Consider the following 144,179-nt stretch of genomic DNA (forward strand, 5'->3'; position numbering starts at 1 on the left):
TACGTGGGCCTCACCCCCACAACACAAAGATGTGCAGGGTAGGCAGGTTGGCCACGCTAAATTGCCCCTTCATTGTAAAAAATAATCGGACACTAAATATTTTTTTAAATGTATGGGTAAATAGATTGATTGATTGGAAGCACGGTAGCAATAGTGGATAGCACTATGGCCTCACAGCACCAGGGTTCAAGGTTCGATTCCAGCTTGGGTCACTGTTTGTGCGGAGTCTGCACGTTCACCCCGTGTCTGCGTGGGTTTCCTCCGGGTGCTCCGGTTTCCTCCCACAGTCCAAAGATGTTCAGGTTAGGTGGATTGGCCATGCTAAATTGCCCCTAGTGTCCAAAAGGTTAGGAGGGGTTATTGGGTTACGGGAATAGGGTGGAAGTGAGGGCTTAAGTGGGTCGGTGCAGATTCAATGGGCCGAATGGCCTCCTTCTGCACTGTATGTTCTATGTTCTATGATATTTATTGTCACATGTACCGAAGTACAGTGAAAAGTATTTTTCTGCGGCCGAGGAACGTACACGGGACATACATAGTAGACAAAAGAATAATCAACGAAAAATATTGATAAATGGTACTACGATAAATATCAAATTCAACTTCAGGGTCACAGAGGCTGGTTTAGCTCACTGGGCTAAATCGCTGGCTTTTCAAACAGACCAAGAGCATGGTTCGATTCCCGTACCAGCCTCCCCGGACAGGCACCGGAATGTGGCGACTAGGGGCTTTTCACAGTAACTTCATTGAAGCCTACTCGTGACAATAAGCGATTTTCATTTCATTTTTCAGACCAGTGAGGGGCTTGGGGCCAGTGAGGGGCTTGGGGCCAGTGAGGGACCCCGGGACAGTGAGGGACTCCGGCCCAGTGAGGGACTCGGGGCCAGTGAGGGACTCGGGGCCAGTGAGGGACTCGGGGCCAGTGAGGGACTCCGGCCAGTGAGGGACTCCGGCCAGTGAGGGACTCGGGGCCAGTGAGGGACTCGGGGCCAGTGAGGGACTCGGGACAGTGAGGGGCTCCGGCCAGTGAGGGACTCGGGGCCAGTGAGGGACTCGGGGCCAGTGAGGGACTCGGGGCCAGTGAGGGACTCGGGGCCAGTGAGGGACTCGGGGCCAGTGAGGGACTCGGGGCCAGTGAGGGACTCGGGGCCAGTGAGGGACTCGGGGCCAGTGAGGGACTCGGGGCCAGTGAGGGACTCGGGGCCAGTGAGGGACTCGGGGCCAGTGAGGGACTCGGGGCCAGTGAGGGACTCGGGGCCAGTGAGGGACTCGGGGCCAGTGAGGGACTCGGGGCCAGTGAGGGACTCGGGGCCAGTGAGGGACTCCGGCCAGTGAGGGACTCCGGCCAGTGAGGGACTCCGGCCAGTGAGGGACTCGGGGCCAGTGAGGGACTCAGGGCCAGTGAGGGACTCGGGGCCAGTGAGGGACTCGGGGCCAGTGAGGGACTCGGGGCCAGTGAGGGACTCGGGGCCAGTGAGGGACTCGGGGCCAGTGAGGGACTCCGGCCAGTGAGGGACTCCGGCCAGTGAGTGACTCCGGCCAGTGAGTGACTCCGGCCAGTGAGTGACTCGGGGCCAGTGAGGGACTCCGGCCAGTGAGGGACTCCGGCCAGTGAGGGACTCCGGCCAGTGAGGGACTCTGGGCCAGTGAGGGACTCCGGCCAGTGAGGGACTCGGGGCCAGTGAGGGACTCCGGCCAGTGAGGGACTCCGGCCAGTGAGGGACTCCGGCCAGTGAGGGACTCGGGGCCAGTGAGGGACTCCGGCCAGTGAGGGACTCCGGCCAGTGAGGGACTCCGGCCAGTGAGGGACTCGGGGCCAGTGAAGGACTCCGGCCAGTGAGGGACTCCGGCCAGTGAGGGACTCCGGCCAGTGAGGGACTCCGGCCAGTGAGTGACTCCGGCCAGTGAGGGACTCGGGGCCAGTGAGGGACTCGGGGCCAGTGAGGGACTCCGGCCAGTGAGGGACCCGGGGCCAGTGAGGGACCCGGGGCCAGTGAGGGACTCGGGGCCAGTGAGGGACTCCGGCCAGTGAGGGACTCCGGCCAGTGAGGGACTCCGGCCAGTGAGGGACTCGGGGCCAGTGAGGGACTCGCGGCCAGTGAGGGACTCCGGCCAGTGAGGGACTCCGGCCAGTGAGGGACTCGGGGCCAGTGAGTGACTCCGGCCAGTGAGGGACTCGGGGCCAGTGAGGGACTCGGGGCCAGTGAGGGACTCGGGGCCAGTGAGGGACTCGGGGCCAGTGAGGGACTTGGGGCCAGTGAGGGACTCGGGGCCAGTGAGGGACCCGGGGCCAGTGAGGGACTCCGGCCAGTGAGGGACTCCGGCCAGTGAGGGACTCCAGCCAGTGAGGGACTCGGGGCCAATGAGGGACTCCGGCCAGTGAGGGACTCCGGCCAGTGAGGGACTCGGGGCCAGTGAGGGACTCCGGCCAGTGAGGGACTCGGGGACAGTGAGGGACTCCGGCCAGTGAGGGACTCCAGCTAGTGAGGGACTCCGGCCAGTGAGGGACTCCAGCCAGTGAGGGACTCGGGGCCAATGAGGGACTCCGGACAGTGAGGGACTCCGGACAGTGAGGGACTCGGGGCCAGTGAGGGACTCCGGCCAGTGAGGGACTCCGGCCAGTGAGGGACTCCGGCCAGTGAGTGACTCCGGACAGTGAGGGACTCCGGACAGAGAGTGACTCCGGCCAGTGAGGGACTCCGGACAGTGAGGGACTCCGGACAGTGAGGGACTCCGGACAGTGAGGGACTCCGGCCAGTGAGTGACTCCGGGTCAGTGTTGACCAGTGGGTGACTCCGGGCCAGTGAGTGACTCCGGCCAGTGAGGGACTCGGGGCCAGTGAGGGACGCGAGGCCAGTGAGGGACGCGAGGCCAGTGAGTGACTCTGGGTCAGTGTCGGTTAGGTTAATGAATGTGAGGGTTTGAAACCTCACCATGGGTTTCAAGGTACAGAATTGTAACAGTTAACCATTTTCCATGATTGACTCCGGGTCAGGAGGGCAATGTGAGAGGGCAATTGCTTTGCTCTGGGTTAATTGCCGGGGCTGAGATCAGGAAGCAGCACCCCGCCTGTGTCTGAGCAGAAAGCACCAGGCAATTTCTCCTGAACTCCGTCTCGCCGCTCACTAGATATCATTCATTAAGGTCAGTTTACGATTATATTGTACACAAGACTCAGCCAATCTCAGACAATGGAGACACCTGCTGGTGATTGGTGCTCGCGTTTTACTAACCTTTCACTCCATTTAAAAAAAATTTAGAGTACCCAATTAATTTTTTCCAATTAATGGGCAATTTAGCGTTGCCAATCCACCTACCCTGCACATCTTTGGGTTGTGGGATGGAGACCCACGCACACGAGGAGAATGTGCAAACTCCACACGGGCAGTGACCCGGGGCCGGGATCGAACCTGGAACCTCGGCGCCGTGAGGCAGCAGGACTACCACTGTGCCATCGTGCTGGCTGTAACCATTCACTCCTGACTAAACTTCATCTTTAGAAATTCATTTAAAATATGGGAATTCACAAAAAGATTGAAAAAGTCAGAAAGGAATGGATTAAATCCTTTGACTGTGACTCTTAGTTAAAGGCTTGTTGACGGAGTTCATAGAATTTGCAGTGCAGAAGGAGGCCATTCAGCCCATTGAGTCTGCACCGGCTCTTTGAAAGAGCACCCTACCCAAGCCCACACCTCCACCCTATCCCCATAACTCAGTAACCCCACCCAACACTGAGGGCAATTTTGGACACTAAGGGCAATTTAGCATGGCCAATCCACCTAACCCGCACATCTTTGGACTGTGGGAGTTATTTTTTTAATGGGGTAACTGGGCATCATTGAAGACATACATACCATTACATACGATGTACAACACCGAAACAGACTATTGACCCAACCAGTCCATGTCCATGTTTAAATTCCAGCTGAACTTCCTCCCATTCTTCCTTGAATAAATGAACCACTGTAGCCCTCTATTCCCATCTCTTTACCAACTTTCCATGAAACTATCTAAACTATTGACTTCACCACTCCCCGTAGTAACAAGTTCCAAATTCTCACCACTATTTGGGTAAAATTTCTTCTGAATTTCCTGTTGGATTTTTTGGGTAACTATCTTATATTGATGGCCAACAAGAGGAAACATTTTATCAAAACCTTTAAAGATCTCTGTTAGGTCACACCTCAGCTTTCTTCTTTCAAGACATAAAGAGACCCTTTTATCCAATTAAGGGGCAATTTAGCGTTGCCAATCCACCTACCCTGCACATCTTTGGGTTGTGGGATGGAGACCCACGCACACGAGGGGAATGTGCAAACTCCACACGGACAGTGACCCGGGGCCAGGATTGAACCCGGGACCTCAGACAGCAATGAGGCAGCAGTGCCAACCACTCTGCCACCTTTGTTCATCCTTTCCTGATATGCTTACTCACGCATTTCTGGCACCATCCTTGTAAATCTTCTCTTCACCCTCTCCAATGCTTTTTGTGGTGACCAAAAGTGCACACATTAGTTTGGTCTAACCAAGGTTCAATAAGTATTGAGCAAAACTTCTCCATTTTTCAATCCTATCCCTCTGGAAATAAGGTTTTGTGTTTGGTTTGCTTTTTTATGGCCTTTGCTAACCTGTGACATAACGTTTAGTGGTTGGTGTATTTGTACTTTGTTCCTCTATCTAACCGAACCTCAGTTTCCACTATTCTATCAAAATGTACTAGCTGCTGGTTTATCTGTGCTGAACTTTGTCAACTATTTACCCAGTCTGCATGTTCACTAATGTCCTCCTCAGTATTAATCATCCCTCCAACTTGGTGTCAATTACAAATTTAGAAATGTTCTCAATTCTAAAGTACAAATTGTTCCTGTAAATTAGGAACAGCGGTGGTCCCTTATGGAAGATCATTTCTACCTTCTAAATAGCTACCCTTTACTCCCACTCTCGATGCCAGCGAGCAATCCATTCAGCCCTGACCCCACATTCTCTTGCCTTTTCATTAGTCTATTGTGGGGAATCTTATCAGAGGACTTTTGAAAATCTTATCTCATGGAAGTATAGGAGTCAGTGAGAATTGAGAGGCACAGCTCTATTGGGAACCCACAGCATTACAGGTCCAGAGATATTAGATTCTGCAAGTCCATCATCAGGTTAAGGCTACCAATTGCTAAGAGTTTGGATTTAGTCAGCACCAGCCACAACCCCAGGATGTCCCATGCTGCTTTCCAGCTGATTAATAGCAGACACTGGAGCCAATTTCCACACTGCAATGAGATCAGTTAATCTGTATGTTGGGTGGTATTGGCTGAGAGGTGAATGTTGGTCCAGGACTCAAGGTGTGAACTCCCTGTACCCCCTCAAAGTCACACAATCTCAGGGATGGACCTGTGCTCCAGGCTGTTAACTCGGGCTCAACTGAGCAATTGGATTACAGACCATTCAATACAACTCCTGAGGGCTGGTGTCAATGCTCCACCCACGCCTGGTGTCAATGCTCCACCCACGCCTGGTGTCAATGCTCCACCCAAGCCTGGTGTCAATGCTCCACCCACGCCTGGTGTCAATGCTCCACCCAAGCCTGGTGTCAATGCTCCACCCACGCCTGGTGTCAATGCTCCACCCATGCCTGGTGTCAATGCTCCACCCACGCCTGGTGTCAATGCTCCACCCACGCCTGGTGTCCATGCTCCACCCAAGCCTGGTGTCAATGCTCCACCCACGCCTGGTGTCAATGCTCCACCCACGCCTGGTGTCAATGCTCCACCCAAGCCTGGTGTCAATGCTCCACCCACGCCTGGTGTCAATGCTCCACCCAAGCCTGGTGTCAATGCTCCACCCACGCCTGGTGTCAATGCTCCACCCAAGTCTGGTGTCAATGCTCCACCCACGACTGGTGTCAATGCTCCACCCACGCCTGGTGTCAATGCTCCACCCAAGCCTGGTGTCAATGCTCCACACCAGCCTGGTGTCAATGCTCCACCCACGCCTGGTGTCAATGCTCCACCCACGCCTGGTGTCAATGCTCCACCCAAGCCTGGTGTCAATGCTCCACCCACGACTGGTGTCAATGCTCCACCCAAGCCTGGTGTCAATGCTCCACCCAAGCCTGGTGTCAATGCTCCACCCACGCCTGGTGTCAATGCTCCACCCACGCCTGGTGTCAATGCTCCACCCAAGCCTGGTGTCAATGCTCCACCCACGCCTGGTGTCAATGCTCCACCCACGCCTGGTGTCAATGCTCCACCCACACCTGGTGTCCATGCTCCACACCAGCCTGGTGTCAATGCTCCTCACAAGCCTGCTCAACATCTCAACCTATCCGTTTATCCTTCTATTCTTTTCCTCTTAGGAATTTATTTAGCTTCCCCTTAAAATGAATATGTGAAAATCCCAGCTTGCCTGGCTTGAAAAGGTAAAAGGAAATAGAGGGAAGCAGAAAAGGCTCACTCTGCAGAGATTGCAAGGTTCCTGCAGTCTAAACACAGGACACACTCCTTACAGAATACAGTTCAAACAAAAGTCATTTATTTCCTTTTTTGTCACACATACAGTGGGATTAACTGGCTCGTTCCTGTCTCTGTCATTAACCCGACGGTGACCTTTGCCTGCAGCTGTTCGGAGACATTATGAGTCTGTGTTGTTCCGTACAGTCATTGCTTTTCAATCCCTCTCTGGTTCCATCTGCAGCTGCTGTCACCAACCAGACCACACCAACCAAACCACGTCAATAAAAGCACAACAACCAAACCACACCAACCAGACCACAGGGGCAGCACAGTAGCACAGTAGCTAGCACTGTGGCTTCACAGCGCCAGGCTCCCAGGTTCAATTCCCCGCTGGGTCACTCTCTGTGCGGAGTCTGCACGTTCTCACCGTGTCTGCGTGGGTTTCCTCCGGGTGCTCTGGTTTCTTCCCACAGTCCAAAGACGTGCAGGTTAGGTGGATTGGCCATGCTAAATTGCCCTTAGTGACCAAAAAGGTTAGGAGGGGTTATTGGGTTACGGGGATAGGGTGGAAGTGAGAGCTGAAGTGGTCGGTGCAGACTCGATGGGCCGAATGGTCTCCTTCTGCACTGTATGTTCTATGTTCACAACAACCAAACCACGCCAATCAAACCACAACAACCAAACCACAACAACCAACCCACGCCAACCAACCCACGCCAATCAAACCGCGCCAATCAAACCGCGCCATCACAGCTTTCAACAGCTGAAACAGGGTTCTACTTTTTGTTGTTGATGATGATTATACTGATGGACAATCCATAAAATCCCATCAGTGGTGTGAAGATGGACATGGCAATGGAGGGAGTGTTCACATCATACAGTTAATCAGCCGCCGGATTCTTCCGCTGTCTCTCAACATTCTCTGTGAAGTTATAAAAACAGCCAGATATTTTTAAACTTTGCACTGATGAAATTGAACTTTGCTCCAATAATGAGCGAGCAACCCTCAAACCTGGAGATTGTTCAGACTGCAATCAGACAGAATTACCCAGACACTGACTCTCCCAAGTTGAAATATTTAACAATACTGTAATGACCGAGACTGACCAAACACACCAAAGCTGCTTCAAAATATTTAATTGAACATGCCAATACTTATTGTTAAAGTAAAAAGGTTCATCCTTCACAGGAGCGATGTTCCCACAAAACCTCGCAAACTGCGAAATTACAAATGGCAAACAAACTTTACAATGGGGGTCAATTAGATAGGATTCAGCAATCACAAAACGTAGCATGTATAAAGGAAAAAAGGCTATGAAAACTATGCTTTCAGTAAATTTAAAGAGAGATTTACTGAAGACATTATTCTTGTTTTATTTTGTTAAACAGTGTAAAATTTGTCACACTCTGTTTTATTAGAGTGTGGATATGGATTGTGATCAGGAATTAAACTGCAGCCCATGTACAAACAATTGCAGACACTGCATGTGCAGTGAGCACTTTATACTGCAGCAAATCCATCCTGGGCACCTTTCATTTTTAATTTCATTTATTGGGATATCTTTTCTCTGGCATTTTCAAAAGTTGGTTTGTATTTTTTACTTTTAATAACGCGGCTAAGAAACATTTGCGCCCGCAATGGGAATTTGGTGCACAAAGACTTTTGTCTCGATGCGGGAGTCACAATTGGAGGGACACTACTGTATTCATATCCATCGGATTATAACATGATTAAGTGAATTTCAACAACCCCAAGACAATCCTGCAATTTCAACTCTTTTCTAATTGAGACAAATCCTGTGATTGGTTGCCCTCGCGAGGTTGCCTGAGGCAAAGCACTCTCTCAGTTAATCCTATAGTTTTAAGAACAAAGAAAAGTACAGCACAGGAACAGGCCCTTCGGCCCTCCAAGCCTGTGCCGACCATGCTGCCCGTCTAAACTAAAATCTTCTACACTTCCAGGGTCCGTATCCCTCTATTCCCATCCTATTCATGTATTTGTCAAGATGCCCCTTAAACGTCACACTGACCCACTCAATTCCCCAACACAAAAGACTTGAATAGAAACAATACATTGTCACATTTAAGAGCCACAACAGGTGACTTAAGTGTAGAAACTCCTCGCTATGGATGTACATCCAGTGTCATTCATAGAATTTACAGTGCAGGAGGCGGCCATTCGGCCCATCGAGTCTGCACCGGCTCTTGGAAACAGCACCCTACCCAAGCCCACACCTCCACCCTATCCCCATAACCCTGTAACCCTACCCAACACTAAGGGCAATTTTGGACACTAAGGGCAATTTATCATGGCCAATCCACCTAACCTGCACATCTTTGGACTGTGGGAGGAAACCGGAGCACCCGGAGGAAACCCACGCACACACGGGGAGGATGTGCAGACTCCGCACAGTGACCCAAGTCGGAATCGAACCTGGGACCCTGGAGCTGTGAAGCAATTGTACTATCCACAATGCTACCGTGCTGCCCATGTCGTTCTGCACTAATAATCTCCCACAATGTCAATGTGATCATCACACTGCTAATCTTTTGTTGGGAGAATTAATTGAGGGTGGAATATTGACAAGCAGATAACTCTTTGCTCTTTTTATACTGTCATGGGGTCTTTTGCATGAAGCTGAACTAACAAATCAGGTAAATGGAGCCCAGGGACAGAACAGCCAAACCCAATGTTCACCTTACAATAAATAATTTTTTATAATGAGACAACGAGGACAGAATTGAGGTATGTGTGAATGTATTTTCACACAGAATAACCATTAGCAATGCAAGAATTTAAATAGTCAGGAGCAGTTCCCAATCCACGTGGTTTCCAAATATAAAATATCAGCTGTTTCTAGACAGTTTTAAACCTGGATTTGACAGTTCGTGTGAGGTCTCTTCCAAGATTATTTGAGTGCAATGACTGATGAGACACATTGCTGACAGTAATCTTCTGTGCACGTCCAGTAACCACTAGGTTTTGATTTATTGCGACCAAGGTTGCTCTTCCTGCCCCAAGGCTCTGCTTCTTGCACTAGCTTGTAGTGGCCGCGGATTGGAGTATTTCTTGCACCTCTTCCAGGGTAAATGATGCCAGAATCTTCACCACCTTCTCACGGGATCTGCAACCCTTCAAACGAATAGGAGTTTGAGAATAGCATTGTGCAGGTGGAAAGGCAAGAATCATAGACAATGCGGAACATTCAACCAGAACATTCAGCCAGCTACTTAACCAAACAGTACACTGAAAATACAAGAATTGCAATGTGTCAACCTCGATAGCCAAAGAAAAATGAAACCAATGAAACAGAAGGTCAAATTTGGCCAATCTCACCCATCTCCGCGTAGCCAATGGAAATGCGTGGTCGCTGGGAATATAGAACCTGCTTACTGATGTTCTGGAAACACAGGTGAACATTCTGGCCAGTCACTGGGGTGCAAGATCACTGTGTGAGGGATTGTGCGTTAAATCTGTAACGGGCCACAGTATAATGATATCAGCTCATACCCACTGTGTCTTTTCACAAGTGGAGGATCTGGAAGGTGCTGTCTGAAAGGGCGGTGGAAAAAGATTCAATCACAACTTTCAACGGGTAGCACAGTGGTTAGCACTGTGGCTTCACAGCTTCAGGGTGCCAGGTTCGATTCCCGGCTTGGGTCACTGTCCGTGCAGAGTCTGCACGTTCTCCCCGTGTCTGCGTGGGTTTCCTCCGGTTTCCTCCCACAGACCAAAGATGTGCAGGTTAGGTGGATTGGCCATGCTAAATTACTCTTAGTGTCCAAAAAGGTTAGCTGGGGTTACTGGGTTATGGGGATAGGGTCGAGACATGGGCTTAAGTAGGGTGCTCGTTCCAAGAGCCAGTGCAGACTCGAGGGACTGAATGGCCTCCTTCTGCACTGTAAGTTCTATGATCCTATGAGGGGGGCTGGACAAATATTTGAAGAGAGACATTTGCAAGACAATTAGGCGCCTCCTTCAAAAAGCAGGTATGGGCAGGATGGGAGGAATGGCATCTTTCTCTGCTTTATCATTCTAGAATTCTAAGTGCCCAAAGTTGGCTTGTTGTGTTACAGGAATGTGGTGGTCAATTGAAGGTGAATTTTGATTCAAAAGGAACGTTCCTCTGTCTGGCTGACATCATTCAGTCTTCTCTCTCTTCAAATGTTGAAGAACCGGTCCGAATTTTTGACAGTTTTGTCTTTACTGACCATGGACGATCTGGAACTAAACCACCTGACCAGTTTCCTGTCCAGAGCAGGCTTGGGAAATGAGAAGTCAAGATGAGAAAATAATTGTGCATATGGTAGAAACTCAAACAGATATTTTTTTGAAAGTAAGAACTGTATAATAAATATATTAGTGTAAATAATTACATTACTGTGTGAGAGATAGTACAATGGACCACTGTCATTTCATTTTTCATTTCAGTGTGACATCATGATATTCTGTACATCACTCATCATACATAGAGCCCCACAATCTCACACTCCAAGAAAGAAATGACAGGTGGAGGGGCTAGAAGCTGGTTAAATCATCACAGGAAAACCTTAGTCAACCCTCCTCAGCAGAGCCTGAATACGAACTGTCTCTGGGCTGACAACATACCTTGTCCAGGATAACTTCACTTTTCTTTAATCCCAGTACCTTGGCCAGATAACGAACCAGTTCTGCATTCGCCTCCCCATCAGTTGGAGGAGCCGCAATGGCCACGCCAACTGCTCCTTCCGACACATCTACAGGACACAAGGATAAGAATAACCATCACTGGTATTCACCCAGTGATTTACAGGAGGCAAAGGGTCAGAGAAACACTGCAAGGTTCTGAAAAAGTTACAAAGTAACTCAAACAAGCTCCAAAGATCAAATAAGCCCAACATTGTGTTACGCTATATAAAATATAAAGTGCACAGGCTATCAGCTACTCCAGCAGGTTCTTGTTTCATGTGATCCAAACTGAGTGGGTTCGCTTTGCATTAGAAGTGATTAGTGTGCGGTAAAATCAGTTCTCAGTTACCCAGCTGTTTGACAATATAAAGTGGGAAAGCATTGAGGGGAATTCCTCTGACACACCGTGCCTACGACAGTAAAGGCCAGTGTTACTGGCTTTTTACCGTAGCTGTGATGCAGATGTATAATGGGAATATTGATTCATTCTACGTTGCTTACCCGTTACAGCATTCTGTTTAGCTCCAGGTTTGGCGTGAATGACAACCAAAACAGAACCATCCTTATCAAATTTCACTGGTCCCCGAGTTGCCTGTGGCAGTTTTACAGATTTCTTCACCTTCTTCTTACTCTGAAACAGAATTGAGACAACTGTCACAAAGTGTGATTCCATCTGGTGGTGGAGTCAGTTATGACACTGTCTTTTTAATGTGGGACGAGTGGGTTAAAAGCCTGCTCTGAATTACAGGTATACAGGTTCAAACTGAAATCAGATATCTTATATTTTGAAACAGTGACAGCTGTAAGTGGACAAACAATGCTACAGTAAAATATGGGCGGGTTTGCCACCTCATGCCAAAGTCTTGGATGGCGCATAGCACAAGAAAAAACAGGTCTAAAATTCCATTGTACAAATGATTTTAACTATTGTGCCTTCAATATCTAGTTGGTGTAGATGTGCTTGCCTTTCAATTCTCTCTCTCTCTGTGTTCGAGATTTCCTGACATCAGTCCATTGCCAATTTCTGGTTTAGATACTGCACAAGTAACTTGGGTTGCTCCCAGTGAAAGCTACATGTGTGACAGGTGATCTGAGTAGCATGATTCCATGTTTTCTGAAGCAACACTCCCAGAGTGCGAGCATCATCACTTTTCAACACAAACTTAAAGATACAATATTATTTTATATAAATTTAGTATCCCCAATTAATTTTTTTTTCCCAATTAAGGGGCAATTTAGCATGTTCAATCCACCTACCTTGCACATCTTTAGGTTGTGGGGGCAAAACCCATGCAAACACGGGAAGAATGTGCAAACTCCACACGGACGGTGACCCAGAGCCGGGATCGAACCTGGGACCTCGGCGCCGTGAGGCAGCAGGACTAACCCACTGCGCCACTGTGCTGCCCCAAGAGACAATATTAACATACAACATGAGGATGCTGATATAAAGCACCCCAGGAAGTAACTAAAGGTCAATTCATTTTCTGTATATGGGATACTCACTGCTGTTTCAGGAGTCATATTCTAGAATGTTATTTATAATTATGCTGATAGCCTTCTGGAGTAAGCCAAATTGCTTTACTATCAAAAATCAAACAGGGGCTGGTTTAGCACACGGCTAAATCGCTGGCTTTGAAAGCAGACCAGGGCAGGCCAACAGCACGGTTCAATTCCCATACCAGCCTTCCTGAACAGGCGCCGGAATGTGGCGACTAGGGACTTTTCACAGTAACTTCATTTGAAGCCTAATTGTGACAATAAGCGATTTTCATTTCATTTCAAATCAATCTCCCGCAGCAAACAACTGAAAATCAAAACTAAGTGAAGGTAAAGGAGAGTTAGAGTTAAGGATAATTGCACCAATGCACATATGAAATTGCATTGCTCCTTTAACAGGATAAAATATCCTCAGACATTTCACAGGAGCAATTATCAAACAAAGTTGACATTAAGCCACATCAGATATTAGGATGAGAAACCATAATCTTGTTAAAGAGGTAGATTTTAAGGAGTATCTTAGAGGCGGAGGTAGAAAGGCAGAGAGGTTTAGGGAGGGAATTCAGGGCTAATGGCATGGCTGCCAATGGTGCAGCGAAAGGAAACTGGGGCTGGCAGAATTGGAGGTTCCAGAGATGGAAAGGGAGGAGCTGAAGGGAATCTGAATACCAGGATGAGAATTTATAATTTGAGACATTTTTGGTGTGGGAGCCAATGCAGATCAGTGAACACAGGGGTGAAGGGTGGGGATTTGGTAAAACACTTTAATTTAGATTCGGATCTCAAAGCATTCTGTCACTAATGCTATTTTAGCACAGTGGGCTAAACAGCTGGCTTATAATGCAGGACAAGGCCAGCACCGCGGGTTCAATTCCCGTACCAGCCTCTCCAAACAGGCGCCGGAATATGGCGACGAGCTTTTCACAGTAACTTCACTGAAGCCTACTTGTGACAATAAGTGGTTATTAATTTGTCCATAACTCTCTATGTAAACAGTCACACCGCAGCGACACCTCTGGTGAAAGGGTGTAATGACAGTGTGACATGTTTACATAAGGATTCCCATTAGAAATGCGGGCAATGGGTGACCTGCAACATCAGATGGTTAATAGTCTAAAGATGGACAGCTTTACAAACCTCTGTCCATCTAAATGTGGAAAGGACCCGCCCGGATCCCCCCGCCAGTTACCATCTGTGTGTAGTTCCTCTCCCCGGGTCCCTCTGCCTGCGCTCCCGCGCGGATCGCCCTCAGCAGCGGCCAGGCGGCAGGAAAGAGCCGCTGAAGGCCTGGGTCTGCGCTGACGGCGGGAGCCGATAGTGAGAGCGGCAAGCCCAGCAGCCGAGTCCTTCTCATACAGAGCAGCCCTGGCGGGCAGAGAGCCGCACCCAGAGCCCCAAGCCAACAGGCGGCGCGGTCGCTCGGCAACAGGACTAGGCCGCGCCTCCCAGCCGGCACCGCGCCGCCGCGCATGCGCCCTCCCTAGCTGTCAATCTGCTGGAGTTTGGAAACAGTCAGAGGTCTGACACCAGGTTCAAGTGCAACAGGTTTGTTTGCAATCACTAACTTTCACTAGTTTGCAATCCCTGGCTTTCACTAGTTTGCAATCACCAACTTTCACTAGTTTGCAATCCCTGGCTTTCACTAGTTTGCAATCACTAACTTTCACTAGTTTGCAATCACTGGCTTTCACTAGTTTGCAATCATTAACTTTCACTAGTTTGCAATCACTGGCTTTCACTAATTTGCAATCACTAACTTTCACTAGTTTGTAATAACTAGCTTTCACTAGTTTGCAATCTCTAACGATTCCAAACAAACCTGTTGGACTGTAACCTGGTGTAAGACTTCTTACTGTGCTCACCCCAGTCCAACACCGGCATCTCCACATCCGAGTGTGGAAACAAACATTGAACTTCATACATTTGATATGTTTAATGTTCCCACTCATCCTAATTAACCCACCAGTATAAAGGTCTTAATTCCCCTTCTGCTCCCATTGTTCCTGCTTCTGTTAATGCTCCAACATTTACCTCTCCAACCTCTGATGCTGCCCCCCCCCGAATATTGTCAGCATTTTGTTTTCATATTAAAACCTAATGTCAGGGGCAGCACGATGGCGCAGTGGTTAACACTGCAGCCTCACGGCACCAAGGTCCCAGGTTCGATCCCGGCTCTGGGTCACTGACTCTGTGGAGTTTGCACATTCTCCCCGTCTTTGCGTGGGTTTCGCCCCCACATCTCAAAAGATGTGCAGGGTAGGTGGATTGGCCACACTAAATTGCCCCTTAATTGGAAAAAATGAATTGGGTACTCTAAATTTATAACCCTTTAGACCCTTGGAAAGAGCACCCCACTTAAGCCCACACCTCAACCCCTTACCCGTAGACCAGTAACCCCGCCCAACCCTTTTGGACACTAAGGGAAATTTAGCATGGCCAATCCACCTAACCTGCACGTCTTTGGACTGTGGGAGGAAACCGGAGCTCCCGGAGGAAACCCACGCACACACGAGGATTACGTGCAGACTCCACACAGTGACCAAAGCCAGGAATCGGACCTGGAACCCTGGAGCTGTGAGGCAACAGTGCTAAGCACAGAGCCAGGGAAGTGGGATGGGAGGTTTCAGAAATGGGAGGAGGGGAGTCAGGGTGTTCAAAGACCTTTTCCTGGGAGGTCCTTTTGTGAGACTTGAGGAGTTGGGGGAGAAATATGGACTGGGACAAGTATTTAGGTACCTACAGCTCCGAAGGTGGTTCAGAGCTTCCCGATGGCTCCGGCCTCCGCGTTGTTGGAAGAGATATTGACGGCAAGGGGAATGGAGAAGGGAGTGGTGTCGAAGATCTATGGGAAGATTCTGGGGAAGGACAAGGTATCCTTAGAGGGGATTAAAGCTAAGTGGGAGGAAGATTTGGGCGAGGCTATGGAGGACGGTCTGTGGTGTGAGATGCTCTGGAGGGTGAACGCCTCAACCTCGTGTGTGAGGTTGGGGCTGATACAGCTAATGGTGGTATATAGGCCGCACCTCACGAGGGCCAAGTGAGCAGACTCTTTGAGGGGGTGGAGGATGTATGTGAGCGCTGTGGGTGGAGCCCTGCAAACTATGTTCATATGTTCTGGTCCTGCCCGAAGCTGGAGGGGTATTGGAGGGAGGTTTTTAAGGTAATTTCAGGGGTGGTACATGTGACTTTGGAACCAGGGCCCCTAGAAGCCATTTTCGGGGTGCCGGACCGGCTCGGGCTGCAGGCGGGTGTGGGGGCCGATGTTTTAGCCTTCGCCTCGCTGATTGCGCGGAAGTATAGGCGCTGTTGTGCTTTCATGGTCGTAGCGTCAATGCGAGTTGTCCAGGACAGATTGTTAGTGATGTGCACACTGAGGAATTTGAAGCTGCCAACCATCTCCACTCTTGGCCCCATTGACGCAGACAGGGGTGTGTACGATACTTTGCTTCCTGAAGTCATTGACCAGCTCCTTAGTTTTGCCGGCATTGAGGGAGAGGTTGTTGGCGTTACACCACTCCAATCTCCCTCCTGTATTCTGACTCATCGTTGTTCGAAATCCATCCCACTACGGTTGTGTCGTCAGCAAACTTGTAGATGGAGCTGGAGCCAAATTTTGCCACGCAGTCGTGTGTGTACAGGTATTATAGTAGGGGATCCCAGGTTCAATTCCAGCTTGGGTCACTGTCTGTGTGGAGTCTGCACGTTCTCCCCGTGACTGCGTGGGTTTCCTCCGGGTGCTCCGGTTTCTTGCCACAAGTCCCAAAAGGCCTGCTTGTGAGGTGAATTGGACATTCTGAATTCTCCCTCAGTGTACCCAAACAGGCACCGGAGTGTGGCGACTAGGGGCTTTTCACAGTAACTTCATTGCAGTGTTAATGTAAGCCTTCTTGTGACAATAATAAAGATTTGATTTTATTTGAATGAGGGAGAATTCAGAATGTCCAGTTCACCTAACAGCACATCTTTCGTCTTTTTCCTGAATTAGGATGGTGTGGATTTTATGAGGTTGGTGTTAGGGAAGATTCCTGTCTTGGACTCGCATCGGCTGTGCATTGGGGGGGGGAGGGGGGGTTTAATACGGCCATGAATCCGAGCTTGGACTGGTCGAGTCCTAAGTTGGATTTGTTTATTGTCACTTGTACCGAGGTACAGTGAAAAGTATTTTTCTGCGAGCAGCTCAATAGATCATTAAGTACATGGGAAGAAAAGGGAATAAAATAAAATACATAATAGGGCAACACAAGGTACACAATGTAACTACATAAGCACCGGCATTAGATGAAGCATACAGGGTGTAGTATTAATGAGGTCAGTCCATAAGAGGGTCATTTAAGAGTCTGGTGACAGTGGGGAAGAAGCTGTTTTTGAGTCTGTTTGTGCGTGTTCTCAGACTTCTGTATCTCCTGCCCGATGGAAGAAGTTGGAAGAGTGAGTAAGCCGGGTGGGAGGGGTCTTTGATTATGCTGCCCGCTTTCCCCGGCAGTGTGAGGTGTAGATAGGGTCAATGGATGGGAGGCAGGTTTGTGTGATGGACTGGGCGGTGTTCACGACTCTCTGAAGTTCCTTGCGGTCCTGGGCTGAGCAGTTGCCATACCAGGCTGTGATGCAGCCCGATAGAAGGCGTCGAGGGTGTCAGCAAATGAGCTGAGGGGCTTGATGGAATACATGGCGGGGTGGGGGGGGGGGGGGGGGGCTGGCAGCATGGACCCATGGAGGTTTGGGAGGCCAAAGGAACTGGGTGTACTATCGGATTGATTTTTCTGAGCTAGACAAGATGCCGTTGGCGGAAATGGCCGACTTGCATTATTCGGCGATTGTAGTTTTCCTGGAGGGGGGGGGGGGGGGACCTGGCGCTGCCAGATATGATTAATTACTGCTGGGCCGTGAACATGGCTGTGGGCCACGGGAGAGCGGTCGGTGTGGGGGAGGATGGAGGCGGCATCGTGTAGGGGAACATGTTTAAGGGCTTTGTTGTTGGCACCTCTACCGTTCTCGCCGGCCAGGTACTCCGTGAGCCCAGTGGTGGTGTCGGCCCTAAGGGTGCGGGGGCAGTGGAGGCAGCATTTGGGGCTGGAGGGTGCCACGGTGTGGGCGATAACCACAGGTCTGCACCAGCGAAGCTGAACGGCAGCAGGCAGGGATTGAGCTTTGACAAAGGGTCTTCTGGACTTGAAACGTCAGCTCTTTCCTCTCCCTACAGATGCTGCCAGACCTGCTGAGAGTTTCCAGCATTTCCTCTTTGGTTACAGATTCCTGCATCCGCAGTAATTTGCTTTTATTAATAATAGTCTCAGATTATCAGAGGAATTCGGCCGGTTCTCGGGATACAAATTGAATATGAGTAAGAGTGAGGTTTTTGTGATCCAGGCGAGGGGCAGAAGAGGAGATTGGGTAAGATGCTGTTCAAGGTGGTGGGAGGGTGCTTGCGATATTTGGGTATCCAGGTGCTGCGGGAGTGGGAGCAGCTGCATAATTTGGGTCGGTTGGTAGAACAGATGAGGGGGGATTTTCGGAGGTGGGATGTGCTCCCGTTGGCGGGCCGGGTACAGACAGTGAAAATGACGGTCCTCCCAAAGTTTTTGTTGGTTTTTCAGAGCCTTCCAGTTTTTAATCCCAAAGGTGTTCTTCAAAAAGTTGAATGCAGAGATCTCGGGATTTGTTTGGACGGGAAAACCCAGCGGGGGGAGAAGGTGCTGCTGGAGCTGGGATGGGGGTGGGGGGGGGTCTGGCTCTCCCGAATTTCATTAATTACTACTGGGCGGCAACTATTGCGATGGTCAGGAAGTGGGTAGTGGACGAGGGGTCGGTATGGGAACGGGTGGAGGCGGCATCATGTAAGGACACGTGTTTTGGGGCACTGTTAACGGCACCTCTGCCGTTCTCTCCGGCTCGGTACTCGACAAGCTCGGTAGTGGTGGCAGCCCTGTGGGTGTGGGGGCAGTGGAGGCAGCACGTGGGGTTAGAGGGGGGGGTCGGTGTGGGCACCGACATGTGACAACCATTGGTTCGCTCCGGGGGAGCTGGAGGAGTTTGTGTTGCCGGGGGAATGGGTTCCGGTATCTGCAGGTGAGGGATTTTGTGCACCTGCTGCCCCAGGGAGCGCAGGATAAGGCGGTGTCGAGAACAGGAGTGGGAGGGGAAAGTCTTCGAGATCTACAAGGCGCTGATGGGGTGGCAGGGAGCCCCGATAGGGGAGGTGAAGAGAGAGTGGGAAGAAGAGTTGGGTGGGGAGTTGGAGGCCGGACTATGGGAGGAGTCCCTGAGGAGAGTTAATGCATCCTCGCCCTGCTCAGCCTGATACAGTTTAAGGTGTCCCACAGGGCACACATGGCGTTGATCTGGATGAGCAGGTTCTTTGAGGGGGTGGAGGATAGGTGTGGGGGGTCCTGCCAACCATGTTCATATGTTTTGGGTGTGTCCGAGGTGGAGGGGTTTCTGGCTGGGGTTTGCTGACATCATGTCAGAGGTTTTACAAGTGAGGATGGTGCCGATTCCAGAGGTGGCGATCTTTGGTGGGTCAGAAAACCCGGGGGGGGGGGGGGGGGGGGGGGGGGGGGGGGAAGAGGCCAATGTCCTGGCCTATGCCTCCCTGATGGCCCGGAGACGGATCTCACTAGGGCAGTGTTCTTCAAACAGAAAACAGAAGCATGTCTGAAGGGGCGGGGGTCGCAGCTCCCCGGGGCGGGGGGGGGGGGGTCGCAGCTCCCCCGGGGCGGGGGTCGCAGCCGGTCTTGGGGGGAGGGGGGGGGGGGCGGGGAGCAGTACCCCGATGGCTTGCTCCACCCGGTGCAATTTCACACCCCAGAGGCGTTAGTTTTCACGATGCCGGAGGCTGCGGCAGCTCCCTGACCCTGGGTGGTGGCGTGGAGGACCCCCCCCCTCCCTGACCCTGGGTGGTGGTGTGGAGGGCCCCCCCCCTCCCTGACCCTGGGTGGTGGCGTGGAGGACCCCCCCCCCTCCCTGATCCTGGGTGCTGGCGTGGAGGGCCCCCCCCCTCCCTGACCCTGGGTGGTGGCGTGGAGGACCCCCCTCCCTGACCCTGGGTGATGGCGTGGAGGACCCCCCCCTCCCTGACCCTGGGTGGTGGTGTGGAGGATCACCCCCCCTCCCTGACCCTGGGTGGTGGCGTGGAGGACCCCCCCCCTCCCTGACCCTGGGTGGTGGTGTGGAGGACCCCCCCCTCCCTGACCCTGGGTGGTGGTGTGGAGGACCCCCCCCCCCCCCTCCCTGACCCTGGGTGGTGGTGTGGAGGACCCCCCCCCCTCCCTGACCCTGGGTGGTGGTGTGGAGGACCCCCCCCCCCTCCCTGACCAGGCCTGGGTGGTGGTGTGGAGGACCCCCCCTCCCTCCCTGACCGGGCCTGGGTGGTGGTGTGGAGGACCCCCCCTCCCTGACCCTGGGTGGTGGTGTGGAGGACCCACCCCCCCCTCCCTGACCCTGGGTGGTGGTGTGGAGGACCCCCCCCCTCCCTGACCAGGCCTGGGTGGTGGTGTGGAGGACCCCCCCTCCCTCCCTGACCGGGCCTGGGTGGTGGTGTGGAGGACCCCCCCTCCCTGACCCTGGGTGGTGGTGTGGAGGAACCCCCCCCTCCCTGACCCTGGGTGGTGGTGTGGAGGACCCCCCCCCTCCCTGACCCTGGGTGGTGGTGTGGAGGACCCCCTGACCCTGGGTGGTGGTGTGGAGGACCCCCCCCCTGACCCTGGGTGGTGGTGTGGAGGACCCCCCCCCCCCTCCCTGACCCTGGGTGGTGGCGTGGAGGACCCCCCTCCCTGACCCTGGGTGGTGGTGTGGAGGACCCCCCCCCCTCCCTGACCCTGGGTGGTGGCGTGGAGGACCCCCCTCCCTGACCCTGGATGGTGGTGTGGAGGACCCCCCCCCTCCCTGACCAAGGGTGGTGGCGTGGAGGACCCCCCCAGCCCCCCTCTCTGCCCCAGCCTCCGATGCCAGGCACTTCCATCTCCATCCTTTTTTTAAAAATGTTTTTTATTGGGTTTTGTACAAGTTTATAAATACAGGTATATACATCGCAAACCAAAACACATCAGCTCTGGGAAATATAACCCGGCGGGGGGGGGGGCTCTTTCCTCCCTCTTTTGTTCTCTCCTTTTTGCAGATCTAACTGGGATGGAGGGGGCACCTGGAGTGGAGGGGGCACCTGTCCTCCTCCCCCCCCCACTTTTTGTTCTCTCATCTCTTACCCCTTTTGACTCCCCGTTTTTGTTCCCTCACCTCCCTCCTGCCCCCCACCTCCCTCCTCCCCCCCCACCTCCCTCCTCCCCCCCCACCTCCCTCCTCCCCCCCACCTCCCTCCCTCCTTCCTCCCTCCCCCCTCCCTCCTCCCCCCCCCACCTCCCTCCCTCCTGCCCCCCCACCTCCCTCCCTCCTGCCCCCCCCACCTCCCTCCCTCCTGCCCCCCCCCACCTCCCTCCCTCCTGCCCCCCCCACCTCCCTCCCTCCTGCCCCCCACCTCCCTCCCTGCTGCCCCCCCACCTCCCTCCCTGCTGCCCCCCCACCTCCCTCCCTCCTGCCCCCACCTCCTTTCTTGCTGGGTTTTTCTACCTCACCTTACTCCCCAGCCGGACTCTACGGCGGGCGATCAGGGAGGCAAAGGCAAGGACGTCCGCCCTCCTCCTCCTCATGAAGAGATCTGGCTGATCTGAAACCCCCGAAGACCGCCACTCTCGGGCACGGCTCCACCCTCATCCCCACCACTTTGGACATTGCCTCGAAGAAGGCTGTCCAGTACCCCGGAAGTATGGGGCAAGACCAGAACATGTGGGAGTGGTTGGCCGGGCCTCCTTGGCACCGTTCACACCTATCCCCCACCTCCTGGAAGAACCTACTCATTCGGGTTCTGGTCAAGTGGGCTTTGTGTACCACTTCCATCCTGAAGCTTTTCCCGGATCTTGCCAGTGACCTGCCGTCAAAGAGTGGGGGGGGGGGGGGGGGGGTGTGTGTGTGTGGAGGTGTGCCTGGGTCGTGCCGCCCGCCACACTCACTCAATGTGGCGGTGGACTCAGTCCCGGAGAAGGACGGCTGCTCAGTGGGGGCCATGGGGGATGATTGAGTCCATCTGCAGCGAGGTGGATTTTCTGTGTAAACCGAGGTCGCAGAGACTGAATGCAGCGAGCCCTCGACCGGTAGTCGGTCCTGGTGCTGCTCACTGGTCTTCCCGCCCCTATGTTAAAGAGGAGGAAGATGTGGATGCTGCTGAGCAATGCTGGCAGAAATCTTTTGCCGCCGGACTCCTGAAGGAGGAGAAGGCCACGCACGCCTCTGCACCTTCTGAGCACTGAAAAGGTGTCGGTGAAGGAGGCTTTACTATTGACATTGAGGTGACCATAGCCAATCTCAACATTAACGACAGCAGGGACGCGCTTCGCAGGTTCCAGAACATCTCGGTCCTCCGGGACGGAATGTATGGGGCGTGCTTCCTGCAAGAAACCCACACCGCTCCGGGAGACAAAGCCACATGGCTCCTGGAGTGGCGAGGGGGAGTTTACACGAGTCACCTGACCTCATGTATCGGCAGCATGGCTAAAATTTTCAAACTTGTTGGCCCCAAATTTTAAGCCGGAGATCTTGGGGTCAAGTAGCCAGTGCCAGGCCGGTTGCTGCACATGGCGGTCCGCAAGGGGATCGAAGTGCTTCACTTTGTGAATGTCTACGCTCCCCAGGCTGGCTGGCAGCAGACGACTTTCTTCGAGCAAGTGTCCACTCATCTTGACACGGAGGAGCGAGCTGTGGCTGCCGGGGTGACCAGGATCAGGGACGTGCTAGTTAGTGGAGGAGGGGGCTGGATGACACCCCACGAGTTAGCACAATGTGCGGCAAGGGATGTCTGGCTTGCAACCGATGCCATCCGACTTCTGAAAACAGTTGTGCTCGGACTTGATGGCACTCACGGTCAAGAGGACTCGCAGGTGTGCGGGTCATCTCCCGTCTGAGCGAACCCCTGCCTGGACAGAATTCCACATTGGGCCCAGGCCCTGAAACCTCCCTCAGGGGCTGGTGCCCCACAATCCTATTTCGCACTGCTTGGAGGAGTTTCCTGTATGGGCTGCTGACACCACCTTGCCCTCACCAGGACCCGCCCTGGCATGCCTTGTTGCCATCCGCCTGCAGAGATCCCCATTGAGGTGCCTCTTGGAGGAGTCCTCCCCCTCAATCTTGGGGAGGGTGTTGCATGCAAGTGCCGTACAACCACCGATTGCACCGGTCACAGACTCCCAGGAAGCCTGACATTTTTGCGGCCTCGTAGCGTTCGTGGACCACGTCTATGTTGCGTGTTATAGGCTGCATTCCCTTTTTAGTTTTCAGAAAACTGTTTTGTTGGAAGTTTTGTTTTCACTTCAGCCCCACGCTCCTGATCTACAGGTACGCGGTGCGGAGAGGGGCAGGGAGGGTGGAGGAACCCCTTGTGAACCTGCTCCTGGGGAAGACGCCGTTTATAGGCCTAGGCAGCGGGCGACCAAGAGGGGTCGTCCAACCAGACTGTCTGCCCCTCTTTTGTGGCTACATTCGCGTCTGGGTGTCCTAGAAAGGGAGCATGCGGTGTCCACAGGCACCATCGAGGCCTTCTGTGCCCGTTGGAGTGCTTTAATGACCCTTTTAATTGCACTTTGATTTGATGTTTTTAAGTTTCCGTTGATCTTTGTTGCTTTCGGACAGTGCCCCTAACAGGGGCAGCCCTTTTCACTTTGCCCCCAAGTTTGTTTCCTGGTTGACCTCACAAGAGTGGCCAATCCACCCTAACCTTCACATCTTTGAACTGTGGGAGGAAACCGGAGCACCCGGAGGAAACCCACAGAGACACGGGGAGAACGTGCAGTCTCCACACAGACAGTGACCCAAGGCAGGAATTGAACCTGGGTCCCTGGCGCCGTGTCAGCAGTGCTAACCACTGTGCTACCAAGCTGCCCATACATGGCCGGGCAGGAGGATTGTTCATAAAACAAGCAAACAGAATTTAAGATGACTTAGCGAGGAGGAAGAGATGGGGTGCGAGTCCTGATCTACTGTGTCTGTGGGTTGATAGGAAACAAAACGCAAGTTACAAGGAGATGATGGAATAACTGATCCCTGGAACTTATGGGCTTTGCCTTATCCTGAATAATAAGGATCACACGTTCTGCAGAAGCAAAATCACAAACAGGCAAGTTCAGTTCATCCCATAGCCAAGTCCTCACTTCCGGCCTGCCCAATATCTGGGTCATCTGTAGCCAGCCCAGGGATCGGGTTATCACACAATCAACTTGAACTTCTGAAGACAATGGAATAAACACTCCCCCTAGATTGGAGTTTGAACTACAACTTTCCAAACACATTTATTAAACAAGAAATGGATAAACAAGGAGGAACAATGACAAATTATAAATTTACAATAATTACAAGCTTAAATATACCCCTGTAATAAAGAATAACCATTGTGCTTGCTCAATGTGAACTACAGCTATCTCAATGTCCCTAACTATGTGCAGTTATCAGGCTGAGATATACTTCCACAATTTTACCGGGACAAAGATCATTTGGAAAGGTACTCTGATTCAAACACACAGAGGATGCTTCTAGTTGAATTGAATGGCTTGACCCTTTCCACCAATAGTCTGCACTGGGCGACTGTGCTTTAAAACAATGTAAGACAGTTCCTGTGCCTGAGGCCAGTTTTTAAACCTCATGCACTGTGACAAGAAGCCATAATGCATCACTGGTAAAAATGCTCACCGTTATTTACATCTCCTTTATATCCCTGCCTTGGTACTCATAAAACAACTGATCTCTCCTGAACAAAGCACAAGATTCACACCCGTCTGCATTCCAGAAATAGTACATGGAGAACTGTTTCCACCGGGGTGGCACGGTCACACAGTGGTTAGCGCTGTTGCTTCACAGCGTCCCAGGTTCGATTCCCACTTGGGTCATTGTGCAGACATTATCCTGTGTTGGCGTGGGTTTCCTCCGGGTGCTTCGGTTTCCTCCCACAGTCCAAAGATGTGCAGGTTAGGTGGATTGGCCAGGATAAACTGCCCTTAGTGTCCAAAAGGTTAGGTGGGTCTATTAGGTTATGGAGATAGAACAGTACAGCACAGAACAGGCCCTTCGGTCCTCGATGTTGTGCCGAGCCTTGTCCGAAACCAAACTATCCCACTCCCTGGCATTCTGGTGTGCTCCATGTGCCTATCAAATAACCGCTTGAAAGTTCCTAACGTGTCCGGTGAAGATGTGGGCTTAAGTGGGGTGCTCTTTCAAAAAGGGCCGGTGCAGACACGATGGGCCAAATGGCTACTGTAAATTCTATGATTCTACAATTAGGATTTCTTCCAATAAAACTCAGGTAGACAAATAAAGAATTAAATAAATCGTCCAACTAATATTTTCATAACAAAGAGTGAACAATAAATTTCAGACAGGTCAGTGCGAGTGGGAAAGAATCACAAGAAATGGGAGTGACTGCATGCTGCACCATCAGTTACTCCACAGGCTTTTCACACACAGTACTAAGGACATCTGCTGGCGTCAGTTGTGGATTTAAACACTGGGTGATGGAAGATCCACTCCACGTGACTGCAGCAAGGAAACATTTGGAGATAATTGGGTTAAAAATGCAAAAGCAGGGGCGTCACAGTGGTTAGCACTGCTGCCTCACGGCACCGAGGTCCCGGGTTCGATCCCAGCCCCGGGTCACTGCCCATGTGGAGTTTGCACATTTTCCCTGTGTCCTGCGTGAGTTTTGCCCCCACAGACCAAAGATATACAGGGTCGGTGGATTGGCCACACTAAATTGCCCCTTAATTGAAAAAAAAAAATTGGGTACTCTAAATTTAATTATGTTTAAATGCAAAAACAGACAACAAAGCACAAGACAGAAAACCCGCCTCCCTGGACAATGGCCACGTCCAGGATTGGGAAATGCGCCGGGTTCTGGAACATTAGGTCCTCCTTTATAAACTGGCCAAGAGTGAAGTCGGAGGGCAGCACGGTGGCGCAGTGGTTAGCCCTGCTGCCTCACGGCGCTGAGGCCCCAGGTTCGATCCTGGCCCTGGGTCACTGTCCATGTGGAGTTTGCACATTCACCCCGTGTCTGCGTGGGTTTTGCCCCCACAACCCAAAGATGTGCAGACTAGGTGGATTGGCCACGCTAAATTGCCCCTTAATTGGAAAAAAAGAATTGGGTACTCTAAATTAAAAAATAAAATACATTTTTTTAAAAAAAGAGTGAAGTTGGATGGTAGAGTTGGTTAAAATACTTCCTAATTTCAGAGTTGAATCTGACACAGGAGACGGCCATTCAGCCCCTCTATCCTGTTGCACCATCCAATCAGATCATGGCTGATCACTATCCCAACATTTACCACCCTTTATTCCCGAATCCCCTTACCCAATAAACAGAAAGCGATCAATCTCAGTTAGAGAGCTCCAAATAACCCGCAGCCTCACCCACTGTCTGCACAGCATTCCAGATTTCCACTGCGTTTGGTGTGAAGAATGTTTCCTGACATCACCCATTAAAGGCCCGATTCTACTTCTCAGAATCTGCTCCCTTCTTCTGAACTCTCCCACAAAGCGAATAGTTTCTCTGTCTTCCGTATCAACTCCGACATTTTGAACAGTGTCCTACTAATAAGTTATTTTTTTCCAAGAATGTTGTTTGAATGAATGGGGGTGGTGGGGCTGGTTTCGCACAGTGGGCTAAACAACTGGCTTGTAATGTAGAACAAGGTCAGCAGCGCGGGTTCAATTCCTGTACTGGCCTCCCTGAACAGGTGCCAGAACATGGCGACTAGGGGCTTTTCACAGTAACTTCATTGAAGCCCACTTGTGACAATAAGCGATTATTATTATTATAGGAGGAAATGGACTGAAACATAGAAACTAGGAGAAGAGTAGCCATCTGCCCCTTCGTACCTGCTCCACCATTTAATTATCAAGGCTGATCCTCAAACTGAACACCACACTCTCCCGTTGCCTCTTGACACCGTTAAGAAAAATCTATCTATTTCCTTCTTAAATATATTCAGTGATTGAGCAGATTCGTCCCGCACACAGAAGCTGCCTTCGAAGGTTGGCACAAATGAAATGTGCTGATCTCTCAGGTGACCCTTCAATTTCCCAGCTCTCCATTAACTATTAAAAGTAAGTTGTAAGCCATCTGCTCTGCCCTACACTGACAGTCCAGTCTTAATGAGGAACAGGACTTAGCTTGTCAATAACTCTGGATGCACATCAAGTCCTTGTTGAGAGTTCACAAAGGTGTTTAAGGCACTTCCATAGCAGGGGCAATAAAGTGGGGCAGGTCAGTTCACACGGACATCACCCTGGGAGGGACCTTGGTTGCTGGTTGCAGTGGTGTAAAGCAGATTCTCACGGTAATGTCTCCCAGTCTGGAGTTCAGTATTGAGCAAAGTACAGTCCTTGGTGAGTGAACATTCCCAACAACACCTCAAGGGGTGGTTTAAAAATGATAAGTGATCACCGGCTGATGGTAGATCCTGTGAAGGTGATGGGGATCAAAAATGTTTTAATCACTGCACTAAATATTCTGTGCTGATTCAACTATGAAAAACACAAGTTCTGTAACCCAACTCCAAACAACTCCTGCAATTGGCACCCATTCAAACATTCGCCTAAATAAGTTGTAACCGTACTTTTAATTGTTATGTCAGTTATTCGGTGTAGTTTGGAACTGGTGCTGCTTACCAATCCATTGTAGCCCTTCTCACTAAACATTCTTGGCTAAACCTGACGAATGCATGTTCTCATCTCCCCATATGTGGAAAATCTCGGGAGACTCAACTCATCAATTATCGCTGGCTTTAAATCCCACCGCTCTTCACCTGCGGCAGGCATCATCTCTAAAGGAAATAAAATAGCAGTGAAACAGAAGCCACCAAGCGTGGCATTAAACAGCCGTTTCTCAGTCAGTCGAGGCGAACTCTGGCGTTCCGAGTCAGGCTACGTGTAAAAGATGATCTCTGGAATCTGCCCATCTTCCACAGACGTCCCGTTGTTGTTTCCTGGCACGTTGAAGAAGACAAAGTAAGTGTTGATCCCAGTGGTGGGGGACTCGTGAGTGACCTTCCGCAGTCCCTTGGTGCCGTAATGAGAATCAGGACCCTGACAGAAGGCAGAAAAGGGAAGCATATTAGAAGCAGCAGAGCAGGAACAATGATGGAGGTCCCAGAGTGTGAACTGCCAAGACGGAAATCTCCAGTGCACATGGAATACTGGGAATTACCTCCATATTAAATAATTTCCTGTAAATCTGTCCCCAATAAAACAATCCTATCTCACATTCAGAATGGGATCAGCCTGTGTAAACCTTGTACAGCACAGCCACTCTGTTAAGGATTTAATTACAGTGTGGGGTTGACATACACAGCTGCCTTTATAAATGTCAAACATGGACCTTTATAACAGAAATACAAAATATGTTCATAATTGGTGACTTTAAAACGAGGACTTAATTAATTCTATAGAACTGGTCTAATTACCCCTCGCTCTCACCATTTGGACCCTGAACGATTTTGTGCACTACATCTGTAGCCATGGGTAAGGTTCCAGGTTTTACTGTCTGTCCTGGTCAGTCTGCCTGCTGATAGAGTTCATTGGAAGCACCAGGCCAGGTCAGGGTGATGATAGTAACTATGCCCAACTCAGATGGAGTACAATGCAGTCACTGCCATGCCGAGCTCTGACACGGGGAATGGATACCCAAACACAGTGAGGCGAGAGTGAGACAGTAACGGGAAAGGGAGGAAAGAGAAACTCCCTGCTCGTGGAATTCACTTGGGATAAGAAAAGCTTCCAATGCAATTGGCTGAGAGAGGGGCCATTTCGGAGTCAAAAGTTCTTGAGGATGAACAGATACCTTGAGAGTCGCACAGGCGGTGTAGCTAACTTTTGGTAATATCTCAATGGGCTCCTTGAACATGACCCTGAACGTATTGGCCGACCCGTCACAGCAAAACCCTGTGTCGTTCTGTCCGAGTGTTACGTTCTTCTCATTTTCAATGATCTGGAAAGAAAAGGTCAACTCAATTATTTCAAATGGTCACAAACACCAGCTCCCCCCCCCCCCCCTCCCCCCCCCCCCCCCGTCAGCCCAGTTACTGACCACCCCCCCCCCCCACCCCCGTCACTGACCACAAACACCAGCACCCCCCCAGCCGTTACTGACCACACAGCCCAGTTACTGACCACGCACACCCCCTCTCCCTCACCCAGTTACTGACCCCCCCCCCGTCAGCCCAGTTACTGACCAAGCACCCCCACACACCCCCCTCAGCCCAGTTACTAACCACAAACACCAGCCCCCCACCCCCCCCGCTCAACCCAGTTACAGACCACAAACACCACCCCCTCTCCCTCACCTAGTTACTGATCATACACCAGCCCCCCCTCAGCCCAGTTACTGACCACAAGCATCAGACCCCCCCATCCTCAGCCCAGTTACTGACACAAACCCCCCCCCCTCAGCCCAGTTACTGACCACAAACACCCCCCCCCTCAGCCCAGTTACTGACCACAAACACCCCCCCCTCAGCCCAGTTACTGACAACAAGCACCAGCCCCACCCGCTCAGCCCAGTTATTGACCACAACCAACCCCCCCCTCAGCCCAGTTACTGACCACAAGCATCAGCCCCCCCCCCCGCTCAGCCCAGTTACTGACCACAAACACCAGCCACCCCCAGCCCAGTTACTGACCACAAACACCCCCCCCCCAGCCCAGTTACTGACCACAAACACCCCCCCCCTCAGCCCAGTTACTGACCACAAGCACCAGCCCCCCCCCTCAGCTCAGTTACTGACCACAACCAGCCCCCCCCCCCAGCTCAGTTACTGACCACAACCAGCCCCCCCCAGCCCAGCTACTGACCCCCCCCGTCAGCCCAGTTACTGACCACAAACACCAGCCACCCCCAGCCCAGTTACTGACCCCCCACCCCCCCGTCAGCCCAGTTACTGACCACACACTCCAACACAGCCCAGTTACTGACCACAACCAGCCCCCCCTCCCGCCAGCCCAGTTACTGACCACGCACACCCCCTCTCCCTCACCCAGTTACTGACCCCCCACCCCCCCGTCAGCCCAGTTACTGACCACACACTCCAACACAGCCCAGTTACTGACCACACACTCCAACACAGCCCAGTTACTGACCACACACTCCAACACAGCCCAGTTACTGACCACAGCCAGCACCCCCTCCCGCCAGCCCAGTTACTGACCACGCACACCCCCTCTCCCTTACCCAGTTACTGACCCCCCACCCCCCCGTCAGCCCAGTTACTGACCACACACTCCAACACAGCCCAGTTACTGACCACAACCAGCCCCCCCTCCCGCCAGCCCAGTTACTGACCACGCACACCCCCTCTCCCTCACCCAGTTACTGACCCCCCACCCCCCCTCAGCCCAGTTACTGACCACAAACACCCCCACCCTCAGCCCAGTTACTGACCACAAGCACCAGCCACCCCCCCCCCCCCCACATCCTCAGCCCAGTTACTGACCACAAACACCCCCCCCCCTCTCGCCAGCCCAGTTACTGACCACAAGCACCAGCCCCCCCCCCCCTCAGTCCAGTTACTGACCACAAACACCAGCTGCCTCTAGGCTTGGGCCTGCAGCGTTGGCATCACTTTGCCAATGCACCTGTGCTGCTGTGACATCATGAGGGGGAGCACTGCTGATAAATTGCATCGCGCAATAATGTAGTTTTGAGAAATCAGGAAAGAGACTCAAAAGGAGGAACCTTTTGAGAGAAAGAGGCTTGAAAAAATATTTCATATTTCACCTGAGGAAAGGTCACCAAGAGCTGGTGAAGGGAGTCTATACATTTCTGTTCCTCTCCAATCACAGAACAGCTCACTTAGCAACATTTTATGTTACTCAAGTTTAACATTTTATCCAACTGGTTATTCAGGAAGATTCAGTGAGCTTGAGGAGTGAATTACTGACACAGACTATTTTCATTAGCCAATTATTCCAAACTCAATATGGCATTTGAATATATCGTAAGGGCCTTTCCGATTGATTTCCTAGTTTCCTATTTCTTTTTCTTTGTTATCATTTTTGATCCATGGATGTTTAATACCTTTGAGTCGAGCAAAGGAAGTGAGGAACTGAAAGTTGCAAGACAGTGCACTGTGCTATCGGAGATTTCACTTTTGAACAGCAGAACTCAGACTTTCTGGCACGCGAGAGGTCGGAGGGATTCAGTTTGATTGGCAGCCTGGTGGCCAATGGCCGTATTCTGCCCAGTGACAGACAGTGATTGGCACTAATACAGAGTGCACATGTTTTCAGAGGATGCAGGAAATGACAGTCGGATCCTGGACACTGAGGAACAGCTGTGAGTGTCTGTCTGTCTTCCTCTCTCTTTCTCCAGAAATACTGCCTATGTACCGCTTTCTGGACCTGCAGAAACGTTTTTGAGACCTGGATGAATCTACAGTGATTCATTCCAGACTGAAAACAAAAACGTCCACCTGAAGGTCTAGATTGAAGAAAGGTGAACTGAAAGACGTCCATCGGAAATAAACACTTATCTTTTTAATTTCATTATTATTTTAGACCCCTCTTTCCCCTCTGCGTTTGTCTGTCACATTACAATGTAATCTTTATTATTGTCACAAGTAGGCTTACATTAACACTGCAATGAAGTTACTGTGAAAAGCCCCTAGTCGCCACATTCCGGTGCCTGTTCGGGTACACCGAGGGAGAATTCAGAATGTCCAATTCACATAACAAGCACGTCTTTCATGACTTCGGAACCTCCGGAAGAAACCCACGTTGACACGGGGAGAACATGCAGACTCAGCATAGACTGTGACCCACGCCAGGAGTCGAACCCGGGTCCCTGGTGCTGTGAAGCAACAGTGCCAACCACTGTGCTACAGTGCTGCCCATAAAATATATAGAAATAAAGAGTGGAGTAGGGCAGTATGGGGCGCAGTGGTTAGCACAGCTGCCTCACGGCGCCGAAGACCCAGGTTCGATCCTGGCCCCGGGTCAGTGTGTGCAGTTTGCACATTCTCCCTGTGTCTGCGTGGGTCTCACCCCCACAACTTAAAGATGTGCAGGGTGGGCGGATTGGCCACGCTAAATTGCCTCGCAGCAAGACAACGAGTGGTTTGCTAGTCCATTTTAGTGGGCATTTAAGAGGTAACCACATTGCCGTGGATCTGGAGTCACGGAGACCAGGCTGGGTATGGACGGCAGATTTCCTTCCCCAAGGAACACTAGTGAACCAGAGTTTTACAACAAATTGACAATGGCTTCATGGTCATCATTAGACTTTAATTCCAGATATTATATTGAGTTTAAATTCCACCACCTGCCGTGGTGGGATTGGAACCCGGGTCCCCAGATCATTACCCCGGTCTCTGGATTACTAGTTATTTAGCATGAAAAGCACGTTCATAGAATGATACAGCGCAGTACAGGCCCTTCGGCCCTCGATGTTGCACCGACATGGAAAAAAAAAACTAAAGGCCATCTAACCTACACTATGCCCTTATCATCCATATGCTTATCCAATAAACTTTTAAATGCCCTCAATGTTGGCGAGTTCACTACTGTTGCAGGTAGGGCATTCCACGGCCTCACCACTCTTTGCGTAAAAAACCCACCTCTGACCTCTGTCCTATATCTATTACCCCTCAATTTAAGGCTATGTCCCCTCGTGCTAGCCACCTCCATCCGCGGGAGAAGGCTCTCGCTGTCCACCCTATCTAACCCTCTGATCATTTTGTATGCCTCTATTAGGTCACCTCTTAACCTTCTTCTCTCTAACGAAAACAACCTCAAGTCCATCAGCCTTTCCTCATAAGATTTTTCCTCCATACCAGGCAACATCCTGGTAAATCTCCTCTGCACCCGTTCCAAAGCTTCCACGTCCTTCCTATAATGAGGCGACCAGAACTGTACGCAATACTCCAAATGCGGCCGTACTAGAGTTTTGTACATCTGCAACATGACCTCATGGCTCCGGAACTCAATCCCTCTACCAATAAAGGCCATCACACCATAGGCCTTCTTCACAACCCTATCAACCTGGGTGGCAACTTTCAGGGATCTATGTACATGGACACCGAGATCTCTCTGCTCATCCACACTACCAAGAATTTTACCATTAGCCAAATATTCCTCATTCCTGTTATTCTTTCCAAAGTGAATCACCTCACACTTCTCCACATTAAACTCCATTTGCCACCTCTCAGCCCAGCTCTGCAGCTTATCTATGTCCCTCTGTAACCTGCAACATCCTTCCGCACTGTCCACAACTCCACCGACTTTAGTGTCATCTGCAAATTTACTCACCCATCCTTCTGCGCCCTCCTCTAGGTCATTTATAAAAATGACAAACAGCAACGGCCCCAGAACAGATCCTTGTGGTACGCCACTCGTAACTGAACTCCATTCTGAACATTTCCCATCAACCACCACTCTCTGTCTTCTTTCAACTAGCCAATTTCTGATCCACATCTCTAAATCACCCTCAATCCCCACCCTCCGTATTTTCTGCAATAGCCGACCGTGGGGAACCTTATCATACAAGGCGTTTGACATCAAGTGGCTTCGACTGCCGGAACACTGCACACAGCTTCCAAGGTGGCCACAGCCGCCATTCTCAATAAAAATGCCTGTAGCGGCAGTTGGGCCCTTCTCCCGTGGTTCGGATCACTGTAGAACACTGCCACCAATCGTTCCGGGCCCCACCCCCCACCAAACACACCAGTGGGTCTCAACCCACACTTACTTGATGAACCCCGCTCAATAGCGAATACAGAAGCAAAATATCCATCAACTTACATTCCTGGCTAGCTTCCTCTTGTACACCAATATCTTTCTCCTGATTAACCTTTTAGTCATTCTCTGCTGTTCTTTATATTCTGACCAATCATCTGACCTGCCACTCACCTTTGTGCAGTTTGTGCTTTCCTTAACTTCTTTAGTTAACCAGGGACTGGAGCTCCTCCTTTACAGCAGGAATATACTTAGCTCAGTTTTCTGAAATGTCTACCACTGCACAATTGATTTATCTCCTCGTCTCGTATCCCAATTCACTTCACCTAACTCAGGTGGTCTCGTCTCGTACCCCAATTCACTTCACCTAACTCAGGTGGTCTTTTTAAAGTTTAAAATACTAGTTTTAGACCCACTCTTCTCCCTTCAAACTGGATGCAAAATTCAAACCCACGGAAGAAGTTTCACCCACCTGAATGTTAACCTGGTAATCTGTTGGGCCATGTATAGATCCATAGAGTCCAAAGCCCACAACTGACAATCTCCGAGTCACTGAAAACCTTTGGACACAGGAAAAGGAACAGTTAGCCTCCAGACTCCTTCCAAATGCAGAGTCAGAATTCACTATTTCCCTATTTAAAAGCTATTAAACGCATAATTCACAGTACAAAACATTTTACCTCAGATATTCCTCAGCTTATAATATTTGTGAACCAGCCTCAGGGGCCAGAATATTCCGTGCTGGTCAAATAAACCAGACAGGTTTTTAAACTTAGCTGGGAATAGTGCAACCCACCCTCGTTTTCAGAAACTGAGAGACATTAAAGTATGGGATATGGAAAAGAGCCTCAAAACAAACTAAAATTATTCAGACTTTTTACTGGCTTATAAAACCGGATATTGAGAACATTAATACCTGATATTGGGAATAATAACAATGGGTTGCCACACTAATTGAATGTTCTTTGTTTACTATTATCCCAGCAATTTTACATGTATATACACACACACACACACGTATATATTCAGTGGCTGAGTCTGTTAGAATGACAACAAGCCCTTGTATGAAGGCCCTGACTCCTACTACTTAATGTGTTTATTATGAATTCTGTGCAGTCGAGGTTAAGACAATCTAATCACTCTGTCACACGCACAATTGCTCCTCAAGTTCACTGATGATGGTGTGCGATCTCTTTAAACACTGGTCACATTGCTCATGTGTTCAGGCCCCTCCAGCCAAATCTACCAGTCCAAAGATGTGATTAGGTGGATTGGCTGTGCTAGATTGCCCCTTAGTATCCAATAAGGTTCGGTGGGCTTACTGGGATAGGGCGGAGGTGTGGGTTTAAGCTTAAGTAGGGTGCTCTTTCCAAGGGAAAGTGCAGACTCGATGAGCCAACTGGCCTCCTTCTGCACTGTAAATTCTATGATTAGTATATTAAACTCAGTCTAGCACACGGTCCATCAGCAACCAGGAATGCTGCAGGAAGCACCCATGTAGTGGCACAAGATTCCCAAACACAAATCCTTGCGCACTAATGGACCACAGTATCCACATCCCTTCATCTCACTGTTGGGATCAATTCAGCAGAATTGATGGATATCTCGTGAAATATCTCCCACCAACTCCAGCTCAGTATCAGGACAGAACAATCGAACAGTGGATGGAGGGGAACATTGAGAGCAGAATGGGGCAGGGAAGGGCACATTGTCTTAAGAGTCGAGTAAATTTCATTATGAGCAAGTGACGATTGCCTTTCTGAACAAGACGACCGCCCTGACCCACAAAAGGTCAGCAAGGATGTAACGTTTATTTCAACCCGCCTCACCTGCTGATGGGTCACAAATGTCAAGAGGGAAGAAAAAAGCATGAGCTCCAGGAGATGTGGGGGTTACTGGGTTACGGGGATAGGGTAGATAGGTGGGCTTGAGTAGGGTGCTCTTTGTAAGGGTCGGTGCAGACTCGATGGGCCGAATGGCCTCCTTCTGCAAATTCTATGATTCTATGAGACGATGAAACACAGTCACACTGCCAAAGGAAGATGCAGGACCATGGTACGCTTTCTCTGTTACTACAACGAAGCAGCCAATGGCCTTGCCAAGAAGGACACAGGATAAATCACCCGAGGATAAGGGAGGGGATTCTTCAAACGGAGCTGCTCAGACCGGGAGTGTCCCTGATTCCATAGCCATCGTGCTCGGGGGAGCTGGTCAGATCCAGGGCGTTGAAGAGGCTATGATGAGTCTCAGCAAAATCATGTTAGCCAGGGTTCTGCTCCAGATCAAAGCCCAACAACATGGCTGGGAACCAGCGTGGGCAAATGGAGAGGACTGGGTCAGGACCTTGGGTGGTGATAATTCACTCCCCATGGTTAGCTGGAGAACAGTGAGCACGTACAGGAGGCGTGAGTGGAGAGTTGTGTACGAACCTGATCCTGTCACTGGTCCCACTGTATCCCCAACGACTCTCCACCTGTTGAAAGCGGCAGATGCTGCACTCCTTTCCCCTCAGACAGCAGCGTGGTCGGTCAACATAGTCCACTCGTGGCTTGGGATTCAAAGTGAAGTGTAAAAACAGATTAACAACCTCCCGATCAGAGAGGATCCCAGATTGAGCAGGCCCTGAGCAGGAGAAACAAAAACAGAACAAATATTTTGGTGCTTTAAGAATTTTATCTTCGGACAATAAGTCACTAGGGTACTAAAAAGAAAAATACATTTAGAGATTCCTACAGCACAGGGGGCCATTCGGCCCATCCTGCATTTGTCAACTCTGGAGCTGCCTGCCTTGCTCTGTCCTCTGGTTTTCTCATCCACACTACGGGATACCTGTGGATATTACCATCAGATATTATAACAATTCACATCAGCTGTTTTTAGACATCATCCAAGCTGCTCATTTAAACAAAATGTGCTGTCATTTCCTGATTTTAATGTAACAATGTTTTACAGTACAGAAACAGACTATTCGGCGCCATAGGTCAATGCTGGTATTTATGCTCCACCTGAGCCTCCTTCCATCCACTCTTCACCTCACCCTCTCACCATACTCTCTATTCCTTTCTCCCTCGTGTTTATCGAGCTTTCCTTTAAATACATTGATGCTGTTAATCTCAACCACTCGGTGTGGTTTTGTTTTTCTATGAACAGGAGACGTTCAGTTCAACCTCAATATTCCAGTCTAGAGTTAGCACTACTGCCTCACGGCGTGGAGGACCAGGGAGGCAGTGTTTAGCACTGCTCCCCGAGGGCGGCACGGTGGCGCAGTGGTTAGCACTGCTGTCTCATGCACCAAGGTCTCCGGTTCGATCCCAGGCTCTGGGTCACTGTCCGTGTGGAGTTTGCACATTTTCCCCGTGTCTGCGTGGGGCTCACCCCCACCCAAAGATGTTCAGGGTAGGTGGATTGGCCACGCTAAATTGCCCCTTAATTGGAAAAAATTAATTGGGTACTTAAAATAAAACAAAAAATTCCAGTTTAGGTAGTTAGCCAATAATCAAATCTTTCTTAGAGAATACATCCGAGGATCAATATTAGACAGCGTGTCGACAGTCCACATCACTCTCGGCTGCCCAGTATATCAACCCGGATTAGATCATGTCATCGGTGCCAACACTATCATTCTCCACATTTCTTCATTGTTTAACGGTTATCAAACGATTTGGGTTAAACTTTCCCTGAATGGACACGAGTATGGTTGAACTGACTGACCTGCAGCAAATTCCTCGATGCTCATAAGTGGGAAGCGGATCAGGGTTATGGCTTTTCCCAATACTTTCTGTTTGCTCCCTTGAGTAACTGGCAGCTGCTGCCTCTGGCATTCCGCCTCCGCCCAGCGCACCATTCCAGTAAAGAGCCGAATCTCCCGGATGCTCAGGGTATCCCGTTCCAGCACTGCACACAGTGTATCTGTACGCAGAGGGATACAGAGTTAATGGCCTGCAGGCTTTTCCCATTATTTGGTAAGCGATGCAACAAAGAAAGTCTCGCATTTATACAGCTCTTTTTGTGACCACATGATGGCGAAACGCAATTTAAAAGCAATTAAGAACGTTGTTTCAGAAATGTGGTCACTGTTGAAATACAGGGTGCTGGTCAGGCAATCGTCTGTCTTTAGCAACATTGACCAGGGAAAAATGACGAGGGCACGGAGGTGAACTCCTCTTCTCCTTGAATGGTGCCACGGAATTGGTTATATTTACCAGAGAGAGATTATAGCGTCTCCATCATCTAATTTGAAAGATGGCCCGACAGGGCGGCCCTCTCTGGGCACGGACCCTCCGACAGGACGGCCCTCTCTGGGCACGGACCCTCCGACAGGGCGGCCCTCTCTGGGCACGGACCCTCCGACAGGGCGGCCCTCTCTGGGCACGGACCCTCCGACAGGGCGGCCCTCTCTGGGCACGGACCCTCCGACAGGACGGCCCTCCCTCGGCACGGGGGCCCTCCGACAGGGCGGCCCTCTCTGGGCACGGACCCTCCGACAGGACGGCCCTCCCTCGGCACTGGCGCTCCGACAGGGCGGCCCTCCCTTCGCACTGGCCCTCCGACAGGGCGGCCCTCCCTTGGCACGGGCCCTCCGACAGGGCGGCCCTCCCTCGGCACGGGGGCCCTCCGACAGGGCGGCCCTCCCTCGGCACGGGGGCCCTCCGACAGGGCGGCCCTCCCTCGGCACGGGGAGGGAGAAAAGAGTAAACGTGTCAAGCTGAATTAGATTTAACTATTTTCAGCTGACAGCCTGTCCTATTCACTTGTGCCTTCTTGGTCTCTCCACACCTTTAACCATGAAGTAAGGATGGACGGATCTTGCTGTTGTTATAGCAGCTGCATCTACAGCTCATACCCAGTCAGTCCCATACTCTACACGGTCAGAATTGTTTGGACGCACAAGATTATTTGCCCCATTTACCCAATTTATCAATTAGGTTGCAACTCCATACCTGAATACATTATGTACGAGCGATCCAAACAATCTCGCTCCCAAACTATCACAACAACAGCTTAGATTCTCACCAAGATCAACATCAGTGAAGCCCTCAGCACTAATCGCATCGATGGTGTTCTTGTCGATGGTCTCCAAGCAGAGGCTGGCAAGCTGAGGCTCATCAAACAACCGGGCCTGAAATCATTTCAATGTGTAAAACGTGAAGAAAGGAAATGATTTATCAAAACTAACAGCATCTGCATTCATCCATCACAAAATAAACACTGGATGGAAACTCTAACGGCGAGAGATTCTGGCTCACTCAATACTAACGGGGTGAACAGGGAACTGGGGTGAGTGGGGTAGAGTTAAAAATAGGCAACTGAGGGGAGAGGAGGGTGGGGGGAAAAGAGCAGGGCCGTACAGTACCTCACTAGTAGGCAACAATTCAGCCTACAGCGTGAGCTGCTCTAGACTGTTGCTGCGGCAATATATGGCCAAGTTTGGATTAATCTCACACTTTGTTCAGATCTCCAGCATTGGATAGGGAGCACGAACCCTGGCTGTTTTCCCTCAACCTTGTTTGGTTCTTGGGCGTCTAAAAGGATGATTTTATCTGTCTTTTGTGTACAGGTCCACGTGTGGGATGCTCACAGCCGTTGTAGTAAAGAATCACCTGTGTAAGTAACATGAAAGCATTGTCAGCTCGCAGATGTTTGGTGAGAAACTCCACACAATGGGCCTCCAGGGCTGGCACTGCGTATTTCTTGGCCGTGTACAGAGTCGTCATCACAGTCTCAGGACCAATTTGCACCTCATCAGAGTACAGAAACCTGCAAAAGAAGAACAATACAGATTTGGGAAGGAGACCTGAAATTTAACTGGACCATATTCTTAAAATATAAAGTGAACGAGAATAATCCCAAGATGAACTCTCAGTTATCCCTAAACACAAAATCCATTTCTCAACACTTTGATCCATAGAGCAACACAGACCTCATGCCATAAACACAGGTACATATAGAACCAGAAAACTCCTCCAGGGCAGACCATTCTGCTCATCCATAAGAAACTATAAGGCACAAGGGCAAAATCGGGCCATTCGGCCCATCGAGTGCAGAAGGAGGCCATTCGGCTCATCCACGCGACCATAAGACATAGGAGCAGAATTAGGCCATTCATCTCATCGCAGCTACTCCGCCATTCAATTATGGCTGATATGTTTCTCATCCCAATTCTCCACATAACCCTTGATCCCCTTATTAATCAAGAACCTATCTATCGCTGTCTTAAAGACTCGGTGATTTGGCCTCCACAGCCTTCTGCGGCAAAGAGTTCCACAGATTCATCAGAAATTCCTCCTCATCTCAGTTTGAAAGGATCGTCCCTTCAGTCTGAGGCTGTGGCCTCGGGTTCTATTTTCTCCCCCCTCATCCTTCTAAATGCCAATGAGTAAACTGTTGCTTCACAGCGCCAGGGTTCTAGGTTTCATTCCGCGCTTGGGTCACTGTCTGTGCGGAATCTGCACGTTCTCCCCGTGTCTGCATGGATTTCCTCCGGGTGCTCCGGCTTCCGAAAGATGTGCTGTTAGGTGAATTGGACATTCTGAATTCTCCCTCGGTGTACCCGAACAGGCGCTGGAGTGTGGCGACTAATAATAATCTTTATTGTCACAGGTCGGCTTACATTAACACTGCAATTAAGTTACTGTGAAAAGCCCCTAGTCGCCACATTCTGTGACTAGGGGCTTTTCACAGTAGCTTCATTGCAGAGTTAATGTAAGCTGACCTGTGACAATAAAGATTATTATTTAAAGAGTCCTTTTCATTCCAGGGATTATTCTTGTGAACCTCCTCTGGACCCTTTCCAAGGCCAGTACATCCTTCCGTAGATACAGGGCCCAAAACTGCTCACAATACACCAAATGGGGTCTGACCAGAGCCTGATACAGCCTCAGAAGTACATCCCTGCTCTTGTATTCTAGCCCTCTTGCTAACATTGCATTTGCCTTCCTAACTGCTGACTGAACCTGCAAATTAATCTCAAGAGAATCTTGAACTAGGACTTCCAGTCCCTTTGGGCTTCTGATTTCCTGAGCCTTTTCCCATTTAGAAAGTAGTCTATGCCTCCATTCTTCCTACCAAAGTGCATAACCTCACACTGTACCCGAACAGGTGCCGGAATGTGGCGACGAGGGGCTTTTCACAGTAACTTCATTGCAGTGTTAATGTAAGCCTACTTGTGACAATAAAGATTAAAAAAAGGTTTTACACATTGTATTTCATCTGCCGCTTCTTTGCCCACTCTCCTAGCCTGTCCAAATCCTTCTGCAGCCCCCTTGCTTCAATACTACCTGTCCCTCTGCATGTATTTCATCTGCCGCTTCTTTGCCCACTCTCCTAGCCTGTCCAAATCCTTCTGCAGCCTGCCTGTTTCCTCAATACTACCTACCCCTCTACAGATCTTTGTATCATCAGCAAACTTAGCAACAGTGCCTTCAGTTCCTTCTTGCAGATCATTAATGTATATTGTGAAAAGTTGTGGTCCCAGCACAGACCCCTGAGGCACACCACTAGTCACCAGCTGGCATCTGCCACCCAGCTTATTTGCTCTTCCAACTACTGTACACACCCCTGTCAGCACAACGGGGCCGAGGTGGAGATGGTTAGCAACTTCAAATTCGTAGGGGTACCCATCTCCAAAAATCTGTCCTGGTCCACCCACGTCGACTCTACCATCAAGAAAGCACAACAGCGCCTATACTTCCTCAGGAAGCTAAGGAAATTCAGCATGTCCACATTAACTCTTACCAACTTTTATAGATGCACCATAGAAAGCATCCTATCTGGGGGCAGCATGGTGGCACAGTGGGTTAACACTGCAACACTGCCGAGGTCCCAGGTTCGATCCCGGCTCTGGGTCACTGTCCTTGTTGAATTTGCACATTCTCCCAGTGTTTGCGTGGGTTTCGCCCCCACAACCCAAAGATGTGTAAGGTAGGTGGATTGGCCATGCTAAATTGGAAAAATGAATTGGGTACTCTAAATTTATTTTTAAAAATAAACTAAAAAGAAAGTATCCTATCTGGCTGCAACACAGCCTGGTATGGCAACTGCTCGGCCCAAGATCGCAGGAAACTTCAGAGAGTCGTGAACACAGCCCAGTCCATCACACAAATCTGCCTCCTATCAATTGACTCTGTCTACACCTCCCGCTGCCTGGGGAAAGCGGGCAGCATGATCAAAGGCCCCTCCCTATTGGTTTACTCACTCTTCCAACTTCTTCCATCGGGCAGGAGATACAAAAGCTTGAGAATACGCACGAACAGACTCAAAAACAGCTTCAAGATAAAGATAGATAGTTTATTGAAGAATAAAGGAATGAAGGGTTATGGTGTTCGGGCCGGAAAGTGGAGCTGAGTCTACAAAAGATCAGCCATGTTCCCATTGAATGGCGGAGCAGGCTCGAGGGGCCAGATGGCCGACTCCTGCTCCTAGTTCTTATGTTCCCCGCTGTTACCAGACTCCAAAACGACCTTCTTATGGACTGATCTGATCTCTTCACACAGCTTCTCTACTGAGTAGTACTACACACCTATATGCTTCACCCGATGCCCAAGCATTTACATTGTATTTATGTTTGCCCTGTGTGTGTTTTTTTTAAATTTAGATTACCCAATTATTTTTTCTATTAAGGGGCAATTTAGCGTGGCCAATCCACCTACTCTGCACATTTTTGGGCTGTGGGGGTGAAACCCACGCAGGCACGGGGAGAATATGCAAACTCCACACGGACAGTGACCCAGAGCCGGGATCGAACCTGGGACCTCAGCGCCGTGAGGCAGTTGTGCTAACCACTAGGCCACCGTGCTGCCCTGCCCTGTGTTTTTTTGTCGTGTATGGAATGATCTGTCTGGACTGTACGCAGAACAATACTTTTCACTGTACCTCGGTTCACACGACAATTAGCAAATCCAATCCTGAAAAAGACCCCTTCATCCCCATTCTCTGCCTTCTACCAATCCTCTATCCACGTCAGTATCTTACCCTTAACATCATGGACTCTTATAGCCTCCTATACGGCACCTTGTCAAAGGCCTTCTGGAAAATTAAATAGATCACGTCCACTGGTTCTCCTTTCTCTAATTTCCTTGTTAACTCCTCAAAGAATTCTAGCAGATTTGTGAGACATGACCTCCCCTTTACGAAGCCCTGCTGACTCAGTCCTACTTTATCATGCAATCTCATCTTTAATAAAGGACGGCATGGTAGCACAGTGGTTAGCACTGTTGCTTCACAGCTCCAGGTTCGATTCCCGCTTGGGTCACTGTCTGTGCGGAGTCTTTGGCTCTAAATAATCCTGGAGCATTTGTCACGTGCACCCGTGTCCACCCATCCCACCCTCACACAACTGCCATTGGTCAACCAAGATAACCATCCTCACAATACGTCCCCATCCCAGCCAACTGCAAACCAAACATTCTTCTTACCGAATGAATGATATTTGACCATCAGTCAATGAGTGTGATACAGCACAGGAGGAGGCCATTCATTTTACCTGTACTAGCACTTTGTAAGATCAATCCAATTATCCTTACTTCATCATTAGTTCCCCATAGCCCTGCAGATTCTCTCTACATGGGCAGCACGGTAGCACAGTGGTTAGCACTGTTGCTTCAGTGCCAGGGACCCGGGTTCGATTCCCACTTGGGTCACTGTCTGTGCAGAGTCTGCACGTTCTCCCAGTGTCTGCGTGGGTTTCCTCCGGGTGCTCTGGATTTCTCCCACAAGTCCCGAAAGACGGCTTGTTAGATGAATTGGACATTCTGAATTCTCTGTGTACCCGAACAGGTGCCGGAATGTGGCGACTAGGGGCTTTTCACAGTAACTTCATTGCAGTGTAAATGTAAGCCTACTTGTGACAATAAATATTATCATTTTTCACACTTACCCAATTCAGCTTTTTTTTACTATCTTCAATGTTTCTATAATGAATACATTGGGCGCGATTCTCTGCCCCCCACGCCAGCTGGGAGAATAGCGGGAGGGCCTCCCGACATTTTTCACCGCTATTCTCCCCCCCCCCACGCCCGAACCACGCCACGAATCGCCGCTCGCCGTTTTTTACGGCGAGTGGCGATTCTCCGAGGCCGATGGGCCTGCTCGCTGCCGTCGTGAAACGGGCGCCAGATGCCCATTTGGGGCATCTAGAGGCCCGATAGGCACGGGAGCACCACGACTGTGCTCGGGATGGGACAGGCCCGCGATCGGTGCCCACCGATCGTTGGGCCAGCGTCCAAAACAGACGCACTCTTTCTCCTCCGCCGCCCGGCAAGATCAAGCCGCCACGTCTTGCCAGGCGGCTGAGGAGAAAGACTCCAACTGCGCATGCACGGGTTGGCGTTGTCCAACCTGCGCATGCGCGGCTGATGTCATCGGCCGCGTCAGCCGCCGTGACGCTTGACGTGCGGCCTTGACGACTGTCGTCAAGGCCGCGCCGCCGTGACGCAAGGGGCCGCGCTCCTAGCCCCGTCCGGGGTTTGGGGGGGGGGGGGGGGGGGGGGGGGGGGGGGGGGGGGAGAATCAGCCCCTGAAGTGGGCGTGAAGGCTGCCGTGGGTCACGGCCTGTCCCACGGCAGCCTTTACGATTCTCCGCATTTGCGGAGAATCTCGCCCATTATACATGGGTTACGGGACCCCTCCCACAACACTCACTTGAATAAATAAATTGAACTGTTTCAAGTAAACTAAAAACCCATTTTTGCTAATGCCCCAATGATGTTTCTCCTAGATTCATTGAAGCAGTCCCGCAGATTAATCTGCAGCACGGTAGCACAAGTGGATAGCACTGTGGCTTCACAGCGCCAGGGTCCCAGGTTTAATTCCCCACTAGGTCACTGTCTGTGCGGAGTCTGCACATTCTCCCCGTGTCTGCGTGGGTTTCCTCCGGGTGCTCCGGTTTCCTCCCACAGTCCAAAGACGTTCAGGTTAGGTGGATTGGCCGTGATAAATTGCCCTTAGTGACCAAAAAGGTTAGGAGGGGTTATTGGTTACGGGGATAGGGTGGAAGTGAGGGCTTAAGTGGGTCGGTGCAGTCCCGATGGGCCGAATGGCCTCCTTCTGCACTGTTTGTTCTAAAGACTATAGGGCAACCCAGGAGGTTTGGCAACCGAGTCTAAATCGGTTTCTATGACCTTCAGTTGTGCCCCTTCTCTACCTTATTATTCAGTTACATGGGACCTTTTATCAATGTAAAAACACAAATCATTGTAGAATGACAGTGACAACGATAGTGGGTCAGCTCAATTGTAAATGGTTTCTGTAGCTCAAGACTAAAAAAAGAAAACTAAAATCACGTCTGTCCAGAAGCCACACGATAATAATTCAGCATCTAAACACTACAGAGCAGCGAAAGGCAGCTGACTGCCTTTTACTGTAACACTCATCCCCGGGAGCAGCACTCCCAGATACAGTACACTTGCAATAATAAATAGACTAGATTTAAACCTGTCCGACAATCACCAACATCACGGCTATAAAGGGGCTTTTCCAGTTGCATTTGATATGCACCAACACAGATAGACATTCTTATCAACATTTCTTTGATTAACAAAGGGAACAGGGCCAGGGCTGCAGGAGCATCCACGATTTTTAAAATTTGATCTACACCCTCCTTTATTCAACAATAAAGTTGATAAAAAGCAACACTAACCAGCAGCCCCGGGCAGGGGCCGACTTGGAATCGGTGTTCCGACATTAACTGGAAAGAGGAACTGAAGGAAAGCAGAGCGACAGGATGACTGGAAAAAACAGCTGCTGTTTTTTTTTACTCTGAGCGCTGACGCAGTCTCCATGCATGGTCGATATTTCTAACATTTAATCATATATCTGACAATTAATGACCACGAGCGCCAGCGGTGCTGCCATACTAAAGGAATTCCCAGTATCGTGGACTTGTGGTGGCGGCACGTAGGAGGAAGTCGCACTCCTGCTCGAGGCTCGATTGTTTAGGGATTTGGTGCCCGGTCTCAGGGGCAATTTTTCAACAAATAAGCACAGGAAGACATGAGGAAGGAGGGCTTGTCCAAGAACCAAAGGAAAGCCGCCTGGAAAAAGGGGGCGAGTGAAGGTTCACCGTCGAGCGAAAGGTCGGCTCGGCAACTGGAAAGATGGCGGAGGCTCACCGCAGAAAAGATGATGGTTGTGGAATTTGAAAAGCAGTTTGTGCAGCACATGGAGGTGATGAGGACGGGGATGATGGCGGGAATGAAGGTATTATCATAGAATTTACAGTGCAGAAAGGAGGCCATTCGGCCCATCTAGTCTGCACCAGTTCTTGGAAAGAGCACCCCAGCCAAGCCCACGCCTCCATCCTATCGCCATAACCCAGTAACCCCACCCAACACGAAGGGCAATTTATCATGGCCAATCCACCTAACCTGCACATCTTCAGACTGTGGGAGCACCCGGAGGAAACCCACGCACACATGGGGAGAACGTGCAAACTCCGCACAGGCAGTGACCCAAGCCAGGAATCGAACCTGGGACCCAGGAGCTGTGAAGCAATTGTACTAACCACTGTGCACCAGGTACTGGTGGTGGAGGCGACTGCCCCAGTGAAAGCGACGGTGTCAAAAACATTGGGCGAGGTGTGGGAGCGGGAGCGGGGGGGGGGTATTCGCCAATCGCGTTATCGGATCATGCGCCGCACTGGGTGGACATGGGTCCTGGAGAAGGGGATAACGGAGAGGCCAGGGTGGAGAATGGACGTGGACTTGCTGGGGGACTGAGGTTTTTGTGAGAAGATCGGGAAAATGACTGAGGAGTATCATAGAATTCAAAGTGCGGAAGGAGGCCATTCGGCCCATCGAGTCTGCACCGGCTCTTGGAAAGAGCACCCTACCCAAGGTCAACATCCCCACCCTATCCCCATAACCCAGTAACCCCACCCAACACTAAGGGCAATTTTGGACACTAAGGGCAATTTACCATGGCCAATCCACCTAACTTGCACATCTTTGGACTGTGGGAGGAAACCGGAGCACCCGGAGGAAACCCACGCACACACGGGGAGGATGTGCAGACTCCGCACAGACAGTGACCCAAGCCGGAATCGAACCTGGGACCCTGGAGCTGTGAAGCCATGGTGCTATCCACAATGCTACCGTGCTACCGTACGTGGGATTTAACTTTACAGGGGATTAAAGCCAATCGGGAGGAAGAGTTTAGGGAGGTTATGGAAGACGGTATGTGATATGAAGTGTTCCAGAGGGAGAACATCTCAACCTCATGCATGAGGTTGGGGCTAATACAACTGAAGGTAGGACAGCATGGTGGCGCAGTGGGTTAGCCCTGCTGCCTCACAGCGCCACGGTCCCAGGTTCGATCCCGGCTCTGGTTCACTGTCCGTGTGGAGTTTGCACATTCTCCCCGTGTCTGCGTGGGTTTCGCCCCCACAACACAAAGATGTGCAGGGTAGGTCAATTGGCCACATTAAATTGCCCCTTAATTGGAGAAAATGAATTGGGTATTCTAAATTTATTTTAAAAAAAAATAAAAATACAACTGAAGGTTGTATATACAGTACACCTCACGAGGGCGAGGATGAACCGACTCTTTGAGCGAGCGGAGGACATAAGTGAGTGTTGTGGGAGGGGTCCCATAAACCATGTTCATATGTTTTGGTCCTGTCCGAAGCTGGAGAGAGGTTTTTAGTATATTCTCCGGGATAGTACACGTGAATGTGGAACCAGGTCCTCTAGAAGCCATTTTTGGGGTGTCGGACCAACCCAAGCTGCAGGTGGGGGCGGGGCGGGGGGGGGGGGGGGGGGGGGGGGGGGGGGGATCTACTTGAACTTCTAACTCTTGAGAAGGTGAAATTTGAGCTGAGGCGGATGAAGGAGGGGCTCTACATTCATGGGGACTATTTATTATGCACTTTCGGGAACTGGTTGGCATTGAACATTAGGGGTGGGGGGAGTTAGTTTATTATTATAGTATTGTTCACTGTTTGATTGTTAACTTTTACCTGGAATGGATGTACGGATTGTATAGAGGGGGGATTGTTCTTTTTGATTTGTTTTTCTGTTGTTGTTTATTGGATGAAAATGTGGCGAATAGAAAGATTTTAAAAGAAAGGAATTCCCAATATAGAAACGATTATTTGCATTGAAGCAACTGGTTTTTTTTGGTAAACCAATTAAGGGGCTATTTAGCGTGGCCAATCCACCTACCTTTTGTACATCTTTTGGTTGTGGGGGGTGAGACCCCACAAACACGATAAAAATGTGCAAACGCCACACGGACAGTGACCCGGGGCCGGGATTGAACCCGGGACCTCAGTGCCGTGAGGCAGCAGTGCTAAATACTGCTCCACCGTGACACCCTCTTAACCCGTTTGTATTAGTGACACTTCCACACTATTTAATAATAAGCATTAATAAACAGACTAATATTAGCAGGAGCTATTTATTTATAACTAGCAGGGGCAATTTTTAACTAGTCTGGGGTTTATGCTTATGAAGAACTAGACAGGGGTTTATCTGCTTATCAATAACTAGCCAGGGGTGTATCTGGTTATCAATAACTAGCCAGGGATTTATCTGCTTATCAATAACTAGCCTGGGGTATATCTGGTTATCAATAACTAGCCAGGGATTTATCTGCTTATCAATAACTAGCCAGGGATTTATCTGCTTAGCAATAACTAGCCTGGGGTATATCTGGTTATCAATAACTAGCCAGGGATTTAGCTGCTTATCAATAACTAGCCTGGGTTTATCTGCTTATCAATAATTAGCCTGGGGTTTATCTGCTTATCAATAACCAGCCGGGGTTTATCTGCTCATCAATAACTAGCCAGGGGTTTATCTGCTTATCAATAACTAGCCAGGGGTTTATCTGCTTATCAATAACTAGCAAGGGTTATATCTGATTATCAATAACTAGCCAGGGGTGTATCTGCTTATCAATAACTAGCAGGGGTTTATCTGCTTATCAATAACTAGCCAGGGGTTTACCTGCTTATCAATAACTAGCCAGGGATTTATCTGCTTATCAATAACTAGCCTGGGGTTTATCTGCTTATCAATAACTAGCAGGGGTTTATCTGCTTATCAATAAGTAGCCTGGGATTTATCTGCTTATCAATAACTAGCCTGGGGTTTATCTGCTTATCAATAACTAGCAGGGGTTATATCTGGTTATCAATAACTAGCCTGGGTTTATCTGCTTATCAATAACTAGCCAGGGGTTTATCTGCTTATCAATAACTAGCCTGGGATTTATCTGCTTATCAATAACTAGCGTGGGATTTATCTGCTTATCAATAACTAGCCAGGGGTTTATCTGCTTATCAATAACTAGCCTGGGATTTATCTGCTTATCAATAACTAGCCTGGGGTTTATCTGCTTATCAATAACTAGCCTGGGATTTATCTGCTTATCAATAACTAGCAGGGGTTATATCTGGTTATCAATAACTAGCCTGGGATTTATCTGCTTATCAATAACTAGCCAGGGGTTATATCTGGTTATCAATAACTAGCCTGGGGTTTATCTGCTTATCAATAACTAGCAGGGGTTATATCGTGTTATCAATAACAGCCGGGTTTTATCTGCTTATCAATAACTAGCCAGGGGTTTATCTGCTGTATCAATAACTAGCCAGGGGTTTATCTGCTTATCAATAACTAGCCAGGGGTATTATCTGCTTATCAATAACTAGCCAGGGGTTTATCTGCTTATCAATAACTAGCCAGGGGTTATCTGCTTATCAATAACTAGCCAGGGGGTTAGATCTGCTTATCAATAACTAGCCAGGGGTTTATCTGCTTATCAATACTAGCAGGGGTTATATCTGCTTATCAATAACTAGCCAGGGGTTTATCTGCCTTATCAATAACTAGCCTGGGGTTATATCTGGGTTATCATAACTAGCCTGGGATTTAATCTGCTTATCAATAACTAGCCAGGGGTTATATCTGGTTATCAATAACTAGCCAGGGTTTATCTGCTTATCAATAACCCGCTAGGCCGCAGCCCCGGTCCCCCGCCTAGGCCGCAGCCACGTTCCCCGGTCCCCCGCTAGGCCGCAGCCCCGGTCCCCCGCTAGCCGCAGCCCCGGTCCCCGCTAGGCCGCAGCCCCGGTCCCGGTCCCGGTCCCCCCGCTAGGCCGCAGCCCCGGTCATCCGCTAGGCCGCAGCGCCGGCCGCTCCCGTGGCCTCAGGGCCCCATACCTGAGCAGTGCCAGGAAGGCGGCGGGCTCCACGTCGGGCAGCTCTATCTCGGCCGAGCTGGTGGCCATGCCGCCGTTGAACATGGCATCAAAGACGGGCGCTGCCCACGGCCAGCACGAAGCGATGGGCAGGTAGGCGCCGGGCTTGGGCGGCCTTTCCCCACCGCGAAGTGGACGTCGCTCAGCAGCTCGTTATTAAACATGAAGGAGAATCGCTCCCGCACCGAGCGCTGCGCCGCCTGCCAGTTATACACCGGCGGCGGCGGGACTGCAGCCCGAGGCCCCGGTCCCGGCCCAGCGGCTGCCGGAGGCTCCGACACCGGCCTGGGGTCAACCCTCCCCGGCCCCACTCCCGGCCCCGGGCTGCCTCCGGCCGCCGTCTCCGCAGCCTCGGCCATTTTAGCGCAGCTCAGCCCGGGGAGGAGCCGGAGCCGGGGCGCGGCCCGGGGAGGGGCCCGGCCCCCAAACCCCCCCCAAACTCCCCAACTCCCCCCCTCTCCATCACCCCCCCCAACTCCCTCACCCCCCCCCCCCAACTCCCCCCCATCACCCACCCCCCCCCCCAACTCCTCACCCCCCCACTCCCTCACCCCCACCCCCCACAACTCCCAAACCCCCCCCCCAACTCCCCAACTCCCCTCCTCCATCACCCACCCCACCCCAACTCCCCCCATCACCCACCCCCCTCACCCCCCCCCCCCCATCTCCCCCCCTCTCCATCACCCCCCCAACCCCCCCCTCCCCCCCCCAAACTCCCTCACCCCCCCCAACTCCCCCTCGCCATCACCCCCCCCCAACTCCCCCTCGCCATCACCCCCCCAACTCCCCCCCACCCCCCAAACTCCCTCACCCCCCAACTCCCTCACCCCCCCAACTCCCCCTCGCCATCACCCCCCCCCAACTCCCCCCCACCCCCCAAACTCCCTCACCCCCCAACTCCCCCTCTCCATCACCCACCCCCCAACTCCCTCACCCCCCCCAACTCCCCCTCTCCATCACCCACCCCCCCAACTCCCCCTCTCCATCCCCCCAAACTCCCCAACTCCCTCACCCCCCCAAAACTCCCCCTCGCCATCACCCACCCCCCAACTCCCCCTCTCCATCCCCCCTCACCCCTCCCACTCCTCACTCTCCCCCCCAACTCCCTCACCCCCCCAAACTCCCCCTCTCCATCACCCCCCCCACCAAACCCCCCCAACTCCCTCACCCCCTCCCCAACTCCCCCTCTCCCCATCACCCACCCCCCCCACCAAACCCTCACCCCCCAACTCCCTCCCTCACTCCCCCTCTCACCCCCCAAACTCCCCCTCTCCATCACCCACCCCCCCAACTCCCTCATCCCCCCCCAAACTCCCCCTCTCCATCACCCACCCCCCCCCAACTTCCCCCCCCCCCAACTCCCCCTCTCCACCCCCCCTCACCCCCCCCCCCAACTCCCTCACTCCCCCCAACACCCTCACCCCCCCCAAACTCCCCCTCTCCATCACCCACCCCCCACCAAACCCTCACCCCCCCAACTCCCTCCCTCACTCCCCCTCTCACCCCCCAAATTACCCCTCTCCATCCCCCCCACCCCCAACTCCCTCATCCCCCCAACTCCCCTCGCCACCCCCCACCAAACCATCACACCCCCCCAACTCCATCACCCCCCCAACTACCCCCTCACCCCCCCAACTCCCTCCCTCACTCCCCCTCTCACCCCCCTCACCCCCCCCCCAACTACCCCCTCAACCCCCAACTACCCCCTTACCCCCCCCAACTACCCCCCTCACCACCCTCACCCCCCAACTACCCCCTCACCCCCCCACAAAACCCTCACTCCCCCTCCTCACCCCCCCCCAACTACCCCCTCTCCCCCAACCCCCCCCAAACCACCCTCTCCCCCAAACCCCCCCTCTCTCCCCCTCTCACCCCCCCAACTGCCCCCCCCCTCACCCCCCAACTCCCCCCTCACCCCCCCAACTCCATCACCCCCCAAACCCCGGGGAGGAGCCTGCGGCCCGGGGAGGAGCCCAGCCCCATCACCCCTCCTGAACCCCCCCCCCCCCATAACTCCAACCCCCCCCTCACCCCCCCAACACCATCACCCCCAAACCCCGGGGAAGGAGCCCGGCCCCCCTCTCCCCCCCCCCCCCCCCCCATCACACCCCCCCCCCCCCCATCACCCCACCCCGTCACAGCCCGGGGAGGAGCCCAGCCCCCTCACCCCCCTCACCGCCCCCAAACTACCCTCCCCCAACCCCATCACCCCCCCAACCCCATCACCCCCTCCCAAACTCACCCCCCCCCCCCCAACCCCATCACCCACCAAACCCCGGGGAAGAGCCCAGCCCCCTCCCCCCATAACGCCCCCACCCCCTCTCCCCCAACCCCCACCCCTCTCCCCCCCATGACCCCACAATCCCCCTCACACACCCCACCCCAAATCCCCCTCCTCCCAACCCCATCACCCCCCAACTCACGGGGAGGAGCCCGGCCCCCTCCCCCATCACCCCCTCCCCCAAAACCCCAGGGAGGAGCCCCACCCCCCAAACTCAACCCCCCAACTCACCCACCCCCCAATTTACCCAAATCCCCGCAAACTCACACCCCTAAACTCACCCGAACCGCCCAAACTGTCATCTCCCAAACTCACCCCCCAGAAACTCACCCTCCCCAAACTCATTCCCCAATCCATCGTCGCCACCCCCCTCCCCCAAAACACCCCCCGAAGGTAATTTGGACATTCAGAATTCTCCCTCAGTTTGTCCGAACAGGCGTCGGAGTGTGATGATTGGGGGATTTTTAAAGTAACTTAATTGCAGTGTTAATGTAACCTACTTATGACAATAATAAAGATTATTATTTTGTGCCCATGTTGCTAGTGTTCCTTTTTATTCCATGAACTCTAACTTTGCTCTCATTTGCTAACTTTGTCTGTTGTGTGGCTCTGTATCAAACACCTTTGGTAGTCCACGTATACCACATCAGCAACATTGTCCTCATCTACCCTCGGTTACCTCATGAAAAATATCCAGGAAGTTAGTTAAACACATCTTGCCCCAGGTTACTGTCCTGTGGAGCTTGCACATTCTCTCCGTGTCTGCGTGGGTCTCACCCCCACAACCCCACGATGTTCAGGATAGGCGCATTGTCCACACTAAATTGCCCCTTAATTGGAGAAAGAAAATGAACTGAAAAATGAAAATCACTTATTGTCACAAGTAGGCTTCAAATTAAGTTACTGTGAAAAGCCCCTAGTCGCCACATTCCGGCGCCTGTTCGGGGAGGCTGGTACGGGAATTGAACCGTGCTGCTGGCCTGCCTTGGTCTGCTTTAAAAGCCAGTCATAGAGCCCTGTGCTAAACCAGCCCCTAATTGTGTAATTTAAATTAAAAAACACAACTTTCCTTGAACTAATCTGTGCTGACTTTCCATAATTAATCCCCATGTGACTATTAATTTTGACACTGAGGGCAATTTATCGTTGCCAATCCACTTAACCTGCACATCTTTGGACTTGTGGGAGGAAACCGGAGCACCCGGAGGAAACCCACGCAGACACAGGGAGAACGTGCAGACTCCGCACAGACAGTGACCTAAGCCGGGAATCGAACCTGGGACCCTGGAGCTGTGAAGCAATTGTGCTAACCACAATGCTACCGTGCTGCCCGCACCACAATGCTACCGTGCTGCCCGCTTATGTAAGCCTACTTGTGACAATAAAGATTATTATTATAAGCACAGTTTATCTTAATGTCTTATCTCTTCCATCATCCAGAGAGCTCTGGTTTGTTTGCCATCCCTTTCCTTTTTGAGGGAATATACCTTTACTGTGCCCAAACTATCTCTGAAGGTAGCCCATTGCTCAGCCACCGCCTTTCCTGCCAACTTTTAATTCCCATTTATTTGCCCCAGATCCATTTTTACCACACGGAAAAGTAGGCTTTTCTCCCATTAATTATTCTAACTCTAAAGTTCCTTTTCCATGGCCAACCTGCACCTTATAATACAATGATCACCGTTCCCTAAATGTTCTTCCACTAGTGGTCCACTTGGCCCAAGAACCAGGCCCAGCAGTTCCTCCTTTGGCATTGGACTGTAAGCATAATGCTGCAGAAACGTTTACTGAACACACATTCTTTCTCCTCTCTGCCCTTAACACTACTACTATCCCAGTTTATATCCAGATAATTAAAGATCTGCATTATAACTACTCTATAATTCTTGCACCTCCTAATTTCCTTGCAAATTTGTTCCTGTATATTCATTCCACTAGTTGGTGGCCTATAGACCACACCGAACAATTTGATTGCACCTTTTTTGTTCCTTATCTCAAGTCACCATGGGCCTCTCACACCCACAAGCCAAAACGATGTGCAGGGTAGGTGGATTGGCCACGCTAAATTGCCCCTTAATTGGAAAAAATAAATAATTGGGTACTCAGAATTTTAAAAAAAACTGATGTATTAGTTTCTCCCTAACTCTGACCCAAACTAATAACTTACTATTCCCTCCTGTAACACTATCTATCTGTCCCACCTTGGATTTCTTCTCTGACATTTCCTCCTTGTTCCAACACCCCTGCCAAGTTAATTTAAACCCTCCCTAACAGCACTAGCAAATCACCCTGCAAGGAACTCAGTCCTGGCATTATTCAAGTGAAATCTGTTTGGCCAGCCCCAATGTCCCAGGAATCGAAAGCCCTCCCTCCTGAACCATCCTTCCAGTAACACATTCATCTGCTTTATCCTCCTATTTTTATACTCATCTGCACGTGGTGCTTGGAGTAATCCGGAGATTACATCAGTAGTAGGTAAAGTATTAGAGAGAATTCTCAGGGACAGGATTTATAAACATTTGGAAACAAATGGACTCATAAGCAATAGACAGCATGGTTTTGTGAAGGGGGGGTTTGTGCCTCACTAACTTGTTTGAGTTTTTTGAGGGGGTAACAATAATAATAATAATCTTTATTGTCACTAGAACATAGACAATATAGTGCAGAAGGAGGCCATTCGGCCCATCGAGTCTGCACCGACCCACCCAAGCCCTCACTTCCACCCTCTCCCTGTAACCCAATAACCCTCCTAACCTTTTTGGTCCTAAGGGCAATTTATCATGGCCAATCCACCTAACCTGCACGTCTTTGGACTGTGGGAGGAAACCGGAGCACCCAGAGGAAACCACGCAGACACGGGGAGAACGTGTAGACTCCGCACAGACAGTGACCCAGCAGGGAATCGAACCTGGGACACTGGCGCTGTGAAGCCACAGTGCTATCCACTTGTGCTACCGTGCTGCCCACTAGCAGGCTTACATTATCACTGCAATGATGTTACTGTGAAAAGCCCCTAGTCATAAGAACATAGGAACTAGGAGCAGGAGTAGGCCATCTGGCCCCTCGAGCCTGCTCCGCCATTCAATGAGATCATGGCGGATCTTTTGTGGACTCAGCTCCACTTTCTGGCCCGAACACCATAACCCTTAATCCCTTTGCTCTTCAAAAAACTATCTATCTTTACCTTAAAAACATTTAATGAAGGAGCCTCAACTGCTTCTCTGGGCAAGGAATTCCTGAGATTCACAACCCTTTGGGTGAAGATGTTTCTCCTAAAGTCAGTCCTAAATCTACTTCCCCTTATTTTGAGGCTATGCCCCCTAGTTCTGCTTTCACCCGCCAGTGGAAACAACCTGCCCGCATCTATCCTATCTATTCCCTTCATAATTTTAAATGTTTCGATAAGATCCCCCCTCATCCTTCTAAATTCCAACGAGTACAGTCGCAGTCTACTCAACCTCTCCTCGTAATCCAACCCCTTCAGCTCTGGGATTAACCTAGTGAATATCCTCTGCACACCCTCCAGCGCCAGTACGTCCTTTCTCAGGTAAGGAGACCAAAACTGAACACAATACTCCAGGTGTGGCCGCACTAACACCTTATACAATTGCAGCATAACCTCCCTAGTCTTAAACTCCATCCCTCTAGCAATGAAGGACAAAATTCCATTTGCCTTCTTAATCACCTGTTGCACCTGTGAACCAACTCTGGGTGACCCATGCACTAGCACACCCAGGTCTCTCTGAACAGCGGCATGCTTTAATATTTTATCATTTAAATAATAATCCTGTTTGCTGTTATTCCTACCAATAATGAAGATTATAAACGCGGGGCTGTGTCTATGAGAGGATGATAAAGACATAATTCTGTTTAGATCCCAATAATGTTTCACTGGGATTTCCGGAAATGCATCATTAATTCCGGGAGACTCCAGGGCAGTCCGGGAGGGTTGGGAACCACCTGTCTGCCCGGCTTGCGCACGCGCCGCGGGAGGGGCGGCCCGGGTCTCGCGCGCACGCTCCGCGGGACGGGCGGCGCGGGTCACGCGCACGTCAGCGTGCAGACTGTTCCAGCAAAGGCGCCGAGCCGCCCGCCCGCTTGCGCGCCGGGAGCTCAGTGACCGCGAGCCGCAGCTGAGGGAGGCCGGAGCCGGGGATGGAGCAGCCGCGCCAGGAGCAGCCTGAAGGCAGCCCGAGGCCGGGGATGGAGCAGCCGCGCCGGGAGCCGGGCCGGAGCCTCACTCCCCATGTGTACTGGGCACAGAGACACAGCGAACTGTACCTGAGGGTGGACCTGAGCGGAGTACAGGTGGGACTGGGAACACCGGGACTGGGAACACCGGGACCTGGAATACAGGGACAGGGAACACCGGGACTGGGAAGATCGGGAACACCGGGACTGGGAAGGTCGGGAACACCGGGACTGGGAAGGTCGGGAACACCGGGACTGGGAAGGTCGGGAACACCGGGACTGGGATTACTGGGACTGGGAAGACTGGGCACACCGGGACCGGGAACACCGGGACTGGGATTACTGGGACTGGGAAGACTGGGCACACCGGGACCGGGAACAACGGGACTTGAAATACCAGGAACACTGGGACTGGGAATACCGGGAACACTGGGACTGGGAATACCGGGACTGGGAACAGCGGGACTCGAAAACTGGGATTGGGAATTCCAAGACTGGGAACACCGGGATTGGGAACACCAGGATTGGGAATAGCGAGACTGGGAATACTGAGACTGGGAACACCGGGTTTGGGAATACCGCACTGGGAATACTGCGACTGGAAATAGAGACTGGGAGTACCGGAATTTGGACTGGGGGGACAGCGAATGCTCGGACTGTGAACACGAAGACTGTGAACACCAGGACTGCGTACAGAAGGACCAGGAACACCGGGATTGGGAATGCTGGGACTGGGAATGGGGCTAGGGAATGTGAATGCAAGTATGTTTTTATTTTTTCATGGAATGTCGATGCCCCTGGTTCGACGAGCATTTATTGCCCACACCCAGTGCCCTTCAGAAGGTGTTGGTAAGCGGCCTTCCGGAACTGCTGCTGTCCTTGAGGTGTAGGTACACCCACTGTGCTGTTAGGAAAGGAGTTCCAGGATGTTGCCCCAGCGACAGTGAAGGAACAGTGATATATTTCCAAGTGAGGATGATGAGTGACTTGGAGGGGAACCTCCAGGTGGTGGGGTTCCCAGGTATCTGCTGCTCTTGTCCTTCTAGACAGGAGTGGTCGTGGGTTTGGAAGGTGCTGTTTAAAAAACCTTGTTGAGTTCATATATCATAGAATTTACAGTGCCGAAGGAGGCCATTCAGCCTGTCGAGTCTGCACCGGCCCTTAGAAAGAGCACCCTACCCAAGCCCACACCTCCACTCTATCTCCATAACCCAGAAACCCTACCCAACCTGTTTGGACACTAAGGGCAATTTAGCATGGCCAATCCACCTAACCTGCACATCTTTGGACTGTGGGAGGAAACCGGAGCACCCGGAGGAAACCCACACAGGCGCAGTGAGAACGTGCAGACTCCACACAGACAGTGAGCCAAGCTGGGAATCAAAACTGGGACCCTGGAGCTGTGAAGCAACTGTGCTAACCACTGTGCTACCGTGCTGCCCCGTTACTGCAGTGCATCTTGTAGATGGTACACATGGCTGCCACTATTCGTTGATGGTGGAGGATTTAAATGTTTGTGGAAGGGGGAACAATCAAGCGGGCTGCTGTGTCCTAGATGGTGTTGAGCTTCTTGAGTGTTGTTATCAGTGTCAGAAGTAGGCTTACATTAACATTGCAATGAAGTTATTGTGAAAAGCCCCTGGTCGCCACATTCCGGCGTCTGTTCGTGTACACAGAGGGAGAATTCAGAATGTCCAACTCGCCTCACAAGCCCGTCTTTCGGGACAGTGGGAGGAATCCGGAGCACCCGGAGGAAACTCACACAGACACGGGGAGAACGTGCAGACTCCGCACAGATAGTGACCCAAGCCAGGAATCGAACCTGGGACCCTGGCGCTGTGAAGCAACAGTGCTACCAGGCAAGTGGAGAGTGTTCCATTACACTCCTGACTTGTGCCACTAGATGGTGGGCAAGCTTTGGGGAGTCAGAAGATAGTTATTCGCCATAGGATTCCCAGCTCTGACCTGGTCTTGAATCCGCAGTATTTATACGGCCGGTCCAGTTTCAGTGACCCCCCCCCGGGATGTTGATAGTGGGGGATTCAGCAATGGCTGGGAATGGGGGCTCAATGATTGGGAATGAGATGTCAGGATTTGGGAATAGGAACTGTTAGAAGAGGAGTGAGTGAGTTGTAAGGGATGACTTGGGAATGACATTGGAGCAGTCGAGTGGTAGATTTGAAAAGAGCTGGATCCATCAAGTGAACATTTACAATCCTGAACTGGTATTAGTGTCATACGGTTTTACAGTGCAAAAAGAGGCTTTTAGATCCATTCTGTCTGCACTGGCCATCAAGCACCTATCTATTCTAATCCTATTTTTCAGCACTTGGTCCGTATTAAAATGAACTATTGGAATGGGTTAGGAATTAGATGAGAAGTGTCAGATATTGGGATTGGAAAGGTACCCGAGCTGTCAGGTCGTGAATATGGTAAAGAAATGGGAACAATCAAGAATAGGAACATGGAAGGGTTAGGAGACAGAGAAGGCCATTCAGCCTTGTCTGTGCCACTCTCTGCAAGAGAAACTTGCTCATTCCCAATCTCCTACTTTTTCCCTGTGGAATTGTCAAGATTTGGAAATTGTGTGAAGAATGCGAGCAGTCTGGATATGGACATGCTTTGTAATCATCCTGGTTGGTTTGACAGATGCGAATGAAATGATTGGGTGAGAGCTGGTGAGTTGGATTGAAGGAGGGGGCCGAGTTCTGAGGTGCGACGGGTTGTATTACTGATAAAATGAAGGAGGCGATTATCCTTGCAGTGCCCGATAGAATTGCAGCTCCAGCTGCAGTTGATGAATAATATATTGTGTGATGCACAGAGTAAAATAGCTTTACAAATTGGCAATGTGCATGCCATTTCTGTAATGGTGTGGAGGTGGCTGATGTTTGGGGCACTGAATTTGCTGATGACATAAAGTAATGTACAGATGACTAAGGAAGATTGATGGGATTTGGACCTTTTCAATTGAAGAGCTAAAGAATGGGAGACTAATTTTAATCTAAAGTTAATCTGATGCATTTTGGAATATCAAATATGGGACATAGACAGTGAGAGCCTTCCATTAGTGAATGTGGGAAAAGAGGAAGAGTGACATTATTGAACATTTGCTGCAAGTATCTAGTGAAAAGTATTATTGACAATGCTATCAAACTGGGCTGTACTGGACTGGGATGTGTCACCATGATGTTTGTCTACAAGTCCATTGTGTTTTGGTCCCTATGTTTATCTCTGCTCGTACCTAAATTGTGACTATACACATCATTGTTTGCTCTTCAAATTATTATGTCCAATTGCATACACTCAAAATGATGCATGAAGAAGGTGAGAGAACCGTGAGAAGGATTATTAGATATAAGCATCAATAATAATCTTTATTAGTGTCACAAGTAGGCTTACATTAACACTGCAATGAAGTTACTGTGAAAATCCCCTAGTTGCCACACTCCGGCGCCTGTTCGGGTACACTGAGAGAGAATTCAGAATGTCCAATTCACCTCACAAGCATGTCTTTCGGGACTTGTGGGAGGAAACCGGAGCACCCGGAGGAAACCCACGCAGACACGGGGAGAACATGCAGACTCCGCACAGACAGTGACCCAAGCCGGGAATCGAACCCGGGTCCCTGCCGCTGTGAAGCAACAGTGCTAACAACCGTGCTACCGTCCCACCCATGAATTAGTAAACAGGAGAAACTTTATTACTCTGGTTGGAATGGGTGATTGAGAGTTAGTGATTTAAACAGAAATCGGGACAATGTTTGAGAATGGGTTGGATAGGTGTTTGAATGAAAGTGGAGTAAAGGGGTATGGGAGCACATAGGCACACAGGATTCGAACTGCCGCTCTCACGGCTCCAGCAAAACAATCTGCTTCTATGTTGGTAATTCTGACACAATTCTGTAACTCATCCGCTTCATTCTGGATCACAACGTCTTCACCTTCGACAAGTTCTTCATCCAGACACATGGAACAGCCATGGGGACCAAATTCGCACCTCAATATGCCAACTTCATGCACAAGTTTGAACAAGACCTCCTCACCACACAAAACCTTCAACCGACGTTATACACCAGATACATCAATGACATTTTTTTCCTTTGGATCCACGGCGAAGAATCACTGAAACGACTACACGATGACATCAATAAGTTCCACTCCACCATCAGACTCACCATAGACTACTCTCCAAAATCAGTTGCATCTTTGGACACCCTCCTCTCCATTAAGGACGGTCACCTTAGCACTTTGCTTTACCGCAAGCCCATGGATAATCTCCCGATGCTCCACTTCTCCAGCTTCCACCCTAAACACATTAAAGAAGCCATCCCCTATGGACAAGCCCTCCGTATACACAGGATTTGCTCAGGCGAGGAGAAGCGTAACAGACATCTACAGACGCTGAAAGATGCCCTCGTACGAACGGGATATAGCGCACGACGCATCGATCAAATGTTCCAACGCGCCACAGCAAAAAACCGCACCAACCTCCTCCAGAAGACAACCACGGGACACAACCGACAGAGTACCCTTTGTCGTCCAGTACTTCCCCGGAGTGGAGAAATGATGACATCTTCGCAGCCTTCAACATGTCATCGATGAAGATGAACATCTTGCCAAGGTCACCCCCACTACTTGCCTTCAAACAACCGCGCAACCTCAAACCAACCACTGTTTGCAGCAAACTACCCAGCCTTCAGAACAGCGACCACGACACTACATAACCCTGCCATGGCAATCTCTGCAAGACATGCCAGATCATCGACATGGGTACCACTATTACATGTGAGAACTCCACCCACCAGGTATGCGGTACATACTCGTGCGACTCGGCCAACGTTGTCTACCTCATAGGCTGCAGGAAAGGATGCCCCGAAGTGTGGTACATTGGCGAGACCATGCAGACACTGTGACAACGGATGAACGGGCATCGCGCGACAATCGGCAGGCAAGAATGTTTTTTCCAGTCAGGGAACACTTCAGCATTCGAGGGCATTCAGCCTCTGATCTCTGGGTAAGCGTTCTCCAAGGCGGCCTCCAGGACGCGCGACAATGCAGAATCGCTGAGCAGAAACTTATAGCCAAGTTTGCCTCAACCGGGACCTGGGATTCATGTCGCATTACATTCACCCCCCCCCCCACCACCACCATCTGGCCTGGGCTTGCAAAATCCTACCAACTGTCCTGGCTTGAGACAATTCACACCTCTTTAACCTGGGGTTACCCCTATCTCTGGCTCTGTAAAGACTTAATTACCTGCAAATGCTCGCATTCAAAGCATTGTCTTGCATCTTTGACTTTGTCTATATATATGTTTCTGGAACATACCTCTCCATTCACCTGAGGGAGGAGCAGTGCTCCCAAAGCTAGTGATTTGAAACAAACCTGTTGGACTTTAACCTGGTGTTGTAAGACTTCTTACTGTGCTCACCTCAGTCCAAATCCGGCATCTCCACATTGTGTTGGTAATGCTTATTCCTTAGTGCTCTTTCCTTATCCATTTGAAATGAAAATGAAATGAAATGAAAATCGCTTATTGTCACAAGTAGGCTTCAATGAAGTTACTGTGAAAAGCCCCTAGTCGCCACATTCCGGCGCATGTCCGGGGAGGCTGGTACGGGAATCGAACTGTGCTGCTGGTCTGCTTGGTTTGCTTTAAAAGCCAGCGATTTAGCCCAGTGAGCTAAACCAGCCACATTCCGGTGCCTGTTCGGGTGCACAGAGGGAGAATTTAGAATATCCAATTCACCTAACATTTGTCACATTATATAATCTTTATTGGTGTCACGAGTAGGCTTACATTAACACTGCAAATGAAGTTACTGTGAAAAGCCTCTAGTAATAATAATAATAATCGCTTAATGTCACAAGTAGGCTTCAATGAGGTTACTGTGAAAAGCCCATAGTCGCCACATTCCGGTGCCTGTTCGGGGAGGCCGGTACGGGAATTGAACCCGAGCAGCTGGCATGGTTCTGCATTACAAGCCAGCTATTTAGCCCACTGTGCTAAACCAGCCACATTCCGGCGCCTGTTCGGGTACACAGGGAGAATTTAGAATATTCAATTCACCTAACAGCACCTCTTTCAGGACTTGTGGGAGGAAATCGGAGCACCTGGAGGAAACGCGCGCAGAGACGGGGAGAACGTGCAGACTCCGCACAGATAGTGACCTAATTCGGGAATTGAACCTGGGGCCCTGGAGCTGTGAAGCCACAGTGCTAACCACGGTGCTACCGTGCTGCCCATTATGTCGTTTATGCAGTTTATTTTAATGAGTTTTATATCGTCTGGTTAAAGTAACAATTGGTTCTTCCATTTAATTTGGTTACATTGTGTTTCCCCAAAAACTCAAATATTTAGTTCACGAATAACAGATAACAGTCCAGTCTGTTGGAAGAGTGAGTGGAAAGTTACTGCAAATGGGGTTTCATCAGTTCAGAAGCAAGAGTAGTCAGAATGAATTTTGTAAGTAATATTCGGCATAAAAGTGTGAAAGTTGCTGGAAATTGATTCTGAGAGTTTTTCTATATTTTTAAGACCAGGATGGTTCATAACAAATAGAACTTTAGATTAAAATACATAATCCTGCCTGAGAAACTCAGCCGGTCAGGCGGAACCTACGGAGAGAGAAACAGAACTAATCTTTCAAGTCCATATGGCTCTTGAATTTTATATCTTTGCATTTGAATGAAGTCACTGATGGTTTTGTGAGTTCCCTCCGGTCAAACAAGCTGCAAGATGTCAGGGATACAGCCCATTGTGTTGCTGGGGCGTTGACTCAACGTGTCCGCCCTTAGACCATCCTCTATCTCACCTCCCAGCTCCTCCTCCCACTTGCACTTCAGCTCCTCGGTCTGCGTCTCCTCTGACCCCATAAGTTTCTTGTAAATGTCCGAGATGCTCCCTTCTCCTACTCACCCTCTGGAAATTACCCTGTCCTGAATCCCCCTCAGTGGTAGGAGCGGGAAGGTTGGCACCTGTTTACGAAGGAAGTCCCGCACCTGCAGATACCTGAATTTGATTCCCCTCGCCAGCCCAAACTTTTCCTCCAACGCCCTCTTACTCAGAAAGCTCCTCTCTATCAACATATCCCCCATCCTCTCAATCCCTGCTCTCCGCCATAACTGGAACCCCCCATCCATACTCCCTGGGGCAAACCGGTGATTATCACAAATTGGGGCCCTGAACAATGCGCCCACATGCCGCCTCCACTGGCCCCAAACTCTCAGGGCCGCCACCACCATGGGGCGGGTGGAGTACCGTGCCAGCGGGAGTGGCAGAGGCACAGTTACCAACGCCCCCAAACTGGTGTCCTTGCATGAAGCCGCCTCCATACGCACCCATGCTGACCCCTCCCCCACCACCCACTTCCTGATCATGGCTATATTAGCCGCCCAGTAATAGTTCCTAAAATTTGGCAGCGCCAGCCCGACCTCTCCCCGACTCCACTCAAGCATTACCTTCCTTACTCGCGGGGTTTTGCCCGCTCAGACGAAGCCCATGATCACTCTGTTGACCCACTTAAAAAAGGACCGTGGAATAAAGATGGGGAGACATTGAAATACAAATAGGAATCTCGGGAGGATCGTCATTTTCACCGTTTGCACCCTCCTGGCCAGAGACAAGGGAAGCGCGTCCCATCTCCGAAAATCGTCCTTCATTTGGTCCACTAGCCGGGCCAGATTCAATTTATGCAGCCGGTCCCATTCCCGCGCCACTTGGATGCCCAGGTACCTGAAACTACCCCCTACTGACCTAAACGGCAGCTCCCCCAGGCGCCCCTCCTGTCCCCTCGCCTGAACCACAAACACCTCACTCTTTTCCATATTTAGCTTATACCCCGAAAACCAGCCAAATTCCCCTAGAATCTTCATGATTTCTTCCATCTCCTCTACTGGGTCCAAAACAAAACGTACAGAAGCAGATCATCCGTATAGAACGAAATCCTCAACAACACTGGCCCCAATATCCCCGAGAACTTTTTATAAAACTCCATTGGATACCCGTCCGGACCTGGGGCCTTACCCGCCTGCATGGCCTTCAAGCCCTCCACTATCTCCTCCAGCCCGTTTGGGGCCCTCAGCCCTTCTACTCCATCCACCGTTGGGAAATTCAGCCCCTCCAAGAAATGCCTCATCCCCTCCGGCCCCGTAGGGTGTTCCTGGACAGCCTGCTGTAGAAATCCCTAAACGCCTTATTGTGAATCCCTATATTGATCCTCTCAGAGCGAACTTGATTTTCTCCAGACTGAGAAACTACCATATCGCTGATCCACACTCTTGATTCCGGGGGCTCCGAGTCCCTCCATCTCAGCAATATCTGGCTTTGGGCCACCAGAGAGGAGAAGGTCAGGGTATCGGCAAGCCCCCCCCAATCCCGGGATCTTCCGACACCCCAAATATTGCTCATTCTGGCATCGGAGTTACCCTACCTTCCAGGACTACCGAGATAATATCTGCAAATCCCTGCCAGAATTCCCTCCATTTCGGACATGCCCAAAACATATGAACATGGTTGGCCGGGCTACCCCCACACCGTCCACATCTGTCCTCCACCTCATCGAAGTACCTACTCACCCGAGCTACCGTTATGTGGGCCCTGTGGACTACCTTGAACTGAATCAAGCTGAGTCTAGCACAGGACGAGGATGCATTTACCCTTTTCAAGGCTTTTTCCCACCGTTCGGATTCCAGCTCCCCTCCTAGCTCCTCTTCACCTCTCTGATAGGGGCCCCTTCCCACTCTAACAATTCCCTGTATATATCCGAAACCTTCCCACCTCCAATCCCTGTTTTTGACAGCACTTTATCCTGTAGTCCCCTCAGGGGGAGGTGTGGAAAGCTTGGGATCTGTCTCCTTACGAAGTCCCGCACTTGAAGATACCGAAACCCATTCCCACCTGGCAAATCAAACTCCTCTCCAAGGTCGGAATGCCCTCCTGGATGAATAGATCCCCAAAACTCTCAACCTCGGCCCGCTGCCATACCTTAAAGCCCCCATCCAGCCCCCCCGAGACAAACCGGTGATTGTCACAGATCGGTGACCACACTGCGCCCCCTCCAGTCTCATATGCTGCCTCCATTGCCCCCCACCCTCAGGGCTGCCACCACCACAGGACTTGTGGAGTACCGAGCCGGCGAGAACGGCAGGGGCTCGGCAGTAAAGCCTCCAGACTTGTACCTTTTGCAGGATGCTGCCTCCATCCGCTCCCAGACCGACCCCTCCGCCACTCCCCACTTCCTGACCATCGATATGTTGGCAGCCCAGTAATAGTTAATAAAGCTCGGGAGAGCCAATCCCCCTTCCCCAAGGGCCCGTTCCAGGCGTGTCCTCTTTACTCTCGGGGTTTTACCCGCCTATATAAATGAAATGAAATGAAAATCGCTTATTGTGATAAGTAGGCTTCAATGAAGTTACTGTGAAAAGCCCCTAGTTGCCACGTTCCGGCACCTGTTTGGGGAGGCTGGTAAGGGAATTGAACCGTGCTGCTGGCCTGCCTGGGTCTGCTTTAAAAGCCAGCTCTTTATCCCTGTACCTCAATATCGCCACATTCATACTTCTGAAAAAAGCCTTTGGGACAAAAATCGGGAGACACTGAAAAAAGAAAAGCTGCCTCGGAAGGACAGTCATCTTCACCATCTGAACCCTCCCTGCCAGCCTCAATGGGAGCATGTCCCATCTACAAAAATCCCTTCTCATTTAATCCACTGCTTTGCCCAAATTTAACTTGTGAAGCTGCCCCCAATCCTTGGCCACATGAATCCCCAGATACCTAAAACTCTTCCCAACCACTTTAAAAGGGAGCTCCTTCAACCTCCTTTCCTGCCCCCGCGTTAGAATCACTAACATCTCGCTTTTTTCCATATTTAACTTATATCCTGAAAATTGCCCAAATTCTCCTAATACCTCCATGATTTTGGTCATCCCCCCAAGAATTATCTAATTAATCCCACTTTCCTGCTGTTTCCCAACAGTCCTGCAAATGTTTCCATAGAACCATAGAATACCTACAGTGCAGAAGGAAGTCATTCGGCCTATCAAGTTCGCACTGACCCTGCACCCTACCAGGTCCCACTCTACTGCACTATTCTTGTAACCACACCTAACCTACGGGTCAATTTTAGCATGGCCAATCTATCTAACCTGCCCATCTTTGGACTGTGGGAGGAAACCAGAGCACCCAAAGGAAACCCACGCAGGCAGGGGAGAAAGTGCAAACTCCACACAGACAGTCACCCGAGGCTGGAATTCAACCCGGGTCCCTGGCTCTGTGAGGCAGCAGTGCTAACCACTGTGCCACCATGTCGCCTGTTTCCATTTCAGTTGCGGCTGAATCTGTTTCTACCTCCCTTTCAGGCAACACATTCCACATCATAACAGTTCATAAATGAATTGAAATGACAGCACATTTTCCTATCTCCCCCTCATTACACATGGTTGTCCAATGCTAACCCTTTAGAAGTCAGCATGAGAAATGGGACTGTCACTACACTGATGGTGTTATGTAGATGGTGTCAGCCCCAAAACTTCCTGTTTCACCCTGTCTCAGTGGGTGATTTGTATCAGCTACTGGGTACAAGAGTTTGGCTACTGAAAAGAGCAAGAGAGCAAAGTAATCTTCCACTTTGCAGGTAACTTTCAGTATTTGATTGTTGGTGTGTTGTGTAAATTGTCTTTTTGCTCAGTATTTTACTTTGTCATTGTGGGTGATGTTTTTTAGATACAGGAAGCCATGACCCTTTCGCACTCACGCCGAAAACCTTACAAGGCAGAAGCTGAGAGCTCTTGTTAATACATCATTTTCTGAAGCTCTGAAGATAGGAAAATGTGCGATTATTTTTGAACTGTTATGATATGGAATGTGGTGCCTGAAAGGGAGGTAGAGACCGATTCAAATATAACTTTCAAAACGGAACAGGATAAAGAATTGAAAGGAAAACATTTGCAGGACTGTTGGGACACAGCAGGAAATTGGGATTAATTAGATTATTCTTTCACACAACAAGCACAGGTTAAATGGACCAAATGGCCTTTGTGCCAAATGATTTTTGTATGGGTTAGTACTGCCAATGTAAAGAGGATCTTCTTGGTGAAAGACCTCTCCTGTTACTGGGAAAAATGTTGCATTGAATTCCTTGTCTGAGCTCCACTAAAGATTTGCAAACAGCTAGTTTCTAAACCCCAGCAGAAGGTTCATCAGCAAAAGACCATTTATTTCCTTTGCTTCGTTCTATTGTCGAACTTGTAACTGATAGATTTTGAGTGTAACGAGTAGAAATAATCCTTTTTGTATCTCCAAAAGTCCCTTACTTGAAAATAGAAAGTTCATCAGAGATAGTTAGTAGAGGTGTGGAGACCTATACTTGTCAATCCTTTCAGTACTTGATGTTCAGTTCATTCAAAAGGAGCGTGAGTTGTGAAAATAATTTCACTCGTACAATTTTGGTTAACCCTCTGGCTTCACAGCGCCAGGGTCCCAGGTTCGATTCCCCGCTGGGTCACTGTCTGTGCAGAGTCTGCACGTTCTCCCCATGTCTGTGTGGGTTTCCTCCGGGTGCTCCGGTTTCCTCCCACAGTCCAAAGACGTGCAAGTTAGGTGGATTGGCTGTAATAAATTGTCCTTAGTGACCAAAAAGATTAGGAGGGGTTATTGGGTTACGGGGATAGGGTGGAAATGAGGGCTTGAGTCGGTCGGTGCAGACTCGATGGGCCGAATGGCCTCCTTCTGCATTGTATGTTCTGTGTTCTAATTGGAGGCAGGGTTTGCAAGTTATGGAAATCAGATCCTGCTCAGCAACACTTGCAGACAGTGCAAGTATTATGTTTTTTCATTTGATTGCCATAGACTGAGCGTACAGTTATAGGAGTGGTGAAATATGCAAAGATAATTTTAATGGGAGACTGAACACTGGCCAAGAGTTTCAGCTTCGGGAAGAATTAGCGAACTGGTTTCCAACTGAACTCAAAATTGTGTTCATTTTCAAGAGTTTCTGCTCAGTTAGTAAAGAAATAGTTTTGGGAAAATTACTGGGATTGAAAGCGGATAAAACCCCAGGGCCTGATAAACTTCATCCCAGAGTACTTATGGAAGTGGTCCTAGAAATAGTAGATCCATTGGTAATAATTTTCCAAAATTCTTTGGACTCTGGAATGGTTCCTACAGATTGGAGGGTAGCAAATGTAATCCTGCTATTCAAAAAGGGAGGTAGAGAGAAAACAGGGAACTATAGACCAGTGAGCCTAACGTTGGTAGTGGGAAGTTGCTGGAGTTCATTATCAAGGATTTCGTAGCACAACATTTGGAAAGCAGTGGTGCAATCAGATAAAGTCAGCGGGGATTTACAAAAGGAAAATTATGCTTGACAAATCTACTAGAATTCTTTGAAGATGTAACTAGTAGGGTTGACCGGGGAGAACATGTGGTTTATTTAGACTAGATTACTATGTAAAGTTAAAGCGCGTGGGATTGTTGGTAGTGACTTGGATATGGATAAAAAGCTGATTAGCAGACAGGAAGCAAATAGTTGAAATAACTGGGTCTTTGTCTGATTGGTAGGCAGTGACTACTGGGGTAATGCAGGGATCTTTGCTGGGACCCCAACTGTTCACGTTATATATTAATTATTTGGACAAGGGAACTAAATGCATGATCTCCAAATTTGTGGGTGGGAGGGTGAGCTGTGAGGAGGATGCAGAGATGCTTCAGTATGATTTGGACAGGCTGAGTGAGTGGGCACATGCATTGCAGATGCAGTATAATGTGGATAAATGTGGATAAATTGAGAGAGGCGGATGCTCAGTGAGACCTTGGCATCCTTGTGCATCAGGCACTGAAAGTAAGCGCGCAGGTACAGCAGGCAGTAAAGAAGGCAAATGGTATGTCGGCCTTCATAGCGGAAGGATTTGTGTATAGGAATAGGGATGTTTTACTGCAATTGTATAGGGCATTGATGAGGCCACACCTGGAGTATTCTCTCCAGTTTTGGTGTCCTTACTTGAGGAAGGATGTTCTTGCTATGGAGGGAGCGCAGCGAAGGTTTACCCGGGATGGCGGGACTGTCATATGAGGAGAGACTAAATCGGTTAGGATTATATTCATTGGAGTTTAGAAGTGTGAGAGTGGATCTCATAGTAACGTGTAAAATTCTAACAGGATTAGATATGGTAGATACAGAAAGAATGTCGGGGGGGGGAGAGAATCAGAGTATTGAACTGGATGATCAGCCACGATCATAATGAATGGTGGAGCAGCCTCGGCGGGTTGAATGGCCCCCTGCTGCTTCTATTTTCAATGTTTCTATACTCTGTTCAGATAATTTTTTTGTTCTAATTAAGGGGTAATTTAGCGTGGCCAATCCACCTACCCTGCACATCTTTGGGTTGTGTGGATGTGACCCACGCATGTTCAGATCATTAACATACACTTCAAACAGCAAGGACACAGCACCGATCCCTGTGGTATGCCACTGGACACGGGCTTCCAGACAGAAAAACAATCTTTCACCATCACCCTCTGCCTCCTGCCACAAAGCCATTTTGGATCCAATTTGCAAAATTGCCCTGGATCCCATGGGCTCTTACCACCTTGACCAGTTTCCCAGGAAAGACCTTGTGTTTAATATTAAGAGCCTCATTGAAGGACTGCAAAGTAGGGCAATTTTGAACTGCGGGTGTGGCCAGTTTTATGAGTGGGTTCCAGTATGAACTTTTTTAAACCAACATAAAAGATAACAGGGACACAATTCGCACGGACGTAACTGGTACATGAAATTCCCTGATGTCGGCGCTAATTTGACCAATTTCGGACCAATTGCTCTGGAAATATCAGCACATTCCGGCCTCCTGTGTTTAAAATAATGCAATGAATTATAGTAAATGCATATATTCAGGGCTGACAGAAGGACCCTTTTGTGGATTAAAGTAAGGATAGGCATATTCTATACACTAAAAATCTGGACAATGGGGAGAAACTAGGTGCTTCCCATTGGAAAAGGAGGAACAAGCAGGATGCGTCACCCAGGCTCATACTTGCGTTGCTGTGAAGTGGGGTGAATTTTTATTATATTTCATATAAAATTTAGATAGTGGAATTTATTAAAGTTGGGTTCAGCTGAATGATTTTGTCTCTGTGCCTAATCCACATACTGGGCTGGATCCTCCATCTAGCTAGGGGATTTTCACAGTAACTTTATTGTGGTGTTAATGTAAGCCTACTTGTGACAATAATAACGTTTATTCTAGCTCAGATGTGTCACTAAATTCACTGGAAACGATTGATGTGTGGGTGGCTGACCTTCGAAATTCCAAAGTGTGAGTTTCGAAAGTGAGGGATAAGCAGGCTAATTCATTATCTGCGATGGTTAAATAACGGAAGGGGTGTTTCAGAGAACAGACTTGAGTCTCAACATCAACATCAGTGACATGAAAGATTAATTTTTGGCCTAAAGGTCTGCCCTAGCTGCTCAGTTTTAGTTTAGCATTTACTGATTCTCTGTCAGGATTCAGTCCAGTAATTGATCTAAAATTGTTATACCCAAATATTTATTCTGAAACTAATTGTATAAGAAAAATATTCTAATTGCTTGCAGACAAATTCTGTCTTTATTGTTTTACATGCCATTTCAGTTTCTTGTCTTGGATCTTATGCTCCCCACTCACCTTTGTCCCCCTCCAAGATGAACAGGAGTGTACCTTGTAAACCTTATTGTGTAGCATTGGCATGTTGCTGGGTCTGATCTGATTTGCCGAAATATTGCTTTAAATGTTTTTGTTTGTTGCTTGTACATTTGTAATTTATTTGTTTTTTCTATAAAAGAACATCAATTGAAATGCAAGCAAAGCAGACCTTAGAAAATCCTGTCCATTTAACTGGTGACTTGTTCTCTCTTTCAACAGAAACCTGATATCAAGATCACTGAAAACACTCTCTCGTTCAGAGGTAAGATTGTAATACTCATCTTTTTCTGTTGTGTAAATAGAAGTCAAAACTCAAACGCTTGGATTATAAGCTAATTTGTTTCCTGATCAAAGAAAAACAATGGCGCTGTCTTGTAACATTTCTGATGGTGCTAGTGTTTAGCTGCTGACAGGATCTTGTTGTAAGCAAATTTGTTCTGATAAACTGAGATTGAACTCGGGTCCTCAATGCCGTAGGCAGCAGTGCTAACCACCGTGCCGCCCCAGCATCCCGTACAACTGTAGCAAAGCTTGCCTGCTTTTAGATTCCATTTCGCTTGTAATAAATGACAACATTCCATTTATCTTCCAAATCACCTGCAGAAGATCGAATATAGTCTTCAGGAGAAGTGAGATTAGAGGATCGGGTTGAGTGTGGAGTAGATGTCATTCAATCCTCACTTGAAGACTCTACATTCTGTCCTTATTTTCGTGTAATATACTTTTGTTCAAAATTAGTTAAATTGCAAATGTTAGTGCAAAAGGCTGAGAAACTGAGATGCAAATAGTCAGGGGGCGATCAGGCCTTTACATGACAAATGCTGTACAAATTTAAGCCAGCTGCATATAGGTACCTCTTTAGATTCACTGATAACAGCAAAGACAGTGCCCAGTATAGTCATTTCTACTGATCCCAAGACTGAAATATATAATTTCTTGACCCTGACAAAGGTATTTGAATACAGGTGTGATGTCTAATGTGTTATGTAATGTCAAATATTTTCTAATGTGCTTCGTATCCACCTTCAGCACATGGCCATGGTGCAAAAGGGGACAATGCATACGAATTCCACCTTACATTTTTGGAACCAGTAAACCCTGAGGTATGTCACTAATTTCTGATACTGTACCACTAACTGTGATTGTATTTCAGTGACGAATCAAATGAAAGTTGACTATTTCCAATTGATCTTAACTGTTACAGCAGGAAGACATTTAAGAGCTTTAGAAAATTATTTCCTCCTCCTAGTTGTAGCCAGAAATGCATGCTACAATTCTAATGTCCAGAGCTGGGGCTCCAAGGAACCTCATTGCTAGGTGTTCATCTGCTGCTTATTGTGGAGGACCTACCCCAGAGCGGAAGATCATGTAGCCATGAGATTTATAGGCAACCTTTCAGAAATGATAGCCTTATTCAAAGTTGGCATTATCCAACCTGAATTGTAATGCAGTCTGTATAAATATCAAGATTCGTGTTTGGAACTGTTAAAATATTACTAATAATCTAGTTCAGTACATGTTTTTGCTCGTGGATCATTGCACAAACCTAGTTCCCGAGGTTGTTAAGTCATAATGTGAAATGGAATTACATAAAAGACAGTTTGTGTAGTGGTGACGGACTGCCAGCCCTGAAGGAAATTAGTGAGCCAGCTTTCAAAAAAATTATCGAGACTTTTTGTTTGTTCTGTTTTGTGAAACCCCACAAATTAATAGTTCCTGGATACGTGATGACTGACCAATCGCTGTGTGAAGCATTGCAAATTCACATTCAGGATGTTGTGGTGATTCCTAAACTGCACAATAGTTGTGGTTTCTGTAATCGGCTTATCCCATCAGGGACAGTTAAGCTCTTTTTTGCTTTTATATTTCGTTTGCTTCTGCTGTATAAATGTATTTCGATGAATATATCTTATAGTTTTAATTCAAAACTATGAAAAAATTGTTGTGTTTTTAGCCAGCGTTTAGGGCCACAGAAAGACAGGTAACTATCACAGTGAAGAAATCCGAGAATAGATGGTGGGACAGGCTTACCAAACAAGAAAAGAAGCCAATATTCTTGGTTCCTGATTTTGACCGTTGGCTGGACGAGTCTGACGCTGAAATGGAACTCCAGGCAAAGGTAAGTTCAATGAGGAGGCTCTACCTTTGGTTTTGGGTTAAAGAATTGCCCTTTCCTTTCTCTACTTCTGCTTCAAAACCACTCGCTGTGAGAATTCATGTTGAACATTCTCTATCAAACCTGGTTTTCGTCCATAGCGCAAAGGGGGGCATTATGGCACAGCGGTTACCACTGCTGCTTCACAGCACTAGGGACCCGGGTCGATTCTGACCGTGGGTCACTGTCTGTATGGAGTTTGCACGTTCTCCCCATGTCTGTGTGGGGTTCCTCCGGGTGCTCCGGTTTCCTTCCACAGCCCAAAGATGTGCAGGTTAGGTGGATTGGCCATGCTAAATTGCGCCTGCTAAATTGGCCTTTGTGTCCAAAAGGTTAGGTGGGGTTACGGGGATAGGGCGGGGAACTGGGCTTAGGTTAGAGGGTGCTTTCTGAGGGTCGGTGCAGACTCGATGGGCCAAATGGCTTCCTTCTGCACTGTAGAGTTCAATGATTCTAAACCTGATTACATTATTGCCAAATAACCACCAAATTGACATTGTTAATAAAACACGCCATATGGACAACGGATGTGAAACTGGCAATAGTCTGATGTAGTTCACAGAATTCGAGTGCAGAAGAGGCCCTTCAGCCCATCGAGTCTGCACTACTGCATGAAAGACACCTGACCTGTCCGCCTATAGCCAAGTTCGGTACAACATTTAAACAAAATCATACAACACAATTAACCAACATTACACAATAGGAGAAAGAGACTAACAAGCAAAAACACAGATTAACTTTAACCCCAAAAGCTAAACTCAACCCCCTATCAGCTGACGGTAACTAGCTCCTTAAAAAAAAATCAACGGCTGCCATCTTGGGTAGAACCCTGCTACCGACCCTATAATAGTGAACTTAACCTTTTCCAAATGTAAAAAAGACATGAGGTCACCCAACCAGGCTGAGGCACGAGGCGGATTAGGACATCTCCACCCAAGTCGATCTTGCCTCCAGGCTATCAAAGAGGTGAAGGAGAACATCTGCTTTCACCCTGAGTCTGATACCCCAGAAATGGCCACCAGCGGACATGGATCCAAATCGGCATTGAGTGTCTCCGACAAGGTGTTGAAGAAAGAGACCCAGAATCTGTCCAACTTGGGGCCAGACCAGAGCATACGAGTGTGGTTAGCCAGCCCCCGAGGTTAGCCAGCCCCCGAGGTGAGCCAGCCCCCGAGGTGAGCCAGCCCCCGAGGTGAGCCAGCCCCCGAGGTGAGCCAGCCCCCGAGGTGAGCCAGCCCCCGAGGTGAGCCAGCCCCCGAGGTGAGCCAGCCCCCGAGGTGAGCCAGCCCCCGAGGTGAGCCAGCCCCCGAGGTGAGCCAGCCCCCGAGGTGAGCCAGCCCCCGAGGTGAGCCAGCCCCCGAGGTGAGCCAGCCCCCGAGGTGAGCCAGCCCCCGAGGTGAGCCAGCCCCCGAGGTGAGCCAGCCCCCGAGGTGAGCCAGCCCCCGAGGTTAGCCAGCCCCCGAGGGCAACGCTCATCCTTGTCCTCCACCCCAGAGAAAAATCCGCTCGGCCTCGTTTTAGCCAGATACGCTCTCTGGACCAGCTTGAATTGAGTCAAACTTAGCCGAGCACTTGAAGGCATGTGATTCAACCTGCGAAGGACCTCGCTCTACACCCTCACCATCCAGAATGGGACTCAGTTGACCCCTCCTCACCTCACTCAATGGAGCTGACTCCGCTTGAGTGGGTATGGTCATATATGCCAGAAATAGTCCCCCCTCCCTCCCAATCAGGCCCGGCCAAAGATAAAATCCTCTTGAACAGGGAAGAGCGTGGTCCGAGGGAAAGCCTTGCACAAAGAATCGTGAATCTGGAAATGAAAGGGAAAATGCTGGAAAATCTCAGCAAGCCTGGCAGCATCTGTAGGGAGAGAAAAGAGCTAACGTTTCGACTCGAAACGTTAGCTCTTTTCTCTCCCTACAGATGCTGCCAGACTTGCTGAGATTTTCCAGCATTTTCCCTTTCGTTTCAGATTCCAGCATCCACAGTAATTTGCTTTTATCCAGTGAATCTGGAAATACCTGAAAAGACTGGGACCAGACAGTTGGAATTTCTCCACCAACTCCTTAAAACTGGCATACCTCCCCTCCACAAACAGGACTCCAAACCTCTTCAAACCCTTCCCCTCCCATGACTTAAACGTCGAGTCCAAACACACTGGCAGGAAAAGGTGGTTGTTGCAGATGGGGGCTAACAAATACAGGAACAGAGCTTAAAATGCTGCCTGAACTGCTTTCTCAGGGTGGACACACCACCTCTGGATTCAGGGAACACAGAGTCATAAATGTTTACAGCATGGAAACAGGCCTTTCGGCCCAGCTTGTCCATGTCGCCCAGTTTCTATCACTAAGCTAGTCCCACTTTCCCGCATTTGTCCCATATCCCTCTATACCCACTCTGCCCATGTAACTGTCTAACTGCTTTTTAAAAGACAAAATCATACCCGCCTCTACCACTGCCTCTGGCAGCCCATTCCAGATACTCACCACCCTCTGTGTGAAGGAATTTCCCCTCTGGACCCTTTTGTATCTCTCACCTTAAACCTATGCCCTCTAGTTCTAGACTCCTCTACCTTTGGGAAAATATTACAACTATTTATCTTATCTATACTCATTATTTTATAGACCTCTATAAGTTCACCCCTAAGCCTCCTCCGCTCCAGGGAAAAATGTCCCAGCCTATCCAGCCTCTCCTTACAACTCAGACCATCAAGTCCTGGTAGCATCCTCATAAATCTCTTCCGCACCTTTTTCAGTTGAACAATATCCTTCCTATAATAGGGTGACCAGAACTAAACATAGCATTCCATGTGTGGTCTTACACATGGAATACGTGGCCTTCACAAATGCCTCCGTCGCTTCCACCATCTCAAAATAAAAGTCTTTGGAGTTGTAGGTCACCCTCAACTTAGCTGGGTACACTATGCCGAACCGCACACCGCTGTTATACAGTGCCGTCTTCACTTGGCCGAAGGCCGCCCGTCTCCTCGCCAACTCCACAGTAAAGTCCTGGTAAATATGTATACCAGCTCCAGCCCACTGCTCCTCCCGCTTCTGCTTTGCCCAACTCAGGACCTTCTCCTTCACGTGGTACCTACAGAAACAAATAATCACTGCTCTTGGCCGCTCATTCGCCTTTGGTTCAGCCCTCCACGCCCTATGAGCCTGATCCAATTCATACCGAGGGGAATCTTCTCCCTCCCCCAACACCTCCTCCAACATCTTGGCAAAATACTCCGTGGCCTCGGGACCCTCCACCCTTCGGGCAGGCCCACGATCCTCCGATTTTGCCGCCTAGATCTGTTTTCCAGGTCCTCCACTTTGGCTCGCAGACCCTTGTTGGCCTCCATCACCCTCTGCAGCTCCTCACCCATCGAGGTGAGTTGATCAATGCCTCTTCCACTTCCTTCAGTGTCTCACCCTGCTCCCGCACCTCGGCCAATGCTCTCGATACCGCCACCCTCATCGGGCCAATCGCCTCCTCCACCAGCACCTTCAATGCTAACATCATCTCCTTCCTCATCACCTCCATGTGCTTTGCGAACTGTTTTTCAAGTTCCACAACCATCACCTCGGCCATTTTTTCTGCCGTGAACAGTGTGGCCCCACCCAGCCTCCGCCTTCCTTCTAGTTGCTGAGCCGACCCTTCCACTCGACGGCGAACCTTCACTCGCCCCCTTCTTCCCTTCTTCACGGCAGCTTTCCTTTGGGTTTTGGGACATCTTTCTTCCTTATGTCTTCCTGCCCTTATTTAACAAAAAATTCCCCATGGGACCAGGCATTTAATTCATAAAAAATCAAGCCTCGAGCAGCAGCCGACCAACATGTGCAGCCCTCCAACATGCCGCCACCGGAACAAATTAATTGTGGTTAATAACATATTGTTTTGCAAATGTTTATTCCATGTTTCATCTTGTTTTAAATGACCCAACACTGCTGACCTAAGTGGGTAACCTGTTTTGGAGGTAATCCAGTGTGAGAAGATAATTTAAAAAAAACATTTAGAGTACCCAATTGATTTTTCCCAATTAAGGGGCAATTTAGCGGGGCGATTCCACCTACCCTGCACATCTTTGGGTTGTGGGGGTGAGACCCACACAGACACGGGGAGAATGTGCAAACTCCACACGGACAGTGACCTGGGACCTCGGTGCTGTGAGGCAGCCGTGCTAACCAGTGCACCACCATGCCGCCCAGAGTACCGTCTGCCTTTGGTAACCTGTCTAGGTGGCCATTCTTTGGTCGGCCATTTGATTATTGGATGTACCAGTACTTTGTGTTTAAGCACAGATTTTAATCAGCAACAATAACGCCGTTAGCGCATCCTGTTTTTTTATGATTGACGAGAGCTGACAGTGCAGTTCAAACACTGAGCCTGGTTGTGTTGCTCAGTACTACACTCCTATTGTGTAGCCTTAGAAGTATTTGTCTTTTATTTAAATTAAAAAGCTGATGACCTTTATTCAATGATTGTCTGACAAAGATTCTGTTGAGGTGCAGGAGAGCACTCAGTGAGGTTCCTGTAATATCACTTTTCTTTACATACTGCTTATTCCATGGACATTTCTCCAAATTGTACCTTTTAACCATTTTACAGAATCCCAGATTTGTTGCATTGCAGAGGAAGGCAAGGAGAACAGTCCCAATCTCTCCAATCTATCCTCATAACTGAAGTTCCTCTTCACTGGAACCATTCTTGTGAATCTTTCTGTACTCTCTCCAATGCCTTTACATCCAGTGCGGAATCCAGAACTCAACACACTACTCCAACTGAGGCTGAACTAATGACTTGTGTCATTAATTTCAGCATAACCTCCTTGCTCTTGTGCTCTATGCCCTATTAATAAAGCCCGGGATACTGTTTGCCATGTTAACTGCTCACTCCACCTGTGCTGCCACCTTCAATGTCTATGCACCAATGCACACAGGTCCCTCTGCTCCTGCCGCCCATTTAGAATTGTTCTCTTGATTTTATATTCTTGCCACATTCTTCCTACAAAATTTCTTCACATTGAACTTCATCTGCCACCTGTGACCCACTCCACCAACTTGTCAATGTCCTTTTGAAGTTCGGCACAATCATCCTCAGTTCACAATGCTTCCAAGTTTTGCATCATCTGCAAACTTTGAAATTGTGCCCTTCACTCCAATGTTTAGGTGATTAATATATATATCAGGAAAAGCAAGGGCTCCAACACTGACCCCTGGGTAACTCCAGCAAGAAAAACATCCCGTAACCAGCACTACTTGATTCCTGTTGCTGAGCTAATTCTGTCTCCATGTTGCTTATTCCAGGAACCATATCTGAGTTCGCAAGTCTGTTATGTGGCACTGTTGGAAGTCCATGTATACCACATCAACAGCATTGCCCTCATTTTTTATTTTTTTTATTTATTTTTTATAAATTTAGAGTGCCCAATTCATTTTTTTCCAATTAAGGGGCAGTTTAGCCTGTCCAATCCACCTACCCGGCACATCTTTGGGTTGTGGGGGTGAAACCCACGCAGACACGGGGAGAATGTGCAAACTCCACACGGACAGTGACCCAGAGCCGGGATCAAACCTGGGACCTCGGCGTCGTGAGGCAGCAGGGCTAACCCACTGCGCCACCGTGCTGCCCAGCATTGCCCTCATAAGCCCGCTCTGTTACCCTTTCAGAAAACTCCAGCAAATTAGTTAAACATGAATTTCTTTTAAGAAATCCACGCTAGCTTTCAAAAGAACAAAGAAAAGTACATCATAGGAACAGGCCCTTCTGCCCTCCAAGCTTGTGCCGACCATGCTGCCCGTCTAAACTAAAATCTTCTACACTTCCGGGGTTCGTATCCCTCTATTCCCATCCTATTCATGTATTTGTCAAGATGCCCCTTAAACGTCACTATCGTCCCTGCTTCCACCACCACCTCCGGCAGCGAGTTCCAGGCATCCACTACCCTCTGTGTAAAAAAAATTTGCCTCGTACATCTCCTGTAAACCTTGCTCCTCGCACCTTAAATCTATGCCGAGTAATTGACCCCTCTAGCCTGGGGAAAAGTCTCTGACTATCCACGCTGTCTATGCCCCTCATCGTTTTGTAGACCTCTATCAGGTCGCCCCTCAACCTCTGTCGTTCCAGTGAGAACAAACCGAGTTTATTCACCTCTCCTCATAGCTAATGCCCTCCATACCAGGTAACATCCTGGTAAATCTCTTCTGCACCCTCTCTAAATATCCTTCTTGTAGTGTGGCAACCAGAATTGAACACTATACTCCAAGTGTGGCCTAACTAAGGTTCTATACAGCTGCAACATGACTTGCTAATTTTTATACTCTATGCCCCAGCCGATGAAGGCAAGCATGCCGTATGCCTTCTTGACTACCTTCTCCACCTGTATTGTCTCTTTCAGTGACCTGTGGACCTAGATCTCTCTGACTGTCAGTACCCTTGGGGGTTCTACCATTCACTGTATATTTCCCATCTGTATTTGACTTTCCAAAATGCATTACCTCACATTTGTCCGGATTAAACTCCATCTGCCATCTCTCCAAGTCTCCAAACGATCTAAATCCTCTGACAGTCCTCATCGCTATCTGCAATTCCACCAACCTTTGTGTTGTCCGTTTCCTTAATTGACCCACATTTGTCCGTGTGTTTAATAAATTTGTTCTGGATTACTGTTTCTAGAAATTTCCCCACCTCGACGTTAAACTGACTGACCTGTAATGGCTGATCTTTTACACCCTTTTTTGAATAGGTGTGTAATGTTGCAATTCTTCCATCTTCTAGGACCTCACCAAGTCTAACGGAGACTGAAAAATTATGGCCAATACCTCTGGAATTTCCACCCCTTCAGCACCCTTGGGTGGCTCTTATCCGACCTGCTGCCTGATCAACTTTAAATACAGATAACCTATCCAATACCTCCCCCTTTTCAATGTTCAATCCATCTAGTGTCCGACTTACTTTCTCTTTTACCATGGTTTGGATTGCATCATCTTCCTTGGTAAGGCAGATGCAAAGTATTCATTCATTCAATATCTCAGTCATGTCCTCTACCTCCATATGTAAATCTCCTTTTAGGTCCCTAATTGGCCCTACTCATATAGACATATCAATAGTAAAGGGGTGATAAAAAGAAGACGTTGGCATTTCCTTTTATGCTGACTGCCAGTCTCTTTTCATACTCCCTCTTTGCTTCTTTTTTTTGCCTCTTCATTTCTCCTCTGAACCTCCGATGGTCAGCTTGCTTTTCAATTATATTGTCTACCTGACACCTGTCAGAAGCGCACTTTTTCTTCTTTACCTTCATTTCTATCTCTTTAGTCACCCAGGGAGCTCTGGATTTGTTTGGGCTACCTTTTCCTGAACGAACAGGACTAGTATCTTCGAATAAACTGGATGATATTTTGGGACCCTGTATAACTATAGTAATTCTACACTTGCTCTGCTTCATTGGTAGGAAGAAGAGAAAGAAATTAATAGAATAAGTTTGGAGTCAAGACTTCAGGAGAATTGTAAGTACAGGGATTCCATTGTAATGCTAGATAGTCAAATAAAAACAGAGACCACAACAAGTGTCAATAAACAGCGTTCTTGGGCAGTCTGTGAACATCAGACCCTTTGATACAAAAGTAGTGTCAAACTATTTTCAATATGTTTGTGTGTTGTGTTTCTGTTGGCAACAACGTTTAGCATATCACTGTTTGAATTGAGATGGCGGGATGGGGCTCACTTTCGTGTACTCCAGATGAGGCCTAACCAGTGTTTTATAAAGATTTGGCATAACTTCCTTACTTTTGTATTAATAAGGATCATGTATGCTTAACAATGACCGTGGTACTGGTACTGTGATTGTAGCAGCCACAGAGTGCCAAGTGCCTCTGCATATTTTTATATTTTTCTAAACTGAGTGAGTAGATTCCTAACTTTGCTTCCTGGTTAGTGGAGGGTTTTCTGTGCCACACGAGACTGGCTCATTTTCTGTATTTTCCACTTTACATGGCCCAGGGTTGGATGGTGGAAAATGGGACTGGTTTAATTAAAGGATTGAAATTACCGGTAATTATTGTGAAGTTTTTTTTTAGCTTGTGTGGGATCAGATAATTACAGTGAATTGTTTCTAAGCGAGATAATTTAGGCTCAATTTAAGCACAATTGCCCAGGGCCTGTTTTAGCATCCAGTATCATAGAGTTCCTACAGTGCAGAAGGAGGCCATTCGGCCCATCGAGTCTGCACCAGCCCTCTGAAAGAGAAATATCATTGTGTGATATGTACCAATGATGCACCTTTGTGCCTATAATTCCCTACCTGTTGATCCTGCTAGCTCCAATGGGGGAGAGTGCCTGCATGGAGAGAGAACCTGAGAATGAATGACCCTGGAGCCACTCTTCAAAGTGACTTGGAAGAGAGCTTCATGGTCAGGGAAGAGGGCAGCCATTGTCCTCTTGAAATGAAATGAAATGAAAATCGCTTATTGTCACGAGTAGGCTTCAATGAAGTTACTGTGAAAAGCCCCCAGTCGCCACATTCCGACGCCTGTCCGGGGAGGCTGATACGGGAATCGAACCGTGCTACTGGCCTGCTTGGTCTGCTTTAAAAGCCAGCGATTTAGCCCAGTTAGCTAAATGGGAATGCAGCAAGGCACAGAGGGACTGAATAAGAAAATAACCTAAAGGAGAGTGGGAGGAAAGTAATCCATTCGATTAAAATTGCCAAATGCTTTGAAGTACACAAGCATAACCCACATCTTCAAATCCAGTTAGTTGAAAATGATGAAGCTGCAATTACGCCCAGAATAGGTGTTCCTCATTGTGTACTACAGCATGACTAGTTGGCAGAATGAGCCTTCGCAATTTGGCCAGAGAGACCAGCTCTATTTAAACATGCGTGCGTATTCACTGCGTTGTTCTGATTATATTTAGTATAGGCGCTGTTGTAGTAAGGGCGTGGAATGCCCTGCCTGCAACAGTAGTGGACTCGCCAACACTAAATGCATTCAAATGGTCATTGGATAGGCAAATGGATGATAAGGGAATAGTGTAGAGGGACTTTAGAGGGGTTTCACAGGTCGGCGCAACATCGAGGGCCGAAAGGCCTGTACTGCGCTGTAATGTTCTATGAAGGTTTGGGAAAGCTTGTTTTTTAATACTGCAGTATGTTTCATATCTCATGTTCTTAACTGAGATAATTAAAATGGGGACAATTTTCTTTCCAGCAGCATTAACTTTTTTTTTCCTTCTCAAAAGCTTATGTCACCATGAGGAAAGGTTATTTATTTATGTACAACCTGGTACAATTCCTGGGTTTCTCCTGGATCTTTGTCAATATGACAGTGCGGCTCTTTGTGTTGGGACAAGGTAAGTGACTAGGTAACCTGTGAGTAGTGTGAAATGTGGCAGCCTGCCTCTGTCACTCTCAATTCCTTCTTATAATGAATCTTCTTTTGCTGTTAGGAGACAATTGATTGTTAGATTAATTTCTTAGGATTGAGAATGTATCCGATGCACATTGGATGCACGGTAGCACAGGTGGCTAGCACTGTGGTTTCACAGCGCCAGGGTCCCAGGTTCGATTCCCCACTGGGTCACTGTCTGTGCGGAGTCTGCACGTTCTCCCCGTGTGTGCGTGGGTTTCCTCCGGTTGCTCTGGTTTCCTCCCACAATCCAAAGACGTGCGGGTTAGGTGGATTGACCATGCTAAATTGCCCTTCGTGTCCAAAAAGGTTAGGTGGGGTTAGTGGGTTACGGCGATTGGGTGGAAGTGAGGGCTTAAGTGGGTCGATGCAAAATCGATGGGCTGAATGACCTCCTTCTGCAATGTATGTTCTGTGTTCTATGTGATTCTGAAGACGATTCAAATCTGCCACTTTGTGGTTAGGCCAGTGTTACAGTGTCAGTCCCTGACCAGTGTTGTGGGTTTGAACATTGGGACTTTAAAAAAAAAAAGTAGAACGTGCCGTTGGAAAAACAAAATCTCCACAATTTGTGCAGTGTCAAAGAACCTGAATATGGAGAGATGCCCGAGGAAGGAGCTGCGCTAGTGATTCGGTACACTACACACCTGTTGGCCTTTACCTGGTGTTGTAGGACTTCTTACTGTCAGAACCTGAAAACAGCTGGCCTTCCAGCTTGGAAATCTTATTCAGTAACTTGACCAAGAAAATAATATAACCAAACCTACCTCGAAGTGGAGCGGATAAAAAAGGGCCGGGAAACTTCCATGTCGAATGTTAAAAACAAGGTCATTTGGAAATGTTGATAGATCAACTCCTGAACGTGAGGGCAGCACGGTGACGCAGTGGTTAGCTCTGCTGCTTCACGGCGCCGAGGTCCCGGGTTCGATCCCGGCTCTGGGTCACCGTCCGTGTGGAGTTTTCACATTCTCCCCGTGTTTCGCCCCCACAACCCAAAGATGTGCAGGCTAGGTGGATTGGCCACACTAAATTGCCCCTCAATTGGAAAAAATGAATTGGATACTCCAAATTTTAAAAAAACCTCCAGAATGTGGCTACATTCCTCCAGGCAAGTGGTGCACATTTCATTCATCACAGTCCTGGCTGGAGCCTTAGAAATTGTAGCGAGACATTACTGAATCGAGAGGTGAGCTTCTCATTGTAGAAAACACAGCACCTGACTGGCTCTTCTAGCCACAGTGTAAATCAATTTAAGCAGATCATCTTTTAGCTGGTGATGCAATTTGTTCCTGACGTAAGGGAGCAGCTAAAATGAAGGGGCTCCACAACACTGAAAATAAATGAAATTTGTGACTCCTTGCCCCCCCCCCCATTTTGTTTAGATAAGATTTAAGTATCACTACACTCTGCAGCACAAATCCATCTCATCGTGCCAAATCCTTCTGGGGATTTTGTGCAGTAGTATGGTGGAATGGGTTTGCTTAATCCATTTTTACATGGATTGGATGTGCATTTAAGCTGCAGTGTGGGTATGTTTAATCTGAAGTTGTCAGAACTGGCATTACAGTTGCCCTTGCTAATGATTATATTTCATTTGTGTCTACCTACAGATTCTTTATTTGATACTTTCCATGCCGTTGGTGATGTGATAAATTTTTGTCAGATGTTTGCAACTTTGGAGGTTATAAATCCATTGCTGGGTTTGGTGAAGACAGGGCTGGTGCCAGCAGTAATCCAGGTATGGTACTGCCCTCGGGTCAGCATAGGTAGCGTGGGTAAAGGGGAAGGAGTGTAAAGGCAAGGCAAATCACACCCCTAGTCCTGTTCCTGTATAGTCTGTGCGACATTGTCTTTGTGTTCTGAGAAACTGGGATGTAAATAAAACTGAGCTTGGGTCTAGCTGGAAAAAGAGACGTGCTGTTGAAGCTTTTCATCTTGCACTCCTCAGGACAGACACAAGAATAGCGAAAGGGAGCATGAAAAAAAGGTGCTGATTGGCTGCAAGTTGGCAACCATCTCAAGTGTGGAAAGAGTGACAATAACAATTTAAGATTATCAATTAAGCTTGCAATGTGGCTCACCTTGTGTTTGCTAGATGCTAATTATATTTATATTCGGGGTTTAGCTCAGTTGGCTGGACAGCTGGTTTGTGATGCAGAGACCAGGCCAGCACGCTGCTACTTATGATGTGGATATATTTGTTTTCACAGGTAATTGGGAGGAATATGGTTCTGTTTGTGGTGATTGGAAGCCAGGAGGAAATGCAAAGTAAGGCTGCAGTGTTCGTTGTTTTTTACCTGTGGAGCATCATTGAAATTTTCCGGTTTGTATTTCTATCTTGAGTTTGATTTTCAGTGTGTTGGTCGGCTAAAGAACCTGGTCTTCGGATCATTCCCAGTGTCATCTTAACACAAGCAAAACACTCTGCTAGCAGACTCAGAGAGGATCATTATGGACAAAAGATCATAGCACTAATTCAATAGGATCAATGAGATCCAAAAAAATAAATCATTTAGTTGAACACCGTATTAAAATGTCATCAGATTTCATACAATGAATTACTTTTAAAATACATTACAGCTCAGGTCGTCATTCTGCCCAATTTTGGCCGTGCCAGCTATTCCACTGGAGCTTTATATTCTAATCCCATTCTCCTGGACCCTTTTATGTTCTCGCTCTTCAACCAAACCTTTATCATTTGTGTCAGAGCCTCAATAGCCACTTCTGTTGAAGCATCTTAGTGCCTTAACCAGCTACTAAAATGTGTGTGAGACCAGGTGGTGCAGTGGTTAGCACTGCTGCCTCACGGCGTCGAGGTCCCAGGTTCGGTCCCAGCCCCGGGTCACCGTCCGTGTGGAGTTTGCACGTTCTCCCCGTGTCTGATTGGGTCTCACTCCCACAACCCAAAGATGTGCAGGGTGGGTGGATTGGCCATGCTTGATTGCCCTTTTAGAGTGCAGGTTTTGGTGGGGTTACAGGGTTAGGGCAAGGGAGTAAGCTGAGGTTGGGTCAGTGCAGACTTGATAGGTCGAATTGCCTCCTTCTGCACTGACCCCTTCCTTACTAACAAATGGCAGGGCACTTACTGTAAGAATGGGACACATTTCACTGACTGGTGGAACAGCATTTAGCTTTAAAATCTGTATTGTTGGTGGACTGTATATTAATGGTATCTACTACGTTGAGGAAATGTACATAAAGCATTGTTCTGTTATTGAAATAGGTACCCATATTACATGCTGTCCTGTATAGGCACAGAGTGGAGAATGCTGACCTGGATCAGATATACCATTTGGATTCCTCTCTATCCACTCGGAGTCCTTGCTGAAGGTTGGTTGTGAAATTTGTACATACTTTACATTATTGACAGACTCTGAAACCACTAGAATAACTAGTGTTTGCACATATATCATGCTCTTTGGGAGAAATGTGAAGTTGGTTTATCTTGCAGAATTCCTCTATATATCTAGCAGTTTGTGCTTCTTCATAGCTTCACATGTATTAACTACAACTCCTATTACTCTCCTTCACAGCGGTGTGTGTGGTTCAGTCTATTGCTTATTTTGATGAAACTGGAAGATTTAGTATTCTACTGCCCAACCCGTTCAACATTTCATTCAGTTTCTCCTACTTCTTGCGAGGTTACCTTATTGTTATGTTCTTAGGTGAGTTCCATCACTCGTTTCCGGAGCACTCTGATCTAATTGCTCTCTAATTTTTGTTCAGTCTCTTCCTTATTATCAACACAGGGAATATGCTGATGTAAAAGGTAAGTGTGTTAGATAAACTCGGGGCCTAAAGGAGACTAATGGCTAAGAGTCAGAGTGTCGAGGTGCAATGGCTTCGGTCACTGGAACTCTGTTCTCTACACACATTATTACATCACCAGGGCTCAAGGGAGGGCAGTTTTAGAGTAACCTGTCGAGACAAAATATTGTAGGAAGTGATTTAAAGCTGATAGCATTTGTAAGACAGCAATGTTATTGCACTTATTTAGTGATTTTAAAAATAAATTTAGAGTACCCAATTCATTTTTCCAATTAAGGGACAAATTAGAGCGGCCAATCCTCCTACCCTGCACATCTTTGGGGTGTGGGAGCAAAACCCACGCAGACACGGGGAGAATGTGCAAACTTCATAGACAGTGACCCAGAGCTGGGATCGAACCCGGGACCTCGGTGCCGTGAGGCAGCAGTGCTAACCACTGCGCCACCCGCACTTGTTTAGTGTTATTGAAAGATTTGGTGATGTCCCAAATGGTATCAGAGCCATGTTTTTTTGTTGAAATGGTGTGGGGATTATTCTGTTTGCCTTTTGTTAAGTCATTCTCACATGTGCTTTCAAGTTTCCCTTCTGGCATTTGAACAACTCTGCATTTGCCAAGAGCCATGCCCTTAACACAGGTTAGACATAGAGAGGTTGTTTTCCTTGGCTGCGGAATCTAGACATCTGAATCCGATATGATTATGATGGGATTCTCTCTCTTTCTTTTCTAGGTTTGTTCATTAATTTCCGACACCTCTACAAACAAAGTAACAAGCGCCTCCGCCCAAAGAAACGCAAGCTGCGCTAGAAGGGATGTGTCTTTGTTTCTTGAGTTGGAGCACCACCTCAAATATTTTAATTAAATGTAAACTTGCTGCCTTTATATAAACTGTACTTTTTTGGAGGTGAGAAAAGTCACGGCAAAGTGTCAATAAACCTTCACTAACCTCCTACCATATCCCACTGTTGCAAGTATAGCCATTTGCACCTCATCCGTCAGCCTTGCTGCCAGTGTGAGGAGAATTCCGCAATAACCAAGCACACGCCTGGGTACCGATGGAAATATTCACTTTGGCTTTTCCCCTCATAAATGTACACTCTTGTGGAAGAAAAATTGATGCACAAGTTATCCAGCACCCTTGGTAAAAGTGTATTTTTTCCCAATTAGCAGAGTAATTTTATAAAGTAAAATTGTTTTTTATGTAGCGATATAACTTTGATTTATCCAAGATGACTGAGCAATGAATGGGCGTCTTCAAACAATCAGTGGGCATTATTTAAAAAAAATTTTAGAGTACCCAATTCATTTTTCCAGTTAAGGGGCAATTTAGTGTGGCCAATCCACCTAACCTGCGTTGTGGGGGCGAAACCCACGCAAACACACAGAGAATGTGCAAACTCCACATGCTCAATGACCCAGGGCCGGGATTCGAACCTGGGACGTCAGTGCCGTGAGGCAGCAGAGCTAACCCACTGCGCCACCCTGCCGCCCTATTAGTGAACATTATTAGATTAATAATGTTGCTGTTTCTCAGGCTTTCTGGAATTAAGAAAATTAATTTTAAATTGGGTAGCTTAAGCTCTATTACCCTCCACCATGTATTATTTTGTGTGAGAGCAGGAGCAATGTTTCGCCACTCTGTTGCTTTCTTCTAACCAGCATAAGGTGGACATTCCATCCATTAGACCCCTTCTCCAATGGAGAATTGCAGTAGACTCCGAGGTGAGTTCCTTGGTTCAGTTACACCCACTGAACCACCCTGCAGTCATGCTCATCAATATTAATGTAACAAAGAGGACGACCAAACACATTTAATGAGGATGGGGTACCTTAATGTAAATTATGAAGCTTTAATCCAGTGTGAGATGGTCAGCGAAAACTGCAAGAGTGAAGCTGTTGGCCTGTGTTGTCCCGCTCTGTTAAACCTCCCAAGGTTGGATCATTGCCATTCACACTAAGATATCTGATCACTTAAATATATGCAAGCTGTTGAATTTTCATTCTTGTCATTTTGTGTTTTTTGATGTAGACAATTGCAATGAATTTGGAAGCAGAACCAAGTGGATTAGATCAGACTATTCCCAGTTTTGTTCAAGGTTTTAAAGTGTAATGGAACAGGCTTTCCTGAGAGACAGTTAGAGATGGGGAGCTGCTGTTTTCATTAGAAAGGACTCACTGTGATTTGAATAAATCTGTGTTTAGTGAAAACCGGTGGTCATAATTTAGTTTATCTCCATATAATGAGGTTTAAATAGAACATAGAACAGTACAGCACAGAACAGACCCTTCGGCCCTCAATGTTGTGCCGAGCCATGATCACCCTACTTAAACCCACGTATCCACCCTATACCCATAACCCAACAACCCCCCCCCCCCCTTAACCTTACTTGTCCTCTAAATGTCCTCTAAGACTTGGTTGTTGCAACTTTGCTCCGTGTCCATGTGTCCCCATCCGGTGCTCTAATTGTTCCACTTTTACAAATTGTAAATCCTATGCCTTTTGAGGTGAATTGAAATGTGATGAAAATTGCACTGTTCCTTGGCAGGGGAGGGTACTCTCTGGTGTAGATTATTTGGGCAATAATGGACAAGTTTAAGCAAATTCAAATAATGTCACAAACAAGATCAACAATTTGTTTAAATGCATAAATTAATCTACTGTATTCGCATTGGCATGCAGAGCTTTCACCAGTGTTTTTAGGATCACTAACAGTAATTTCAATCATTTAAGTTAAAACCATCCAAGTTAATAGAAAATTGGTGCCTTGTCCGTCAATTTTGTGTTTCGTCGCATGGCCACTGAGATTTCTGTCTGCACACTTTAATTATTAAAAACAATACACTAAACTCTAAAATATATGGAGAATAATGGGCACTGTAGGCATGATTTCAAGCTTCTGTTTGATCCAACGGTTCAGGTAAAGGTGTGAGATCAACACCTCGAAATCAGCCGGTGTGGCTGGGATCATCGAGTCATGATGGCTGAATGTCCTCCTTGTGTGCTGTGCTAGCTCTGTAGAGGATCCAGGCAGTCCCATCCCCTTTCCCTGCTTCTATCCCATCCCCTTTCCCTGCTTCTATCCCTTTAGCTCTGCAAGTTTGTTTCTCCCAGGTGCCTATCCAATTTCTTCTTCATTGATCATCTCCACTACCCTCATGGGCATTAAGAAAGAGTAAAGCAGTTCTTCCTTTCTTTGCCCAAAACCTTGTATCCGAGTCTTCTAATTCTTGTACCATTAGCTAATCTACATCTTTTTTGTGTACTCCATCTAAACCGGTCATCATCTTGTACGTTTCTATCCGATCTCCTCTCAATTTCCTTCACTCCAAGGGGAACAATCCCAGCTTCTCCAACCCTAACCTTGTAACTAAAAATCCTTCAACTTTGAAACCATTCTGGTAAATTTCTGCTGCATCCTCGAGCCTTCATCTCCTTCATAAGTATAGTCATCAAAACTGGATGCAATACTCCAGTTTGATCTAACCAGAGCTTTATAAAAGGTTCAGCACAGCTGGCCTGCCTTTGTATTCAGTGCCTCTCTTTAGAAGACCAGGATTCCATATACTTTGTTAATTATTCTCTCTCTATATCCTACCACATTCAAAGATCTATGAACATGAATCCCTCTGGCCTTGCACACTCTCTTTAGAACTGTCCCATTAAGTCGATATTGCCTCTCCCTATCCCTTTTGCCAAAACGTATCACCCACACTTAAATTGCATCTTCCACTTCTTTGCCCATTCTGCTAGTCTATCTGTGCTGTTACAGTCGATTGATTAATATCATCAATTGATATCAATCAATTGGTATCATCCTTGCTGTTAGCCACACCTCCAGTTGCGTATTTTCAGCAGTTTTTACTCCCTTTTCCAATAAGCTCACACAAACCCTTGGAAAACACTTGTCATCCTCCAGTCTGTAAGGCAACCATTTACAAGCACTCACTGTTCTGTCCTTGAACTAGATTTTTAAAATCCAGCCTGATGTTAATTCATTGAACATCTTTCTGGCACAGGAACAAGCTGGAGCCAGTCTGCCTTCAACATAGCTTTCTGGTTTATTCACAAAACCCTGAATAACAAACATACACGCTACTGTTTCCTTCCAGTTTCTCTGCTCTTCCCCCCCCAACCAGGTGGAAACTGGTTGATATGTTCCCTAACATTTCTCCAATTAGTATCAGCTACTCTTAATCACAACTAGAGCATGCATTCAATTGGCACAGTATTTACAAAGTTAACAGCTGATACTGACCCTCCCCATTCCACGAACCTTTTAAGAGTTACGATGGTTTATTGGTGTATATTAGAATTTATGCTTTGATTATATTATTGAATCACATGAACTGAACTGCCAAATCAATTTTATATATTAAAATTATAATTCAATTGAATATTAAGGAGTGCCAGAAATTCTGATACCTATGAATTCTTTGCACAATGTCCTTAAACCGGGATTGAATCACAAGTTTAAATTCCATCCATTTAGTCATTTTTTGTAAGTGGCTGCTTTTGTCTTTACTTATTGTTACATGATGGTTTGGACGAAACTGGGTGAGTAGGATAAAGAAAGAATTAGTCCAAAGATACATATCATTGAGTAACAGGTCATTTAATATTGCAGTTTAGAATAGATTTCTAATATTACAAAGTATTTACAGAACAGAAACGGACCCTTTGGCACAACAGATCCATTCAGGCCAAATTCCTTTCACTTTACTTAATTTGACCTATCAATAAATCATTTTATTCCTTTCTCCTGTTTAGCTAACTTCTGCTTCAATGCATCTACATCTCAACTACTTCCTGTGGGAATGAGTTCCACATTCTGACCCAGTTCCTCCTGAATTCCCTATTGGATGTATTAGTGACTATCTTGCATAAGTTGAAACGTGTATGCCTACTGTCTATCCTAATCATGATCTGTCACCACTCAGTCTTCTGCTTTTCTACAGAATATAGCCCCAGTGTATTTACTCCTTTCTGATGAGTATAACCCCTCAGTTCTTGGATTATTGTAGAAAATCTTTATAGCATCTTCTCCAGTGCATTTATATCTTTTTTTAATTACAGAGACTACAACTAATCATAGTACTCCAACAGTCTAACCAAGGACCTATATAAATTGAATGTAACTGTTGTGCTTTTCAATTCTTTTCCTTGAGAAATGAACTCCAGTACCTTGCTTAATGTAAAGCCTTATTAAGTTTTAGCAATTTGGTAAAATGAATGGCAGACATACAAGAGTAATTTGCATTTCTGTAAGTGCCCTTAAAGAAAGAAAATGCTCCAAGGCACTTACAGAAATTGATCAGAAAAGTAGATTTTAGGAAGCATTTTAAGCCAGGAAGGTTACAGAGTTGGGAAAGGACAAGGCAATGGAGTAAATTGAACTCGAGAATGTTTTAAAGTTAAGGAGTTGGTAGACTGGAAGTCAGTGTCGATTAGCAGACATGGGTGATGATTGAACAGGACTTGGATGTGGATTAGGATACAGGTAACAGTTTTGAGTGAGCTCCAGTCTATGTATTCTGCACAAATGTAGATTATAGATACAATTTTTAATTGGATAAAGTGCAATACTGATTTCACTAAAACTTGATCTCAGTAAACGTTGCACATGGCACAGAATCTGGCACCGAGTTCTGTTTCCAACACTGCTCCAAACATCAGTGGCTCAACTTGAGTGAGTGTAAAACACATAAAAAGGCCCTCCTAGATTCCCCCCTTACACAGGTACCATAACCTTTTGGAAGGCATGTCCATATACACCTGTTGGTAGTGATGCTCTGCAATGATCTGAAGACTAGCAAATTCTACTTTGTTCTTTGTATTCCTATATTGACTGACAAACAGCCCCTTGGAAATCAGAGATTGATATGGTAGGAGAGCTGCATCTAACTGCTTGGTACATTGCTGGAATGTTATTTTGGTTTTACATGGTTGTACTTTCGTAAATGATTCCACTAAATTTGTTTTAAGTGAGAAATATTATAGCATGCTGAAGAGGAACAGATGACTGTGGTCTATATTTTCCATTGTTGCTCACCACGGGTTTCATCCCCACGTCTGAGTCTATTGTAGGCAAATTAATTGCAGAAGCGTTATGTAGTCTGATATCCATCTCGGATAATAGAGGCAGATTGGATGCTCGAAGGCAGTTTAAACCTTGGCCCTGAATTTGCTGTAAAATTTTAATTTAGAATGACAATGGGTAAAGGACATTTGTACTTAACTAATGGAATGTTTTGCAGAAATTGCAAGAGGGCTGCTCTTACATATATATAGATATAGAGATATGATGTGCACAGGAGTAGTTGCTGATGATGCTAAATGAAGGAGCAGAGCAAACACCAAAAGTGCCTGTAGGTCAGAGAAATGGGCTCATTAGTGCAGGTCTATAAAAGATTGGCAAAATAAACAGAGGAAAGAAAGGATGCACCAACTGGTAAAATTAACAATGTAGGTACAGACAGCAGTGAGGATGGATAAATAGACTTTCCGAAAGAAGGAAGATCATTCAGGGAGAAGGTTATTGAAAAGGCAAATTAAAAGGCCTTTTATGTCATAGTTATTGATCATAAAAAGCAAGGAATGTTGGATTGGTGGAGGACCATGGTTCAGGCCCAGCTGAATGTGCTCTGTACAACTCTTCACCCTATTCCAGGAATATGATAACTTTCACAAAAAAATAGAGATTAGTTTGCTCATCTGAATCTGCTGGAGAGAGCAGCACCGGTGAGTCCAGAGCAGTGCTAGTGTTATTTCTGTACAAAAGCTCCAAGGCCTCTGCAAGGTTAGCAGCGATGCAGACCTTGCATCACTGCTAAGGTCCTTCCCCACAAAGTGTTGAAGTGTGTTGATGCTACTCCTACAATGGGAGACTGACCCAGCACACCGAAGGAATAGCAAGAGGTATGTATCCAAATTAGACTGGTGTCCATCTTGGAGGTGAAAGCTAGATTGGGGTCCTTTGCTCAAATAAAGGTTGGGAATTGATGAGTTTATCAAGATTAGGCGGGGAGGAAATATGGCAGTTTAGTAATTGTTACTGGATTAGTAATCCAGAGGTGTGGAGTACTGATCCAGACATTCACTTTCAAATCCTACCATGGCAGTTGGGAATTTGAATTATTAAATAAAATATGGAATAAATAGCAAGTATGGTGACCATAGAACTACCAAAAAGGACATTGTGAACCTGGTTTACTAAATGTACTTTTAGGGAAGGAAATCTGTCATCCTTACCTGGTCTGGCCTACGTGTGACTGTATCCAAGAAAGAAGTTAAGAACCAACAAAGGATGATAATAGTTCACATCCCAAAGGAATTAAAAATGATAAGTTTAATTCAGGGGTTAACACGGTAAACATCCAAGAGTATCATAGAATGGAGCGGGGAAGTGGGAAGAATTTTCAGAGGGTTATTGGGATACCGGAACATGGTACTATATATATCAGGGTTCTCAGAGTATGGTGTCGGGAGGGTTGTGGGAGAAGTGCACAAAGGGTGCTAGCGGCATTTTTATTGAGAATTTTAAATAACAAAATGAGGCTGTGTGCAGTCCTCTGGCCTTAAGCAGCAGCTGGGAGCAGGTCACGTACATTTTGCATCAAGCACCCCGTATGTACGTGCCTTTGCTGCTAAATCACACGGGAGAACTTCTTCCTTTTTCTAGCTTCTGGCAAGGCAAAGACTGTGAAACGGAATCATTTTATTTAAAGAAAGAGACGGCCAAAAGACACAGAACCTATCAGCCAGGATCGCTCATCTGCTGGAGAGAGCTGCTCGGGAGAGTCCAGAGCAGTGCTAGTGTTATTTCTGTACAAAAGCTCCAAGGCCTCTGGTTAACAGCCAACAAAGAAAGAAACTTAACTTGGGAACAAAGCAGCATAAACATGATTTCTTGAGGTATGGTTCTGTCAACTGTACCAATGCAAATAAGGGGAGAAGGTTTAGTTTGTGAAAGATAAGTGGTGGGTGAAAAATTCCGTTTTGAGGTTGAGACCCCAGAGTTAATTGACTCCAACAAAGAGACTAAGCTGCTGTACCTGACCTGCAACAGCACATTTAAAAACATGCCAAAAGCCTCTAAGACTGTCAGCATTCTGGAGTAGCATCTCCCAAGAGAATCCAGTGCTGAGTAAAACAAGCATTTTGTTGCTATTACCCTTCACGACGACCTACATGTGCGAGGTTGGATTTTCTGTTTGCACAAAAATGAAGACTGCAAAGCCCATGCGTGTATATATGCAGAGACGTACTGGCAAATGAGAGGAAATGGTTTATAATTTGAAAGATAAGCGGTGGGTGAAAAATTCCTTTTTAAGGTTGAAGTCTGCACCTGGTATGCACATTGCCCTCTGTGAAGCTGATTGGAGAATGTGAGGACCAAGCAGGCTGCCTTTTGCATTAAAAGTAAGCGAACATGGTGTGTGTCATGAAGGTCAGCTGGCCCCACAAAAAACTGTTTGAAAAACACTAAATGACAAAGCATAGATTGTGTCATTTTAAAGGGTGCTGCATCAGTGTTTGAAACATGTCACAGCTTGACGGGGAAGGAAACTGCACAAAGGTTTTTTTTGTTGATAGTGATAAGATAGCAATCAAAAATGACAGTTTGATTAGTCAGCAAGAACATGTTTCCGTAAACTTAATCAGAGTTAACATCTACAAGATACTGGTTTTGAAGCAAATCGATCATTACTCTGTAACTGACAGTGAAAACAACCCCAACAAAATTGCAACTATCAGCAAGCAGTTTAAAAATAGTTCCCTTTTTAAAAACCTTCAGTTACTGAAGCCGTGAAAATTAAAAGAAACCAACCAGCACTGGAATAGCAATGGTCTAGATTTCAAACACAAACCCAATATACCTGTTGTGCTTCTGCTGAAGTTGATCACTGGTTTATCTTTGCTATTGCAGCACAGTGGGTAGCACTGTGGCTTCACAGTGCCAGGGTCCCAGGTTTGATTCCGGCTTGGGTCACTGTCTGTGCGGAGTCTGCACGTTCTCCCAGTGTCTGCGTGGGTTTCCTCCGACAAGTCCTGAAAGACGTGCTGTTAGGTGAATTGGACATTCTGAATTCTCCCTCCGTGTACCCGAACAGGGGGTTTTCACAGTAACTTCATTGCAGTGTTAATGTAAGCCTACTTCTGACAATAAAGATTATTATTAATTAGTTTCCTGCTCTAGTCTACATTACTAGTTAGAGATTGCAGAGTTCTGGATCGTAGAGTCTGCTCCACAAATATTTCCTGAATTAATTCAAATTTAGAATTTTAAGTGCACACTTAATCTTGGATGCATTCTTGTAAATGCTATTTTAATAACTTGAGGCTTTTATTTTACCCCCTTTGACCCAAATGAGAAGATGCTTTCAGATATGTAATGAATGTTGTAATATTCATAACTATTTTCAGTTATGTGTAGACTTGAGAGTTTTTCTGTCAGCTGTGGACAAGTCAACACTCAAACCAGATGCCTAATGAATCACATTAAGGATTAGGTATCACTCCTGTGTGATTTTCACATCTTTCTCTTTATTCTGCCTAAGCTAAGAGTTGGGTTAAGTAGCTACACCCAGAGTGCTCAATGGTGGTAGTTTCAATCCCAAATGTGAACAGTCAGAGTCACACCTGGACCCAAACACGGACTCCTCTAGAACCAGGTAGAAAACCCAGACATGAGCCAACACAGGGTTGGTCTGGACTGTAACTAGAGAAGGATTAGTTGAGAAAGTACAAGAACTGCACCATACCACATCCTTATGTGCAGTGAAAAAGCAAAGAAATGGAGATTTTAATCTTCACTAAGAGTAACCAAAAAGCCAGAGCTTATTAAAAAATAGATTGTGTAAAAAAGATTTTCTTTTGGTGCAGGTAGATTTTGTAGCATTTGTTTTTTTTAAACAGCTTCATGTCCCTTGCTGTAACCTTGTGCACGGCACTTCCAGCAGAACATTGGTTTTAAAAAGCAAGGTCCTCAAAAGTGAACCAAATATAGTCTCGGTTGTAATCATAGCCTGTCAGCACTACTGCTGGAGAAGTCTGTCTGCAGAGGGGCAATGTTGTGCTCGTATGCTGCATACTCTGAGTTTCCAGTACTGGCTAACTTTAGTTGCTGGGCGGCATGGGAGAGTTGAAATGCAGCATCGGGATGGGCTGTGTCTGGAAGGAGTGTGCATTCACGGTCCAGCATATCTGCCACACCTTTCAGTAGGTCCAGAAATCCAAACGCGAGGGCTGCCTTTCTCAGCCGATTCAGTTCCTGCAGAAGGAAAAAGCGCAGGGTGAAGGATAGTTTGCTTTTAGAATGTGAAACATGTTCATCAATGTGAATGCTAAGAAATAGTGTCAGAAACCCTCAGGCAAAGGGCAGCAAAAGACATGGCATGCTGCTCGTATCTGCCTTAATATGACTAAACCCTTTAATGTACTAGCAAGGACAATTTCCACTCCTCATATCAGTCTCGCAACAAAGCTGTAAATTATTGGCATTTGCCAGTGGTGCTGTGCTCCATTATTTAATAGAAATTGGATTAAAATGCTTCTAATCATATTTCATAAAGACCCTTCCGCTTCAATTTGGATCCCGGACATGAAAGAAGAGGGAGCTAAACGGCATTTTCCCCCAGCCCAGAGATCTGGTTTTCATCAAAAGCTCCTAACAGGGAGGGAGGTACCATGGCTGGAGGTTACAGATGGGGGAATTCACTGTCAAGATTAGAGGAGGCGGAGGGGAACTGAAAATGAGGACAAAGGCCCAATGTCTAAATAATCTCTCTGTCTTTGGAATGGCAACAGTCTGATAACCGGTGATATTAGAATTTCCAGATGCTTCAGGATGAGCTAGAAAGATAACCTTGGCAATATGGGCTTGGCTGCATGCAGACAGTCAACGTTTGGGGTGCAGATTGTGTCAGCAACTGCTGGACCTCCTGTGTCTACACAATGGTTTCGCTTTTAGTATTCATTCAAGAATGTGGGTGTCGCTGACTCAGCCAGCATTTGTTGTCTGTCCGTAGACAAGGTGGTGGTGAGCTGCCTTCTTGAATCGCCACAGTCTACATGGTGTAGGTACACCCACAGTGCTGTTGGGGAGGGAATTCCAGGATTTTGAACAAGCGACGATGAAGGAACGCCGATATATTTCCAAGACAGTGTTGTGAGTGGTAAATTTATCGAGGAAGAGCATAGGAAAGTGTGGCGATAACTGGTCAAAACTTCAATTACTCTTTTGGCATTTTAATTATTTCAAGAGGAGTAAAATTTGTCCTAAGTGCGGAACTGCATATTCCATCCATTACTGCCTTTATATGTCAGCAGCTTAAAGATAATCTCTCCAATGTCACACTTTGTCAAGGATCACGAGCCAAATGGTATATTCCAGATTAGCCAGGAAAAAAATTAACCATCAAATTTTCCCCATTTGGTTGGAGCTGGGCAGCACAGTTGCCCCACAGCTCCCGGGTCCCAGGTTCGAATCCCGGCTTGGGTCACTGTCTGTGTAGAGTTTACACGTTCTCCCCGTGGCTGCGTGGGTTTTCTCCGGGTGCTCCAGTTTCCTCCCACAGTCCAAAGATGTGCGTTTAGATGGATTGGCCATGCTAAATTGCCCTTAATGCCCAACAACGTTAGGTGGGGTTGTGGGCTTAGGTAGGCTGTTCTTTACAAGGGCCGGTGCAGATTCGATGGGTCGAATGGCCTCCTTCTGCACAATAAATTCCAAATTTCTATGATAAATAAAGATTGTACAAAGAACATACTCTCTTTACTCTCCGATTTGATTACCTACACACTACTTTTCATTTAATTCATTTGCTGATGTAAATTCACCGAGGATCAATGCATTTACCTTGTAGAATGTCTGTGTTTTTTCTGGAAGTTTCCGAGCATTTCTTAAGATCTTCTGAACATCGGTCTAAAGTCAAAAGAGAAACCATTAGATGGTCTTTAAAGGCTACTTCTCCTTTGAATATGTTAAGAACTTATTTGGTTTACGAAGTATCCAGCATCCAGCTGTGTGGTCCTGTAAAGGTTAGAAATGACAGCAACACTACAAACATCAGCCACTCCTTCGTTTATGCTGCAAAGTACAGAACCACAAAGTCAGCCAGCAGCACACAACAGAGACAGACCATCTTAGGGTAATTAGTGTCAGGACAGATATTTACTGTTTAATTCTGATGCATGTATGAAGCAGCATGTTTCAAACATACTGAGCAGGACTTACAATAAACCAGGCAGCACAGTGGTTAGCACTGCTGCTTCACAGTGACCGTGTGGAATTTGCGCATTCTCCTCGTGTTTGTGAGGGTTTCACCCCCACAACCCAAAGATGTGCAGGGGATTGGCCATGCTAAATTGCCCCTTAATTGGGTACTCTAAATTTTAAAAAAAAGTAAAATAAACCATCTATACAATTAATAATAATGCCGGGGAAGGTGGTGGAAGCGGGGAAGGTGGTGGAAGCGGGGACGATAGAGACGCTTAAGGGGCTTTTTTTTTTAAAATTTAGAGTACCCAATTCATTTTTTCCAATTAAGGGGCAATTTAGCGTGGCCAATCCACCTAACCTGCACATCTTTGGGTTGTGGGGGTGAAACCCACGCAAACACGGGGAGAATGTGCAAACTCCACACGGACAGTGACCCAGAGCCGGGATTCGAACCCGGGTCCTCAGCACCGTAGGCAGCAATGCTAACCACTGTGCCACCGTGCTGCCCTTAAGGGGCTTCTTGACAAATACATGAATAGGATGGGAATAGAGGGATACGGGCCCTGGAAGTGTAGAAGATTTTAGGTTAGACGGGCAGCATGGTTGGCACAGGCTTGGAGGGCCGAAGGGCCTGTTCCTGTGCTTTACTTTTCTTTGTTTTTGTTCTTAATTCATTATGCTCTAAGAGGTAACAAAGTGAAGGGCCAATTTATGGTGCTGATTGGATTGACTGAAATTCTTAAAATGAGCTTCTGTCCGTTCTCCAAACTGTCCAATTATCAATCGGTACAGTCAGGCTAACATCACAATGCTCAGTAGCTCCCATACCTGCAATCCACTGGGTTTAATCCACACTGTCACATTCTGAGCATAACTGCGCTTCGTCCTCGGCTGAAGGGGAAAGGGGCTTTTGCTGTCATCCTCACCATAGGGATTTTCCTCAGCGTCTGCAATTAACCAAAATTTTACAGTTAGAAATAAACATGGTGGTTGGGTACAAGATGTGTTGAGAACTATTTTCACAGAAAATCCAAGTTCAAACTCACCCAAAATGGGCCCTAATTGCGACATCTTTCCAAGCCAAGGAAGCGGCTCTGGACCAGGCTCAAACAAGGACATCATCAGATTAGATTTCTTTTTGCTGTCAGCCTGGGAGTACAACATCCCGTACCAGTCTGGTCTGATCAAATCAAAGCAAGTATATTACAAACATTACCATGAAACCAGTAGATTAATGAACCGCGTTCCCCAGCTTCAACACCGTATATAGAGGATGGGGAAATTGAGACAAAATGGGTGGAGGGTTCGGTGCGCAAAGCTTTCCATTTTAGACACTCAATTTCTTATTGCATTGCCCAGCAACTTAACAATGATACAACCAATTAGCTTCTCGTGAGGAAGTTGTACTGACCTTTCAGCTGTTAGATGAATAATTATAAAGTGAGCAATGTCAATTTCCCGAATCGATCCCTTTGTTTATGGAAAGTAGACAGGAATAGTCAGTGTGAGGTGTGAAGTGGAGCCGGAAAGCATTAGTACCCCCAAACGATTCAGCTTTTTACCGAGGGTTTACTTGTGCACTCGGATCTTGCAGGGAGCTCAGGTGTCTAGTCTGGAAACAATTCTCAGGCTTTCCTGAGGCTGTTGCTGATCGATCGGCCAATTGGCTCGAGTTGCTGAAAGGAGGCCAAACTCTCCGTATCAAGCAAGAATGGAAAGCAGCTCAGTGTAGGCAGGATACAAGACTGATTAACACAGTGTCATCCTCTACACCTTGCCCAGCACCCAGGGAAGGGAAGGAATTATCAATGTGGCATCCTTCCATGACACTGGAAGAGTGGGTGGAGGTGCACGCAGCTTTGACAAAGGGTCACCTGGACTGGAAACGTTAGCTCTTTTCTTTCCCTACAGATGCTGCCGGACCTGCTGAGATTTTCCTGCATTTTCTTTTTGGTTTCCGATTCCAGTATCCACAGTAATTTGCCTCTATCCTGAACGTGGCCTTTGAATGTATGAAGAGTCATTCTGGTTTGTGAATAATAATTTGTTACCAATGTTTTAGGATTTTTTTGCCAATCCCTCTCAGTATGAATTAGAGACAAAGAGCGGGTGTTTTACAAAAGATACTTGGCTAATTTCAGAGCTGGTTAGTGTACAGCATCTCACCCGAGTAGCACTATAGCCACCATCCCTTCCACTTTGAGGCTTCCGTGCAGCAAGACACAAAACGATGGCATCTTTCCAGCAATTTGAGAAGCAGAGGTCTCATCTTCAGTTTCTTCAGGTAACCCGCTCCCCAGGTCATCACCTTCTACCAAAAGAAAACAAACGTTTAGTGTCAGCACATTCACCCTCTGCTCCCCAATAGCAGCAACACTACACTCTGCTGCACCATCTCACCCTCATACAAGGACACTTCAATCTTGCAGGACATCACTTTCTACAAACCTCTCTCTCCTGTTACATTCCCACCTTCACAAAACTGGCAGATGGCAAATCCTGGGTTTATATGGGGATGCAGTGAGATGGAAGCTAACTTAATTGAAGCCTACTTGTGACAATAAGTGATTATTTTTATCTGCCGTGCAATGAGTGGGATACGCCGCTCCGCTGTCTGCCTCATGTGGCCAAATCAATTTCTCTCCCAAATGCTGCATTTAACCAAATCAGAAATATCTGCCTCTCATTTTATCTTCTTTCTGCTTTTGAAATCATCCCGCCAGTGATGAACAACCAGAACAATCAAACATCAAATCACCCTGAAATGAAAGGCTGACCTATCAGACCAATATCAACAGGTTCAGCTTCACACAACTTCTGTTTGTCATATTCATAGATCATAGAATTTACAGTGCAGAAGGAGGCCATTCAGCCCATCGAGTATGCACCGGCTCTTGGAAAGAGCACCCTACCCAAGGTCAACACCTCCCCCTATCCCAGTAACTCCACCCACCACTAAGGGCAATTTTGGACACTAAGGGCAATTTATCATGTCCAATCCACCTAACCTGCACATCTTTGGACTGTAGGAGGAAACTGCAGCACCCGGAGGAAACCCACACAGACACGGGGAGGACGTGCAGACTCCGCACAGACAGTGACCCAAGCCGGAATCGAACCTGGGATCCTGGAGCTGTGAAGCGATTGTGCTATCCACAATGCTACCGTGCTGCCCTATAGAAGAGAAAGAATTTGTATTTATCACATTTTTCACACCAAGATGTCGAAAAGCACTTTGCAGCCAGTTACATTGTTATATGAAGAAGCGGCACGGTGATGCAGTGCTTAGCGCTGCTGCCTCAAGGCGCCGAGGACCCGGGTTCGATCCTGGCCCCATGTCCGATTGCGGCCCACTGTCCGTGTGGAGTTTGCACATCCTCTCAGTGTCTGCGTGGGTCTCACCCCCACAACCCAAAGATGCACAGGGTAGGTGGATTGGCCACACTAAATTGTCCCTTAATTGGGAAAAAAAGAATTGAGTACTGTAAATTTTTATATGAATGGAGTCACTCGGAGTGTAGTAAACACAGCAACCAAGTTGTGCACAGCAGGATCCCAGATCCAGCAATGTGATCATGGCCAGAAGCTTTAGTGATGTTGATTGAGGGATAAATATTGGCTAGGATACCAGCAGAACTCCCTGCTCTTTTCTGTAAAGTAAAAAGTCTCACCTGAGTATACTTCACACTGAGGAAGGAGCAGTGCTCCGAAAGCTAGTGTTTGAAACAAACATGTTGGACCTTAACCTGATGTTGTAAGACTTCTTACTGTGCTCACCCCAGTCCAACGCCGGCATCTCCACGTCATTTATGTGACATGGGATCTTTTATATTCCTCTGAAAGGACAGATGCCTCATTTGAAAGATGGTGCCACCAACAGTGCAGCGTTCCCCCAGTGCTTCACTGGGGTGCCAACCCAAATATTCTGACTCGGATGCGAAGGGGCTGGCTGACACTTTGAATGGACTCCAGGCAGAGTAATTTCTCTTTGTCAAAGCTTTGACAAAGTAATTGGACTCGAAACGGTAGCTCTTCTCTCTCCCTACAGATGCTGCCAGACCTGCTGAGATTTTCCAGCATTTTCTCTTTCGTTTCAGATTCCAGCATCCGCAGTAATTTGCTTTTATCCAGAGTAATGTCTCACAGTGCTAACTCCACTGGCCCCATTTACAGTGCCCGCTGCTCACTGATAGTCAGGTACTGTGTGACTGACACTCACAAGATGCCAAATAATATCTAAACGGATCGGGGACTCACCTTTATTCAGCGCTATGGGTAAAACCAAGTGACGAGAAAGTACAGGCGGACTGGCGATATCAGCAATCTTTATAAATCCCACTATATCCAGTTCTGCAAAAGAAAAACACAATCAAATCAAAGATAAAATGACATCAGGTTCTCCCCCTGCCTCCCAAACCTGGACTATAACCTGCAGCATAACGTTTATTGGTGCAGAGCTAAGACTGGTTTGTTAACAGGAGTTTGTAACTGGGTCAGTCAGAAAATAAACAGGTCTCGCTGGTGCATGTCCCCAACAATCAACAGGTCGAAGCAACACTCCCCTGCCTGGAGTGTGACTAACCTCCCAACAATCACCAGGTTGAAGCAACACTCCCCTGCCTGGAGTGTGACTAACCTCCCAACAATCACTAGGTTGAAGCAACACTCCCCTGCCTGGAGTGTGACTAATCTCCCAACAATCACCAGGTTGAAGCAACACTCCCCTGCCTGGAGTATGACCAACCTCAATGCAGTGATGCATTTTCTGTTTGCAACAAAGAGCATATAATGTGAGAACATTTCATCTTTCTGAGCACATGCTGGAGGTTCCCGATTATCAACACACAGTGTCAACATGTTCACCCTGCCAGTTATAAAGCCAACTGGGAATTCAGGAGAAACATTTTTACCCAGAGAGTGATAGAGAATGCAGCAGGGTGTGGTTGAGAAGAATAGCAGAGGTACAGTGAAAGCTGGATAAGCACGAGGGAGACAGGAATTGAAGGGTGTATTGGCAGGATAAGATGAAGCAGGGTTGGAGTTAACCCCCATGCAGCATGAACACCAGCATTGGCCAGTTGGCTCTAACAGCCTGTGTCTGTGCTGTGGAATCCCACATCACTCTGTTGGTGACGTAACCTCATATACCCTCCCCACCTCACCACTAAATCCAAGAAGCCAAAAAAAGCAACAGTCATTTTCAGCAAGAACTCTGGGAAAATCCTTTCGAAAACAAACACATCTTATGATGTGACAGGAGCAGACTTAAAGCCCTCGCTTTCCATATTTCCCAAGAATATCAGAGGAGGCGATTAAGCCTATGGGGCATGTGCTGATTCGGTGGAAAATTTCCAACCAGTCCCAGTCCCCTGCTCCTTCCCCACAGTCCTGCAAGTTTCCGCCCTTCAAATATTCATCCAATATTCTTTTGAAAGATGGTGTCAAGCATGATCTTGACCAGGTAAGGACATCAGACCTCCTTCCCTCAAGGACATTTGATCATATTTCTAGATTTAAAAGCCAATTTCAAATTCTCATCAGTCTTGTTGGGATTTGAGTTCACGTTCTCTAGGTAACACAAGGCTAACACTCGATACGACAGAGTGGTGGCAACCCAGTCCTCAGTGAATATAAACTGAACGGTTCACAGTGAATATAAACTGAACGGTTCACAGTGACGCACTCTGTGACACCAACTTAACTGCATCACTCAGACATACCATGATGTGGAGATGCTGGCGCTGGACTGGGGTTGGCACAGTAAGAAGTCTTACAACACCAGGTTAAAGTCCAACAGGTTTGTTTGAAATCACTAGCTTTCGGAGCGCTGCTCCTTCCTCAGGTTACCATTGGCCAGAAACTGAAGTCTTCGCCTGATGAAGGGACAGCGCTCCGATAGCTTATACTTTCAAATAAACCTGTTGGACCGTAACCTGGTGTTGTGGGACTTCTTACTGTGCTCAGACATACTAGTCAGAGAGCTAGTTCCACATCAATCACATTCTTTCAGAACAGGGTTAGGGAAAAGGAAGCTGTGCTCTGCTTATACCATGACTGAACTTCAGAATCCTGGCACTAACATGTAAAGTGGCAAAGTTTTTGATTCTCTCTTATCAATATTCTGCAAAGATTCGCACAAAGAATCAAAAGTTAAACCAAGGGAAGAGTCTGCCCAGCAACAGGCAGATTTACCTGAACACACTCACCTGTGTTGATAGTTTTTGGAACAGGCTCCAATTCTTCGTCAATGATAACAGGTTCTGGTCTTGGAAACATTTGCATGTCAGACACCAGGTGGCCACATTTTAACACAGCGTGGAAAGGAGAGTATGCTTGGTCAATCAGCTTGCTGCAACGCCAAAGAAAGTCACAACAATGAAATCCAAGGTGCATACTGGAGATGTTCTACTCATCAAAAGCTACCTGGATATTCAATACTCTCTAATACATATTCTGGATATTTAATACTCTCTAATATCTATGCTGGATATTCAATACTCTCTAATACATATTCTGGATATTTAATACTCTCTAATATCTATCCTGGATATTTAATATTCTCTAATATCTATCCTGGATATTCAATACTCTCTAATACATATTCTGGATATTTAATACTCTCTAATATCTATCCTGGATATTCAATACTCTCTAATATCTATCCTGGATATTTAATACTCTCTAATATCTATCCTGGATATTTAATACTCTCTAATATCTATCCTGGATATTTAATACTCTCTAATATCTATCCTGGATATTTAATACTCTCTAATATCTATCCTGGATATTTAATACTCTCTAATATCTATCCTGGATATTTAATACTCTCTAATATCTATCCTGGATATTTAATACTCTCTAATATCTATCCTGGATATTTAATACTCTCTAATATCTATCCTGGATATTTAATACTCTCTAATATCTATCCTGGATATTTAATACTCTCTAATATCTATTCTGGATATTCAATACTCTCTCATATCTATCCTGGATAGTCTCTCTAGTATCTTTCCTGGATATTTAATACTCTCTGATATCTATCCTGGATATTCAATACTCTCTAACATCTATCCTTGATATTTAATGCTGTCTACTATCTCCATCTTTATTTCTTTTAATTTTTTTTTTCCAATTAAGGGGCAATTTGATGGCCAATCCACCTACCCTGCACATCTTTGGGTTGTGGGGGTTAGACCCACACAGGCATGGGGAGAATGTGCAAACTCCACACGGACAGTGACCCGGGGCTGGGATCGAACCCGGGTCCTCAGCTCCATAGGCAGCAGTGCTAACCACTGTGCCGCCTGGGTCCTTGGGGTCGTGAGACATAGACATAGAACATACACTGCAGAAGGAGGCCATTCGGCCCATCGAGTCTGCACTGACCCACTTAAGCCCTCACTTCCACCCTATCCCCGTAACCCAATAACCCCTCCTGATTGTTTTTGGACACTAAGGGCAATTTATCATGGCCAATCCACCTAACCTGCACATCTTTGGACTGTGGGAGGAAACCGGAGCACCCGGAGGAAACCCATGCAGACACGGGGGAGAACGTGCAGACTCCACACAGACAGTGACCCAGCAGGGAATCGAACCTGGGACCCTGGCGCTGTGAAGCCACACTGTGCTACCGTGCTGCCCACCATTAATTATGTTTTATTCTCCCATGAATTCTCCTGAATTGCCAACTTCCCGTGGCTGAGGAAATCCTCCCAAAGACACAATGTGGCTTTAGACCTTCCAGAGGAACATCTGACATTGGCTCTTTTTGCCAGAACATCAGGAACTGTTCATTGTATTCATCGTCCTGACCAAAGCATCTGACTGAGGAAACTGCAAGGCTCTGTGGATTGAGCTCCAAGAAACGTCATCACCGTTCTGCAACTGCTTCGTGATGATATGACAGCAACTGTCTGGAGTGTGAGGTCTGAAACAGCTGCCATCAAGATCAGGGCCGGTATGGAGCTGGCCTGAGAGGCAGCTTCCATACCATTCACAATCCACCAGACAGTGGCTATTCATAGAATCATAGAATTTACAGTGCAGAAGGTTCATCTCATCAAAGATCAACTGCCCTCTGCCGTCAGTATTAAATCCCAACTGGATGGAAAATTCTCCCATCTCAGTCAAAACTAATCTGACTACCGTAGACATACATGATGTAGTTTGTGGGTGACTGCAGTGTCATTGCCCACTCTGCACCACATTTGCAAGCCACACTTGATCTCTTCAAGAAACTAGGCCTGTCCTGCCAAAACAATCTGGCCAACCAAATCTTCTGCCTCCAATATATGTTGAAGGAGAGACTCTGGAATATATTGAACACTTCCCGTACCTCAACAGCCACCATTGACGAGGAGATCCAACATCAGATCTGCTGTGCAAGTTCACCTTTCTCAAACAACCCAGCAAGTGTTTGTCAGCAAAGTGCTGATGCACAGAGCAGGTGTCGTCACTACACTCCCATACTGCAGTGTAATCTGGACTGTGTATCATTGACATTTAACAGGAGAGAAATTCCACCAGCAATGTCTCACATCCTTCGAATTCAGTTGAAGAACTGTCAGACACCAGTGTGCTTTCAATAACTAGCTCCAAAAACATTCAGGCAAAACTCCTGTAAAATCAACTTGGATGGATTGGACACTATGGGTGGCCAAAAAGTGTCTCCCTCTTCAGGTCCTGTTGTCTCAACTCTCAGTTGGTCAGCGTTCCGGGGAAGTACAAAGGAAATTCAAAGACAATTGAAACTCTCCCTGAAGCGTAGTGGCATTGACATTAATGACTGGGAGGAACTTGCCAGCAATTGTTCAAAATGGCAACAATTTGTCCATCAAGCTGTACCATGTTATGCGTCCAAACACCTCAACAGCAGTGGAGAAACAAAGAAAAGCAAGCAAATCCTGGACAGAAAATACCCGATTCTGGGAAAGACTGTTTTTACAGCCTGTTTCCTGTGAGAGTCCAGAACTGGATATTTTTAACCAAATTAACTGCACAGAATGTGTGCATGACTTCAAAATAATTCTGGATCAGAGAAAGAGTCATTTGTTGCTGTATAGCCAGGACACAAGGGGCAGGATGGTGAGGGGCAGGGAGCAGGGCAAACACCATTCTGCTGTGCATTCCAAGCATGATACTTTGTTATTTTGAGCTGGAATGTATCACAGACTGGCTCATGCAAATCTCCACAAGAACATAACCCCCTTAAAGTGATGATACGGACATCATGGCAAATAAGCAATCTGTGTCACATTCACAGCAATGACATACCCAAACATGGACTGCACATTTTTCAGACAGAGCGGACCATCAATAGTGAAGATTTGTCCTTCGCCATTATTTAAATCTATCAGACGTTCCAGAATGTCCAGTGTGTCCGTGGTCTGCAGCTGGAAAAAAATAACTTGAGTCAGCAGACCATCAGTCTGTAAAACACCAACTGACACACACACACCTTTACACTTGTTACAGCCACAAATTGTACAATGCCTCACTTCCAACACTCTCCATCCCTCTCAATCCAGCCTCACTGTTGGAGTTACGTGTATGCACACAGCCAAGAATAACGTTTTGATCTAATTCTCACTGGTGGAGCATAATCTCCTCCCTATGTTATCAGTTACCATTACAATAAGATAAATTTGGGACAGTACCAAGTTAATTTTCTAATAAATAGTTATATTAACACACACACACACACACAATGCAAGGACAGAAGAACATTGGGATAAACCACCCAGTGCAGAGAGCAGCCAGTATTCTGGGGGATTTGCTACTGAAAGCAAAGGTCCAATTTTCTTGGGAGATGTCGTACCTCTTCTAAATTAGCGATGCACATAACATATAACTTTGATGGAAAAGGAAAGGGAAGTGGGAACTTTGACTCCTCGGAGCGCTGACTGAGGACAGAGAGGGAATGTCGGAGTGATCCTCGGCCTATTCCCAAACTCCCATCCGTTACAAGGATCACCTGAAAAAGAGAAAACATTTAAATTCTAGCCAATGCCATTGTGTGAATATGCTGCAACAAGAGGCCAATGCCATTGTGTGAATATGCTGCAACAAGAGGCCAATGCCATTGTGTGAATATGCTGCAACAAGAGGTTGGGGCAGCACATTACGAATGAATTCAGTTCTCATTGTAACATTCGCTCACTTTGAAGATAATCCATATTTTTACAGCGAGGACCAAAATGTCCGTCAACCACCTTATCCATAGGCTCAGAACCAGGAGCCTGAGGAACCCTGATTTCTTCACGAGGAGCTGAACAGATGGGAACCTTAGGGGCACTTTCATGCCAGGAATTTGTATTTCTACAGCACCTTTCACAATGCCAGAAAAGCTCTGTCCAGATAATGAAGTAATGGCAGTTGTATTGCAGGAAACATGGCAGCTATTTGCACACAGCAAGATCCCATGAACATCAATGTAATAATGACTACATCATTTGTTTTAGTGATATTGAGAGATAAATATTGGCCAGGACAGTGGGGGAACGCGCCAGCTCTTATTCAGAGTAGTGCCACGGGGTCTTTAACATCCACAAAAGGGCAGATGGTGCCTCAGTTTAATGTATCAGTGAAAGACTCCTGGGGTACGGCAGTGGGAGTGTCAGCTGGACTTTACCCTAAAGTCTCCATAGTGGGGTTTGAACCCACATCCTCTGGTTCAGAGGTGAGAGAGAGCTGCTTTCACCTCGAGGGTCCAGTGAATTATCTGTAAATTCACAGTAATAGCAAGCAGCCAACATTTGAGAGAAAGAGAGAGAGCAACACTGCTGTCTCTTTCAGAGTCCATGAGCTTTCTGCTGGGTCTTCTGTAAAAAACCCACCTGGCAGGAACCAATTGCTGTCTGTTGCTGGGCAGAATACTGTCCCTGGCCAATCCATTGGCCACCAGCCAACTAATCAAACCAAATCCCTCCAATCTCTCAGGTGCCATTAAGTCTGGGTTCTGCTGTTCAAAATCTAAAACCTGCTATGGTATAATATACTGTTTTGCAACTTTGAGTCCCTCACTCAATCTGCTCGACATAAAGGTATGTCTCCATTAAAGCTCCATGTACCAAAAACAAGAACAAAAAAAAAGAAATATGAAATAAAGGAATCAACAGGGACGGCCCTTACACATCAAAACAGTCAACTGCAAACAGGGATTCACTTGGCAAATTAAACCGTTGACAAAGACACCACTGTTCACAAACGGATGTGTTCCAAATATGGACTTCCCACATATTCAACACTAATACTATACGTTCTCCAGCTCCCCCTTCATACCTTGGGGGGAGAGACCTTAACCAATCCCAAAACCCATTGACAATGAGAACACCTAATTTCAAAACCCAAATAGAACAGCAAAAGTCAAAACAACACGCCAGAGAAATAGACTCAGGAGATGGGGCAGTTAAATGTAAACTCTGAGCTAGCAGATGTCTAGTTACCTGACAGGGGATGCAGACACCCCACTCATCCTGCACAATGTTGCTGATCCCTGAAAGGGCAGATTCCAGGCAAGTCTTGTCATAGTCATCGACAGTACTCAACGCTTCCTGGAAAAGATCAAATGTAATTGAGTGAAAGCTGCTGTGAGCATCACACTGAAAGTTTCAAACCTCAAACAGCAATAACTTGAACTGCTATAGTGCCTTTTATATAATGAATTATAACAAGGTGTTTCACCAAAGCAGTACAATAATTGGGCAGTGAAACACAGGAGGAGATATTAGGGCAGATTTAAAAAATCTTGGTCCAAGAAATTGGTTTTACAAAGCATCTTAAAGCAGAATCATAACACAGAACGAACCACTCAGCCAGTTGATGCTGTACCACCAGCAGCTAAGCTAGTGCCACTCTCCACCCACACCCGCTCCCCCACCCCACCCACTCCCCCACCCCCCACCCCACCCACTCTCCCACACCACCCACATCCCCGCCCCACCTACTCCCACTCCCCTGCCCCCACCCACCCCACCCACTCCCCGCCCCACCCACTCTCCCGCACCACCCACACCCACCCCCCACCCACTCCCAAACCCCACCCACTCTCCTGCCCCACCCACTCCCCCGCCCCGGCCCCACCCACTCACAGACAGAACATTCCAGATCCTAACCACTCGCTGTGTAAATCTGCCTCCACCACACTCACAGACGGTGCATTCCGGATCCTAACCACTCGCTGTGTGAATCTGTCTCCACCACACTCACAGACAGTACATTCCAGATCCTAACCACTCGCTGCGTGAATCTGCCTCCACACTCACTGATAGAACATTCCAGAACCCAACCACTCGCTGTGTGAATCTGTCTCCACCACACTCACAGATAGAACATTCCGGATCCTAACCACTCGCTGTGTGAAAGAAGGTTTTCCTCAGGTTACCATTGATCATTTTGGGAATTACTATAAATCTACGTCTTCTGGTTCTCAACCGTTCCACCTATGTGAATGTTTTTTTCTCTATCTACTCTGTTAAAACTCAGAATTTTGAACAATTCTATTAAATCTACTCTAAACTTCCTCTCAGGTGAACAGCCCAAGTTCTCCAATCTATCCACACAACTGAAGATTCTCATCCCTGGAACCATGTTCGGAAGTCTTCTCTGCACTCTCTTAGCTTTCACCTCCTTCCGAAAGAGGAGAGAGGTGGAGAGGAGGGAAAGGAGGGAATGCCAGAGTTGAGAGGCTCGATTGGATTGCTAATGGTGAAGCAATTCAATTTGGGGATGAACAAGAAGCCAGAATTAGAAAAGCGTAGAGATCGCGAAGGGTTGCAGGCTGGAGGAGATTACAGGGATAGGAAGGGGCCAGGCCGCAGGGAGAAAACAACGAGCAACATTTAAAGAAGCACAGCAGCAATTCTACATTGGTCAAGAGAGTTACAAATCCCTGCACATTCTCCCCGTGTTTACGTGGGTTTCGCTCCCACAACCCAAAGATGTGCAGGGTAGGTGGATTGAACATGCTAAATTGCCCCTTAATTGGAAAAAATGAATTGGGTACTAAATTTTTTTTAAAAATTAATGATCTGGAAGAAGGTACTGAAGGCACTGTTGCTAAGTTTGCAGATGATACAAAGATCTGTAGAGGGACAGGTAGTATTGAGGCAGCAAGGGGGCTGCAGAAGGACTTGGACAGACTAGGAGAGTGGGCAAAGAAGTGGCAGATGAAATACAATGTGGAAAAGTGTGAGGTTATGCACTTTGGAAGGAGGAATTTAGGCAGAGACTATTTTCTAAATGGGGAAATACTTCTGAAATTAGAAGCACAAAGGGACTTGGGAGTCCTTGTTCACGATTCTCTTAAGGTTAATGTGCAGGTTCAGTTGGCAGTTAGGAAGGCAAATGCAATGTTAGCATTCATGTCGACAGGGCTAGAATACAAGACCAGGGATGTACTTCTGAGGCTGTATAAGGCTCTGGTCAGACCCCATTTGGAGTACTGTGAGCAGTTTTGGGCCCTGTATCTAAGGAAGGATGTGCTGGAAAGGGTCCAGAGGAGATTCACAAAAATGATCCCTGGAATGAAGAATTTGTCGTATAAGGAACAGTTGAGGAGTCTGGGACTGTATTCGTTGGAAGTTCAAAAGAATAAGAGGGGATCTTACTGAAACTTACAGGATACTGCGAGGCCTGGATAGAGTGGACAAGGAGAGGATGTTTCCACTTGTAGGAAAAACTAGAAGCAGAGGGCACAATCTCAGACTAAAGGGACAATCCTTTAAAACAGAGATGAGGAGGAATTTCTTCAGTCAGAGGGTGGTGAATCTGTGGAACTCTTTGCCGCAGAAGGCTGTGGTGGCCAATTACTGAGTGTCTTTAAGACAGAGATAGATAGGTTCCTGATTAATAAGGGGATCAGGGGTTATGGGGAGAAGGCAGGAGAATGGGGATGAGAAAAATATCAGCCATGATTGAATGGCGGAGCAGACTCGATGGGCCGAGTGGCCTAATTCTGCTCCTACGTCTTACGGTCTTATGGAGCGTAACAGACATCTACAGACGCTGAAAGATGCCCTCGTACGAACGGATATGGCACTCGACTTATCATTGACAGTTCCAACACGCCACAGTAAAAAATCGCACTGACCTCCTCAGAAGACAAACACGGGACACAACTGACAGAGTACCCTTCGTCGTCCAGTACTTTCCCCGGAGTGGAGAAACTTGCAGCCTTCAACATGTCATCAATGAAGATGAACATCTTGCCAAGGTCATCCCCACACCCCCACTACTTGCCTTCAAACAACCGTGCAACCTCAAACAAACCATTGTTTGCAGCAAACTACCCAGCCTTCAGAACAGCGACCACAACACCACACAACCCTGCCAGGGCAATCTCTGCAAGGTGTGCCAGATCATCGACATGGATACCACCATTACATGTGAGAACACCACTCACCAGGTACGTGGTACATAGTCGTGCGACTTGGCCAACGTTGTCTACCTCATATGCTGCAGGAAAGGATGTCCCAAAGCGTGGTACATTGGCGAGACCATGCAGACGCTACGACAATGGATGAATGAACATCGCGCATAAGCGTTCTCCAAGGCAGCCCTCACGGCGCGCAACAACGCCGAATCGCCGAGCAGAAACTTATAGCCAAGTTCCGCACACGAGTGCGGCCTCAACCGGGACCTGGGATTCATGTCACATTACATTCACCCCCCACCATCTGGCTTGGGATTGCAAAATCCTACCAACTTTCCTGGCTTGAGACAATTCACACCTCTTTAACCTGGGGTTACCCCTATCTCTGGATCTGTAAAGATTTGATTACCTGCAAATGCTCGCATTCAAAGTGTCGTCTTGCATCTTTGACTTTGTCTATATATATGTCTCTGGAACATACCTCTTCATTCACCTGAGGAAGGAGCAGTGCTCCCAAAGCTAGTGATTCGAAACAAACCTGTTGGACTTTAACCTGGTGTTGTTAGACTTCTTACTGTGCTCACCCCAGTCCAACGCTGGCATCTCCACATCATTATAAATATACAGATGGAATAGTGTCACTAATACACAGTAGACCTCCAATTTTCTCTCCTGAAAACACCAATTATTGTAGTTACTGCTACTGCTTTGAGCAACATGTGCCTCAGATGTGTGCCATGGCAGCAAATGTCAATTGGTTCTTCCATCAAGGGGGTGTACACGATTCTATCCACGTCTGAGGTTCAGGGACAAGTGTTTTCCTGCTCTGGCCACCTGACAGCGGTCAGGAGCAGGAATCCTGGTTAAAATCTAATGGCCCAGGATCAGCCGGACTGAGATAATTAACGTGTGGTCTGTACAGTTTAGCATTACTCACGGCAGTTCCTTAATTCACTTCCACGTTCTTACCTTACCAGATAGTACAAATCATTAATACAATTAGAACAAATCATTCATCCTGAAATAACTGATTAAAGTTTATCAAATGTATTTTTGTTAAATCCGCTGTCTGCAATTTTCTAATCATCTTCCTTTTCAAACTTGTCACAAATTGTTGACTGAGAATGAGGAATGCAGACCTGCAGAGTGTTGTAGTCCCTGGTGAAAGGCACCATTAGCTCCCAGAGTGAGGAGAAAGCAACGAGACAGGTGAACTCCAGTTTGTAATTGGTTGCCATGTGTTCAAACAGCATGCTGAGCCCATGGGCAGCCAGGTGCTTGCGCTGGTATTCCTCCGTGCCCTCCAGAGAGACAGGGCGCGTCATGGAGAGGGAAACATCTAATAAGACCACAGTCGGCATGGCTGGCGCTCACCTCCACTTCCAACAAGAAGAAACGGATTTGCTGTAATCAAACAAAGAACATTCTTGTGAAATATACTGCTGTGCGAGGGATCCGAGTGTCAACCAATTCAACCCCAGCACTTGACCCAGTAGCCAAGTACCAACTGAGCACTGGCCACAAGTCCCATGTCTAAGGTACAAATAATGTGTGCTCACAGTGACACAGACACGGGAATGTAGGAATGAGGCATCCAATTTGCTGCTGTTTCAAATACAACCTCCATTAAACTTGCTGACATCTCCAAACTCCCAGACTTAATAATAATCTTTATTAGTGTCACAAGTAGGCTTACATTAACACTGCAATGAGGTTATTGTGAAAATACCCTAGTCGCCACATTCCAGCGCCTGTTCGGGTACACAGAGGGATAATTCAGAATGTCCAATTCACCTAACAGCACGTCTTTCTGGACATGTGTGAGGAAACCGGAGCACCCGGAGGAAACCCATGCAGACACGGGGAGAACGTGCAAACTAAACATAGGGCAGCATGGTAGCACAAGTGGCTAGCACTGTGGCTTCAGAGCACCAGGGTCCCAGTTCGATTCCCCTCTGGGTCAATGGCTGTGGTGAGTCTACACGCTCTCCCAGTGTCTGTGTAGGGTTCCTCCGGGTGCTCCGGTTTCCCCCCACAGTCCAAAGACGTGCAGGTTAGGTGGATTGGCCATGCCAAATTGCCCTTTGTGACCAAAAAGGTTAGGAGGGGTTATTTGGTTATGGGGATAGGGTGGAAGTGAGGGCTTAAGTGGGTCGGTGCACACTCGATGGGCTGAATGGCCTCCTTCGGCACTGTATGTTCTATGTTCCACACAGACAGTGACCCAAGCCGGGAATCGAACCCGGGACCCTGGAGCTGTTAAATGAAATGAAAATGAAAATCGCTTATTGTCACGAGTAGGCTTCAATGAAGTTACTGTGAAAAGCCCCTAGTCGCCACATTCCGGCGCCTGTCCGGGGAGGCTGGTACGGGAATCGAACCGTGCTGCTGGCTTGCCTTGGTCTGCTTTCAAAGCGTGCGATTTAGCCCAGTGAGCTAAACAGCCCCAAACAATTGTGCTAACCACTATGCTACCGTGCTGCTGCCCCAAGAAGGAAATTCCATCCCCAATCTTCCCAGTTGAATGATACAATAATAATAATCGCTTATTGTCACGAGTAGGGTTCAATGAAGTTACTGTGAGAAGCCCCTAGTTGCCACATTCCGGCGCCTGTTTGGGGAGGCTGGTACGGGAATTGAACCTGTTCTGTATTACAAGCCAGCTGTTTAGCCCACTGTGCTAAACCAGCCCCTAATAATAATAAAGCTGCTGAGTAACTCCATCAATTAGAATGATGCCGGAGGCTATTCGGCCCATCTTGTTAGTACTGGTTGTGAAAGGTCCATTCAGTCCCAGTGCTGCTCCTCCCCCCCCGGAGCTCTGTGATGGCGAAGCGGCAGAGACACCAGCCCCTTCTCCCGCCGCACCACCTACCCCAGCCCCAGGCTGTGCGGCCTACAGAGCCTCAAGCCTCGCCTCCTCTGTCCTCCCAGTCCGCCGCCTCCCGCTCCTCCCAGTCCGCCAGCCCCAGTCCTCCCAGTCCGCCGCCTCCCGCTCCGTTTCCGGTCCTCCCAGTCCGCCGCCTCCCGCTCCGTTTCCGGTCCTCCCAGTCCGCCGCCTCCCGCTCCGTTTCCGGTCCTCCCAGTCCGCCGCCTCCCGCTCCGGCCGCTCAAACTCCCCCCAATAAACGTTCCGCAGACACTCAGCCCCCAAAGCCCAGCCTCAGCTCCGGGAGCAGCTGACAGGCTGAGCAACCCCAGCCACTGAGTAATAGATACTGTAACCTGGAAATAACTCAATCAGACATCTATATAATATAACTGGATAATATAACTATATAATATATAATATAACTGCATAACTATCTAAATAACTAAATAACTGTATAATATAACCATATAATATAACTAAATAATATTACTTGATAACTATAGAAATAACTAAATAACTACATAAATAAATATATAATACAACTAAATAACTATATATAACTAATAACTATATAAACAACTATATAACATAACTATATAATATGACTAATAACTATATAAATATTTCTATAATATAATAAAAAACTACAGTATAACTAAATAATAAAACAGTATAACTGTGGAACTATATAAATAACTAAATACCTATATAAATAGCTATATAACTAAATAACTATATAATATAACTACGTAACTATAGAAATAACAAAATAACTATAATGCAACTAAATAACGATATAAATAACTAATATAACTATATAAATAACTAATAACTATAATACAAATAAATAAGTATATAATATAACTAATAACTATATAAATAACTATCTAATATAACTATATGAACTGCTCGGCCCGGTCTCCGTAAGAAACTACAGAGTCGTAAACACAGTCCAGCAAACCTGCCTCCCATCCATTGACTCCATTTACACCTCCCGCTGCCTGGGGAAAGCGGGCAGCAGAATCAAAGACCCCTCCCACCCAGTTATTCTCTCTTCCATCGGCCAGGAGATACAGAAGTCTGAGAACACGCACTAACATAGAACATTACAGCGCAGTACAGGCCCTTCGGCCCTCGATGTTGTGCCGACCTGTGAAACCACTCTAAAGCCCATCTACACTATTCCTTTATCATCCATATGTTTATCCAATGACCATTTAAATCGCCGAGCAGAAACTTATAGCCAAGTTCCACACACATGAGTGCAGCCTCAACCGGGACCTGGCATTCATGTCTCATTACATTCATTACATTCACCCCCCACCATCTGGCCTGGGCTTGCGAAATCCTACCAACTGTCCTGGCTTGAGACAATTCACACCTCTTTAACCTGGGGTTACCCCTCTCTCTGGATCTGTAAAGATTTAATCACCTGCTAATGCTCGCATTCTAAGCATTGCCTTGCATCTTTGACTTTGTCTGTATATATGTTTCTGGATCATACCTCTTCATTCACCTGAGGAAGGAGCTGCGCTCCGAAAGCTAGTGTTTGAAACGAATATGTTGGACTTTAACCTGGTGTTGTAAGACTTTTTACTGTGCTCACCCCAGGCCAACGCCGGCATCTCCACCAAATGAATCACTCACACTTGTCTGCATTAAACTCCATTTGCCACCTCTCAGCCCAGCTCTGCAGCTTATCTATGTCCGTCTGTAACCTGCATCTCACTCCATGGGCATTGCATCCTTCCCCAGGCTGGGATTCAGGAGGAGGGAAGCGCCCCGGCTCCATCGGCCCCAGCGCATCGCCCCAGAGTAACTGGAGCACCTAGAAGAAACACACACCCCTCACCCCCTTGCTGCGCCCATTGCTTCACAGCTCCAGGGTCCCAGGTTCGATTCCCGCTTGGGTCACTATCTGTGCGGGGTCTGCACGTTCTCCCCGTGTCTGCGTGGGTTTCCTCCGGGTGCTCCGGTTTCCTCCCACATGTCCCGAAAGACGTACTTGTTCGGTGAATTGGACATTCCGAATTCTCCCTCAGTGTACCCGAACAGGAGCTGGAATGTGGTGACTAGGGGCTTTCGCAGTAACTTCATTGCAGTGTTAATGTCAGCCTACTTGCGACGCTAATATAGATTATTATATTGTTGGAATCACTGCAGTTTCACTCTCCCTCTATCAATGTTAATCTTCCGACAAAATCCTCTTCCTACATCTCTGATAACCGTACTAACCTTTTAAAACTTAGTTCTAACACTAACATTATCTATCGTATATCCAATGGTTTTCATGTCTGGATCGATCTGACTGGACTGTAGCAGAACAATGCTTTTCACTGTACCTCGGTACACGTGATAATAAATATAAATCAAAGTTACTCTGTATCTCCCACCATCTCTAATTGGCCCTATCTCCATGCAAATGTCACTATTTCCCCTTTTCTGTGACTCCCTTTTGCGTTGCAAGTCTCTTTTCTCCTGCGTTTCTCCTAATGGATGACTCTTTTTCCTGTTTTTCCCTTATTACCAGGAATTTATTTATTTTCCTAGTTTCTCTTTCAGATCCTATCAGTGCCGATCACTCCCCCTCTCCTCATTCGTTTCTCTCCATTTTCCCTCTTCCCAAGCAACTCGTTCAATTTTCTCTGTGCGTCTCTCTCCGACAGTTTTGCTTTTCTTCCACCAGCATCATGTCTATCTCAGATGTGAAAGTAGAATTAGAGTTACAAAGGTATGTGGGAGATTGACATGGTGAAGCAGTGATATAGACATAGAGAGATGGAGGTTAGGCTGTTACAGTTAAAAATTCAGCAAGGGAGTGCTTCAAAATCTGCCTGCCCCATTTTAACTATCTGTCTCCTTATGATGAGATGTCAAACAACACCAGGTTCAAGTCCAACACGTGTATTTGGAATCACTAGCTTTCGGAGCGCAGCTCCTTCGGCAGGTGAATGAAGAGGTGGGTTCCACAACCACATATGTAGACAAAGTCAATGACGCCAGATGATACTTTGAATGCGAGCCTTTGCAGGTAATTAAGTCTTTACAGGTCCAGACGCCGTGACTGGAGAGAGGGATAATCAGAGATTAAAGAGGTGTGAGTTGACTCAAACCAGGAGAGTTGGAAGGATTTTGCAAGCCCAGGCCAGATGGTAGGGGTTGAATGTAATGAGACATGAATCCAAGTTCCCTGGTGGGTGGTGTTCTCACATGTGATGGTGGTATCATCGACATGGGTACCACCATTACACGTAAGAACACCACACACCCACCAGGTATGTGGTACATACTCGTGCGACTCAGCCAACATTGTCTACCTCATACGCTGCAGGAAAGGATGTCCCGAGATGTGGTTTGTTGGCGAGACCATGCAGACGCTGCGACAACGAATGAACGGGCATCGTGCAACAATCGCCAGGCAGGAATGTTCCCTTCCAGTCGGGGAACACTTCAACAATCAAGGGTATTCAGCCTCTAATCTTCGGGTAAGCGTTCTCCAAGGCGGCCTTCAGGACGCGCGGCAACGCAGAATCGGCGAGCAGAAACTGATAGCCAAGTTCCGCACACATGAGTGCGGCCTCAACTGGGACCTGGGATTCATGTCTCACCTCTTCATTCACCTGAGGAAGGAGCTGCGCTCTGAAAGCTCGTGATTGAAACAAACCTGTTGGACTTTAACCTGGTGTTGTGAGACTTCTTACTGTGCTCACCCCAGTCCACCGCCGGCATCTCCACATCACCTTATGATGTTCAGCCTTGGATAGATTGACAATAGATTTATTTATGGGAAGGCTGCCAATTTAAATTTCAGGCTTTTTTTAGTCCTCTGGCATCAGACATGCCCTTCAGTCCAGTAAAAGGGAAATGAACCCATTGCTTCCAAGTGTCGACTCATACATCAGAACCGAGAAAATAATCTGAAACCTACGCCTCCGAAACTAAAGAGACTGCGGGAATCCCCAATCGGAAACCCTGGCTCAACCAAAAGGTTCACTCCCTGCTGAAGCTCTGGACGGAGGCGTTCAGTCTGACAACCCTGACCGATATAAGAAATCCAGGTACGACGTACGGAAAGCCATCAGGGATGCAAAAAGCCAAAACCGCATCAAACTAGAGTCCCAGGCCAACGACACTAACCCACAATGACTATGGCAGGGCTTACACAAGATTACCGGCTATAAAGCAAGTCCAGGCGGAATATCTGGGGCTGGAGCATCCCTACCTGATGAACTGAACAAGTTCTATGCCCGCTTTGAGCAGACAGCCAATGTATCAGTGCCACCTGCCCCAACAGCCCTGAACACACCCATACCCACTATCACAGCCTCAGAGGTAAGAGCTGCCTTCTTGAAAGTGACAGGCCCACGATGGAGTTCCTGGGTGAGCACTCAGAGGCTGCACAGACCAGCTGGCGAGTATATTCACAGACATCTTCAACACCTCACTCCTCCGCTCTGAGGTCCCCACCTCCTTCAAGAAGGCCACCATAATACCAGTGCCAAAGAAGAACAAGGTAGCCTGCCTCAACGACTACCGACCGGTGGCCCTGACGTCTGTTATCATGAAATGCTTTGAGCGGCTAGTCATGAGATGGATCACTGCCAGACTCCCAGACGGTCTTGATCCATCGCAGTTCGCCTATCGTGGCAACCGACCACACTCCCAGGCCCTACAATCAACACTCGAATACCTCAACAACAAGGACACCTACTGTTCATAGACTACAGCTCCGCCTTCAACACCATTATCCCAACAAGACATAACCAAACTCTGCAACCTTGAACTTGACCCCTCCCTTCCTCACCAACGGACCGCAATCTGTCAGGGTAGGAAATGTCACCTCTTCCAAATAGTCCTCAACACCGGAGCCCTGCAAGGATGTGTGCTCAGTCCTCTACTGTACTCCCTCTACACACACAACTGTGTGGCAGATTTAACTCCAACTCAATCTGTAAGTTTGCGGATGCTACGACTGTGTTGGGTCGTATCTCAAACAACGAAGAATCAGACTACAGGAGGGAGATAAACCACTTGGTTGCATGGTGCACCGAAAACAACCTCTCTCTAAATGTCGGAAAGACCAAGGAACTGATCATCGACTTCAGGAAGCGCAGCACGACACACACTCCCGTCTGCATCAATGGCTCCGAAGTGGAGATGGTCGATAGATTTAAATTCCTGGGGGGTCACCATCACTAACGGTCTGTCCTGGTCCACTCACATTGATGCAACAGTCAAGAAAGCCCAACAATGTCTCTACTTCCTCCGGAAGCTAAAGAAATTTGGCATGTCTGCATCGACTCTCACAAACTTCTACAGATGTGCGATAGAGAGCATCCTATCCGGCTGCATCACAGCCTGGTATGGCAACTGCTCGGCCAAAGATCGCAAGAAACTGCAGAGTGTGGTGAACTCAGCCCAACGCATCACACAAGCTTCCCACCCCCACATTGATTCTGTCTACACCTCCCGCTGCCTCAGGAAGGCAGACAGCATTATCAGAGACCCCTCCCACCCAGGCATTGCCCTCTTCCAGATCCTTCCATCAGGCAGAACGTACAGAAGTCTGAAGACCCGCACATCCAGACATAGGAACAGCTTCTTCCCCAACAGCTACAGGACTCCTCAAAGACTCCCCCTTGGACTGATCTGTCCCCTGTAAAAACATTATTCACAACGCCCTATGCTGCTCTTGCTCATGTATTTGCTTTGTTTGGCCCCTTGTTCCGCACTGTAACCAATCACTGTTTGTCGATGTACCATTTGTCGATGTACTTTGTCGATTATTCTTTTTGTCTACTATGTACGTACTGTGTACGTTCCCTCAGCCGCAGAAAAATACTTTTCACTGTACTTCGGTACATGTGACAATAAATCAAATGCAGCATTGCTCAGCGATGTGGGTGGAAACAGAATCCAAATTAATACAAATCACAAAGCTCCACATCTAACTCAGGCCACTCACCGAAAGGTGTTACCATCTCTCTGGTATGTGGCCATCGCCGTTCACAGTTCAGGGTAGATGACAGTGTTTAAGCTGTTTTAGATCAGCTCGGCCGGATGTGCTGCGAATTACGGAGCTTTAATCTTCGGTAATATCGCCGGGATCTTTCGGGAACACCGCCGTGACCCTCAGCTCTGTGAAGGTCTGCTACCCACCCCCCCGTGACCCACCCACGTGTTGTGACCCACACTTTAAAAAACCCTGTAATAAATAACTATATAATATACGACTTGCCTAGGTTATCTGCAACATATGAAAAGGTGGTGGTGAGCTGCCTTCTTGAACTGCTGCAGTCCCTGAGGTGTAGGTGCACCCATTGTGCTGTTAGGGAGGGAGTTCCAGGATTTTGACCCATGGACAATGAAGGAACAGCGATATATTTGCAGCTAAGGATGCTGAGTGGCTTGGAGGGGAAACTCCAGACAGTGGTGTCCCGAGAAATCTGTTGCTCTTGTCCTTCTAGATGATAGTGGCCGTGGGTTTGGAAGGTGCTGCCTAAGGAACCTTGGTGATTTCCTGCAGTGTAACTTGTAGATGGTACACACGGCTGCCACTGTTCGTCGGTGGTGGAGGGTTTGAATGTTTGTGGAAGGGGGAGCAATTAAGCGGGGCTGCTTTGTCCTGAATGGTGTCGAGCTTCTTGAGTGTTGTTGGAGCTGCACTCATCCAGGCAAGTAGAGAGTATCCCAATACACTCCTGACTTGTGCCTTGTAGATGGTGGACAGACTTTGGGGAGAGTCAGGAGGTGAGTTATTCACTGGAGGATTCCTAGCCTCTAATCAGCTCGTGTAGCCCCAGTATTTATATATTGGTCCAGTTCAGTTTCTGGTCAATGGTAACTCCCGGGATGTTGATAGTGGGGGTTTCAGTGATGACAATGCCACTGAATGTCAAGGGGCATCACTTCTCAGCCTTTTGACTAAGAACAAGGGTCAGATCAAGGTCAGGATGAGGTGCAATAGCCTTTTTCTGCCAGCCTGGATCTTTTATGTCTCTCTTGTGGAAACCGTGAATTGGATTCAATTTGAATGGGTTTTTGGAGCAGGCAATGAGATGGATTAAGGGTTTGCCCCTGTCCACTCTGCACATTGGCTTTGTAACTTTAAGGATGGGATAAAAAACAATTTTAAAAAGAAAAAAAATGATCAAGGGGCAATGAGTTGATTCTCTCTTACTGGAGATGGTCATTGTCTGGCACTTGTGTGGTGTGAATGTTACTTGTCACATGTCAGTCAAAGCCTGAATATTATCCAGAACTTGCTGCATATGTGCACAGAATCACAAATGGTGCTGAACATTGTCCAACCATCAATGAACATCCCCCATTCTAATCTTCTGATGGAGGAAAGGTCTTTGATGAAATGGCTGCAAATAGTTGGGTCTAGGACACGACCCTGGGGAACTCCAGCAGTGATGTCCTGGAGCTGAGATGATTGACCTCCAACCACCACAACCATCTTCCTTTGTGCCGGGTATGACACCAACCAGGCAGCACGATGGCATAGTGGGTTAGCCCTTTTGTCTCACGGCGCCAAGGTCCCAGGTTCGATCCCGGCTCTGGGTAACTGTCCCTGTGGAGTTTGCACATTCTCCCCGTGTCTGCGTGGGTTTCGCCCCCACAATCCAAAGATGTGCAGGGTAGGTGGATTGGCCTTACTAAATTGTCCATTAATTGGAAAAAATGAATTGGGTACTCTAAATTTATTTTTAAAAAGGTATGACACCAACCAGCGGAGAGTTTTCCCCCTGATTCCCATTGACTCCAGTTTAGCTCGGGCTCCTTGATGCCAAACTCGGTCAAATGCTGCCTTGGTGTCAAAGGCAGTCACTCTCACCTCACCTCTGGAGTTCAGTTATTTGGACCAAGGCTTGGTCAGGAGTTGGGTGACCTGCCAAAACCCAAAGTAAACATCAATGAGTGTTAGCTTCGAGCTGCTGTTCAGTAAAGAGTCAAGAGTTCTGCTCCTTTCCCAAGACACCTTTATTTTCCTTGAAAACACTCGATACAAAACTCACCAAATCACACCAAACAAGTGCCCCTGCAAACTCTTTACACATCCGTGTCAATTATTGGATACTTAACATCAATGAGACATGTAATTGGAATGTCTCTTAACCCATTACTTAACAGTCTCCCCTTCTTTGGGGAAAAAAAATAATTTGGTAAATATTGGTTTCCCCCGAAAAACCAAATTACATGAAACTCAAAAACAAACCCCACTTTTTTTCATTTTTTTTGGAAGGAAGAAAAACAGTCACAGAAACAGGCGTTCTTCATTAATAATATCCAAAAGTTTCTGTGAATTAGCCCCTCTTTTCGTCAAACAATCGGACAATTGATAATAAGACCATAAGACAGAGGAGCAAAACTAGGCCACTCAGCCCATCAAGTCTGCTCCCCAATTCAATCATGGTTGATATTTTTCTCATCCCCATTCTCCTGTCTTCTCCCCATAACCCCATATCACCTTAGCTTCTACCCCTCTGTCCAACATCCACTTCAAACTTGCAATGTCACACTTTTTTGTAGAGTGCACATTTTCCCACAGGGATTTATCATCAATGTGACACCCAATTGTATGTTAGTCAAATCCCCTAATCCCAAAATGTCTGTCAATATCTGAGATATATAAAAGGCCATATCCACTGCCTCTACAAGGCTTAACGTCTCAGCGGCCAATGCTTTTGACCACTCTCCTTATTTTTTTTGTTTCCTACACAAGAGGGCGACATTTACCATTGTTCCCCAAAAGGAAAATTATAAAACCTCCTGCGCTTGAAACCCCATCACATAAATTTGCATAGGACGAATCACTATAAACTGAGTTTTAAGAGCCTAAGATCACCGAAAACTGGGAACCTCAAAACACACTCCCGCATTTTTAATTTGACCAACGCTTTATTTGCTCTCATTATGTCTTCCACTTTGGGATCATTCATGTTTGTACTCGACTCTAAGACATCAAAACTGACATCCGGTCTAGTCTGTCTACCTAACCAGTTCAGTTGCCCAATTAAACATCGCAGTTGCTCTTTTTCCATCTTTGAAACCATTGCATCTTTTTGTGAAACCCGGCCACACTAATTGCTATTGGGCTGATGCTTTCCAAGTAAGATTGCTGACGTAACGTTGCCCCTAACTTAGTCTGTCCGATTTCCAGTCCAATATATTTAAATGCACCGGAAGCCTGACTTCCAACCCTGAATTCTTTCCTCAAACCAGAGATTACAATGGCTTCAAAATCACTAGTCCCACCCCACAAAAAATCATCGACATGCATCATAAAGATGCCAGCAAGATTTCCTTTGTAGTGCCAGTAAATCATCACCGGATCTGTTTTCAACTGGCAACAGCCTAACTTTACCAAAACTTTTTTTAAATAATAAATTTAGAGTGCCCAATTCATTTTTTCCAATTAAGGGGAAATTTAGCATGGCCAATCCACCTACCCTGCACATCTTTGAGTTGTGGGGGCAAAACCCACGCAAACACGGGCGAATGTGCAAACTCCACACAGACAGTGACCCAGAGCCGGGATCGAAACTGGGGCCTTGGTGCCGTGCAGGGCTAATTATCACGCCATCGTGCTGCCAACTTTAACAAAACTGACCTTACGAAAAATACCAGACCCTAGATGCATCATTGAATTCATATACATTTCTTCAACTTCCAGAGTACCCCTTCTGTGTTGGCTGCCTCTTTAGGAAGACGGAGAACAATGTCTCTCTGGAGCTGATGCCCCTGCAGCTTTTATATCTATAGATTTTCATTCCCATGCTTTTGTGGCTAATAGAGCCAAGAAAATTATTAAAATATCCTTTCCTGCCGTAGGTGAATCTGCCCTTAAATCCTGATCTTCTAAGTTTTCTTCAAATCTTATAAGGCCTGGCCTTTGCCTTATAAGTTCCTACGGAAGAACCTTTTCCATGCAAATTCATCTGTGGGATAGAGCTCTTTGTCATCTATCTGGTACTTGAGAGGCTGGTTTAGCACAGTGGGCTAAACAGCTGGCTTGTAATGCAGAACAAGGCCGGCAGCACGGGCTCAATTCCCGTACCAGCCTCCCTGAACAGGCACCGGAATGTGGCAATTCGTGAATTTTCAAAGTAACTTCATTGAAGCCTACTTGTGACAATAAGCAATAATTATTCTGTGTAAACCCCAAATTCACTCCAACTATGCAGTTCTTGCTGTTTGGCATCTTTGATAACTTTTCATCTAATTTATTGGAGGCCATCAAAATTTCACGTGCATGTGGGCTTCTACTCCTAGTAGCATTTGTAGTTTCACCCATGTTCCAAGACCTTGACAAACTACGTCCCCTCTCCCGCCTGGTATCGTTCTGTACTGCTACTGCTTAACCTTTCCCTTCTGCTGTGGGATGTCCTTTCAATAATTCTCGACCTTTTCCTGCGAACCTGTTCACTATCCGATGTACTGTCAGAGCTGGCACTGCGTTTCTGTGCCCTACATTTTTGAACTCCGTTTTCCCAATCCATTGTCTTGACTCCCTCCCCTGAATGCTGTACATTCAACCAATGTTTATACTTTCCAGTGGCCTTCCCTGCTCTACTAATAACAGTTGCATCCTTCCATTGACTAGACCCTTCAGGCAAGTATGTCACTTTTGTACCAACCTTTGGCAGTTGCCCTTTCGGAAGAATGGCCTGATCTAATTTATCAGAAGCGTTGTGTTCCTCTACAGATGTCTAAATCAGTTAACTGGTCCTCATCGTTCTGTAACACGTGCGTACGAGATGACCCTGGTTCCTCATCATGTCCGTCTGCTCTGTCTAAATTTGAAAATTTATAATCTGTACCCATTATCCTTGATGAATGTATCCTAATAATCTGATTGCCATGTTGGAAAATAACTGTTTTGCCAGCTATGCCTATGATCTTCCCTGGGCCTTTCCATTCATTAGAATTGTCTCTCTTATAGTAGAATAATAATAGCTTATTGTCACGAGTAGGCTTCAATGAAGTTACTGTGAAAATGTAGCCACCGAGGTTGGCCAGTCCCTAAATACAAAATGGAGGAACGCAAAGCTTGCAGGTTAAAATGGACAATGTTTGCAGCACAAGCAGGCCGCACCAAGCAAATGTGTATTCTGTCTGCTAAGAGAGCAGACAGCACCAAAACGAACATTCCGCATACTAATGAGGCAATCTCCGGGATAGTTAACATAGCAATGGAACAATCCCAGGGATAATGGATACAAATAGGGAAGTGATTGCAACAGTGTAGGAGAAACCAGACACCCCGGCACCAGCGGGGTCCGGAAACAAAGCACCTGAAGGCCCGCCCAGTAGCCGAGGGACAGCCTCAGTATTGGGGGGATTCAAACATATTGATTGGGAAGAGACCCAATCGATTCCCAGCAGGAAAAGGGTCCGCCCAAAGGGGCGCGGATCCCTGGAACCTATAAAAGACAGGTCCCACACTTAGTTCGTTCTTCTGAACCAGCCCTCCTCTCTGGACCAGCATTTCGACCAGCTTTTGCCAAGAAGACCTTGAACGAGAGAGAGGAGAGGTTTGGGACAGCAGCCGACAGCAAGTAAGTGTCTCACAACGATCGCTACCAGAGATAGACATTCCTGACCCCTTTTTAACCCGTACCAACCTGAAGTCTGCAGACCAGAGCAGAGCAAGAGGCCTTGTCCCCTGATCCGGCAGTTCCTTCGAGATAAGTATTTGTTTATTTAGCGGTAGGAATAGTTTAATCCTATTAGCGTGTGCACGGGTAGTATTATAATTGTATTATAATAAACTCAGTTGTTTGAACTTACTAATTGGTGTATGGTTTTATTGCTTTGAACTTAACCTTGAAACTTGTGGCGGTATCTTAACGATACCTGGCGACTCCAGAGCTAAGTAGCGAAATAGAGCCAAATTGAGTGTTAAGCACACTCACCCAGAACGAGCAACAAAAAGCCCCAAGTCGCCACATTCCAACGCCTGTTCAGGGAGGCTGGTACAGGAATTGAACCCACGCTGCTGGCATTGTTCTGCATTACAAGCCTGCGATTTAGCCCAATGTGCTAAACCAGGCCCTACTATGTCTCCTTGCTGAAAAATGGTATTTGATGGCCGTACATTATGCCTTATAGCTCTGTGAATTCTTTCAGAGACTTCTGCTTCCAAAAATGCTTTACTACTGCTATGTAATGCATTTAAATGCTCAGCAAAGGCAGAGCTAATTGTAGCCCCTGCCCAAGCTGGAGGCTGGTCATCTACAATGGACGGAATTTTAGAATTTCTGCCAAACACTAATTGATAGGGACCATAGCCCCAACAATTTGCAATGAATTCTCTGCATGTACTGTCCATGCTAAGGCTGAATTTAACTTGCAATTTAGTCTATCTGCCAAAATTATCCTGAGTATGTCATCTATAACAGCATGGCTTCTTTCACACACGCCATTACTAAATAGGCTTTCCGCCTGTATTCATAACTCTGATATTAACATTTCACACATATCCCCAAAATCATCATTAGCAAATTCTCCCCGTTGTCTGTAAGGAATATTGGGCGCAATTCTCCCCCCCCCCACCCAACGCCGGGTGGGAGAATCATGGGGGCGCCGGGCGAGTCCCGCCACGCCGCCCCAACACCCGCACGCGATTCTCCCACCCCCCCCCCCAAACCGGCGCACCGAGATTTACGGCTGGCCGCTCAGAGAATCGCCGCACGCCGTTTGTAACGGCCAGATGTTCTGGCCTTCTCCTCCCTGGTGGCCTGGAGACGGATTTTGCTGAGATGGAGGGACTCGGAGCCTCCAAAGTCAGGTGTGTGGGTCAGCGATGTGGCAAGCTTTCTCAGTCTTGAAAAAAATCAAGTTTGCTTTGAGAGGATCAATTCAGGGGTTCGCCCGGAGATGGCAGCCGTTCATCGAATTTGTTAAAGAAAATTGAATGTCAGCAGTAATTGGGGGAGGGAAAAAGGGGAGGGGGAGGAAAACAGGAGACATGCCAATGTTAGATAAGGACAGGGAACTTAGTATACGGGTAGTTAGAGGATAGGGTGGGGGTAGTAGGGAACGTTGTTTACTGCTTTTTGTTTTTTAGGTGTTTTGCGCAGTTGTTTAAGAAATGTTAAGGTGTTAGACTGTGAAAATTACAAATGCTTCAATAAAATATTTTCTAAAAAATAAAAGATTTTCAGCCTCCGAGGGGACGGATGCGCAAATTGCCGACGCAGTTTTAATACAACAAGCTTTTTATCAGCTAAAGTCCCATTTGCAGCTGGCATTAGCACATCCTTAACAACTGCATCTGAAGTATCATTTGTCAATAATGGAATACAATAGTGTCCCGACTGTGTAAATTGTAAGTCCACCGTCTTTCCAAAAACTGTTGCCTTATCCTGTTCCATATCCAGTTTCATATCCAGGTTATTTTAAAGATTTTCTTGGCTCTACAGTATTAGCCACAAAAGCATGGGATGGCAAATCTATAGATATAAAAGCTGCCTTTTTGCAGGGGCATCGGCTCCAGCGATACATTGTCCTCCGTCTTCCTAAAGAGGCAGCTAACACAGAAGGGGTACTCTGGAAGTTGAACAAATGTGTATATGAATTAAATGATGCATCTAGGGTCTGGTATTTTTCGTAAGGACAGTTTTGTTAAAGTTGGCAGCACGGTGGGCGGGCTTTGTCCGCATATTGAGGGACCCACTGGGCGTAATAGGAAAAAAATCCCAAGCACTGTTTGAGGGCCTTGGGGCAATGGGGGAGGGGGAGGGTCGGGACCCAGGACTCCGTTTTCCACGACATAGCTGAGGATGGCTAGTCTGGTCGTGCGGAAAACGCATTTCTCCTTGTTATATGTTAGATTTAGTTTTTGAGCCGTCTGGAGAAAACGGTAGAGGTTGGCGTCGTGGTCCTGCTGGTCATAGCCGCAGATGGTAACGTTATCCAAGTACGGGAACGTGGCCCGCAGCCCGTACTGGTCCATCATTTGGTCCATTGCTCGTTGGAACACCGAAACCCCGTTAGTGACGCCGAAGGGAACCCGGAGGAAATGGAAGAGGCGGCCATCGGCCTCGAACGCCGTGTAGTGTCGGTCCTCTGGGCGGATTGGGAGCTGGTGGTATGCAGACTTCAGATCCACCGTGGAAAATAACCAATATTGGACGATCTGGTTAACCATGTCTGCAATCCTGGGGAGGGGGTACGCATCGAGGAGCGTAAACCTATAAATGGTCTGGCTATAGTCTACGACCAGCAGAATTTTTCCCGGTCTTGACGACCATCACCTGAGCTCTCCAGGGGCTGTTGCTGGCCTCTATGACCCCCTCACTGAGGAGCCTTTGGACCTCCGATCGGATGAACACCCTATCCTGTAGGCTGTATCGCCTGCTGCGAGTGGCTACGGGTTTACAGTCCGGGGTGAGGTTGGCAAAGAGAGGAGGGGGGAGATTCGCAACGTGGCTAGGCTGCAGATAGTGAGTGGGGATAGGGGCCCGCCGAAACTGAGGGTGAGACTCTTGAGATTACATTGAAAATCGAGTCCCAATAAGAGTGGGGCGCAGAGTTCGGGCAGGACGTAGAGTTGGAATTTAGAATAGCTAGCGCCTTGGATTGTGAGGGTCGCGGCGGTGCGCCCTTGGATCTGAACAGAGTGGGTGCCCGAAGTGAGGAGATAGTTTGCCGCGCAGGGAAAACGGGGAGCGAACAGCATCTTACCAGATCTGGGTGTACGAAGCTCTCAGTGCTCCCGGAGTCGAAAAGGCACGGTGTCCTGTACCCGTTGATTTGGACTGTCGCCATCGAGTTGTGGAGGTGTTTTGGGCTCGATTGGTCCAGAGTGACTGCGCTGAGTTGCGGGTAGTCGGCGGCTCGATCAGCTGTGCTGGAGTGGCCCCGCGATGACTGCCCTCTGAGTTCATCGTCGTTGAGGTGAGTTTCAGAGTTTGGAGGGGATGGATCCCAAAATGGCCGCCCCCATGAGCCGCACGTGTTGGGTGGGGACAGAGTCGGCATACAGGCTGCAGCATTTCGGGGCCTGCAGGCCTGTGAATTCGGGGAACGAGTGCTTTGAGCCGTGGGAGGGTTAGATGCTGGGGCTTTCTTCGCCAGACACACTCTGGCATAGTGCCCTTTTCGCCCGCAGCTGCTACAGGTCGCATTGCGGGCCGGGCAGTGCTGCCGCGGGTGCTGGGGCTGGCCACAAAAGTGGCAGGCTGGGGCAGCATTGTGGCTGGGCGGCCACGCGGTGCAGGCCTGGGGGAGTCGCTGGTCAGAGGCCCATGATGGGGTCGCGGGGTCCGCGGGGAACGAGGTGAGGCTGCAAAATGAGACCTCCATAGTCGGAGCAAGTTCAACAGTGTCTTCAAGATTTAGGGCCCCCTTTTCCAGCAGTCGCTGGCGCACATAATTTGATCTCAGGCTTGCAACAAAGACATCGTGGACAGCAAGTTCTCTATGCTCTGCAGCAGTTACAGACTGATAGTTACAGTCCTGAGATAGAGATCTTAGTTCTCTGAGGAATTCTTCGAGTGATTCCGTAGGCTGCTGGCGGCGAGTAGCGAACACGTGTTGCGCGTAGACCTCATTTACAGGCCTCACGTACATTTTGTCGAGTAGCGCTAGGGCTTCAGTATATGAGCCGATACAGTTTAGTTGAGTGGAAATTCTGTGGCTCACCCTCACGTGCAGTAGGCTAAGTTTCTGCTCCTCCGTCGTTTCGGCTGTGCTTGCTTCAGCCAGGTAGGCTTTAAAACATCGGAGCCAATGCGAAAAGATTTATTTTGCCTCTGCATCCTGTGGGTCGACTTCCAATCGCTCAGGCTTGAGGGCTGATTCCATGATTGTTCCTTACTGTTTCTTAAGTAGATTAAATTGATGAGACCACCAATTCACGAGACACGTGCTTTAAGATATGAACAGTGGTTTTAATCTACTTACAACAGAGCCAGCCTGTAACACGATGAACTGGTCGGCTGGCTCTGGGCATCGATCTTTATACAGCAGTCCAGGGGGAGGGGCCATGGGCGGAGCCAAGGGTGGAGCCCTGTACAAACTCCTATGCATTCCCAGTGCTACTCCCCCTAGTGGTCGGGCAACGCAACTGTGCTTACAATAATATGGTATCATATATATTACAGTGTGAATTACATTCACCACATATATAGTCTGTTAAATTCCATTATGTAGTCCTCAATAAAGATATCCTCTGTTTTCCAAAATCTATCAAATTCTGACCAGGCTTCATACGCACTTACTAAGTTAGAAGAAGGCGGGCACCCCAATCATTGAGGATGGGGATATAGGAACATAGGACTCAGGAGCAGAAGTAGGCCATTCAGGGCGGCACAGTGACACAGTGGCATGTGGTTAGCACTGCTGCTTCACGGCGCCGAGGACGTGGGTTCGATCCCGGCCCCGGCTCACTGTCCGTGTGGAGTTTGCACATTCTCCCCGTGTCTGCGTGGGTTTCGCCCCCACAACCCAACGATGTGCAGGGTAGGTGGATTGGCCAGGCTACATTGCCCCTTAATAATAAAGAAGAAAAAGAAGTCAGCCATTCGGCCCTTGGCCCACCATTCATGACTGATCCGATTGTGGTGTGAACTGCATTTTCCAATCCCAATAACCATTGACCTTGTCTATGGCTAATCTATTTCACTCTGTCTTGAATAAATTTAATGACCAGTCTCTGCAGCTTTCTGGGAAAATAATCCTGGTTCCCGATCCTCCAGCGAGTTGTTTAATTGTCCAGCGTCAGTTGCAACTGGATGTGGCAGACAGCAGAACGTAGATCCCATCCATTGATGGTGGGATCACTTAGCTCCGCCTACAACTTGCTGCTTCTGTTGGTTGGCACGCAAGTGGTCCTGTGTTGTGGCTTCATTTTTAGGTTTGTCCTTTAGGACCCGCCCAGCTCAGTCTGTGGCAGTACTACCGAGCCACTCTTGGTGATGGTCATTCACATCCCTCACCTGGAGCACACCCTGTGCCCTTTGCCACCCTCAGTGCTTCTTTTTTTTTACTTTATCCGTTCTTGGGATGTGGGCTTTGCGGGCAAGGCCAGTATTTGTTGTCCCTAGTTGACCTTAAACTGAGTGGCAGTTTTTAAGAGTCAACCACATTTCTGTGGGACCTGGAGTCACATGTAGGCCAGACTGGGTAAGGACGGCAGATTTCCTTCCCTAAAGGACATTGTGAACCAGATGGGTTTTCACAACAATCGACAATGGCTTCATGGTCATCATCAGACTTTTAATTAAAAACAGAAAATACTCGACAACCTCAACAGGTCTGACAGCATCTGTGGAGAGAAAAGCAGCTAATGTTTGGAGTCCGTATGACTCTTTGCCAAAGCTAGCTGGCTCAAAATACTGACCCCCCACCTCTCCACAGGGGCTGTCAGACCTGTTGAGATTATCCAGTATTTTGTGTTTTTGTTTCAGATTCCCATCCGCAATAATTTGCTTTTTATATTAGACTTTTAATTTCACATTTTTTATTGAATTCAAATTTCACCATCTGCCGTGGGGGGATTCGAACCCAGGTCCCCAGCACATTACTCTGGCTCTCTGGATGATTAGTCCAGTGACAATAGCACTACACCTCCACCTCCTCCAAGTGGTGTTCTACCTGGAGAAGTTGTGGTGGTATGATTTGCATAGCTGTCTGCCATTGGTGCAGAACACCGGCTTACCATTGGCCCTGGTCGGTCATGTGCCTCTCGACCGATTGGTTGAGACCAGTCATGTGACGGCTCTCCGATTGGTCGAGAGGCCGAGTTAACCCCGCCTCCATACCGAGGTATAAATAGTCAGAACGCCCGGCGGTCGTCCATTTACTGTAGTCGACCGCAGGGCTAAGTTCTAGCTTATTAAAACCTAACTTTTGTACAGCAACTCGTCTCACGTGCAATTGATGGTGTGGGGATGTGGTAATCTGCAGGAAGTTTCCTTTTCCATGTTTGGCCTGGTGTCATAAGACTTCATGGGGCCCAGAGCCAGAGCCAATGTTGAGGACTCTCAGGGAAGCTCCTTACCGCCTGTATACTAATGTACAGCCACCTCTACCTGTGCTGCTGGTGAAACAGGACATACCCAGGAATAGTGATGGTGGTATCTGTAAGGCTGTTGTTTGACTAGCCTGTGAGACAGCTCTTCCAAGCCACCAGGCCTGGGGACATCTGCAAGCGGGAAATCGGACATCTGAAGCAATCCTGAGGCTGGTGACACCTTAATACAGCTTGTGGTGCAACGGTGTTCTGTTGGCATGGCCGGGTGCCTGAGGGATTGCGTGGATTCCTGCATGCATGTGGCAATCTGGGGCAGAGAAATACCAAAAGGAGAAGATGAAATCCTGAATGTGGATCCTTGGGGAAGGCATCCGAGAGAAAGTGTGTGTGGGTGGTGTGTGTGCTTTTTTTCCAAGAGTGGTGTTTGGAAAAACTCGTGTGAAAGTCAGTGAGGGGCCAGTTTGCTCACAGTGTGACAGACATCGGGGGGATTTGGTGAGAAATCTACAGAAGTTGTTTTGGGTGGCACCTGTCACTTGGTTTCAGAGTGTGGTGTGTCTGACCACAGTTGGCCTGTTGGTTGACATGGACTGTGTCCTTACTGAGAATATCATAGTATAAGATAGACTTTGTAACTTGTGTTATCCTTAAAAATCTGTCTACATCTGTAAAGATATAGGTGGGATGAAGGAGTAATGTATTGTAATGAATCTTTTCATGTTTAATAAATGTTGTTCTTTAGTTAAAGTTCATTGGCTCCTGTGACTCTGTTCATCCATGAACCTAAACAAAAAGATAAAAGTTAGGAATAAAAACAGAAATTGTTGGATAATCAGTGGAGAGAGACGAGTCTTGTGGACTTGGAGCGTTAGATATATTTTCCTGCTGAACTTTTGCAGCATTTTCAGCTTCGAATGAAGATGTTCAAATTAGATATCCAGATCTTTACATATATTCAATAATTTCAAACAAACTTGATCTGATTAGAGGCAAGTGAAAAAGTCATTAACAGTGAAACTGAAACAGATTGAAATGTGTTGGAATTTCAGAAGCTTAATGTACAATATTTTGTACTATGTCCAAAGACGTGCATGTCAGGTGGATTGCGTGCTCCTTCAGAGGCTCAGTGCAGACTCGATGGGCCAAATGGCCTCCTTCTGTAGGGATTCTGCGGAAATTGCTGATGGATGATCTTGTTTTGTGTCCACCCCTTCCCCAACAACCCCCCCCCCCACACACCCCTCCCTCACACATACTCCTCCCCCTCCCCTACCTCCCTTCCTGCCCATAAATCTTTCCCGTCTCAATCCTCCTCCCACCCCAGACACAAGCCCTCCTCCCCCACAACCCCATCACACACACCCCCCCTCCCCCAAACATACATCCTCACCCACAGACACATGCACCTTCCCACGCCCCCTCACCCACACACACCGCCCCCCACCACACACCCTCCCACTCCCCCTCCCCGCACTCACACCCTCACCCACACACAGACCATCCCCTCCACACACCTCCCCCTCCCCCATCGAGACACAAACTCGCCTCCGCCACAACCCCCTCCCACACACACCCTCCCCCCAAACTTCCTCCCACACACACCCTCCCCCACCACAACCCACTCACCCCTCCCCTACACCACCTCCCGCCCGTGCCTCCTTCCCCATAATCTTCCTCCCTCCCACACACGCACACTACCCTTCGCGCAAACCCTCCTCCTCCTCAACCCACACACATACCATCCCCCACAAACACCCCTCCCCACCACACACGCATACACCCTCTCAGACACAAACACTCCCCCACATACATACACCCTCCCACACACACACACACCATCCACAAACTCCCTCCTCCACACACACAAACCCTCCTATCTCACATTCCCCTCCCACCCACACACACACACACACCATCCACAAACTCCCTCCCCCACACACACAAACCCTCCTATCTCACATTCCCCTCCCACCCACACACCCACACACACACACCATCCTCAAACTCCCTCCCCCTCACACACAAACCCCCCACCCTCCCACACACACAAACCCCTCCCACCCACACACACACACAGAAACCCTCCTCACCCACACTCCCCTCCCACACACATCCTTCCCCCCCCCCCCCCCCCGCCCCCCCCCCCCCCCCCCCACCACACACACACACACTCTACCCCCACACCCACACTTCCAAACCCCCCTCCTCACACACCCCAACCCCCTGGTTCTGTGATGAGTCATAACCTTTGCACAGATTACTGGGAGTCAATTACATCTGATTGGAAGGTGTAAACATTCATGATGATATTTTATAACATTAGTTCAAAAGTATTGTCGCTAAATGGAATTTAATAAACTATAATCGGGGCAGCGGGATTGTTTTTCTGTGAAACAATGTGAACATTTCTTTATTAGAGCTAAGATTAGAGTTTGGTTGGTGTGAAAGCTGCTTTAATCTCTGCAGCTTTATTCTGCTTGTTGGCAACGTCCTTCACACTGACCCGGAGCACTGACACGAAAGGGAGACGAGGAAAACCAGCATCCTCCTCTCAGCCCCTCACCAGCCCCCATCTCAGCCCCTCACCAACCCCCATCTCAGCCCCTCACCAACCCCCATCTCAGCCCCTCACCAACCCCCATCTCAGCCCCTCACCAACCCCCATCTCAGCCCCTCACCAGCCCCCATCTCAGCCCCTCACCAGCCCCCATCTCAGCCCCTCACCAGCCCCCATCTCAGCCCCTCACCAGCCCCCATCTCAGCCCCTCACCAGCCCCCATTACAGCCCCTCACCAGCCCCCCATCTCAGCCCCTCACCAGCCCCCATCTCAGCCCCTCACCAGCCCCCATCTCAGCCCCTCACCCCCCCATTACAGCCCCTCACCGCCCCCCATCTCAGCCCCTCACCCCCCCCATTACAGCCCCTCACCGCCCCCCATCTCAGCCCCTCACCCCCCCCCATTACAGCCCCTCACCGACCCTCATCTCAGCCCCTCACCAGCCCCCATCTCAGCCCCTCACCATCCTCCACAGGAGCAGAAGAAAACCCGTCACTCCCACTCCAGGAGCAGGTCCCAGGTAAGAGCGATCAGCGGGAAAACCTAGAAACCTTTAGAAGGTTAATTCCAGGTTTAGCGATGTGATCATTTATTAAACATTTGTAATAACTTGGGGCTTTGAAAATCTAACTCAATATCTCAACGTTTTAATGACATCTGGTGGAGGGTTTAATTTGCTCCATTATTCGTGGCCAAGGTAAATTAATTCTGTTTCCAATTCAGGATGTGTTTCTTTCTGTAGAAACAGGGTGAGGAAGCTGAGGAATTCAGCCCTTTGTTGTATGAGGGACCCTCAGGGGGTGGGTTGCTGCATCATTAGGGGTCAGATATTGGGGTATTGGAGGCGAGAGGGAGCTCACTGGGCCGATCTGATTAACGTTTTTCACTTCATTGATCGATTGATGACCGATTGTCACATGTACCGAAGTACAGTGAAAAGTATTTTTCTGCGACCGAGGGAACGTACACAGTACGTACAGAATAGACAAAAAGAATAATCGACAGAGAACATTGACAAATACTCAATGTCTTTAATCTTCTTAAAAAGAGAGGCTGATGTCGCTGATTGTTAAGTGGGTATTAGGGTAACTCTCACTGATGCAGGGGGACAGGTCGAGTGACCGATATCACTTTATACTCAGGACCATTTGTATTTATCTCAATATTTCCTGTGTTTTTTTCTCTGGTCTTATTATGGTTTCCTGGTTGTTTTTACTTTTCCCTCCACAGGTTAGAGAGGAGACCAACTGGCCATGGGGGAAATGTGCCTGTGACCCAGAATCGCCCCACTGGAAAGAACACTTTCATCAATTTGAAAATAAACACCAAAGAAACAAATTACCCCCAAAAGGAAAAACGCGAAAAAAACCATTCATAGAAAGAAACTTTGATGGGCGAGGTTTAACTGTTTCATCTTCAACAACACTATACTTCTATTCAAAGGCAATCGCATCCTTTCCCGCACACAGACATGTATCTGAGACGGAAGAGAAAGTTATCCCGGAACCGGGTTCTCTTCCTGATTTCAGGGCTGCTCATTTGCTCCGTTTATCAAATCTTCACCGGAAATTTCCAACACTCTACATCGCGAAGAGCAACAAGTGGGATTGGTTCGAGTCAGGAATCCCTCTCCATCCAAGGCAGGAAGCTGCTGCAAGCGGAAAGGGACATCAGAATGCAGACCAGCACCCCCCCAACCGGGACCCCCCCACCTGGGACCCCCCCAACTGGGGTGCCCATAACCAGGACCCCTGCAGTCAAGACCCATACAACCTGGACCCCCACAATCTGGAGCCCCACAACCGGAGTCCCCATATCCAGGACCCCCACAATCGGGGCCCCCAGGACCCCCACAATCGGGGCCCCCAGGACCCCCACAATCGGGACCCCCAGGACGCCCACAGCCAGGACCCCCACAATGCCCCCGAACACCATCAGCAGCTCCAACAAAAGCAGCAGTGGGGCGATAACAGGGACACCTCGGTTAAGGGGCTGCATTCGAGTGGGAAATGAGATTATCCCGGCTCCCACAACAGTGCCCCCAGTGCTGGGAGGCAGTAGCACCGAGATGGAGGCCCTGGAACCTCCGCTGGGCCACTCGAAGGGTGAATACCCTGTTGACCTGTTCTCAGTGGAGGAGCGCAGGCAGGGCTGGGTGGTGCTCCATGCTATGGGGATGATCTACATGTTCATCGCATTGGCCCTGGTGTGCGATGAATTCTTTGTTCCATCTTTAGGGGAGATCATTGAGACTTTTGACATTTCGGACGATGTGGCGGGAGCCACGTTCATGGCGGCTGGGGGTTCTGCCCCTGAACTCTTCACCTCGCTGATTGGAGTCTTCATTTCCCACAGTAACGTGGGCATTGGCACTATTGTGGGATCTGCTGTGTTCAACATCCTGTTTGTGATCGGAATGTGCGCGGTCTTCTCCAGGGAAATGTTGCACCTGACCTGGTGGCCCCTGTTCAGGGATGTCTCCTTCTACATCCTGGACCTGATCATGTTGATCATATTCTTCCTGGACAATATGATCGAGTGGTGGGAGAGTGTCCTCTTGCTCTCTGGCTACATCACCTACGTCTGCTTCATGAAATTTAACAGACAAATTGAGCGGTGGTTCAAGGGGAACATCATAGCCAATAACAATGTGGTTAAAGTCATGTCGATGATCAATCCAGTCAAGGTCAGTCAGTGTGTATTTCCCCCTTTCAATCCCCTTCCAGCTTCTCATCTTCATTTTCAGATTAAAATGAAGGTGTCACTGGTTGAACTCCGGGTAAAATCGCAATTTCAGTTCAATAAGAATACATTTCACCCATAGCAACCTGCCTTTCCCACATTTAATTATGTATCCCGCGTCAACTTATCAAAACAAATCCCATCAAATCTTATCCAAAATAAAAAGGTGAGTAAGGACATTAAAGAGAGAGAGAGAGTGAGTGTGTGTGTATGTGTGTGTGTGTAAGGGTGTATGAGAGAGTGTGTGTGAGAGTATTTGAGAGAGTGTGTGTGTAAGGGTGTTTGAGAGAGTGTGTGTGAGAGTATTTGAGAGTGTGTGTGTATGTAAGGGTGTTTGAGAGAGTGTGTGTGAGAGTATTTGAGAGTGTGTGTGTATGTAAGGGTGTTTGAGAGTGTGTGTGTGTAAGGGTGTTTGAGAGAGTGTGTGAGAGTATTTGAGAGTGTGTGTATATGTAAGGGTGTTTGAGAGTGTGCGTGAGAGTATTTGAGAGTGTGTGTGTGTGTGTAAGGGTGTTTGAGAGAGTGTGTGTGCGAGTATTTGAGAGAGTGTGTGTGAGAGTATTTGAGAGAGTGCGTGTGAGAGTATTTGAGAGTGTGTGTAAGGGTGTTTGAGAGTGTGTGTGAGAGTATTTGAGAGTGTGTGTGTGTGTGTAAGGGTGTTTGAGAGTGTGTGTGAGAGTATTTGAGAGTGTGTGTGTGTGTGTAAGGGTGTTTGAGAGAGTGTGTGTGAGAGTATTTGAGTGTGCATGTGTATGTAAGGGTGTTTGAGAGAGTGTGTGTGAGAGTATTTGAGAGAGTACGTGTGAGAGTATTTGAGAGTGTGTGTGTAAGGGTGTTTGAGAGTGTGTGTGAGAGTATTTGAGAGTGTGTGTGTGTGTGTAAGGGTGTTTGAGAGTGTGTGTGAGAGTATTTGAGAGTGTGTGTGTGTGTAAGGGTGTTTGAGAGAGTGTGTGTGAGAGTATTTGAGTGTGCGTGTGTATGTAAGGGTGTTTGAGAGAGTGTGTGTGAGAGTATTTGAGAGTGTGTGTGTAAGGGTGTTTGAGAGCGAGTGTGTGTGTGTAAGGGTGTTTGAGAGAGTGTGTGTGAGAGCATTTGAGAGTGCGTGTGTAAAGGTGTTTGAGAGAGTGTGTGTGAGAGTATTTGAGAGTGTCTGTGTAAAGGTGTGTGTGAGAGTATTTGAGAGTGTGTGTGTGTAAGGGTGTATGAGAGAGTGTGTGAGAGTATTTGAGAGTGTCTGTGTAAAGGTGTTTGAGAGAGTGTGTGTGAGAGTATTTGAGAGTGTCTGTGTAAAGGTGTTTGAGAGAGTGTGTGTGAGAGTATTTGAGTGTGCGTGTGTATGTAAGGGTGTTTGAGAGAGTGTGTGAGAGAGTATTTGAGTGTGTGTGTATGAGGGGATATTATTGAAACTGACAGGTTACTGCGAGGCCTGGATAGAGTGGACATTGAGAGGATGTTTCCACTTGTGGGAAAAGCTAGAACCAGAGGTCACAATCTCAGACTAAAGGACAGTAGTGGGAAGTTGTGCGTGGAGTCCGAGGAGATAGGAGAGGTGCTAAATGAATATCTTTCGCCAGTATTCACACAGGAAAAAGACAATGTTGTCGAGGAGAATACTGAGATACAGGCTACTAGACTAGACCAGTTTGAGGGTCATAAGGAGGAGGTGTTAGCAATTCTGGAAAGTGTGAAAATAGATATGTCCCCTGGGCTGGATGGGATTTATCCTAGGATTCTCTGGGAAGCTAGGGAGGAGATTGCACAGCCTTTGGCTTTGATCTTTAAGTCATCTTTGTCTACAGGAATAGTGCCAGAAGACGGGGAGTAGAGACAACCCCGGTAACTATAGACCAGTGAGCCTTACTTCTGTTGTGGGAAAAGTCTTGGAAAGGATTATAAGAGATAGGATTTATAATCATCTAGAAAGGAATAATTTGATTAGAGATAGTCAACACGATTTTGTGAAGGGTAGGTCGTGCCTCACAAACCTTATTGAGTTCTTTGAGAAGGTGACCAAACAGGTGGATGAGGGTAAAGCAGTTGATGTGGTGTATATGGATTTCAGTAAAGCGTTTGATAAGGTTCCCCACGGTAGGCTATTGCAGAAAATACGGAGGCATGGGATTGAAGGTGATTTAGTGGTTTGGATCAGAAAGTGGCTAGATGTAAGAAGACAGAGGGTGGTGGTTGATGGGAAATGTTCAGCCTGGAGTTCAGTTACTAGTGGGGTACCACAAGGATCTGTTTTGGGGCCACTGCTGTTTGTTATTTTTCTAAATGACCTGGAGGAGGGCGTAGAAGGATGGGTGAGTAAATTTGCAGATGACACTAAAGTTGGTGGAGTTGTGGACATTGCGGAAGGATGTTGCAGGTTACAGAGGGACATAGTTAACCTGCAGAGCTGGGCTGAGAGGTGGCAAATGGAGTTTAATGTAGAAAAGTGTGAGGTGATTCATTTTGGAAGGAGTAACAGGAAGACAGAGTACTGGGCTAATGGTAGTGTGGATGAGCAGAGAGATCTCGGTGTCCATGTACATAGATCCCTGAAAGTTGCCACCCAGGTTGAGAGGGTCGTCGTTAAGTAGGTCTATGGTGTGTTAGCTTTTACTGGTAGAGGGATTGAGTTTCGGAGCCATGAGGTCATGTTGCAGCTGTACAAAACTCTGGTGCGGCCGCATTTGGAGTATTGCGTGCAGTTCTGGTCGCCGCATTATAGGAAGGATGTGGAAGCATTGGAAAGGGTGCAGAGGAGATTTATCAGGATGTTGCCTGGTATGGAGGGAAGATATTATGAGGAAAGGCTGAGGGACTTGAGGCTGTTTTTGTTGGAGAGCAGGTTAAGAGGGGACTTAATAGAGGCATACAAGATGATCAGAGGATTAGATAGGGTGGACAGTGAGAGCCTTTTTCCTCGGATGGTGATGTCCAGCACGAGGGGACATAGCTTTAAATTGAGGGGAGATAGATATAGGACAGATGTCAGAGGTAGGTTCTTTACTCAGAGAGTAGTAAGGGTGTGGAATGCCCTGCCTGCAACAGTAGTGGACTCGCCAACACTAAACGCATTCAAATGGTCATTGGATAGGCATATGGATGATAAGGGAATAGTGTAGAGGGGCTTTAGAGGGGTTTCACAGGTCGGCACAACATCGTGGGCCGAAGGGCCTGTACTGCACTGTAATATTCTAATTCTAAAGGGATGATCCTTTAAAACAGAGATGAGGAGGAATTTCTTCAGCCAGAGGGTGGTGAATCTGTGGAACTCTTTGCCGCAGAAGGCTGTGGAGGCCAAATCACTGAGTGTCTTTAAGACAGAGATAGATAGGTTCTTGATTAATAAGGGGATCAGGGGTTATGGGGAGAAGGCAGGAGAATGGGGATGAGAAAAATATCAGCCATGATTGAATGGCAAAGCAGACTCGATGGGCCGAGTGGCCTAATTCTGCTCCTATGTCTTATGGCTTTTTGGTCTTATTTGAGGGTGTGTGTGTATGTAAGGGTGTTTGAGAGAATGTGTGAGGATTTGAGAGAGTGTGTGTGAGGGTTGTAATGATGTGGATAATACAAGTGTAGTAAAGAGTTAACAACAGAAACTATGTGTAACTCAACACCAGATGGCGTTGCTGAGTTATTGTATGGAAGGCAGCATCTCTGGGAACTCCGGGAGAAGAAGGTGATGAGAAGCTGATGGGAAAGCAGAAGAAAATTTCATTGTAGAAACATCACACAAGGTTGAGTTACAGTGCAGTTTAATAGAGAGAATATTGATTACTGTACTACGGATTCAATGTCATTAGTTTATAATGTTACTTAGTAAATTGTGCGAACCTAATCAAGTTTAGTATTGTAAAATAAATTTGTTTTGATTTAAACTTTTTATTTTTATATTCTTTGTAAACACTACATATCTGCCTATCTTGGAGAACAAGGCATGGAATATAACAAGGGTGTTTGAAAGTGTGTGTGAGAGGGTGTTTGTAAGTGTGTGTGTGAGAGGGTCTTTGAGAGTCTGTGTGTGAGGGTATTTGAGAGTGTGTGTGTGAGGGTGTTTGAGAGTTTGTGTGTGAGGGTGTTTGTAAGTGTGTGTGTGAGAGGGTCTTTGAGAGTCTGTGTGTGAGGGTATTTGAGAGTGTGTGTGTGAGGGTGTTTGAGAGTTTGTGTGTGAGGGTGTTTGTAAGTGTGTGTGTGAGAGGGTCTTTGAGAGTCTGTGTGTGAGGGTATTTGAGAGTGTGTGTGAGAGGGTGTTTGAGAGTCTGTGTGTGAGGGTGTTTGAAAGTGTGTGTGTGAGGGTGTTTGAGAGTCTGTGTGTGAGGGTGTTTGTAAGTGTGTGTGTGAGAGGGTGTTTGAGAGTCTGTGTGTAAGGATGTTTGTGTGTGTGCGTAAGGGTATCTGTCTGTGTAAGGGTGTTTGTTTGTATATGTGTGAGTGTAAGGGTGTGTGTGTGTTTGAGGGTGTTTGTGTTTGAGGGGGTGTATGTGTTTGAGGATGTGTGAGTATGCATTTGAGGGTGTATGTATTTGAGGGTGTGTGTGTATGTGTTTGAGAATGTGTGTGTATGTGTTTGAGAATGTGTGTGTATGTATTTGAGAATGTGTGTGTATGTGTTTGAGGGTGTGTGTGTTTGTTTTTGAGGGGTGTGTGTATGTATTTGAGGGTGTGTGTGTGTGTGAGGGTGTGTGTGTGTATGAGGGTGTGTGTGTGTGTGAGGGTGTGTGTGCATGAGGGTGTGTGCGTGAGGGTCCGTGTGTGTGAGAGGGTGTGTGTGCATGAGGGTGTGTGCATGAGGGTGTGTGCGTGAGGGTGCGTGTGTGTGTGTGGGTGTGTGTGTGTGAGGGTGTGTGTGAGGGTGTGTGTGAGGGTGTCTGTGAGGGTGTGTGTGTGTGAGGGTGTGTGTGAGGGTGCGTGTGTGTGTGTGTGAGGGTGTGTGTGTGTGTGTGTGCGAGGGTGTGAGGGTGTGTGTGAGGGTGTGAGGGTGTGTGTGTGTGAGGGTGTGAGGGTGTGTGTGAGGGTGTGAGGGTGTGTGTGAGGGTGTGTGTGAGGGTGTGTGTGAGGGTGTGTGTGAGGGTGTGTGTGAGGGTGTGTGTGTGAGGGTGTGTGTGTGAGGGTGTGTGTGTGAGGGTGTGTGTGTGCATGTGAGGGTGTGTGTGAGGGCGTGTGTGTGTGTGTGTGAGGACGTGTGTGTGAGGGTGTGTGTGTGAGGGTGTGGGTGTGTGTGTAAGGGTATGTGTGAGGGTGTGTGTGAGGGTGTGTGTGAGGGTGTGTGTGTGTGAGGGTGTGTGTGAGGGTGTGTGTGAGGGTGTGTGTGAGGGTGTGTGTGAGGGTGTGTGTGAGTGAGAGAAACTTAGCAACTGACCTTATAGGCAGTTGATGGCCTCACTGGTACCAAATGATTAAAT

At 47.8% G+C, this 144,179-nt stretch overlaps 5 protein-coding genes across 11 annotated transcripts in view; 2 read left to right on the forward strand and 3 right to left on the reverse strand.

Moving 5' to 3' along the window:
* Positions 1 to 9,136: 9,136 nt before the first annotated feature.
* On the reverse strand, positions 9,137 to 14,069 carry LOC119974551 (UPF0235 protein C15orf40 homolog). The gene is made up of 4 exons (XM_038813537.1): positions 13,802 to 14,069; positions 11,614 to 11,743; positions 11,053 to 11,180; positions 9,137 to 9,576 (listed from the first exon to the last, which is right to left on the reverse strand). The coding sequence occupies exons 1-4, from the start codon at positions 13,964 to 13,966 to the stop codon at positions 9,481 to 9,483; spliced, it is 519 nt and encodes a 172-aa protein (XP_038669465.1). The 5' UTR covers positions 13,967 to 14,069; the 3' UTR covers positions 9,137 to 9,480.
* Positions 14,070 to 25,811: 11,742 nt separating this feature from the next.
* Positions 25,812 to 49,944, reverse strand: LOC119974490 (BTB/POZ domain-containing protein 1-like). Its single transcript, XM_038813423.1, is given in 10 exon segments — positions 25,812 to 27,726; positions 28,481 to 28,627; positions 33,839 to 33,926; positions 35,796 to 35,988; positions 37,078 to 37,275; positions 38,380 to 38,485; positions 38,967 to 39,123; positions 49,527 to 49,621; positions 49,623 to 49,668; positions 49,670 to 49,944. Coding segments are annotated over 10 exon segments (1,446 nt in total). The 5' UTR covers positions 49,924 to 49,944; the 3' UTR covers positions 25,812 to 27,564.
* On the forward strand, positions 45,301 to 90,422 carry hacd3 (3-hydroxyacyl-CoA dehydratase 3). Of its 2 annotated transcripts, none has more exons than XM_038813424.1 (11): positions 45,301 to 45,561; positions 70,934 to 70,976; positions 71,744 to 71,817; positions 72,669 to 72,833; positions 80,308 to 80,362; positions 82,095 to 82,205; positions 83,872 to 83,999; positions 84,472 to 84,584; positions 85,485 to 85,591; positions 85,795 to 85,926; positions 86,758 to 90,422. In XM_038813424.1, exons 1-11 carry the CDS (start codon positions 45,355 to 45,357, stop codon positions 86,832 to 86,834), a joined length of 1,212 nt encoding a protein of 403 aa, XP_038669352.1. In that variant the 5' UTR covers positions 45,301 to 45,354; the 3' UTR covers positions 86,835 to 90,422. The 2 variants fall into 2 exon arrangements, with proteins under 2 accessions (XP_038669352.1, XP_038669353.1); XM_038813425.1 differs by lacking the exon at positions 45,301 to 45,561 and adding an exon at positions 55,923 to 56,153.
* A 202-nt stretch (positions 90,423 to 90,624) lies between these two features.
* On the reverse strand, positions 90,625 to 115,606 carry ints14 (integrator complex subunit 14). 3 transcript variants are annotated; one of them, XM_038813422.1, is made up of 12 exons: positions 115,504 to 115,606; positions 113,768 to 114,032; positions 109,702 to 109,809; positions 108,075 to 108,230; positions 107,531 to 107,649; positions 104,455 to 104,597; positions 102,506 to 102,598; positions 100,415 to 100,556; positions 99,295 to 99,428; positions 99,077 to 99,195; positions 97,886 to 97,951; positions 90,625 to 96,298 (listed from the first exon to the last, which is right to left on the reverse strand). In XM_038813422.1, the coding sequence occupies exons 2-12, from the start codon at positions 113,987 to 113,989 to the stop codon at positions 96,047 to 96,049; spliced, it is 1,554 nt and encodes a 517-aa protein (XP_038669350.1). In that variant the 5' UTR covers positions 113,990 to 114,032; positions 115,504 to 115,606; the 3' UTR covers positions 90,625 to 96,046. The 3 variants fall into 3 exon arrangements, with proteins under 3 accessions (XP_038669350.1, XP_038669348.1, XP_038669349.1); XM_038813420.1 differs by having other exon boundaries at positions 100,415 to 100,559; XM_038813421.1 differs by lacking the exon at positions 115,504 to 115,606 and having other exon boundaries at positions 100,415 to 100,559; positions 113,768 to 114,375.
* Positions 115,607 to 136,418: 20,812 nt separating this feature from the next.
* Positions 136,419 to 144,179, forward strand: part of slc24a1 (solute carrier family 24 member 1) — a 108,131-nt gene continuing 100,370 nt past the window's right edge. For all 4 annotated transcript variants that reach the window (XM_038813426.1, XM_038813428.1, XM_038813427.1 and 1 more), the window contains exons 1-2: positions 136,419 to 136,564; positions 137,275 to 138,730. In XM_038813426.1, the coding sequence (XP_038669354.1) occupies positions 137,516 to 138,730 (1,215 nt within the window). In that variant the 5' untranslated portion in view covers positions 136,419 to 136,564; positions 137,275 to 137,515. The remainder of the gene's footprint in view (positions 136,565 to 137,274; positions 138,731 to 144,179) is intronic.

This window comes from Scyliorhinus canicula, chromosome 12, assembly GCF_902713615.1.
Source record: "Scyliorhinus canicula chromosome 12, sScyCan1.1, whole genome shotgun sequence".
Lineage (NCBI taxonomy): Eukaryota > Metazoa > Chordata > Chondrichthyes > Carcharhiniformes > Scyliorhinidae > Scyliorhinus > Scyliorhinus canicula.

Excerpts from the sequence above, each read along its gene's own strand:
- ints14 (XM_038813420.1), bottom strand. The coding sequence starts at position 113,989 with ATGCCGACTGTGGTCTTATTAGATGTTTCCCTCTCCATGACGCGCCCT. Across the intron at positions 100,560-102,505 it reads ACCCATAGCGCTGAATAAAG|AAGGTGATGACCTGGGGAGC; the intron begins GTGAGTCCCCGA and ends TTCTTTTGGTAG. Across the intron at positions 97,952-99,076 it reads TTAAACCCAGTGGATTGCAG|ACCGATGTTCAGAAGATCTT; the intron begins GTATGGGAGCTA and ends TTTTGACTTTAG.
- hacd3 (XM_038813424.1), top strand. The coding sequence starts at position 45,355 with ATGAGGAAGGAGGGCTTGTCCAAGAACCAAAGGAAAGCCGCCTGGAAA. Across the intron at positions 72,834-80,307 it reads AAATGGAACTCCAGGCAAAG|GAAGAAGAGAAAGAAATTAA; the intron begins GTAAGTTCAATG and ends CTTCATTGGTAG. Across the intron at positions 84,000-84,471 it reads TGGTGCCAGCAGTAATCCAG|GTAATTGGGAGGAATATGGT; the intron begins GTATGGTACTGC and ends TTGTTTTCACAG.
- LOC119974551 (XM_038813537.1), bottom strand. The coding sequence starts at position 13,966 with ATGAGAAGGACTCGGCTGCTGGGCTTGCCGCTCTCACTATCGGCTCCC. Across the intron at positions 11,744-13,801 it reads AGAGGAACTACACACAGATG|AGTAAGAAGAAGGTGAAGAA; the intron begins GTAACTGGCGGG and ends ATTCTGTTTCAG. Across the intron at positions 11,181-11,613 it reads TAAACAGAATGCTGTAACGG|ATGTGTCGGAAGGAGCAGTT; the intron begins GTAAGCAACGTA and ends TGTGTCCTGTAG.